The sequence below is a fragment of the Convolutriloba macropyga genome, chromosome 5 (genome assembly GCF_964194025.1).
Source record: "Convolutriloba macropyga chromosome 5, txConMacr16.3, whole genome shotgun sequence".
Classification (NCBI taxonomy): domain Eukaryota; kingdom Metazoa; phylum Xenacoelomorpha; order Acoela; family Convolutidae; genus Convolutriloba; species Convolutriloba macropyga.
Genome location: NC_134472.1, coordinates 65,381,311 through 65,525,489, shown reverse-complemented (window position 1 = coordinate 65,525,489; position 144,179 = coordinate 65,381,311). Strand labels below are relative to the sequence as shown.

The window sequence follows — 144,179 nt, the reverse complement described above, 5'->3', positions numbered from 1 at the left end:
ATTTGAAATCTCATTTTTGCCAGCCATTATCATTCAAAAGGGACGAAGTTGTAACATTGCTGAGATCAACAAAACATGAACCGAACCTTGACTATTTTCCATTTGTCGACGAAACATTTAGACGTACATTTCAATTAACATCATCATTTCTATCTTTTCGAGGTTAAAATTTAGGAATTTTTCAATTATCGAATTAATTTGATAGGTATAATGCAATTGATAAAGATAGCTGGCATCTAGCAGACAGAAACAGAAACGAAAAAGGGAAATTTATCTTCCTTTTATTAATTGCTGAGATGTTATATTTCAATCAAGATTATGTATAACTTATTGCTGCTTCTATATTAGCTGCTCCCAGACAACCTTCAGTTAGAATGACGCACTCTCAGCTGACCTTATCTTGGATTTTTAAAAAAAGAAGTCATTTCCATGTTGTCATTTTTGAGAGTGAGGTAGGTCACGTGTGACCTAAAAACTGACACGAAAGAGTGAGGAATGACATCACGCACAAAAGTTGAAATTGACGACAAAATAACATATATGAATGAATGAACAACAACCAGATCTGAAAAGATCGTGAGATCATATGGTTGAAAGAAAAATCTTGACGAAATAAAAAACATAACAGGACAATTTTTGAACTACAAATCAGAGAATTAAGTTAAATATAACCTAAAATTCATCAATTTTTTTTTAGCAGCATCAAACTATGTTGGTCAACAAAGACCATGACCTTATATTTGCAAAAAATTAAAAAAAAAAACAATTAAAAAATTTCCTCGAAAACACTTTTAAGAACAACAAATCAGCACAACACTTTATATGATTATCGACACTACGCGAATGACACGGTACACCAAATTCCAAAATCAATAACCGACAAAGTCAAAAAGTGCAAAAACTGAGAAACTTTGCAACAATCTGAATCTATTTGAAAATTGTCAAAACTACATGCTAAAATCCTTAATCACAGCATAAAATAACTAAAAGTAGTAAAAACGATTAGTAGTTCTGTTAGGTGAAAAGGGACAATGCGCCCGAATAGAAGCTCAATAGAAGCTGGTCTCAGCGCGAATAGCAAGAAAAGCAGCAATATTAAGCAAGACGCAAAAATCAACTAATTTTTTTTGAAAAGAAATAGTTTAAGTCATAAAAAGCACTGAAACAAACTCAAGTCATTACTTAGACTCAGTTATTCTCTATTAATAACCGATGAGACTTACGATTATTGAGACAAAATTTTAGACAAACATAATGACAAAATTGGTGCCAAAAATCAAAAATCCATATTTTTAGTGTCAAATAGTATCCAAGCCATGAAAAACACTAAACATGAAACCAAAATATAAATTATATTTACTTAAGCCTCATCAGTGAACGATGCGAACTTTCTAATCACCGCATTACTTCTTTCAGGCATCATTAGAGACAAAAAGCAACCAGTTATTAATGAGACTAAAAAACAGGGCAATCAAAAAAATTTAAAAAAATGGGCAAAACAAAAGATCACCGATAACTTATTAAGACAACACCTCAAACCTACTCGCCTTTTCACTCCCTTTACTATTCTAGCGTGATTAAAATTACCACTCTAACTTGATTTCTCACTGATATAGAAAAATGCAAACATCTTAAAAAGACAGCGCACAAATTCAGACAAAAATATTTCAGGTTTTTGTAAAAAAACTCTTGGTTTTTGTAAAAAACCAAGAGTAGGCCATTGATAGCCCCAGCTGTCACTTAGAGGCTATTAAAAAACACTAAAACAGGAGAAATGCTGTTAAAAAAATAAATATTTCCAATGATCGAAAATGAGATTCAGCAATCAAAGTGGTCATGTTCCCATAAACGGGCTCCATTGCCTATTTCTAACTCTGACCTCGAGGTGACCTGAAATATCCAGTTCAACTGAAGAAACAGACAATTAAAAACGGTATTATAGATAAATTATTTCAATTTGACTAAGAGTTTACTTGAAGACTTCTTTCTTCGGAATAAAAAAATAGTCTTGTCGTGGGGGAGTTTAAATACTCAATCCTTCAAAATGATTAGGTCTCTCTGCAAAATTTCAACAACAAAGGAAATTTTGGTTGATTTAAATGAAATAATTTCAAAGCCTTTGCATGATTTATGACTAAAACGCGTAAAATCTTTTATTTACTTAATTAAGTTTTAAAATCTTTCCGTCCACAATCGAGCTTCAAGCAAGTAGCATAAATATTGATATTAAAAAATGTTAAATCAAAGCAGGAGTAGAAAAGTTGCAGATATGGCAAGTCAAATGTTGGAAATTTAAAAACTCAAAATTAAAATTTTTGAAATTTATTCCCTTCAATTGCTTATACAACATGTAGAAAACATAAACCGACAAACGTCGGCCGAATTGCTTTCAGATAAATGTCGGAGATATGTATTTTAGAAGGGGCACAGGCTACAGATTATGGCTACCAATTTTATGGGTGCAAAAACTTTAGCCACCGATGTGGTTCGAACTCCCGATTTCACGGGTAAGAATCGGTGACATCAACCACTTCGCTACACGGACCATTTTCAGCAACAGCTCGCACCTGCTTTTATTTTAGCGAGAATTAATTTGTGAATGACAGCAATTTCTGTTACGCAGAAAACTCAAACTCATGCGTGAAAAAAATGACACGAGAAGTGAAATTGAAAGAATGCGCAAAAACTGTCAAGCGAAAATTTTGCATAAAGAAGACACACGTTTACAAAAACTGCTTCTAATTTCGTTCGAGATCAATTAATCAATTTCAGATGAAAAAAATTTTCTTGCTCAAAGTAGCTGAAGCAAGTCATCGTAATTTCAAATCATAATTCTCAATCTTCTCACTGGGATCAGCGTTTTGTCAAACTCTGAAAAATTATGGAAATGAATTACGAACTTCATTTTTTTTGCCATTTTCTACAACATTTTGTATGTCGTTAAATTAAAAGGTATTTGCAATTATTTTGCCATCAACTCAATAGTACACACTTATATCAACGCTAATATCACAATGCTCAAACAGTTGCTTAAAAATATTAGATTTAGAAGTCAAACGGAACAAATTTGTAATTAAAAAAAATACAATTTTTGGATCTTTTTTTCCATTTGTGCCCCACCATAACGTTACGCAACCCCCAGTTACTGAGACTATGCTATTATATAAGAAATCATTTTGTGAAAATATGACACGTGCGTCTGGGGGTGCTAATAATATGCACCCACTAAGCTTGGGTTTAGGAGGGGGGGGGGGGGGGGGGGGGTTGCACAAACGGGAAAGATCCAATTTTTTTCTCTTACATCTTGAAACTGTTTTACATAATCGTCTTTTACCTAATCGTTTTACCTAATCGATTTTTGGTTATTTGAACAGCGGATCATTGATTTTTGGATTCTTGAATACTTGATATTGGAGAGAATTGCATTTTTATTTTATACTCACGGATGCAAGCAAGTCTCCTGCTCAATAGACATGACACAAGTATCAGCCTCCACCTGCTGTCCATTAGATACACTCACACTCTTCACAATTCCATCTTTAGTCGATCGGAGCTTCTCCGTGAATTCTGGTCTCTTTTCACTTCTGCAAAATTGAAAGTGACTGGAATTAAATTTTAGAAAAGCAAAATTTTTCTCTTGATTAACACGAATGTTTTTTTGCACCCCGAGAAAAAAATCTCGTTATGTAGCAAATTTAAAACCATATAAACAAGCAAACCTGTAGAGACAGAGAACTGATCCGCGTTGTACTCTGGCACCATTCTTTACTTTGAGCTTGAATATTGAGGCTCTTTCTGGGATCAGCACCGCAATTGTGGACGACATTGGGCTATTCTAATTTGATAAACAAAAATTACTAAGAGCTCATTTCTATACCTGAAAAGGCATTCAATTTCTCACTCATGTCAAACGAAGATATCATTGAATTGGACACTTTTTTAAACGTAAACAGAATAGTATTAATAATACCAATTCGAGTGGAAACATAAAACCAATTTCGGCGCACTTCTCATGACGTTTGCCGTAGGGCTACGAGGACGAAAATGATGTTTACAATATAGAGCAACAGACTTTACAAGAAACAAGGAGACTCTGTAATATGCCTTTGCACAATGGTCCGACCCGCTCAATCACGTTATTGACCTAATTGTCTACAATTAAAAACCGATAGAAAACTTTCAAAGTCATATAATCAAATAATTCATATATTCAAATACATGGTGAAACCGTTTGAGTCGATTTAGGCAGAAAACATTTTACAAACCAAAAAATAACTTATTAGAGGGCCAATGATACCTGCGATTGAGGAGAGTAAGAGACAAGACAGTCAACAAAATCAAATAACAAAAAGCATTACTTACGACAAAAATTCAATGTTTATTTAAGAAAAAAAAAATAGTGGCAAAACAAAAACATCAGATAAAAACTAGAAGAAACCAATTGATCTGTATTTCATTAGAAAACATATGGGACCTGTCGTTATTGAGAAAAATTAACAGGTAGACACAAAACAATAACGGCAAAATTAAGAAATACCTTTATAATTTTTGAAAACAATTCATTTCAAAGCCATGAAAAAATAGCTATCAACATATATCAAAATATGACCTCATTTATATCTTATTGCGAATCACTTGAGGCCTGACTTCATCCAGAATGTAATAACTACAAAAAAACAAATTCAGTCAAAAATCAAGAACTAAATTTTGCTACGAGACGGTGCCGAAGAAAATAAAATCATAATCTATTCACTAAAAAAGTAATGATCAAATGCTCCTTCGTTGAACACCATAAGGTGATATGTGACTCGCCAAAAATGTGCCATTAATGTGATAATCGGAAAACACAGCAAAAGCGAACCTCAAAAAATTTGAAAATATCAAAAATAAAAAAAGTTATGAAAACTCGTATTGTCAACGCCAGAAAAATCATTATTTAAAGAACAGAACAGCCATGAAAAATACCTTCCAATTCCCTTTAAAAGGAAAGCAACCTCGCTTTGCTCAGACTACGCTAAAAGGAGGTAAAAATAAGATTAAAAGAGGTAAAACCATTAATTTTTGTTTTTTTTTTCAAATTTGTAGTCATAACAACTAAAAAATTTTCAACCAAAAGTAAAAAGATTAAATAGCTACTGCCTAGGAAGTCAATTTGATATGTTATTATAGGGACTAAGTTAAAAGACAACAAAATAACAGTGAATACAGGCAGAAGCCAAAAATTCGTAAAACCATTTTACGCAAACGATGTTGAAGCGAAAAAACGATAAGCATTTCTCTAAAAATCATCATGAAAAATTTGTAAGTATATTTGCCTTGTCAATAATTGAGTCTTAATTTGAAATCAATCGGATCTGTAATTAGCATAAAAAACAAAAGGCTAAAAAACAGCACCTCATTACAATACGAAAAATTTTTGAATTGCAAAAATCTACAATTAGACCCAAACATTTTTCTAATTCTGCTTGTCATAAAAAATCGCCCATGTAACCCAAATAGCTATTTTGATCAACAAGTCACTCAGTCAAGAATAATTAAATATTTGATATTAATCAAGTTTTATTGACGAAAAACCATAAGCATCAATTGAAAGCATTGGATAATTTCTTCAATAGCTCCCAAGACACCAAATGACACATTTGATTAGAGAGACTCAGTCTGGGAGTCTAAAAAGAACATCCAATGCGTGCAAAACTAAATCATTAAAAAATTACGAATAAACTTTGTCGGAGCCATCATGGTTTTTATGGCTCCGGCAAAGTTTATTCGTCACTTTTTAATGATTGTTTTGCCTGCATTGGATGTTCTTTTTGGACTTCATGACTGAGTCTATCTAATCAAATGTGTCAATTGGTGTCTAGGGAGCTATTGAAGAAATTATCCAATGCTTTCATTTGATACTTGTGGTTTTTCGCCAATATAATTTGATAATTATCAATCATTCATTTATTCATGATAGATTGACTTTTTGATGCTGAGCTTTACTCAGGAAACGCATTACTTATTCATTTGACCTCAATTGATCATGCATGAGACCTGCTATTAATTGAAACTCTAAACGAAAATAGATGTGCTTCTAATTGGGATGAAACCCTCCAATGAAATGTTTTAAAATGACGGACCCAAAATACAATTCAGATCATTTATTGCAAAAATCAACAATGAGGCCAAAACTGGTACTTCAATCGCTGGTCGGCTGTTATAATCTCCAAATAATTGCGTTATAATGTTTTGGCAAACAAAAATATTAATGTATCAAAAACGATTTTTTCATGAACATCAATTATTCAAATTAGCGGAAGACCGCAAAAATGTTAGATCCAGAACACTTTTTTAGGAACCGCAGGTAACAAAAGTCTTATCTGAGTAAACGAAGATTGTTTCCGCAGTTGTTTTGTCTGCACCACGGGTCCAACGGGACAAAGCATACTTGATACCATTTTTCAAATTGAAAAATTTGGGCAAAATTTTAGCCAAAACAGTTGATCAAAACAATTCAGCAATTGTCTTTCATCTATAAACTTTAAATCAATGAGAAAATCGTTATTAATTTTATTATATTTTTTGCAAAAAAATGATCAAAATTCCAGCAAAAATTACGAAAAATGTAAACAAAACAACGGAAATTAGGCTATGGTTCGCAAAACTTTAAACCTCTGTTGCTCTTCGGAAAACGAAATTCAAAAAATTCTTTCTAATTTGAAATTCTACGCTTTCCAAGCTTTCTAATGATACCTTTCACAACTGTGTACGATGATTATATCGATCGTCAAAACTGACTGAAAAAAAACAGTAGAGCATATAATTCCTCCCCCACTGAAGTGGATAGTGGCTAAGAACAACAAGGAATAAAGAAGCTACACATTCACCAATGAAATAGTGCGTGTAAATTTATGGCATATCAGCCCTACAAATATGAGAAAATAGGATTGTTTTTATGTGCTACAGCGAGACCAAAGATGAATTCAATATCATTTTGTTTGTATAAAAAATTTACTGAAGCCTGGGGCAGAAGGTAGATGTGCTGCTAAGATAACAACCCAATGAGCACCACTTTATTCAATGTGTCATAATTCCCGAAAGTTAACCATTAATTTTTGTTTAAAACATACAGTGCATATAAAAATGGTCTCTTTTGCATATGTTCTTTGTTTTTGCGCCGAATTTTTACAAAAATTTGATGTTGACCGACTACGTTGTTTGAAGCCATTAGATTTCATAATGTATTGCTTTTGGAATGCATGTGATGTAACAGCGATTGTTATTGATCACAGCTTACGCGCAATAACAGCTGCAATTTGGAATTGCAATTTGGAATTGCAATTTGGAATTGATTTATGCAATTTGGAATTGATTTAGAAGTCGTGAAACCGTATCAACTGGTTCCAGAAACTTAATTTAATGAAACTTTACTATCATCAATATGGGTATCAGGACAATTTACACAATTCCATTTTACCCAATGCCATTAAAACAAATGCCATTTTACCCAACATGACATTTTACCCAGTGCCATTTTACCCAATGCAAACTTACCCAATATACCATTTCTAAACTACCAGAACGACCATCTAGCCGACTAAATAATTTGTAATCCGATAATTGAACGGAAACTTCAAAGCGCATTGGGTAAGTTGGTATTGGGTAAAATGGCAGGTTGGGTAAAATGACGAACGGTAAAATGGAATCGGGTAAAATGGCATTGGGTAAAATGGAATCGGGTAAAATGGAATTGGGTAAAATGGCATTGGGTAGAATGAATGGAATAGGGTAAAAAGGAATTGGGTAAAATGGAATTGGGTAAAATGAAAATGGGTGAATTGGAATTGGGTAAACTGGAATTGGGTAAAATGGCATAGGGTTAAACGGAATCGTGTAGAAAGGAATTGGGTAAAATGGCATTGGGTAAAATGGAATTGGGTAAAATAACATTGGATAGAATGGAATTGGGTAAAATGAAATTGGGTAAAATTGCATTGGTTAAAATGGAATTGGGTAAAATGGTATTGGGTAAAATGGAATTGGATAAAACGGAATTGGGTAAAATAACATTGGATAGAATGGAATTGTGTAAAATGAAATTGGGTAAAATGGCATTGGTTAAAATGGAATTGGGTAAAATTGCATTGGGTAAAATGGAATAGGATAAAACGGAATTGGGTAAAATAACATTGGATAGAATGGAATTGAGTAAAATGAAATTGGGTAAAATGGCATTGGGTAAAATGGAATTGGGTAAAACGGAATTGGGTAAAATGGCATGGGGTAAAATGGAATTAGGTAAAATTGAATTGGTTAAAATGGAATTCGGTAAAATGGAATTGGGTAAAATGGAATTGGGTAAAATGTAATTGGGTAAAATGGCATTGAGTAAAGAGGAATTGGGTAAAATGGAATTGGGTAAAATGGAATTGGGTAAAATGGCATTCGGTAAAGTATTATTGGGTAAAATGGAATTGGGTAAAATGGCATTGGGTAAAATGGAATTGGGTAAAATGGAATTGGGTAAAATGGCATTGGGTAAAATGGAATTGGGTAAAATAACATTGGATAGAATGGAATTGGGTAAAATGAAATTGGGTAAAATTGCATTGGTTAAAATGGAATTGGGTAAAATGGTATTGGGTAAAATGGAATTGGATAAAACGGAATTGGGTAAAATAACATTGGATAGAATGGAATTGTGTAAAATGAAATTGGGTAAAATGGCATTGGTTAAAATGGAATTGGGTAAAATTGCATTGGGTAAAATGGAATAGGATAAAACGGAATTGGGTAAAACAACATTGGATAGAATGGAATTGAGTAAAATGAAATTGGGTAAAATGGCATTGGGTAAAATGGAATTGGGTAAAACGGAATTGGGTAAAATGGCATGGGGTAAAATGGAATTAGGTAAAATTGAATTGGTTAAAATGGAATTCGGTAAAATGGAATTGGGTAAAATGTAATTGGGTAAAATGTAATTGGGTAAAATGTAATTGGGTAAAATGGCATTGAGTAAAGAGGAATTGGGTAAAATGGAATTGGGTAAAATGGAATTGGGTAAAATGGCATTCGGTAAAGTATTATTGGGTAAAATGGAATTGGGTAAAATGGCATTGGGTAAAATGGAATTGGGTAAAATGGAATTGGGTAAAATTGCATTGGGTAAAATGGAATTGGATAAAACGGAATTGGGTAAAAAGGAATCGGGTAAAATGGAATTGGGTAAAATGGCATTGGGTAAAATGGAATTGGGTAAAACGAAATTGGGTAAAATGGAATTGGGTAAAATGGCATTGGGTAAAATGGCATTGGGTAAAATGGAATCGGGTAAAATGGAATCGGTTAAAATGGAATTGAGTAAAATGGCATTGGGTAAAAAGGAATCGGGTAAAATGGAATTGGGTAAAATGGCATTGGGTAAAATGGAATTGGGTAAAATGGAATTGGTTAAAATGGAATTGGGTAAAATGGCATTCGGTAAAGTATTATTGGGTAAAATGGAATTGGGTAAAATGGCATTGGGTAAAATGCAATTGGGTAAAAAGGAATCGGGTAAAATGGAATTGGGTAAAATGGCATTGGGTAAAATGGAATTGGGTAAAACGAAATTGGGTAAAATGGAATTGGGTAAAATGGCATTGGGTAAAATGGCATTGGGTAAAATGGAATCGGGTAAAATGGAATCGGGTAAAATGGAATTGAGTAAAATGGCATTGGGTAAAATGGAATTGGGTAAAATGGAATTGGGTAAAATGGAATTGGTTAAAATGGAATTGGGTAAAATGGAATTGGGTAAAATGGAATTCGGTAAAATGGAATTGGGTAAAATGGAATTGGGTAAAATGGAATTGCGTAAAATGGCATTGGGTAAAGTGGAATTGGGTAAAATGGAATTGGGTAAATTGGAAGAGGGTAAAATGGAATTGGGTAAAATGGAATTGCGTAAAATGGAATTGGGTAAAATGGCATTCGGTAAATTATAATTGGGTAAAATTGAATTGGGTAAAATGTCATTGGGTAAAATGGAATTGGGTAAAATGGAATTGGGTAAAATTGCATTGGGTAAAGTATAATTGAATAAAATGGAATTGGGTAAAATAGCATTGGATAGAATGGAATTGGGTAAAATGAAATTGGGTAAAATGGCAGTGGGTAAAATGAAATTGGTTAAAATGGAATTGGTTAAAATGGAATTGGGTAAAATGGAATTGGGTAAAATGAAATTGGGTAAAATGGTATTGAGTAAAATGGAATTGGGTAAAATGGCATTGGGTAAAATGGAATCGGGTAAAATGGAATTGAGTAAAATGGCATTGGGTAAAATAGAATTGGGTAAAACGGAATTGGGTAAAATAGAATTGGGTAAAACGGAATTGGGTTAAATGGAATTGGGTAAAAAGGAATTGGGTAAAATGGCATTGGGTAAATGGAATTGGGGAAAATAGAATTGGGTAAAATGGAATCGGGTAAAACGGAATTGGTTAAAATGGAATTGGGTAAAAAGGAATTGGGTAAAATGGCATTTGGTAAAACGGAATTGGGTAAAATGGCATTGGGTAAAGTGGAATTGGGGAAAATAGAATTGGGTAAAATGGAATTGGGTAAAACAGAATTGGTTAAAATGGAATTGGGTAAAATGGAATTGGGTAAAATGGAATTGGGTAAAATGGAATTGGGTAAAATGGCATTGGGTAAAATGGAATTGGGTAAAATGGAATTTGGTAAAATGGAATTGGGTAAAATGGAATTCGGTAAAATGGAATTGCGTAAAATGGCATTGGGTAAAGTGGAATTGGGTAAAATGGAATTGGGCAAAATGGCATTGGGTAAAATGGAATTGGGTAAAATGGCATTCGGTAAATTATAATTGGGTAAAATGGAATTGGGTAACATGTCATTGGGTAAAATGGAATTGGGTAAAATGGAATTGGGTAAAATTGCATTGGGTAAAGTATAATTGAATAAAATGGAATTGGGTAAAATAGCATTGGATAGAATGGAATTGGGTAAAATGAAATTGGGTAAAATGGCATTGGGTAAAATGAAATTGGTTAAAATGGAATTGGGTAAAACGGAATTGGGTAAAATGGAATTGGGTAAAATGGTATTGAGTAAAATGGAATTGGGTAAAATGGCATTGGGTAAAATGGTATCGGGTAAAATGGAATTGAGTAAAATGGCATTGGGTAAAATAGAATTGGGTAAAACGGAATTGGGTTAAATGGAATTGGGTAAAAAGGAATCGGGTAAAATGGAATTGGGTATAATGGCATTGGGTAAAATGGAATTGGGTAAAATGGCATTGGGTAAAATGGAATTGGGGAAAATAGAATTGGGTAAAATGGAATTGGGTAAAACGGAATTGGTTAAAATGGAATTGGGTAAAATGGAATTGCGTAAAATGGAATTGGGTAAAATGGAATTGGGTAAAATGGAATTGGGTAAAATGGAATTGGGTAAAATGGAATTGGGTAAAATGGCATTGGGTAAAGTGGAATTGGGTAAAATGGAATTGGGTAAAATGGAATTGTGTAAAATGGAATTGGGTAAAATGGCATTGGGTAAAGTATAATTGGGTAAAATGGAATTATGTAAAATAGAATTGGGTAAATTGGAATTGGGTAAAATGGAATTGGGTAAAATGGAATTGGGTAAATTGACGAACGGTAAAATGGCATTGGGTAAAATGGAATTGAGTAAATTGTCAAGAAACCGCAATATGATACCGCAGAGAGAGCGAATTAGTTCAGAACTTAACGATTCTAAATACGAGGCATGAATTTAGGCATAGAGTAAATCTATAAAACAATTTTTCGGAAAAAGTTTTATATAATATTTTTACAACATGGAATTGTTCCTACTCTAACTCGTTTATTTCGCAGATATTGAGCAAGAAAATTTCATGATTTTGAAAATCTTAGAAAGAGAAAAAGCCACCGAGTTGTGGAACGCCTACAACCGAGAGGCAGCTGTAATGTACGTTCCACTAAGAATTCCTTCGAAAAATGACTTTCTTCATGCGACACAAAATTGCAGGAAATAACCAGTACAGTTGTATCAAAAACTCACAATTAAAAAAACAAAATTACACATTGAATCTAAGAAAATTGAAAATCCGCCTCCACCAATGAAACAATGAAAAAAAGGAAAAGCTTGTACACCAAAACTTTGAAACTGCTAAGTTATTGTAATCGAGATTTAATAAACTTAATATATAGGAAAAGCGTTAGTACCGTAAATTTTTGCAACTTTTGCTTTTTCTGTATTAAGTTCACTGTTTCGCCTGATTTCGGTTCTTGTCTGCAGAATGTTTCCACCTTAATTTAACAATTTGAAATTTCATGCAATCTCTAATACTTCACACCACTTGAAACCAAAATACACGCATAAATTACTCGCTTTCGACTTCTTTTTTACTAGTGAAGGGTGATTATGATCAATTCTTGCTTTTCGCGAAAAATATTTCGGCACTTCGTTCCTGAATCCACTAAAAACAATTGCACCGAATGATAATCGATTTGTACTCGACGTCACAAAAAAGTTTGCAAAAACTAATTTCCTAAGGAGTTGAGACAGTAGGTAATGCTAACTTACCAGTGATCAAAAGGTTAAGCGAATTTAAAAAACATACCAGGACAAGTCGTGACACAGAATTCAGAGAATTTTCATTCACTTAACAAAAAACTAGACCTAGAACGAACTATGACTGGATTAATAAAACCATTTAGAAAAAAATCTATCAAAAAATCGAAAAAAGAGTAAACATCGAAGCATAAACGCCGCAAGTGAACAAAAAACCACAAGCGAGAAAACGAATTTTTGTTCATACACCGTTTTCTCACTCAAAAAATAAAAATTAGAGTGGAATAAGTTTAGGCCGCAAAACTCGCTTTTTTGCTCCACTTCCTGTGTCGGCGTGACCAAAATCAGCGCTTCAATTTGACTTCACAATTCACGAAAATGTATGAACAGATCTTAAAAATAAAAAGACAGCGCCCCAAAACAATTCAAATTCTTTGAATTGTAAAGGAAAGGATAGCGCCTAAATAATAGCCGTTGGAAGGCTGACGGTGGCTATTAATAAATTTAATGTATGGGAAAAGCGTATCCCTAATGTTAAACGCGATTGGAAATTCAATAACAGCTCAACAATCACAGATTGAGCCAACTTTCTTTTTTAATGAGAATTGGAGTTCATTAAATTTACGGAACTTTTCCCGTTTGTGCCCCCCGTTCGATATGCGCCCCCAGTTACAGAGAACGTGCCATTACATAGTAAATCATTAAGTATAAATATGACACGTGCGTCTGGGGGGGGGGGGCGCAAATAATATGCGCCCACTAAGCTGGGGGGGGGGGGAAGATCCAACAAACGGAGAAGATCCAACATTAGGGTATTTGGTTAAGATACCACTGCATATTTTCACAATTTTAAAGGTCGGCGAAACCAGTGATGTAGGGCATCAATGGTAAACATTCTTTAGCAAATTGGATAGGAATTGGTGCAACTATAGGTCAAAATGAAAGTTTACTTCATCAAGCTATTGGTTGTTAACTTAATTCTGACGAAACAAAAATTATTACGACATCAGATATAGAATCAAATGTTTTCAAACCGGAATGACCATAACAATTAGAGGGGGTAGAAGAACCTCACCTCCAAATGGTGCCTCGCGGGAAACGCTCTGCAAGCTGGAAGCTTCGTTGGGTTGTGGTACTTTTTCCAACCCAGTACGGAACCTTTAGTGTAAGAGTAGGCTAGCGATGTTCTCGAATTAGAAATCCATGATCGAAAGTAATGAAAAAGGCCTGCTTGCAGTCCGGCTGGCCATCGGCACTCTTCTCTCGAGAAGCGTGAGAAATCTGCAAGAGTTATTTCCCGTGATGAAAGCATACGGGTAGAGAAAAAGCAAATGGTTTCAAGATTGCTACCTGGAATGTCAGGGGCATTAACCAAGCAGGAAAATTGAAAATTATAATCGACATGATGACTCGACAGAACATAAACCTGCTGGTACTTGCTGAAATCTTCTGTGACCATTCGACAGAGTTTACAATGACTGAGACCAATGGAGACATATTCTTTGTCCACCTTGCAGGGAAGAGCTCGCGGAAAGGCGTCGGCATAATCCTAACGCAGCCAATCAACGAACAAGTGTGCACTGTCCAAAAAGATGTAGACGAAGAACGAAAAATGGGGTGCTAGTTCCAGTCAAAACCCGAATACCTCCTCGTAGTACAAGCGTAGGCACCATCGGGTGATTGCACTAAAGAAGAGTAACTTGCCTTCTATGCAAAAAATAACGACCAAATAGAACATACAGGAGGCGAACAAGATCAATCTTTAATAATAGTGGGTGATACGAACGCTACAGTGGGTGAGGAAGAAAACTCTGGCATAGTTGGACGATTAGGGCTTTGATAAAGGAATGATAAAGGTTTCAGCCGAGAGAAAGGTTTCTGCTTCTAGTTGATTTCTGCCGAGAGAATAGACTAAGGATCCAGAGCGCATTTTGCACCCAAGCTAGAGGTAGACGGCACACATGGACCAAACCAGATGGCAAGCTCCGAAAGCAACTCGTCTACATTATGATCTATCAACGCCACCAGAAAGCGCTTAAGAGATGTAAAACTATTGGCAAATTAGACTATGGAACAGATCATAATCTGTTTGCAGGTAATCTATGCATCAAACTATGCAAGAAACGAAACGAGCAAAGAATGACGAAAAATATTAGGAGGGATGTAATAAAAATAAAGAAGCATAAATTCTCGGATCACGTAGATTTTGCCCTTGAAGAAAACTCCGATCCTGGATAGAAAGAACTGCGCGATGCGATCCAAAAGATCTCCGAAGATTTATTAAAAGAACGGGCCGAGAAAAGAAAGCCGTGGATGACTGATGAAATTTGGCAGGTGATCGAACAGAAGAATAAACTTGAAAGGGTTTCGAACACAGCAGAATAGAAGCGTTTGTCAAAGCTGGTTAAGAACAGCACTGTCAGAAAACGGAGTCCCACTGCAAAGAAATTGAGACAATAGAAGCAAACGACCGTTTAGAAATGTACAAGATTATAAAGCAAATGACCCGAACAAATATGACTAAAATCAGCAATCATATTGCAGCTAGCGATGGGAGAATTTTAACAGACCACGATAGCATTTAAGAGCACTGGAAGGAGTACATTGAAAAGCTGTATATGTTAGACAGTTGGACAGTGAGTTTTTCCTCCCCAGAGAGGTGATGTAGCATATTACCTATATAGGGTTTGATGCTAAGCTATTACTGTTCCGCATCATCTAAAGAATGCACTTGGAGAGTGAAATCCCATTAGACTTTTTGAAGTCTCTTATTATAGCCCAAAATACCTCGTGCATATAAATGCCACGAGCATAGAACAATCGCACTAATAAGCCATGCTTCCAAGATCTTGCTCATTACAATCTTGAAAATAACAAGGAAGCTCGGTAATGTGCGATTGCACATAAGGTTCCTACCCCACTCATTCACAATTTGGTCAGTGTTGTCTACCAAATAAGGAACAGGTAGAAAAAACCAAAAATTCAAGTCTTTTTAAAAAAAATTGGTGTACGAACGAAAAAATAGCCTCCAAAGCAAATAACTCAATGGAGTAAAAAATGATGCATTAGATTGATGAGATATGCCAATATCAACAAAGCGAGTCAAGACGATTAGCAAAATCAAACAACAACAACAACAAACATTAATTACATCAAAAATTTATTTCCGTTTTAAAAAACAAAACTTAATAACAAAGTCAAAATAGCAGCGGATAAAACTGAAGTTGAACAAAAAAACGTGTAGTTCAACAGAAAAGATATGGGGCGAGTCCATATTAAGGCTTGGTAACAATTAGACAAAAAAGAACAAAAAGAGTAAAGTTGAAAAATTCGATTACTTTAAAAGAAAACAATTAAATTCAAAGTAATGAACACTATTATAAATCAACTAAAGTATCCCTTTTTTACAATTACCAATTTTCCAATTACTAGAATTAAGAACTGTCGATATTCAATTTTTATGCGGTTAAAAAAGAACAACAAATAGACAACAAACAAAAAATAAATTGAAACTTGCCAGAAAACACTTTCCAAGCCGTAAAGCCATACTTTGGCCCTCAAAATATGTTTTTTTCCATAGAACCGTCTTCCAAAACCAAAAGTGCATTATGCATGTGTCTTCTCATTATGAAACTAGGTAACAAGTAGACAAAAAAGAAAAAAAAGGCAAAATAGGTAACTGTTATTTTTTCGAAAAAAAAAACATTTCCAAAGACATGAAAGCCATTAATTACAAAATGAAATAATTAAATCGGTTTGTTTATTCTTCCAAAGGAAGTTCTCGAGACCTGCAATAAACCAGAATATGTCTTACGTCTACAAACAGAACGTCATATGAGACAAAAACCAAAATATAATTTACTTTTTTTGTGAACAACCCGTGTCGAAGCCAGTAAATTCATAACAAATTCTTTGGAAATATTATATTTTGTGACAGCAATACCTTTTGACACCGTCCTTTGGCAACAAAATTGTCATATTTGGTCTGTAATTAACGAGACTAGGTAATAAACAGACAATAAAAGGAACAAAAATTCGAAGGTAAAGTGTCAAGTCATGAAAGCCATCAGCATTCTTCTAATATTCTTCAATTAAATTCTTCGAGGAAGTAGTGTCGAAGCCGTAAAAAACCCGTAATCTATATGGATTTTAAGAAAGGATCTTAAAGGATTCCAATATTATCAATTTTACTTTATTTTGAATGCCAATTATTTTATATATGAACTGTCAATTACGTGATAAGATGACAAATCTAACATGAAAAATAGGCAAGAGACTAAAATTTTTTTAAAAAAATGTGAAATCTAGTAGTATCAAAGCCCGAAAACCATAACTTAAGGCGTACAACCGCAATGAAATTTGAATTTGAATTCAATAGAAAGAAGAAGCATTCTTTCATTGCTCACACTAAGCTACAAGTTGACCAAATTAAAAGAAAAATGGAGACAAAGTTCAATAAGCCAATTTTTGTTTAAAAGTCAAATATTTTTAAAAGTCAAAATGACCATAAGTTTTCAAGCAATGAACTAATAAAATTAATTTGGAGCTAACTAGGAAGCCACTTGGACGTATCACCAGTGAGCTTGGATTTGAAATGTTCTGTTATTTAATTTATATAAAAAAGATCGAATTTTTTTTTATAAAAAAGACCGACTCATTACAATCCGAATTATTTTTGGATTGAAACAGTCCAAGATTGGTCCAAAACTATCCCTGCTAATGCTGTTGGTCCATTAAGAGCAGTTAATTTTTTGAACGTCATATGTATAGGTATTTCGTTAGTTAAAAAATCAAAAATAAATGCTGCGTTTTTGATAATCAACGAATAAAAATAGCAAAAAACGGCAAAATTCAAATTACAGAGTACTCGCAACGGAAGTTGAAGTAGAAATAGCCCCCTTTTGAGTCTAGAAAGATTGTGTTAGTGGTGTTTGGGTGTGCACTTCCTGCAAACTTAATCAAAGTAAACTAAAGAAACTTATTTCGTGCTGTTTTTGATGAAAAAGCCTGAAACTAGCCGGCAAAATTTTTTGTCTTTAAAAATAAAATCAATAACACTTTCCTGAAAAATATTTAAAAATTTTAGCAAAACTGGCAAAATTTTAGTCAAAAATTCCGAAAAATGTGAATAAAATGAAGGAAATTCACTCAAAAGTTCAGACCTCGATAACTCCCAGTAAAAAATGAAAATCAACAAAATCTTTTTAAATCCATATTCTACGCTGGACAAGCTTTCTAATGATACCAGTCTCAACTCTTTACGATTAATATATCGATCGGCCAAAATTGACTGAACAAAAAAACCCACTAGAGTATATCGTTCCTCCCCCCTCAAGAGGGGTCGGAACAATAATTCAAAATCCTAGGAGAACGAGGCATCGATGTCCAGCATTTCAACACAATAAAGAGCCTGTATAACAACCAAGTAGCTGAATTGAGAGAGAGAATTCAAAACAGATTAAAATAGAAAAAGGTGTCCGACAAAGCTGCATTTCCTCACAGGTCATTTTTAACAGCTATGCAGAACATGCCACGAGCTAAATGCGATCAGAACTAGGTGTGCGCGTGGGTGACACAATCCTGGGCAGAATCATGTATGCTGATGCTACGGTTCTATTGAGGGCATCCGAGGAAGCTCTACAAACCCTTAATGACCAACTGCAAGAAATCGGGAAGGCGTAAGACATCGAATTCAATGAACATAGCTGGCAGATTGCCAGAAAATAGCCGCAATAGATTCGTAGATCGGCAGTCTAAAAAAAAACAGTAAAAAAGACAGACCAAAAAAATCGTCTTTTCATTGAAGGCTGATCTGTTATATTTTGATTAAAAATCTGTATAAGTTATTGCTGCCTCTATTAGCTGATCTCAAATAACCTTCATTTAGAGTGATACACACCCATTTGACCTTATCTCTTTGAATTAAAGTAAATAAAAGTCAATTTCAAAGTGAGGAAGTCATTTTTGAGAGTGAGGTAAGTCAAGTGTGACCAAAAAATTAATCACGCGCATGAACAAAAAAACTCGCTCCACTAAGAGCGAAAAATGACGTCACACATGCAATTCAGTTGAAATTGCATGAACGAATGAACAAAAAATGGCTGTGACGTCATATGGTCGTAACAAAAATCATGACGACGAAATAAAAAACATAGCAGGACAAGTCCTGACGTACAATTCAAAGAATTTTCATTGACTTAACAAACAACTAGACCTAGAACGGACAATGGGTGAATTGGGAAAACCATTTCTAAAAAAATCAGATGAAAAAAACAAAAAAAACAGAAAATCAATGTCAAAATGCTGCTAGGGAGAACAAAAAAACCACTAGTGAGATATGTAATTTTGATTCTAACAAAAAACTAGGTCCAGAATGAGCTGTGAATGGATTGGGAAAACCATTCAGAAAAAAATCCGATCCAAAAAATCGAAAAAACAGTAAAAATCAGAGTGAATTTGCCGCATGTGAACAAAAAACCACTACCGAGAAACCGAACTTTTGTTCAAACACTGTGTTCTCACTCTACTTTAAAATTAGATCGAAAAAAATTCACGCCGCAAAACCACTCGCTTTTTCGCTCCATTTCCTGTTTCGGCGTGACCAAAATCACCACTCCAATTTGACTTCAAAAATCATGAAAATGTGTGAACAGATCTTAAAAAAAAAAAACATAGCCGGAAGAATTCCGGAAACGACTCGAAGTAGAAATCTGACTATTCTCACTAATCAGATGCATCACCAGCATATTACTAATCGACAGACATTGTAACCAATTCACAAATAAAAGACTGGAGAAGTGGAAACTTGACAAAGAACAAAAGCAAAAAATAATATTCTCTAAAAATCCAAACAAAATTCTCTACAAAAAGATAACATGCAGCTTCCCATCCCTAACTCATAGAAATCAATTAGTTTTATATTTGGCTTGATCAATCGCCCACCTAGTACTTGCAGAGAAACGTTGAACAACAAACTAAAAAAACACTAAGAAAAACTCTTTAACGAATTAGAGTTTTGTTTAATTTGTTTAAATGAAAACTGCCCTGCTAAGCCTTCAAGTGCAAATTCATAGAATCAACACCTACAAAAATGCTCCTTATTGAGAAAAAGTTAAAAACAAAAAAAACATTAAATTGGAAGAAATAGGCAAAAAACTTAGAAAAGACAAAAAGTGGCCAAAATTTGTTCTGATTTACTCGATTTTCTTTAACAAAAACGACTCAAAACTATTATCAATCAAAATGAGAGACATCCAAAAGAGCTACAACAACTGAATTTCACTAGAAAACTCCCCAAATGCTATCAAAGGTTGAGGAAGAATAGAGACGACATTTAAAATCAAATTGAACAAAAAAAACGAGAAAAAGTAAGGTAATTTTTTTAAATTTTACAAGAAAAAATAAAGCCAAAAAAGTTACTTTGAGCAAATAGAGCAAAGAATTGCTCAAGAAATAATGGGCAAGTCATAACAAGCTATAAAAATTGTCTACGATTGAAAAAAAAAAACGAAAAAAAAAAACAAAAAATTAAAAAAGTGGTTAAAAAATTCTCTATTTTTCTGTCATTTTTCTTCAAAAAAATGTTTTATACCAACAAAATTGTAATCAATTTATATCCCTGATATTGTTTGAGATACGAGCTTCTATGCAAATTGCACTTAAAGCAGTAAAACAAAACAAAAGGCTAAAATACATTAAATTTCGTCGAAAAATCAGCAAAACTGATCAAAAACCTCCAAATTTGCATAAAACTCCAATTAACTACTTGAAACCTTCAATTCCTTTCAGAACGAGCCCAAATCCAATACAAGATCATATTCAGACCTCATAAACAAGAAAAATTGCAAAAAACTGCTTTTAAAAGCCGCACGTGAACAAAAAAAATTTCGCTCGCTCAGAGAAAATTTTTTCACACATCAATTTCTCGCTCTCTCAAAAACAGCGGTATGAACAAAAAACCACTCTCTTTTCGCTCCGCTCTTCACTTTTGTTCAGCAACCAAATCACTCCAAATTTTTTCACGCGTTTCATTTCCCGCTTCAAAAATCACTCCAATACAATTGATTAAAAAAAAGGACTTCTCCAATACTCCTCTTCGAGTCGTAAAAAAGACAGCGCCCCAATACAATTCAAATTCTTTGAATTGTAAAAAAACCAAGAGAAGGCCAATAATAGCCTCAGCTATCGCTGTGCGGCTATTAATAAGAAAACGAGGTGCATGAAAATAATATCCCGGACTCCAGCGAAGATTAGCTTGAGATATGAGTTGGCAGAAAACCTGTTGAAGAAGTCTCTTGCTTCCGCTACCTAGGGGTAAACCTCTACCCAGATCTCGCTGACGTTAAAGCTAAAACCGCAATGGCCAATGACAAGTTTTTCGAACAGGGAGACTTACTTCGAACGGGTTTCCGCTTAACAACCAAGCTGCGACTCTTGAAGACGTATGGAGTGTCTTGAGATACGGTACAGCAACTTGAGCCATGACTATAACAATCCGGGACAAACTGAACGCTTCTGAGATGTGGTGCTACCGACGCATTCTTAATAATCTGTACACAGCCCACAAAACCAACTTAGAAGTGGTGGCGAAAAAAGGCACCACACCACAGCTCCTGAGAAGCACTATGAAGGCTGGTGTGTGGGTCATGTGCTACAAGGGTCCTCCAGAATTGAGCTGAGAAACCTGCTCACAAGCATCCTTCGCCAGAAGAATGTCGCAAGGGGCAGACGAAAGACTTTCTGGTTTCACGATGCTTGGAAACTTGTTGAGAACGACGCAAACAAAGCCACCAAATTAACAATGCTCCTTAAGCCTATGGAGCGCTCCTATGGAACGCCTACAACCGAGAGGCAGCTGCACTGTACGTACACAGAATTATTAGAAAAATGGGTTTCTTCATGAGACATAAAATAAACAGTATAGTTTTTATCAAATACTAAAAACAAAAAAATCAAATGACGCATTAAATCTAAGAAAAATTACTATTCTCGTCCACCAATGAAGAAATTAGAGAGGCTTGTACACCAAAATTTTGAAACTACGAGCTGATTGTAAACAAGGTTTAAACAGAGCTAGCACAAATTGACGGAAAATAGCCATCGTTGACCCATTTTACGCACATTGGGATTGAAACAGAATAAAATAAAAAATTAAGAGGAACTGGCAGAATTTTCTAAGTGTCAAAGTGTTCTTATTTGGTGTGCAAAATCTGCAAAGCCGGTTAGATTCTAAACTTACACTTAATTCAGCTTCTAAGCCAGCTAGCAAACGCTTGAATGAACTTTGATAACCTAATACATTAAATAATAAGCAGACCGTGCTTTAGATGCGTATCCTAATTCTTTTGATTTTGCTCTCTTGACTTTGACAGTATGCACTACATTACGTAATTAAATACGTGAAAGAATTTAAAAACCATTCAGTTGAAACAGAGTGAAGTAAGTCAGAAGTCCAGCGTGAAAAGAGACTTATGTAAAACAAAAAACGTGATCGAAAAATAAAGCGAATTAAAAAACATAGCCGGACAAGTCCTGGCCAACACTTCCAAAAACTTCATTCACTAAACAAAAAACGTAGAGTGACCTAGAACTTTGGCCAAGAAAAAAATTGACCTAGAATGAACTATGACTGGAATGGGGAAACAAAGTCGATCAATATCAAAACGCCGCAAGTGAACAAAGAAACCACTAGCGAGAACGGGAAATTTGGATTAATTAAAAACTAAGCCTTGAATGAACTGCGGATAGATTGGGAGAACCATTTAGAAAAAATCCTATCCAAAAAATTGAAAAAACATTAAAAATCAAAGTGAAATTGCTGCATGTGAACGAAAAATCGCTACCGCGAAAGCGAATTTTTGTTCATTCACCGTTTTCTCACTCTACTTAAAGATTGAAATAAAAAATGAAAATACCTCGCGGCGTAAAACAACTCGATTTTTCCCTCCACTTCCTGTTTCGGCGTGACCAAAATCACTACTCCAATTTCACTTCAAAATTCATGAAAAGCTGTGAACAGATCTTAAAAAAAACAGCCACAAGAAGTCCGGAAAAGACACAAACATTGCTTCACCAAACAGCGACTTGTCGAATAACTACTTTTCGATGGCAGTCAGCATCAGAGAAGAGAAAAAACTGCAAAAATAAAGCAAAAAAGAAAATTTAAATAAAAAGTAATTTAAATCACAAAAAAAAAGGAAAATTCAATTACTTTTTCAATTTTTACAAGTACAAAGCAAAAAGAAAGCAAAACTTCAATTAATCGGGACAACTTCATTCTACATAAAAGTTCGGAAAAGCCACACCGAGCTCAAAAACTCCTCTAATTTTGAAATAAACCAAAAACTAGGAAAAATTTTAACAATTAATTTTTTTGTCAAAATTCAAAGAAAAAATTGCTGGGTATCAAAGAACATGTATTTAATTTATAATAGAAACTGCCCACGAGTATTAAGCTTACATTCAATCACAAGTAAAAGCAATACTAGCTGGCAGATTGCAAGAAAATAGCCGCAATTGCTTCGTAGATCTGCAGTCACAAAAAAAGTAAAAAAAGACATACCAAAAAAATTCGTCTTTTCATTGAAGGCTGATATGGTATATTTTGATTAAAAATCAGTTTAAATGTTTGCTGCCTCTATGAGCTGCTCTCAAAAAACCTTCATTTAGAGTGATAGACGCCCATTTGACCTTATCTCTTTGAATTAAAGTAAATAAAAGTCAATTTCAAAGTGAGGAAGTCAATTTTGAGAGTGAAGTCAAGTGAGACCAAAAATTTAATCACGCGAATGAACAAAAAAAACTCGCTCCATTAAAAGCGACAAATGACGTCACACACGCACTTCAGTTGAATTTGCATGAACGAATGAACAAAAAGCATATTTGAAGTGGTTGTGACGTCATATGGTCGTAACAAAAATCGCGAAGACGAAATAAAAAAAACCAAGAGAAGGACAATAATAGCCCCAGCTATCGCTGTGCGGCTATTAAAAAATAATCAGCCAAAAATTGCTAAAATAGCCTCAAAACAGGCGAATTAGTTGAAAAACCTTCAAACAAGCGTAAGACTACCTTTAAAGACAAAAACCTATAAATTATAACACCTACATTTCTCGCTCTGTTTCAAAAGAAGGCATGTACAAAAGAACCACTAGCTCTTTTATCCGCTCCTTGAATTTGTTTACTGAAACAACTCTTTTAAGCTGAATTCACTCCCTGGACTCCGGTTTTTTTGCTCGCTTACTTATCAAAAACAGAAAACCATAAAGCCTCTTCGAGTCTTAAAAAGACAGCGCCCCAATACAATTCAAATTCTTTGAATTGTAAAAAAAGAGAGCACCTAAATAGTAGCCGTTGAGAGGCCGACGGCGGCTATTAATCAATTTAATATATGGGAAAAGCGTATCTCAAATGTTAAACGTAAATGGAAACTCAATCATAGATCAACAATCACAGCTTGAGCCAGCCTTCTTTTTCTTGTGAAACTTGGATGGAGTTTATCAACTTTACATTGATATATTACGATACCACTGCGTACGTTCTCAATTTTACAGGTAGGCAAAACCAGTGATGTAGGGCATCAATGGTAAACATTCTTTAGCAAATTGGATAATAATTGGTGCAAATATGGGTCAAAAAATGAAATTTCACTTCACAAAGCTTATGGTTGTTAACTTACTTCTGACGTTCAGTATACTACTTTAAATTAAAAAATTCAGATCAAATAATTTATTACGACATCAGATGTAGAATCAAATGTTTTCAAACCGGAATGACCATTTAATTGCAACACATGAACAGACTACTCATACATCTATGACCAGTTAATGAATCAGAACTAAATTTAACAAAATTTTGATATTTTGAGCTAATTGAGGAATCGAAAATCAGGCCGAAGATGATCTCAAAGAAATTGACGTAAAAGATAATTTTAATCCAATTTGTGACCCTTTCTATTTAGTGGTGCCAATTATTTGCATCCCTAAGGATCTTTATAAATAATGATTTACTATGAAGTGGCAGGTGTCCTGGAACGGGGGGTGGGGTTATGTCATATTGAAGTTCATTTAGGTCACATATGTAAGGTGTAATTGCTTTGAAACAGCCCCAAATTACCATCTGAACATTGTGGAGCGATGGATGAAACGCGCAGCATATTAAGGGTGAAAATGGATGATAATGATACGCACAGAGATTGCAGTGAAGATAATAGATACACACATCCATTAGGAAGTAGTAGCAACACAATAATTTATGCTTCCTTTTACCCCTTTAAATACACCTTCATCATATTTACACCTTCATTCGTACCCGAATGACGAAAATTCCTACTTTGTAAAACTTAAATGCTTAAATAAACGCGTTTATTTAAGTTTAATACTTAAAACTTAACTAAACGCAAAATGGCGAAAAACAAGCGTGCAGACATCAGATTTAGATAATAAAGCAAATATTTAATTTCGGTAGGAAAGTGGAAATGATATGTAAAAATGATGAACGTAAAACGAGATATTTCTAAGAAACTAACGTCTGAAAGTTTCAAATTTGAGCGGAACACAAATAACTTCAAAGCTAGGAAAATGAGTAGCTATTTTTTTCTTTGGAGTGGGGGGGGGGGGGTGATGGGATGGAGGATAAGGAAACAGTTATAGAACAGCTAATTAAAGCTAGAGCAACAGACATAGATCGATAGAGAGGAAATATAGAAGATGCTCAATTAAGAGACAATCTTCAACTAACTACAGATTGGTTAATTGCACATTAATTATAAAAAGTTAGACTTATATTTCAAAAATATTGCAGTGATAAAACTATATGGTCAAACTACAACTTATTTGGTATTTACAATTTATTTACTCAATTGTAACAATCGGAATTAATTATTGTCCTGCCATCAATCTGTATTGAAGTTGGGCGTTTTTATTGGGAAATTAAATAACGCATGACAGATGGAGGATTTGTGGTGTCACATCGCAGTGCTTGAACCCTGAAACATGACAATTTTTAGTTCAAAGTTAAGGAAAGCTTTCGAAAATACAAAAATACATGCATACACGCGCATGCAATGATGCAGAAAAAAAAGAGTTCAAGACATAGGCTAAGGGTTTTAGCCGAGTCTGGGAATCGAAATAGGTTGGATCTGACCTGACAGATTGTTGAAAGAGCGCGCTGTCAAGCGATGACCGGTAAGGGTTGGGAGAGCTGGACGAGAGGGGGGGGGGTCCAAATAATAGGTTGAGGAGGGTGGACGGGGGACTCTGCTTTTAAGATTAAGAACCGCCCTTCACACCAAAAAATGTCTCTTCAAAACAGTTTCGGTGAATCGCATACTAGTCAGGCGTATTGCTCAAATAGCTGTTCAGCCAATCAATGCCTTCCGGGTTTTATCGGTGTCTCTTTTTTGAAGAAAAAAAGTTAAAAGGGTCAGACAAAAATTCGGTCAAGCAAAAAATCGCATAGAAAAGACCACAAGACTAAAATATTAGCTACAAACTTCGTTTGAGAGCAATTAACAGAACAATTCAGCTGCTCATTGCTAATGATCTCAAAAATTACAGCACGCAAATAAAAGTACAAAATTCGTTTGGGAGCAATTAATAATTGTTTCGACTCGATATTAGGGGGGAGTGGGAGAGAATTACATGTTTTTTTTTCGTTCTGTTTCTCGACTGTTTTTTTTTCATACAGTCAATTTGGGCAAATTGATATACTTATGTAGAGAGTAGAGAATTAAGCGTTACTTAAACGTCACGATTAGTCTTTTGATCTCATTTACGGTCATTTTTGTCAATTTTGGCTCATATGTTAATTCTACTATTTCGTTGTTTTAATAGCTACGAAGAGATAACCACAATATTATTGGTCTCATCGTGATTTTTTAAGAAAAGTTGGATTTGATTCGAGATTTTTCGGTTTTTAGAGCCATTTCTTTTCACGTGCAGTCATTTTCTATATTTTTTTCACGTTACTTTCCAAAAAAGTATATCAATGAGATGCATTTTTAAAAGAGCATAGAATTTGTTTTCTTAATTAGTGAGTGAGCAACTAATGATCTTCTGACTTAGACACTGTGTTTTTAATGAAACTTTGATCTTTGAGACATTTGGTCTAGAGATTTTATTGTTATATGCCCGAGTCCCATGCCCGACAGAGTCTCAATGAACTTCTAACGAGGTCTAAATGAACCTATATAACATTTTCGGTTAACGGATTATGGCATTGATTACTTTGAAACTATGTGTTATAGTATAGAGAAATTTTGAGTTTCGACTACAAATGTCTATCTTCAAAGAAATATCCAATTCTTATCTCAAATTCATTGGGAGAAGTTTTGATGAGTGTGACACTGAATATTTTCAAAAAAGTTAGTGCATTGTCCAGTTGTGAGCTCAGATTGTTTTTGCTGCTATTTCGTTGTCTTAACTTCAATGTCATCAAATAAAGTCTTCATAGTTAACCAATTAAGCATACGCGAGTCTATTGTCTAAGAATTGAAAAATATTTGTTTTTCCTAATGTCACGTTAGTTAGACAAATTGTGGACAGATTGTAGAAAAAACAAATTGGCTTTATAAAGAAGCCTCAGTGAAGACTCTGATTCAGTACATTTGATAGCTAATGCTTTTCAAACTGAAATTTACGAGATTTTTCGAAAAAAATTTGCCTTACTATTGTTTTTGCTCTTTTTTTGCTCAAGTTGCAGGTTAAACTCGTTAACAATAAATTCCTAGTGCTTGCAACTGAAACACCACCTGAACAGCCTTTCGATGAATAATCATTCAGATTGCGTATTGATACAAAGGTGTAGCGAATTTTACTGACCCAAAGGCCAGTTTTTTCCAAACACTTCCGACCGAACACAGTACAAAATTTGATGTTGTTCACTTTAATTGATATTAATTTTGTCATTTTCGCGCTCAGTAAAACTTGAATTGAAGTTTTTTGTTCCGACCCCCACTTTAGTGGGGAGGAGGAACTATATACTCAACTGGGTTTTTTTTTGTTCAGTCAATTTTGGCCGATCGATATATTCATCGTAGAGAATTGTGAGTGGTATCATTGAAAAGCCCGTCCAGCGTAGAATAAGGAATTAAAAAGATTTTTTCGATTTTCATTTTTTACAGGGAGTTATCGAGGTTTAAAGTTTTGTGAACATTCGACTGTTTTTGTTCACATTTTCAGTAATTTTTGCTAAAATTTGGCACAATTTCGCTAATATAGTTCAAAAAAGTTAAAATTTTTAACGGCAGAGTGTTGTTGTTACCATTAGAGATAGAAGAGCGGTGCTGAATTGTTTGATTGAAGTTTTTTTTGACTAAAATTTTTGATAATATTTTCAAAATTCGAACTTTTTTCCATCAAAAATGGCTCAAAATATGCTTTTTCGGTTCACTTTGTTAAAGTTTGCCAAACTAAGTGACCTAGAAAACTTAAAATAGACTCCCGAATCTCAAAAAGAGCGCTATTTGCAATTAGGCGCCGTATGGAAGTCTTCTGGAATCAAAATTTCGCCCTTTTTTGCAGATTTAACTCGATAATAATACAAAATTCATCGTTCTTTTTTTTAATATTTGAAGAATTCCACGCAACAATTGGTCTTATTCGAAAACCTTTGGAACACTTGGTCGGTCTGTTGGTATAGCGACAAAAACAGGGAGAAATTTGACAATATCATGGATTCTTAGAATCAGAGAATTTTTGGTTTTTATTTTGATGCTGCCTTTTTTCAAAATATTTTGCTTTTGTTTTTTTAAAGTTCAGTACTGGCAATATTTTTTTATTCAGGGCTCCGTTAAAGACACCTCAAATTTACGTAATTTCGAGTCCAAATGAAGATACAGTTTGTTTTCAGAGAACCAAAGGGTTTTTATGGCTTTGAGGAAGAGTTTTAGTAAAATTTAACTGAATTCTTTTCTTTGCCTTCAATTGCTCTTCTTTTGGCAGTCTGATTTTTAAGTTTAACCATTCAAAGGTCCAAATTTCTTCCTCAATATGTGCACGTGAACCTTTTCTATTTATTCAGTTGTTACCTAATGTCTCTTATGTTATTGAATGTATTTGTTTAAAGGAAATTTCTGTGATTTTTAGAACTTGTCAACTTTTTATATTTATATTAAGTCAACTTTGTTTATTCTCAGTAGGTACAAGTCAATCTTTCCTCCTTATAGAATACAAACTAATTTTGTAGCCAATTGTTTTAACGGAAGGTTTTCTTGCTTTTAGTACTACGAGTTTTTATACTAAATTTTCTGACTATTGTGCATAATTTCCAATTTTTGCTCTTGTTTTTGTTTCTTTTGTAAGTTGTAACATTATTTAACAATCTAAGTGAAAAAAGAACTTTACAAGATTTGAAACTGAACACTTTTTTTGTTTTCATAACATACGGTTTGAAGGGCTGCGACACCGTTCTCTTGCAGAAATTGGTAGTTTTTTATTTTTGTCCTTTATTTGTTGTTAAACTTTGTTGCCATATGCCAAATATTGTGTAATTAAAGGTCTCAGTGGCCAATTATAGATAAATAAATGAACCTAATAACTGATATCGGTAAATAGCTAATGATTGTTTTGACTTTCGAATTAAATTTCTAAAAAAGAGTATTAGTATTCTTCAACTTAGCCCTTTTTGTTCTGGTTTGCGTTTTCTTCGTATTATACAATGTTGATATCATTTTCGTAAAATAGCTCATTATTTCGAGCTCTTTTTAATGTTTTGTCGAATCAAACAATAATCTTTCTGTTGTTAAAACGTTCTAAATGATGTCTTCAGGGCTTAGACAATTTGTTTCAGAAGAATTTTGTGAAGTTTAGATACCTTTCAGTTTTTGTGGTTCTTTTTGTTGTCATTTTGTGATAGTCGTTTTACAAAAAGACGTTATGATGGCCAAAGGAGACGCAAATGAAGATGTTATATTCTCGCGGTTAAAATCTCATAAATTTAATGGCTTCAAAACTGTGGTTTCGTAAAGTTGTTTTTGAAACTTATTAGTTCAGCTTGTATTTAATGTTATTTTATACTCATATGATTTAGTCTCATTAATAACAGTCTCAACAAATTTTCCGAGTAGTTGCAAGACAAACTGTTTACTCTTTTAGTCGAAAGCTTTTGTTAGCAATGATTTTTGAAAATATTTGTTTTTAATTGAAAAAAAAAAGATAGATTTTTGAGATCTGCCAATGCTAATTCTGTTAAATTGTAGCTAAGCATCTCTATATACAATTCATATCATTTATCTATTGAAATACAATTTGCTCTTCATAACGGATATATTTTTCTCAAATGGCCTTTCTTCTTGGAACAACCAGTTTTCATAAAAGCAATTTTCGTGATTTTTGCATGTTTGCCCCTTTTTGTAGGTTTTTGTTCTCTTTTCACAGTATCACAATAATGGGCGTCATTTTATTTGCAAATTTTGTTACCTTCAAAAAAAGCAAACGAAGATTTTTATTGTTTTTAGCGATCTGCTTAATATTTAATTGATTGGGGGGACATCGTTTTCGTGCATAATTTTTCGTGCAAATTTTTAGTTTTTGCCTGTAATGCTGTTTTTTGTGTAGTGGTATGACATATCCTGGATAATGAAATGCCTCAGTCACTCTCTATTGAGGTATAAAAGACTCTCAATGATTTCATTTGATGCGTAATATTTCTAATCAGTTCGAATTTAATTTTTTTTTTTTAAAAAAAAAGCAATGTTTTAATAAACGTTGCCCCTTTTGCTCATTTCTAGTCGACTTGTTGCCGAGTCGCATTGAAGAAAAGTCCCATATTTTGTTCCAAAAAAGTGCCGGTTAATCTTCCGAGTATAAATTTTTGCTGTTGTTTTTGTTTCTTTTGTAAGTTGTAACATTATTTAACAATCTAAGTGAAAAAAGAACTTTACAAGATTTGAAACTGAACACTTTTTTTGTTTTCATAACATACGGTTTGAAGGGCTGCGACACCGTTCTCTTGCAGAAATTGGTAGTTTTTTATTTTTGTCCTTTATTTGTTGTTAAACTTTGTTGCCATATGCCAAATATTGTGTAATTAAAGGTCTCAGTGGCCAATTATAGATAAATAAATGAACCTAATAACTGATATCGGTAAATAGCTAATGGTTGTTTTGACTTTCGAATTAAATTTCTAAAAAAGAGTATTAGTATTCTTCAACTTAGCCCTTTTTGTTCTGGTTTGCGTTTTCTTCGTATTATACAATGTTGATATCATTTTCGTAAAATAGCTCATTATTTCGAGCTCTTTTTAATGTTTTGTCGAATCAAACAATAATTTTTCTGTTGTTAAAACGTTCTAAATGATGTCTTCAGGGCTTAGACAATTTGTTTCAGAAGAATTTTGTGAAGTTTAGATACCTTTCAGTTTTTGTGGTTCTTTTTGTTGTCATTTTGTGATAGTCGTTTTACAAAAAGACGTTATGATGGCCAAAGGAGACGCAAATGAAGATGTTATATTCTCGCGGTTAAAATCTCATAAATTTAATGGCTTCAAAACTGTGGTTTCGTAAAGTTGTTTTTGAAACTTATTAGTTCAGCTTGTATTTAATGTTATTTTATGCTCATAGGATTTAGTCTCATTAATAGCAGTCTCAACAAATTTTCCGAGTAGTTGCAAGACAAACTGTTTACTCTTTTAGTCGAAAGCTTTTGTTAGCAATGATTTTTGAAAATATTTGTTTTTAATTGAAAAAAAAGATAGATTTTTGAGATCTGCCAATGCTAATTCTGTTAAATTGTAGCTAAGCATCTCTATATACAATTCATATCATTTATCTATTGAAATACAATTTGCTCTTCATGACGGTAATATTTTTCTCAAATGGTCTTTCTTCTTGGAACAACCAGTTTTCATAAAAGCAATTTTCGTGATTTTTGCATGTTTGCCCCTTTTTGTAGGTTTTTGTTCTCTTTTCACAGTATCACAATAATGGGCGTCATTTTATTTACAAATTTTGTTACCGTCAAAAAAAGCAAACGAAGATTTTTATTGTTTTTAGCGATCTGCTTAATATTTAATTGATTGGGGGGACATCGTTTTCGTGCAATTTTTTTCGTGCAAATTTTTAGTTTTTGCCTGTAATGCTGATTTTTGTGTAGTGGTATGACATATCCTGGATAATGAAATGCCTCAGTCACTCTCTATTGAGGTATAAAAGACTCTCAATGATTTCGTTTGATGCGTAATATTTCTAATCAGTTCGAATTTAATTTTTTTAAAAAAAAGCAATGTTTTAATAAACGTTGCCCCTTTTGCTGATTTCTAGTCGACTTGTTGCCGAGTCGCATTGACGAAAAGTCCCATATTTTGTTCCAAAAAAGTGCCGGTTAATCTTCCGAGTATAAATTTTTGCTGTTGTTTTTGTTTCTTTTGTAAGTTGTAACATTATTTAACAATCTAAGTGAAAAAAAAAACTTTACAAGATTTGAAACTGAACACTTTTTTTTGTTTTCATAACATACGGTTTGAAGGGCTGCGACACCGTTCTCTTGCAGAAATTGGTAGAGTTTTTTATTTTTGTCCTTTATTTGTTGTTAAACTTTGTTGCCATATGCCAAATATTGTGTAATTAAAGGTCTCAGTGGCCAATTATAGATAAATAAATGAACCTAATAACTGATATCGGTAAATAGCTAATGGTTGATTTGACTTTCGAATTAAATTTCTAAAAAAGAGTATTAGTATTCTTCAACTTATCCCTTTTTGTTCTGGTTTGCGTTTTCTTCGTATTATACAATGTTGATATCATTTTCGTAAAATAGCCTCATTATTTCGAGCTCTTTTTAATGTTTTGTCGAATCAAACAATAATTTTTCTGTTGTTAAAACGTTCTAAATGATGTCTCCAGGGCTTAGACAATTTGTTTCAGAAGAATTTTGTGAAGTTTAGATACCTTTCAGTTTTTGAATTGACCTCATTAATTTTCAAAAAAGAATTTGATTTTCGTCAAACATCCTTTTGTCGATTTTTCTCTTGTAGTGTTTTTAAAAACGGGCAGTCTGATAAATGTTGTGTTTGATTATGTGGCAGAGGTTATTTTTTGACTTCTACACTCTGTTCATTCTAGATTGCGAATTTTAAATTTAATCAAAATTAAATTTAATCGGAATGTAACCAAATTTGCATCAGAGTTGATTTCATGCCTGTCGCTTGTTTTGTTTGTTCATTCATGTTTTGTTTGTTCTTCCATGTTTTGTTTGCTCATTCTAGTGGAGTCTGAGCTGAACCGTTTTGTATACACGTCCTTCCTTTAATAAGAATCTACAAAAATTTAAACTTCTTTTTATAAAATTTGAACGTAGTCTTTCTGTGCTGTAATTGGTCGACAATCAAGACGAGAATGCACGGGGTCGGAACATCATGCACCAACGCACATTAGCGAGGCTCCTTGTCAATATTAACTTTCGAGTCAACCATTGCTGTTTCCTTAGTCGCACTCAAAACTAGCTCTCTCAATTTGTAGCTAAATCATGCATTTATAATGACGAAAATTCAATGTTGCCAGAAATATGAATCATGCTTTTCAGGAAATTCTAATTTCACGAAATACAATAATACTCAACAAACAAGCCATCTTTCAAAAGTTGCTTGTTATATTGAACAGAGCTAATTACTGATCACTATATGCGGATATTTTGGAGACCATACAAATCTTCCTCGGATTTGGGAATGGCTATACAGTGATAGACTCACAAAACTCAAGACACATTGATATAGATACAACGATACGAGCACAGATGCATGTTTATGTAGATGTACATAAAATCCCCCTTACCACTGCTGACTACAAAAGAGACACATATTTTACCATTAATAGCCACTACTGCAGAAATCAATCCAAATCAGTTTGGGTACCAGAATTTTGGCAGTTTAGGAGCTTAAGTCGAGAAGATTACTTAGTCAGAAATATTGGAACTCTGTCTTTCCGTGCCAACTATGCCCCCCCTATTGCCAATTGTGCGTTGCTATAACCATATACCACGATATCATGTGTTAAAATAGCTCAAAGGCGTTAGGCGGTGTGAAAATTTCAAGTCATGCTGAAGGCCTAAAACAGTCTAGATTCGATATATAAAATCTTAATGGAAGATATAAAATATAGTTAAATGTCCGGAAAGTATAACTGAAAGCACAGTAAAAAACGAAGACAAGTTGTGTAGATGAGTTCCGTTGACTATCATTAATGGGACATCACTCACAAACAAAAGCAGCCAACTAATCGAATCATGATCGTATCCATCCTACGAATGCAATTAATTCAACTTACTTGTTTCTGCACTGGCGAAGAAATCTCTGAATTTTGAGTGCTGCATCATTCTCGCGACGTCTCTTTGCTCGGCGACTAAAGCAAAAATCACAGATAGAGACACTTTAGAGGTAAAATTAGCATGACATCACCGCCATTAATTGCACGATTAATAACTATCCACAAATTAGAGCTTGTATAAACAAGTTCTAGAGTGAAACAATAACTTACGACACGTTTACGTTAAAAAATAGCTGGCAGAATGCCAGAAAATAGCCGCAATAGATTCGTAGATCGCCAGTCTAAAAAAACAGTAAAAAAGACAGACCAAAAAAAATTCGTCTTTTCATTGAAGGCTGATCTGTTATATTTTGTTTAAAAATCTGTTTAAGTTATTGCTGCCTCTATTAGCTGATCTCAAATAACCTTCATTTAGAGTGATACACACCCATTTGACCTTATCTCTTTGAATTAAAGTAAATAAAAGTCAATTTCTAAGAGAGGAAGTCATTTTTGAGAGTGAGGTAAGTCAAGTGACCAAAAATTTAATCACGCGCATGAACAAAAAAATGCGCTCCATTCAGAGCGAAAAATGACGTCACACATGCAATTTAGTTGAAATTGCATGGACGAATGAACAAAAAGTGGCTGTGACGTCATACGGTCGTAACAAAAATCATGACGAAATAATAAAAAACATAGCAGGACAAGTCCTGACGTACAATTCAAAGAATTTTCATTGACTAAGCAGAAAAACTAGATCTAGAATGGACTATGAGTGAATTGAGAAAACCATTTTAGAAACAATCAGATAAAAAATAAGAAATAACAAAAAATCAATGTCAAAATGCCGCATGTGAAAAAAAAACCACTAGCGAGAAATGAAAAATTAATTCAAACAAAAAAACTAGGTCTAGAATGAGCTGTGAATGGATCGAGAAAACCATTTAGAAAAAAATCCGATCCAAAAAATCAAGAAAACAGTAAAAATCAGAGTGAAATTTCCGCATGTGAACAAAAAATCACTACCGAGAAACCGAATTTTTGTTCAAACACCATTTTCTCACTCTACTTTAAAATTAGAGCGAAAAAAATTAACGCAGCAAAACCACTCGCTTTTTCCGCTCCATTTCTTGTTTCGGCGTGACCAAAATCACTACTCCAATTTGACTTCAAAAATCATGAAAATGTGTGAACAGATCTTAAAAAAAAAACAGCAGGACAAGTCCTGACGTACAATTCAAAGAATTTTCATTGACTAAACAGAAAACTAGACCTAGAACGGACTATGAATGGATTGGGAAAACCATTTAGAAACCAATGCAATCCAAAAAATTGAAAAAACAGTAAAAATCAAAGTGAAATTGCCGCATGTGAACAAAAAACCACTAGCGAAAAAGCTAATTTTTGTTCAAACACCATTTTCTCACTCTACTTTAAATTTAGAGCGAAACAATTTCACGCCGCAAAGCCACTCGCTTTTTCGCTCCACTTTCTGTTTCGGCGTGACCAAAATCACTACTCCAATTTGACTTCAAAAATCATGAAAATGTGTGAACAGATCTTTAAAAAAACATAGCAGGACAAGTCCTGACGTACAATTCAAAGAATTTTCATTAACTAAACAGAAAACTAGACCTAGAGCGGACTATGAATGGATTGGGAAAACCATTTAGAAACAAATCCAATCCAAAAAATTGAAAAAACAGTAAAAATCAAAGTGAAATTGCCGCATGTGAACAAAAAAAACCACTAGCGAAAAAGCTAATTTTTGTTCAAACACCGTTTTCTCTCTCTAGTTTAAATTTAGAGCGAAAAAATTTCACGCCGCAAAAGCACTCGCTTTTTCGCTCCACTTCCTGTTTCGGCGTGACCAAAATCACTACTCCAATTTGACTTCAAAAATCATGAAAATTTGTGAACAGATCTTAAAAAAAACATAGCCGAAAGAATTCCGGAAACGATTCGAAGTGAAAATCCATTTAAACGCCATCTAAATACTCATTAAACAAAACGTGCCTTCACCAATTTATGATTATCTTGAAGCAAAGTCATGAAACAAAAAAATAAAAACAATAAAATCAAATCTGTTAAAATATGATAAAAAATCTGATCAAATTTTGTGATAAATTGAGATCCCAAAAAAACTATCTCCGCCAAAATAAATTCACCAAAACAACTAGTACTTATAAAAGCCACTTATTTGAATTTTGAAAAGATACTTTAGGCTAAAATTATGAAAAAAAGCTCTTAAAAACAACGTTTACTGAAAAACTGGAAAAAGTTACTAAATTTTTTAATGTTTCAAAAACATATCAATCCAAAGGCAAATTCCCTTCAATCAATAGGGTATCCAGATCCAGGCAAAACAATAGGCAAGTCAAAATAGGCAAGGAAACTTAGCTAAAAACAGAAATAAAAAACGAAAAACTTCAAAAAAAATTAACAAAAATAGTTCCAATTTTCGCAATTTTTTTGTCATATTTCTCAACATTATCATAAAATTGCTCTAGTAGAAGGGGTTTCTTCAATACCCATTTGAGCCAGTAAAATAAAATAATCGTCAAAAAACGCAAAAATTAGCCCGAAAATCAGCAAAATACATTAAAAACCTCCGAATTATCATAAAGTTCATATTAATTTCCAGAAACTTTCAAACCACTACCGAAACCAGCCTAAAATTAAAACAAAATCATAACCAAACCTCTTAACCAAAAATAAATGAAAAAAAAAAACTGCTTCAAAATGCCGCACGTGAACAAAAAAATTTCGCTCGCTTAGAGAAAATTTTTTCACATCAATTTCTCACTCTCCCAAAAACAGCGGTATGAACAAAAATCACTCTCTTTTCGCTCCGCTCTTCACTTTTGTTCAGCGCCAAAATCACTCCAAATTTTTTCACGCGTTTCATTTCCCGCTTCAAAAATCACTCCAATAAAATTGATTAAAAAAAGGACTTCTCCAATACTCCTCTTCGAGTCGTAAAAAAAGACAGCGCCCCAATACAATTCAAATTCTTTGAATTGTAAAAAAACCAAGAGAAGGCCAATAATAGCCCCAGCTATCGCTGTGCGGCTATTAAAAACATCTTAGAATATCTTTATTAAAAAATAAATAGTGAGAAATGCATATGCATTACATCTCAGCATTTCCGATAAGGACGTTGGCGCTTTTCTCGTAAGATCACTTCAACAATTTGTTATCAACTAACCGATAATTCCGTTGCACAAGCAACACGGCCTGGTCTATATCATGCTTGGTCAGATAGGAAATAATGGAAGATGAGCGACGTCTGTTGCCACTACTGCCTCCCCCTACTCCTGCAGCACGTGGACACATAGTTTCAGCCGTTCCACTCATAGCAGGAGTCATAGCAGACATGGTTGCCGATGGTAGGTTTCCCTTGACAATGTTGGAAAAGCGTGGGTGGGAGGAGGTATGTGGTCCATAGCTGTTGTATTTGTACCGTCTGAACACTTTCTGAATCAGCCGGGCTGCTCTGCACATGCGCTTGTATGAGAAATACTGAAAAGGATAGGTTAACTCAACGAACAATTTTCTAACAATTTAGCAATCTTGAAACATAACCGACTACCGTCGGACCAATTGCTCACGAAAGACAAGTGAGAGTTGCCTTTGCTTGCAGCTAGCTTAAGCACAGGGAAACTAGCATCAAAGGACGATATAAGTAGGGGGTAAAATTTTGCAAAGATCATCCTGTATGAACATCTGCCTCCTCAAGGGTACACTAAGAGCTTACTAAAACTCAGAGAGAGCTGTCCATAACCGCCACGCCCCAGAGTTTTACCATTTCAACCCCTATGTTGAAGACAGCAAGTTGAGTTGTATCACTTAAGAATTTTTGAGAATGTTCAAGCTGAAAAATCACAACAGTCAAGCGAAAAAATTGTGTGAATAAAAAAGCCAAACACAGTTACAATAATAGCTCCAAACTACTTTTGAAATAGTTTAAAACTTACGCTTAACATTTCCGGAAAATAGTCACCATTCGTTCCCATAACTCCCATTGAAAAACGGAAAAAATGAAGTAATTTTTGCAAAGAAATGTTTTAAAAAAGCGAAAAAAATTTGATGTTATTTTGTAGTTAGAAATACTCCTCTTTTTTAATGAAAGGATACACGTGCTAGCATTATCATCAATAAGCATAAAAATGGTAACTTAATAAAACTTAGGAGAACAAAATTGAAGTAGCGGGCATCTTAAAATATAATTTCTGATTTCTCTGCTTTCTGATACTGCTTATGCTGATTCTAGATTATTTTGCTGAGCACCTGCTGCTTAAAAACAGCAGTAAGACAACTGTAAAAACATAGCTGGCAGATTTCCATAAAATAGCGGCAACAGCTTCGTATATCTGCAATCTTAAAAAGATAGTAAAATGAACAGACCAAAACTTTTTTTAATTAGATGCTGAGATAAGAATCTGTTTAATTTATTGCTGCTTCTATTAGTTGCCCTCAAATAACCTTCAATTAGAGTGACACACACTCACTTGACCTTATGTCTTTTAATTAAAGCGAAAAAGGGTGATGTCATTTTTGAGAGAGGTAAGTCACGTGTGACCGAAATTTAACCACTCGAATTAAAAAAAAAACAATCTCCATTAAGCGTGAAAAATGACGGCACGCACGCAATTCAGATGAAATTGCATGAACGAATGAAAAAAAGCAGTTTTTTGTGATGTAACATTTTTGTTTAAAAATCCCGTTGACGAAACAAAAAAACCAAGAGGAATCCAATATTAACCTCAGCTACCTCTTTGCGGACCTTTAGTACCAAGAAGAAGTTTCTGTGAGTTTAAGATATTTCAATTAAAACTTTTAAAGTTAAAGTTTTAAAGGGCATTAGGTCATTTCATAGAGTGAGGTAAGTCACATTTGATCAAACTCCAATAACGCAGATGACCTACCACCTTTTACAACAGAGAGAGAGAGAGAGAGAGAGAGAGAGATAGGGAAACAACAGTACGGGCGCAAAGGTAGCTAGTGAAAGGAAAAAGTCATTCAAAAATCCTTACTTTTTCTTTGCTATGTGAATAAAAGGAAAACATATATACATACCATCAGACGAAGAAGCAAAAAAAACAGGAACACAGCTGAAAAGGTAATGCAATACTGAACAAAAATTATCCGGAAAACCCCTTTGAAAAATCTACTGCTTGATCAGTGACGCAAGATGTTCTTTTCAGAGAAAAACTAAACAATTAAAAACATACCCGGCAGATTGCCGGATAATAGCCGCCGTTGATTCCAATAAGCATGATTGTGATTGAAAGAATAGAAGATATCGAAAAAAAGATTTTTGTACAAAAACATTTTTTAAGTCCGATTTATTTTGATGGCATTTCGCAGTTGAACATAACGTACTTCTGTTTCTTAGAGAGAGGCTACAGGGGCTTCTATCAATACCAATAAGCATTAGAGATGGTAACTAAGAGTTATAGGAACGAAGTTCAAATAGCGGGCATCTAAAATTGGGCTTTATGGGTTTATCCCGTTTCTACTTCTGATTTCAATTTTTTATACTGACTCTGTTCATTTTGAATTGCTTTGCTGAGCAAATGATGTTGAAAATCACTTTTAGCAGAATGAGAGAAGAGAGAAACTAGGCTAGAGAAGTCAAAGAGAAGTAAAAAAAATAGGAGCGCTATAATAGCCGGCTGAGAAGACCAGGGCGGCTATTAAAAACCACAAAACCTGAAAAAATTTAAAATTATCATCAGACCTGGATAACCCTTGAAGTCATTTTTGTTGGTAGGATTACCTGTGGAATAGCTCTGGATTGTACATTAAAAAAAATAGACAGCAAAAAATCAAAAGAGACAGATAAAGAACAAAAACAATCTAAAATGGGCAAAAACTTGATAGACGCTTGTGGCCTTCCATGAATCGAAACAATTAAAAAAATAAGATAGATAGATTGACCACAAGTCCTTTAATAGACCATTAGACTTTCAAAATTAATACTTGAAATCAGAAACTCAAGACTAATACTCAACAATTAGAGCACACTATTGACCTCTAACTAGTCCATAAAATTTAAAGTTCATTAAGCGAGTTCAGAAGTTTTTTTGGGTGAAGTAAGTCACGCAATTGACCTAAAAGCAGACAAAATGACGTCACGCAGACAAATTTTAACCGCAAAGCCGTAGAAATGACTGAAATTGAAGTCAATTCCAAAAACTCAGGTCGCAAGAATCATCGACGGAGACGACGAGTTAAAGAACCACGATGTCCCCAATAATAACCGCTATCGCTTCGCGCTATTAACAAATATACCTCAAATTTAATATCAAAAAAACCTACTAACGTCGTGCGAATTGTTCTCAAACGACCGGCGAGTGGTTGGCTTCGGTAGTAGCCAGCTGTGGCTTAGGTATGCTAGCATTAGGAGGTGACCGGTGTAGCGGGGGGATCAAACATTGGGTGGTAGGGTTGAGAACGCTTGATGAGAGAGGAGCTCAAATCGACATATGGAGGAGTGTTGGCGGGAGTGGGATGACTGAGGGGGGTCAAATTTTTAACATTAAGAGCCGCCCTTCAATTCATGATACTGCCTCCTCAAAACAGTTTTGCTCAATCGCATTCTTAGAGCTTAGTTAGGCTTAAGGCTCTAAGACAACTAAATACCCTCTGAGCGCTACCTGTTCATCCCGTTTTTGAGGACAAAAAGTCAAATGGGTGAGATAAAAAATCGGTGAAGCAAAAAATCGCATAAAAAGACCACAGTACTAATATAATTGCTACAAAGTTCGTTTGAGAGCAATTAAGTAACAAACATTTCGATCAAAAAATATAGCTCGCTGAGCGCAATTTTTTTACAGCTACTTTTATCGCTCTCTTCCAGGATGATGCATACACAGAAAATCACTCAGATTTTGGTCAGCAGACCAGCTTAAGCACTTTTCACTTACGGCATTTGATTTCCTCTAGAAAACAATTTGAAACTTCAAACAATTTTGAGTGGATTTCGTAGTTATGCATACACCCGTTTCTTAACAAGAGGATGCAGGGGCTATCACTACTGCCAAAACGCATTAGCGATGTTATCTAAGACAAAAACATAATTCAAGAAGCGGGCATCTAAAATTGGGCCTTATGGGTTTATCCCGTTTCTACTTTGATTTCGTTTTCCGATACTTATTCTGTTCACATTATATTGCTTTGTTGAGAATCTGCTGTGTAAAAGCACGTTGAGCAGATTGAGCGAAGAACTAAACTCGCCTAGAGACAAAAAGATTTCAGGCAGAGAATTGAATAAGCTGTGAACAAGGTCAAGCAAAACCAATTTTTGTTCGATAAAGTAAACAATAAATAGCAACTCTATGACAGCCAGCTGAGGTGATGCAGGCAGCTATTACTCAAATTAGAAAATTAACAGTGGTATTAATCGACTAAATTATGTTTACTCAAGCTGAACGTTCTGAAAATATCACTCTTTGAAATTCGCAAACATAACGAATTAACGTTGGAAGAATATGTCTCGAACAACTAGTGGGAGCTCAAATCCTTTGCAGACGGGCGAAAGTAACCAATTTCACAAGGGGGCTCCAAGCGACGTCATTAAACGTTATTACATACCGTTATAAACACAAAAGAGCAAAAAAAATTACACCAAATTCGGCGCATTTTCATTTCACTTATAGTAAATAACTGCCACCACTTGAGTTTAGCTGCTAGCACCTGTGAATGAGTGATAAATAGATGAGCGAAAAAGTCAAGGGCTTACAAAACAAAAATTGTCCATAAAAAATACCAAAACGCTTACAATAATCGCTTCAAACTTCATTCGAGAGCAACTATTAACATAGCCGGAAAATTGCCGGAAAATAGCCGTCGTTGACGTGCTAGACGCACATCGAGATTGAAATAAAAAAGAAAGCGATAGAAAAGTTTCAAAAAAGTTCTAATTCAGTGTGAAGTTTCAGTTGCATTCTAAACCTATACTTAATTCAGCTTCTAAACTGAAAACTATTAAGCTTAATACTAATGTCAGCTAGCAATCACTCTAATAAAATTTGATGATTTAATGCACTATGACTTAATGACAGGGCTTTATCGGTTTAACCCATTTCTTCTGATTCTGAATTTGCTCACTTGACTTTGACTGTATTCACCACACTGCGTCATTTAATGCGTGAAAGAATTTAAAGTCCTTTCAGTTGAAACATTGAGTGAAGTAAGTCATAAGTCAAACGTGAAAATCGTGACTTATGTAGAACGAAAAACGTGATCAAAAGGTAAAGCGAATTAAAAACACAACCGACTAAACGTCGGAAGTATTGCTCTCAAACTGATAGTGGGAGCTCTAATCAATTGCAGACTGCTTCAGTCGGTGGGTGAGGAGGGGGAGCCTAAATGGGACTAAGGTTCAATAGTCGGCTTCAAATAACCACATTAGAGGTTAACATATACCACTATTAAGATTTAAAGTAAAAAATGACACCAGTTTCGTCGCACTTTTCATTTGACTTTTAGTATTAAATTGCCGCCAATTGAGTTCAACTGCCTGAAATTGTGATTGAGAGGATTTTAAATCACGCGAAACGCAAAAATTCAAGGGCTGAAAAGTCACTCGAAAAGTCAAAATTGTCAAGCAAAAATGTTGCATAAAAAAGACACGTTTACAATAATTGCTATGAACTTCGTTCAAGAGCAATTAAAAACATAGAAGGACAAGTCCTGACGTACAATTCAAATAATTTTCCTTGAACAAACAAAACATACCCGGCAGATTGCCGGAAAATAGCCGCCGTTGATTCCAATAAACATGATTGGGATCGAATGAATAGAATATATTGAAGAAAAAAGATTTTTGTACAAAAATATTTTTTAAGTCTGATTTATTTTGATGGCATTTCGTAGTTGAACATACTTCTGTTTCTTAGAGAGAGGCTACAGGGGCTACTATCAACACCAATAAGCATTAGAGGTGGTAACTAAGAGTTATAGGAACGACGTTCAAATAGCGGGCATCTAAAATTGGGCTTTATGGGTTTATCCCGTTTCTATTTCTGACTTCAATTTTTTATACCGACTCTGTTCATTTTGAATTGCTTTGCTTAGCAACTGATGTTCAAATTCACTTTTAGCAGAATGAGAGAAGAGAGAAACTAGACTAGAGAAGTCAAAAAGATTTCACGCAAAATGTCGAAAAAGCGACAAAATGGTAAAGCGAAAAAAAGTTTGACGAAGTAAAAAAAACGAGCGCAACAATAGCCGGCTGAGAAGATGAGGGCGGCTATTAACAACAAGACCTAGAACGGACTATGAGTGAATTGGGAAAACCATTTCAAAAAAATCACTAGCGAGAAAAAGAAATTTGGTTCAATAAAAAAACTAGGCCTAGAATGAACTATGAGAAAGCGAATTTTTGTTCAAACACCGTTTGCTCACTCTACTTTTAAATTCGAGTGAAAAAAAATTAACGCCGCAAAAAATCAAAGTTAAATTGCCACATGTGAACAAAAAACCACTAGCAAGAAGGTGAATTTTTGTTCAAACACCGTTTTCTCACTCTACTTTAAAATTAGAGTGAAAAAAAATTCACGCTGCAAAACATCAAAGTGAAATTGCCACATGTGAAATAAAAAACCACTAGCAAGAAGTCGAACTTTTGTTCAAACACCGTTTTATCATTCTACTTTAAAATTAGAGTGAAAAAAAATTCACATTGCAAAAAAAATCAAAGTGAAATTGCCACATGTGAACAAAAAACCACTACCGTTTTCTCACTCTACTTTTAAATTAGAGTAAAAAAAAAATTCACGCCGCAAAACCGCTCGCTTTTTGGCTCCACTTCCTGCCTCGGCGTTACCAAAATCACTACTCCAAATTGACTGCAAAAATCATGTAAGAACATATATATTTTTTAAACATAGCCGGCAGATTGCCGGAATAGCTGCGAAAGAATAGACCTGCGGGCCATATAATAGAGATAGAAACAGATACTGATCTAAATTGAAAAAAAGATCGACGCCGCTCAAAAAACTAGGCTAAAAACATTCAGCGATAAATTAAAAGCTTAAAATTCATTCCACAGAAGCCTCTTATTAGGGACCTATACTGAACATATGAGTTCCTTTGACCTTAAACAAATTCAAATTAAACTTAGTTTTAAAGTGCAAAAGTCATTTTATTGAGTGAGGTAAGTCACATATGATCAAAATCTAATCACGCAAATAACCTAAAAACTTTTGCTAAAGCGAGCGAGAAATGACGTCACGCGCGCAAATGCCGTTAGTGAGAGCAAGAAGTCATTCAGAAAATTTGACTTTTTCAGCTCTGCTGTGTGAACAAATGTAAAACGAAAAAAGAGCGTCAGACGACGAAACAAAAAAACATAGCCGGAAGAATTCCGGAAGCGACTCGAAGCACCAAAACTTCACTAACAAAACCGTAATTACAGCTGAAGCCATTACCTTTTGTATTAAACCATTAACTCATTACCTCCGCGGATCTGATCTAAAAATCGGTGAAATTTAAACCACTGTCACCAAGAGAAAGAAAATGCAGCAAAATTTTATTATTGAAAACGTTTGGTAACGTCAAAAAGTTCTGAAATATTTAGGATGGTCAAAACTAATAGCCTGACAAAGTTGACAGGGCCATAAATGCCCTCAGATAATTAATGATTCTAATCTCAAAAAGATCGCGAAAGCAAACGGCAGATAAAAACTTTTCAAAAAAGACAGGAAAGAAATTTCAAAAAAGAAATTATTCAAAAGAGAGTGCTCAGATTTAAGAATCAGAGAACCACTACAATTAGATTTCTAATCACGGCAATTAAGACAAAAATAATACATGATTATTCTTTGTTGTATATATGCTAGACAACAAGATTTCATACTAATTCAAAAATTAAATTCATCATAGAAAAACAAAAGCAACAGAATAATATTCAAAGGCAAACAATCGTCTAAAAACAATACCCTGCCCGGAATAAAATTGCAATGAATAGTAATAAGTCGAAATGTTGGAAAAGACTTTTTAGCAAACTCCCAGTACTGCCTTATTTTGAATTAAATCAATTGCAAACCGAAGAAACCAAGATCTAAGAAAAAGCTGAATTCATTCAATTTTTTAACAACTGAAAAAAACAATATAACGAAAACAAAAGTAGGTGCCAGGACAAAACTAGAATGATACAAACGAGAATGTGAAGAATATGGACACAATGTTAGGAATACCGTAACAAAAAGACCAATTCTTGATTTTTGAAAGTTAAAAACCAAATTTAAAAAAATCAAGAAAAACGAGTACATTTCATTGATCAGCATTCGAGACATAGCTAAGACAACGAGTCATTCGAGACAAAAATCCAGCTTGCTGAACAGAATAAAACAATAAAAAGCAGAATTCAGACATACGAAACAATGAAACATTTTGCAAAAAAGTGGTCAAAAAATATTTAAGACTGCATTTATGAAAAAAAATTTATCTGTTTTTTCAAAAACTTAACACCAAAAAATGATTGAATTTTTATTGAAACGAAATTAAAGTCCCTCATCTTCCCCAAAATACTATTTCTAGTAATTAAATGCAAAATATAAACAAAAAAACTGAAAAAAAATTTGCAAAAAACTACGAAAATCGGATTAGCAAATGTACAATTTTATGAAACAAAATTACATCGAGGTAGAAAGAGGCATTGAGTATATGAATTATCAAAGGGAAGTTGCCATATTAACTGATTTTTGACAAAAAACAGCTAAAAGATCCAAAAATGAAGAAATTAATAGAAAAAAAGCCAAAAATTAACTAAAAAATCAAGAAATATGTGCCAATTTTGCATTTGAAACGCAATTTCAGGCTATGCAAAATACTGTGCTAACAATTTCCCGGGTTTACATTTCAACATAGCATCGATTAAAAAATATTTCTACAAAAAACCAAATTACAAGCAAAAAAACTAGGCCACTTAGACGAAAAAACGGCTAAAAACGGTTATCTATATGTGCCATTCAGTCAAAAACTACTTTTCAATGTCAAAAAGTCATTCACTAAACGCAGCGCATGATCAAAAAACTTCTCTCGCTCAGAAAAAATTAGTTCACACTGCAATTTTACTCGCTTTCGCTTTTAGGTCAAAACATCGTCTGAACGAATAGTACTTCCGGTTAAAAAAAAAAACCTTAAGAAAACCAATACTCCTCTTCGAGTTGTAAAAACCAAGAGCACCGCAATATAGCTACGCTCAGCTTACAGCTTCGCAGCTATAAAAAGACAGCGCCCCAATACAATTCAAATTCGCGAGAATAGCCAGAAACATTTTGACATGATTACCAGTGCAGCTATTTAAAGTTCCATTTCTTGCAGCTTATTAAAGGATGTATTAAAAATATCAGCGCTGTCCTTTCAAACATTCAGGAATACATGTATACACAACATGTATACACACTGTTTTTAGTGCAGGGATTACGTATCGATGTATGAATTTTATACACTGTGAACTTGCCTGTCTGTACTTTCGGAAGTAGCTCTGAATGAGAATGGCTGCTTCTATCTCCTGTTGACGCTTCTGTCTACATTGCTAAAACACAACCCAAACATCACATCACAACTATTTATCATACTACCCAGACTGAAACCGCAAGACACTCTTGTCAAGACTCTTGTTTGAACCCCACCCTCCTAACCACGAGCGCTCGGAGATTGTCTGATCAGCGGCCGATTTGTGTGGGAACTCGACCGGGTAATGTAAAAGAAGTCAGTTAACCTCTGCTGAAAATATCGATTGACTTTTTTCACAATTTCAGAACTAATTAAAACTAATTTTAAAAACCTAATTTCAATTATTAGATCCACATACGTCATACATACAACCATCATAGTTTATAATTTTGTGAGTAAGCAGAGCTTATAAGGACAGGCTGGTTCACTTTACAAGAGCTTTATTAAAATAATTGTTTACGAATTCAAATTGAGCCGAAAGAAACGTAACGAAAATGAACTGCACCTTATACTGTCTGAAAGCACTCTGGATAATTTTGGCACTCTCGTAAAGCGTCCTCTGGTCACTATCCGACAGAGTGAGAGAATTCAGCTCTGCCTCCACGTTGCCTCTACCCTGGATGAATTCTGCCAAGTCCTCCATGGGGGAGTCACACCCACCTACTCCCCCTCCCTGAGACTGGTGCACATGTGTGGTCTCCGAATTAACAGTTCCCCCTCTGCGTCTGTAGTCACTGCCAGTATCAGAGCCAAGTTCGAACCTACACATTTCGCATTCACTGACATCCAAACAGTTTAATAGAACTTTTGCAAGTTTAAAACGCTTAGTTTACACAACGATCATTTTAAAAATAGGTATTAATTGCATTACCAGTTAACGCAGTTATGAACGTTGATTAATAATAACGGCTGTTCACATCAAATCAAACATTAGTTTATTTCAGACCACTCGATGGTTTTCATAAGCCGGCGAAGCTGTGGATGACCCATTCTGCCTGTTTCTAAAATCTACTAATATGTCAATATTTGTCATTAATTCTAGTTTCAGCCTAGTGGTTTTTACCTTTTTACGGGGCAACAAAACTATCGGAATTCAATTGGCCAGAGATCTACTCTATTGAACGTCTTTGAGAGTCATATGCAATATCACGATTCACAACATGTAATATCACGTCCGTTGACGAGGCACATTTTTTTTTATGTATAATTAAGTTATAGCACACACAAGATATTATGATTGGTTTCTTTGATTCCGTTAATTTGTTCTTACTCATTGTAGTCAAACTCGTCACTGAATAGATCGAACGAACTGCAGTCACTGCCACCGCACCAGTTGTACGCAGTCCCAGCGCCACCTGCAGCACCTCTGCCACAGTCCCAATTTGTGAAACTGTTCTCAAAACTGGGTAATCTTTCTCCTCTTATGTTGCTATGGCTCATGAACGGGCCTAAGGGAGTGCCGTGGAATAGACCGCCAGCGTTAATATCAGATGTTTGCCCACCACTAGACAAAGGCGTCATTCCATCATAATTATTTGGCATTCTTGGCCTCGATGAAGAGTCAAAAGCCGCCCTACAAAAGTCGTTACTTAAATCAGTCTCGCTGGAATAACCATCATTGATTACAGTTAGATAAAAAATACAGCCAGCAGACAGTCGGAACATAAACGGCGTTGACCCCCTGACCGCCGCTCTGAGTGAAACAGATAAAAGAAAGAACAAAATTTGCAGACTAACTATTTCTAAGTGTTAAAAAGGTTCTAAATAAATCCACAGTTTCATTGGATGAGACTGTGGCACGAAAATTGGCCCCGAAATGATAAAGCCCCGAAAATTGAGGACAGTAAAGTTATTACCCGCACCACTAGGCATTTAATCTTATAAACTATGAATACTGAATAAACCGATAATGCCCGGTTTATTCAGTATTGAGATCGGTTTATTGTCGGTTCAGAATTCATTATCGGTTTATTGTATTTCTCTTGCCTTCGACATTGATTTTTAACAACTACTGGTTGACAATTTTATTCAGGAAATTAAAAATTATATAAAAATTCAATCAGTTGAAACTCTGATTAGGGTAAGTCAGGATTCAATTTGAAAACTGTGTCTTGGGCAAAACGAAAGGTACAGTGAATTGAAAAAAAATAGTCTCATAAATTGTAAGTGTTGAAATAGAAGAAATATCACGCCCTTAAGATTGGGAACCGCCATTCAAACCATGAATTTATGTTTCCTAAAACAGTTTTCGTGAACCGCATCCTTTGGGACTAGTGAGGCGTAAGGCTTTAAGAAATCTGCTTAGCCACTTAATGCCCCCTCGCTCTACCTTTATATACAGTTTTTCAGGACAAAAAGTCTTACGCTTCACACGAAAAACGTCAAATTAAAATTTGCAAAAAGATCGGAGGACTAATATAATTGATACCAACTTTGCTTGAGAGAAATTAATTAATTCGAATACCCCAATTAAAGCGGAAAATGAATAGATAGAACGCCAAATTTATTTTGTGAGAGCTTTGTCAAGTGTGACCGAGAAAACTATCTACGCGAATGGACAAAAACTAACCACAATAAGTATGGAATAGACGTCAAGCTTACAATTCAGTCAACAGTCTTCAAAATTGAAAAAAAGTGAGCGTGATATGGTCGTAACAACAATTTTGACGACAAAATTAAAAAAAAACGATAAAAGGCCAATAACAGCTCCACTCAGATATATCGCTATTGCAGCTACTCCAAAAGAGTAAATACTCTGAAACGAAGCAAACAGCAGGTGACGTGACCAAGAGACCATATTCCAAACCGAGAAAAAAATCTTAAAAATAGCAGGTAACAAAAGCTGCTCACTAATTGTCGCTGAGTGCAAAAAATTTCTACCTGACAAATCTTTCTCTTCAAAATCTAGCCACCAGCGGAAAATTGAGACAAGACGTCAACTGTAATCTAACATACTCCCCACCCCCCCCCCCAAAAAAAAAATATATCTACCCCAGACCAACTCATCAAATTTTTACAATGATTCACTTTTTAAAGGCTCGTATTCTGTATCTAAGGGGTGCATGATCTTCGCGTTGGTAACTAAAAAAAAATTGCAACAAAAATTTTTTAGCTGAAAAACCTGCCACTCAGGCCCAAAAGGGAGACAAAAAAAGGTCAAATGGTCAGGAATTAAAAACATTGAAAAAGTCAGCTGTAAGTTGTTCAAATTAAAAACAAATATCAAAAAAGATACATTTTTCTTTATAAAATTGAGTAATCCTAAAAATGCACAACATTACTGCTTTTGCACTAAAACTGGCATTAACAGCACATACCTCAAAAAATTTAAAACATAGCCGCAATAGCGATAGACGCTTGCGGCCTTCCATGAATGAAACAACTAAAGAAATAAGATAGTCAGATCAACCACCAGCCCTTTAATAGACCACTAGACTTTTTGGGTTAGATTCGGACTGTCATTTTTTAGGAAACATACGGTCTACAAAGAAAAAACCCCAAAAGAACTTTTGCAAAACTGGTATTCAAAATCAAAAACTCAAGACTAATACTCAAGGATCAGGGCATATAAGTTTGGCACTACTTAATGCACACTATTGATCTGTAACTAGTAAATATTCTTAAAAGTTAAAGTTCCATAAGTGAGTTCAGAAGTCATTTTCTTGAGCGAGGTAAGTCGAACAATTGACCTAAAAGCAGAAATGACGTCAGGCACACAAATTTTAACTGCAAAGAAGAAGTCACTGAAGTTATTGAAAAAGTCTCAATTCCAAGAAGTCAGGTCGTAAGAATAATCGATGGAGACGACGAATTAAAAAAAATCACGATGTCCCCAATAATAGCCGCTATCTCTTCGCGGCTATTAATAAAAAACTCGCTCACTGTAAAAACCAATATTAACTACGGCCGACGTCAAGTCAAGGCTGTTTTGTTCAAGAAGAAAAGAAGAAAGACTTGAGAAATTTATATTTTCACCTATAGTTTACAACTTCCCATCAACGTCAGTACACTTAGCACCTATATGATTACTAAAGCTGCTTTACTGACACTATCGCAACTTCATGTTTTAGGTCTGTCTCTGTCCCTCCCGATCAAAAAGCTTAAAGTTAAAGAAAATGACAAGCGTTGGTCTCGATGCATTTTGTGCACAAATTTCTTGCTTTTAGTTTCTCATCTGTGGTTTTTTTCGAGAATAGAGGTAAAAAAAAATTCCGTTCATACTGGTGCCAAACTGACAGTTCCTCAAACTACACAAAATACATTCTATAGACAAGAAAGTACAATTAGTCTAAAAAACCGTGACAGTTTACTAAGAAACATAATATTTTTTCAAAGAAGATAGCCAACTCAGATGAACAGAAGAGATCGAAACAGAAAGATATAGGGCAGATTGCCTAAAAATAGTTGCCACTGATTCCCATAACCCGGGTTGGGAACTGAAAAATTAAAATTTTACAGTTTTACTAAAAAATTAGTTGAAAGTGTGTTTCATTGTGATTGGATTCTGTAGCTACACATACTCCTGTTTCCTAGAGGCAGGATACAGGAATTAGTATTATTAGTAATAAATATCAAACCTGGTAACTATGACGAATAGTAACAAAGTTCAGATACTGGGCATCTATAACTGTTTAACGCATTTATCTCAATTCTATTTTTGATTTCCATATTGGATAGTGACTCTGTGCACTATAGAATTGCCTTGCTGAGCAACCTCCGTTCAAATGAATAGTACGCAGCAAGGATTTTAAAAAAAGTAGCCGAATGATTGAGACGTCAAAATGATTTCAAGGAAAATTCCAAAAAAGTTACAAAATTGTGTTGAGAAAAATTGAGGATTGATGAACTAAAAACAATTGGCCCCCTTAGAAGTCGCTAGACAAGATCAGGTCAGTTTTCAATAAGTAGAAGAACAATTAGTTTCAAAATTTCAAGTAATTTGCAATATATTTCTATAAAAAGAGTTGTTACTGATTTAAATTAAGAGAATTAAGTTCAAATTTGTTTCAAGTTCGAATATATCCGTCAAAAAATTTTAAGATACATTTTGTCACCTGTCTCCACGGGTCAACATTATCCACGGTTACTAACCACAATAATTGATGATTTGTTAATTAGACCAACGTGAAAGGTAGTCCAATTTGCGATTAATTTCAGAAATCTCATTCACAATAATTGTGGATCAAGAAGACAATTAGTTGTAGCTACCTATAATTGATGATTAACTACAAAAATCTTCCTCACAAAGCTAATTGAGGATTAGGAAGACAATTAGCAGTTTTGCAGCAGCCTATTTCAAGGCTAAGAAGAACAAATTAAGACTTTGAACTCAAAAACAGCTATTTGGAGATTTGCCACGTAATGCCAAGAACTTGTTTCAATTTTAAGTTAACTTTTTTATGATAGAAAGGTGAAACTGGCCGAATCAAAGAAACGATGAAACAATTAGACGGAAACTGCCGAAAAAGCGACAAAATTGGGCAAAGCAATAACAATTCAGGTCTGATTAAGTTGAAAAAATAAGCCCCCTTTAAATGTCACCTGAAAAGATGAGGTCGGTTTTCAAAATTTTACGATACTTTTTTGGGCGAGGGTCAACAAGTGGCAACATTTTGTCACTCGTATGCACGCGTCACCTTTATCCACGGTTACCAACCGCAATAGTTAACAACTTGTCAATTAGACCGAAATGAAAGACAGCCTATTTGGTTATTAATTTCAAAAATCTCCCTTGCAATACTAATTGTTCACTAAGAAAACAATTAGCAGTTGTAGCTACCTATAAATGAATAATTACAGAAACCTGCCCCCAATTCTAATTGAGGATTGAGAAGACAATTAGCAGTTCTGCACCACAGAATTAAGTCTCTGAATTGAGTCTCAAGTCATTAATATTTAAATTACAGTAATAAAGTTGTAGGCTATTTGAATGCTCATAATTTTTATTTAATTTTTGATCGTGCATCGCTTTTTCGAAAGAAGAAGTTTCAACCAGATATTGAACAGCTCAAAAAATGTCAGAAATTGCAATGAAACAAATCGTTTCAATTCACATTAACCGGGAATTTTCTACCCTCGGGACATTTCTCGCATCGAAACAAATCAAAACTTCTGTCTATAATCTCATGTACATTAACATAACCTACTATAGTCGAGCGAATCGCTCTCAATTGATTAGCTTCGGTTCGGTAGCAGATTGCGTATCAAAAGAACATAGCCGGCAGATTGCCGGAATAGCTGCGAAAGAATAGACCTGCGTGCCATATAATAGAGATAGAAACAGATACAGATCTAAATTGAAAAAAAATCGACGCCGCTCAAAAAAACTAGGTAAAAAACATTCAGCGATAAATTAATAAAGCTTGTTAAAATTCATTCCGCAGAAGCCTCTTATTAGGGACCTTAACTGCACAAATGAGTTCCTTTGACCTTAAACAAATTCAAACTAAACTTAAGTTTTAAAGTGCAAAAGTCATTTTATTGAGTGAGATAAGTCACGTATGATCAAAATCTAATCACGCAAATAACCTAAAAACTTTTGCTAAAGCGAGTATGAAATGACGTCACGCGCGCAAATGCCGTTAGTGAGAGGAAGAAGTCATTCAGAAAATTTGACTTTGCTGTGTGAACAAGATTTTTGTTAGAATCAAAATTACATATCTCACTAGTGGTTTTTTGTTCTCCCTAGCAGCATTTTGACATTGATTTTCTGTTTTTTTTTGTTTTTTTTTCATCTGATTTTTTTAGAAATGGTTTTTCCAATTCACCCATTGTCCGTTCTAGGTCTAGTTGTTTGTTGAACAAAATTTCAGCTTTGCTGTGTGAACAAATGTAAAACGAAAAAAGAGCGTCAGACGACGAAACAAAAAAACATAGCAGGACAAGTCCTGACGTACAATTCAAAGAATTTTCATTGACTCAACAAACAACTAGACCTAGAACGGACAATGGGTGAATTGGGAAAACCATTTCTAAAAAACATCAGATGAAAAAAAAACAAAAAAAAAAACAGAAAATCAATGTCTAAATGCTGCTAGGGAGAACAAAAAACCACTAGTGAGATATGTAATTTTGATTCTAACAAAAATCTAGGTCCAGAATGAGCTGTGAATGGATTGGGAAAACTATTTAGAAAAAAATCCGATCCAAAAAATCAAAAAAACAGTAAAAATCAGAGTGAAATTGCCGCATGTGAACAAAAAACCACTAGCGAGAAAGCGAATTTTTGTTCAAACACCGTTTTCTCACTCTACTTTAAAATTAGAGCGAAAAAAATTCACGCCGCAAAACCACTCGCTTTTTCGCTCCATTTCCTGTTTCGGCGTGACCAAAATCACCACTCCAATTTGACTTCAAAAATCATGAAAATGTGTGAACAGATCTTAAAAAAAGACAGCGCCCAAATACAATTCAAATTCTTTGAATTGTAAAAAACCAAGAGCACCGCAATATAGCTTCGCTCAGCTTACAGCTTCGCAGCTATAAACAGCAAAACTTCTCACCTGACTTCTGGTGATTCCTCTCCGCGTGAGTTTTTAATGCGCTCTGGAATGGCTCTTATGATTTGCTCAGCTAGGTTGTACACCTAAAACAGATAACCTAAAATTGAGACTATTCGATAACAACGCATATTACTAAGTTGATTACAAATTAATGCTGATTGCATTCTAATGAACAAATCAAACCATCAAATTTTTGTTTCAGATTTTAATTTAAATCATAACTTAGTATTTTGTATCGTAAGTTAGAGCAATAGAGCTAATTGATGCTTGAAGTGAGCAGTTTAGTTTTGTTGATTAATATGCTAAATTAATGGCAAATTAACTAATTGACGTTAGTGACACGGTCCAACGAGTTGTAGAATAGATGTTCTTGTAGCTGTAAGTAGTAGCGGTGAAAAATTCTCAGCCACCAATAGTGTCACACAACCTTAGAGTTGACATGTAATAATTGATGCTGTTTATTCTGTTGGATGTTAGCAGACATAATAGTATACAGGTATACAGACTGAGACATACACTAGCCTGTTGTCTATCGTCTCTCCGTTCCTGAAAAGTCGAACTAATTTTAAAAACAGCCCGTCATATTGAGGGAAAATATGGTAAAAAACGCGGAAAAAAAGCGGTTCGAAGAGGATATCTTACACAATCATGTAAACCTTAAAACTTAAATTTTTCTTGAAGTAACTCTATTACCGACTACATTAAGGTGGGAATATCTATTACAACTGTTAACTTCAAAGTTTTGGTGTTGAACGTCAACTGTTGTTGTAGTAACTTACCGTCATATTAAGCCTTCCTGATTTTGGTTTATAATGAGTATCTATCATGTTTATTTTTTTGTAATCTTCGGACAGAAATATTTTCAGTTTTCGTTTTTTTCACGAGGTTGTTGATTTGTTTTATTTAACTAAAGCAGACACACTATGGTACCAAAAAGCTAAGCTTTAAGCGTTATTTTTGCTTAAAACGTTTGATTTGCGAAAAGGCGTAAAGAAAGGCGGGAAATTTTGAAGTTTTATACAATTTCGAGGCAAAAATTACGACATCAGACAGTTCTTTGGCCACATTTGGACGAAATAGTTTCGGAAATTCGAATCAGATGACATTAATACTTTTGTTGAGAAATCTATTTTTCTTTTTCTTCTTCTTCATATATGCAATCACTAGGCTGGGGGGGGGGGGGGGGCTGGCAAACAAACAAAAACCCGAAATCTTTTTTCGCAAACAAAATTTTGCAACAATCCCTTTCACATCCACACAAAGGCTGACTGCTGCTATTAATCATTCTCAAAAGACAATATAAGACCATTTTGTCTTTGTTGCACTGACACTTATGCTTTTTGGTTTAAATTGAATTGTCTTCAATTTGAAGGACATGCCATACTTAAAGAACTTTTATCGTATAAGATCTGATAAAAATCTTATAAGAAAAATGAGTCATAGCTTTCCGAATGTTTATCTTGCAAGATCTTATAAGATTTTATAAGGCAGAATTTTTAGCTTGTAAGATTTGATACTTAAGTAGAACGAAAAAGGTGATCAAAAGGTAAGCGAATTAAAAAACATAGCAGGACAAGTCCTGACAAACAATTCAAAGAATTTTCATTGACTAAACAAAAAACTAGATCTAGAACGGACTATGAGTGAATGGGGAAAACCATTTCCAATAAAAATCAGAACAAAAATATATTAGAAAAAAAAACAGAAAATCGAAGTCAAGATGCCGCAAGTGAACAAAGAAACCATTATCGAGAACGGGAAATTGGGATAAAAAACTAAGCCTTGAATGAACTTTGGATTGATTGGGAAAAACATTTTAAAAAAATCTGATCAAAATGTTTGAAAAAAAGTAAAAATCAAAGTGAAATTGCCACAAGTGAACAAAAAACAACTAGCAAGAAGGCGAATTTTTGTTCAAACACCGTTTTCTCACTCTACTTTAAAATGAGAGTAAAAAACACGCCGCAAAACCACTCGCTTTTTGGCTCGACTTCCTGCCTCGGCGTTACCGAAATCACTACTCCAATTTGACTTCAAAAATCATGAAAATGTGAACCGATCTTAAAAACATAACCAACTAACGTCGGGCGAATTGCTCTCAAACAACCGCCGAGCAGTTGATTTTGTCAGTAGCTAGCCACGAATTAGTGAGACTAGCTTTAGCTTGATTCGACACTGCAGTTTTAGTTTTCTAGCTTTGTTAGTAAATAAAAAAAAACTGATATATTAAAAATTTGCAAAAAATTGCAGAGTTTATAAAAGTTTCCAGATTTTGCAGTGAAAATATTGAAAATCATTTTTTGTCTTTGAAGTTATGTTAAGTGACCCATATGCAGGACTTGAAAAACTTCGTTGGCCAGTAATTATCGTTAAACTCAGAAAAGGACAAAAATATTCCAAAAATTTGAAAAACCGCAAATTTTAACAAAAATCTTGCAAATATTAGAGATATTAAAATCTTCGAAACCATTTCACTGTCTCAAGAGACTATCCATTATGCCTAATTCAAGCTTTAATTAGTTTCACAGGCTCATAAAGATCCATAAACTTTGAATGTGATAAGAATTTTCCGAATCCTTAAAAAACTGATAACTAACTCATTAACTCTAGAAACTATGCAGCAGTTTATTATCAAACCTTGGAGGAGGTCCCTAGGACCCTGGTGCAAGAAAAATGATAAAAATTCAAAAGGATTAAAAAAACTTGAAAAAGTTGCAAATATTTTTTTTAAAATTGCTGAAATTAAGATCTTGAAAAAGATTCCATTACACCTAGAAGCTATGCGGTAGCCTATAATCAGACCCTACAGGAGGTTATGTGGCTCTTAAGGCTGGAGAAACCTAAAAAAATGACAAAATTTCAAAAAACTAAAAAAAATTGCAAGTTGCATAAAAATAGTGCTGAAATTTGTGATAAAAGTTGGAAACTTATCCATGGCGAAAAAAACATTTTCCAGTAAATTATTACTAAACCCTAATGAAGATTTTCTGTTAGGCTGAAAATAAGTAATAATGACAATGTCAATAAATTGAAAAAAACTGAAAGTTTTGTAAAAAAATGCTAAATTCGTGATATTTAAATCTTGAAAAACATTCCATTACATTTTGAAAGTATTCAAAAATATTATTGGAAAATTTCAAAATTGAAAAAAATTAAAGTTTTAAAAAAATTGCTAAATTATGTCATATTAAAAATTGAAAGCCATTCCATGGCAAATAACATTTTCTCTCTTGTTTATTATCAAATTCTTAAGAAGTTTTCAGGCCCCTTGGTCTGGAAAGACGTGAATAATGAATAAATGTTAATCAAATTGAAAAAATTGCACGTTTTGTAAAAAAAAATGCTAAAATTCGTAATGTTAAAATGTTGAAACCATGTTGAAACCACTAGAAACAATGCAGTAACCTTTTAAAAACCCTAGAGGAGGTTCCTTGATACTTAGGGCTGAAAAACTCAAAACATACCCGGCAGATTGCCAGCAAATTGCCGCCGTTTATTCCAATAAGCATGGTTGGGATTGAAAGAATAGAAGATATTGAAAAAAAAAGATTTTTGTACAAAAATAATTTTTAAGTCGGATTTATTTTGATGGCATTTCGTAGTTGAACATAACGTACTTCTGTTTCTTAGAGAGAGGCTACTATCAATACCAATAAGCATTAGAGACGGTAACTAAGACTTATAGAAACGACGTTCAAATAGCGGGCATCTAAAATTGGGCTTTATGGGTTTATCCCGCTTCTACTTCTGACTTCAATTTTTTATACTGACTCTGTTCATTTTGAATTGCTTTGCTGAGCAACTGATGTTCAAAATCACATTTAGCAGAATGAGAGCAGAGAAACTAGCCTAGAGAAGTCAAATAGATATCACGCAAAATGTTGAAAAAGCGGCGAGGTAAAGCGATACATTTTTTTATTTGACGATGCAAAAAAAAATAGGAGCGCTATAATAGCCGGCTGAGAAGATGAGGGCGGCTATTAAAAAAGACAAAAATTTTCAAGCTTGAAAAAAAAGTGAAATTTAGAACAAAATTGCGTTTTTAGCGATCGATTGTTCGTCAGTAGCAACGGGGGGGGGGGGGGGTGCACCGGGTGGCTGATGGGGAGGAGGTTTGGGCAACAGTGGGGTGGGGGGGGGGGGGCAACAGAGAACAGAGTGGGGGGCAAAAGTGGGGGGGGGGGGTCAACAGTGGGGGTGTCTTCAACCTCTAAGAACCGCCCTTCACACCATAAGTATAACTCTCCCAACTTTGAGCTAAAACAGAGCTGAGAGGCTCTAAGAGCCCTTAATTTCCGCTAGGCACTACCTGTTCATCCCGTTTTTGAGGACGAAAAGTCGAAAGCGTCGGACGAAAAATCGGTCAAGCGAAAAGTCGCATAAAAAAGACCAGCAGGACTAATATAATCGCTACAAACTTCGTTTGAGAGCAATTAAAAAAGACAGCACCCCAATACAATTCAAATTCTTTGAACTGTAAAAAAGAGAGCGCCTAAATAATAGCCGTTGAAAGGCTGAGGGCGGCTATTTATAATTGTCTCACTTAATTGTCCAAAAAGAAGAGAATTAAACATGGGTCTGTGCCATGTGCAAATGTTCAAATCAATGTAGAACGGAAAACAATCAATTCCGACCTGAAGCGACGTAGTAATCAAAGGAGAACTGGCATCGTCATCAACATCACTGGACACAAGCTGGCCGCCTCTTCCATTCATCTCTCTATTGCCATGAATTGGACAGCTACAAGCTGGACCAACAGGGGAATCAACGTCCATGCCCCCATTAACGCCAGCAATGTCACTTGTCTGTTGAGACATGGATTCGGCCATAGTTGGAACGGATCCGAGAGAACATATATCCTCGGAGTCGTACTCGGAACAACTGCTGACATCGTCACTATCATCGTGGAACACATTTGGATCAATCGAAGGACCACGACTTGGAGTCGCAAGTGACTCGGGACATCGTTTTTTGAATTTTCCGTTTGGATTATGGGAACCGTGTCTGCGCTCAGCACCCGTCTCCTGAAAATATAACACATTAGCCACTAAAAGAGAATTTTAACAACACGCCATTTGATAATGACATGAGCTTTTAACTCTGCAGAGAAACAGATGCAAATGCTGTTCACGGCAATTGCCCACTGACAGGAAAATCACAGCAATCGGATGTTTTCCTCGATCAGAATGATAAAGTGACTCGCCAATATTATTGATTTAGGAGGGAGGAGTTATCAATCTAACATCTGATTGTTGATTCAATCAAACTTTTTGCCGCCAATAAACGTTTAAGTTCCGGATTTTTGTTTTCTCTAGAGTGCACCCCGTTTTTGATTAACATTTACTCGTATAAAGAAACGTGTGACGACGAAACTCAAATATACCACCATAAAATAGACGACGAAACGTGTGATGACAAACAGCCCCCCCCCCTCCCCGTTATGCCTAGAGCCTCACAAAATGATAATTTTACTCCTGTAGAATAGTATCGCATATTTACAATGGCTTGTACCCGCCTCGAATTGAACTATACAAACCATTATCAATGTCAGAGCACACATTTTGTTTTCTGAGAGCACCTATTTATATGTTCACACAGGGTAACTGAAACAAAAATTTTTCACGAAGCGCGAACAGTTCCAGAAACCTCGATGAAGGTACCTTATCAGCAAGTGTCTCAACTAGTAAGACGTGACCGCGCATCTTTGCTATCATCAGTGGAGTAAGATCGAAGCGGTTCCTCGCCGACAGCATCTCGTGGCACCAGTTGTGCAGAATCAAAGCACATTCCAAGTTGCCCCGGGCACATGCCCAGCTTAGCGCCGAACAATGCTGGTCGTCCAGGGTTGCTGGATTCAAGTCACTCAAACCTCCAATTTGGGGCAAGCAAGATCTCATAGTGTCAATGAGTCTAGGCATGCCCAGAGCAGCTGCAAGGTGGAGCATCGTTAGACCTCTGGGAGGTCGAGGTAGCTCAGTCATGGCATGGGAAGAGTTTGTTTCCTTCAAATGTGCCAGAAGCTGCAAGATGACAGAAAATTGGCGCTCAAACTGCACCTCGAAATTAGCCATGCTCTGAAAATATAAAAAATATGGGTGGACATTCTATTGCAAAAGTATCAAGTACACTATGATTGTTCATTTAAAAACAACTAGTAATTTCTGAGAAAAAATGGTTTGCTGAACAATGTAATCAGCGTTATCTGTAATTTTTAAGAGATAAAAAACTTTAAAAACTAAATTCATAAACTTGTTTTTTTAATCATCGTTAAATTTTTTGTCTCACAGGATGATGAGATTAACGGCCTTGATTCAAATCGGAATCTTCGCTGTTTCTTTTGTTCCTCCACTTTGTTCGAGTTGTTGTTCCAATTTACGTATAACTTGATATGATTTAAGTTCGTCATTGTACGCGTGTATTACGTCTTGTAAATTTTTGCAATCTCTTCCGTTTGTTATCTAACCCGCCTCGGCTTCCTGAGTACATGCTTTTACCAACCCCAAAGAGCACATGAGTATAAAAAATATTGTTAATTTACTCTAATACACATTAGAATAAAAAGCAAATGTTAAGACTAAATTATATAAAAAGAGTAAATTAGTTATTCAAAGAACTTGACCATACATTAGTTGAAGTGGGCTTCAAATTGTATGCACATTTTTCTATATACAGCGTTAGGATTTACAATGTTAAGAAAATAGAATGCCTCCATATCAATTACTTTTGAGTCCTTCAAACATTCTCTCCACAGATGTTCGTTCTAATCTTTTCAAGGAAGCTCTCGTTGTTGTTTTAAGAATGATAACAGAAGACAGACTAATATAAATTTGAATAGCTTGTGCAATAATTTTTTAAACTGTAATGTTTGTATCAGTGAGAAACTCATTTTATAAACTGGATTATCGTGACAGAGTAAGTGACAAAAATATCTTTTACAGCGCTACTTTTAAGAGAAAAGAAACCGGTATAATTTTGTTACGATTTTGAGATGTATGGACCGATCGTACTTTCTCCTATTAAAGGTTTTAATTACCAAATTTACTCGTTTTCACACAGTTGTGATCAATGTTTTTTGCACCCCCACCAAAATTAAAGCTGAATGGTATACGTGACTATTACAATTGCGTTGAGCAATACAATTTTTGTCTTATCCCAAAAGCTTTTCTATAGCGCACTCAAAACTTTTATTCCACAAGTCATTAAATTTGAAAAAAAGTCGGGGTGTATTCAAACTCCAAACACCGGCGTTCACATCATGAAATTAAATCTAAAAAATAATTTCGCTGAGTCTAGTAAGCCCAAAAGCTCTAGAAGAACTTAATGCACTCCAGGGGTTATTACTTTATCCCGTTTTTAAGGACAAAAAGTCACAAGCGGTCAGAAGAAAAATCGCCCAAGCCACAGGACTAACATAATTGCTACCAACTTCGTTTAAGCAATTAAAAAACATACTGCTTACTGGGGCGAACGTACTATGGTGCTTAACCCAATTGTGATCTGATATCTTACTTCAGAGTTAGAAGTGGAATCTTGAGATGAACCAAATAGGTTATTAGCAACATCTGATGAGTTTTGACTTCCGTTCGGAGCCCCGTTCCCAATGAAGGACATCAAATGTGTCTGCATTTCATTGAGCCGGGACAACAATCTGAACCTGAACTCGTGATCGTTCAGCGCCAGCCAATCAGAGTTGTTAGCGGACACTTTGAACCAATCAGAGTCCATTCTGCTCGTAGGCTTTGGTCTGTATTCGAAGGGCACCGAGTGGGTAATGAAATGGCCATTGCGAGATATCGCCAAAGGGACAATTCCACAATTTGAACCTGCAGCAAATTTGAAGTACACGAAAGAAAAAAGCCGGAGTATACTAGTGTCTTCATTTATTAAGAACTCGCACAAAAAGAAAACTGTCGCCAACTTAATTTGAGGTAGAAGACACAATATTCTAACGGTAAATAGTTGATAAGCTATAGCAACGTTGTCAACGTCATTTTTAATTTCATCATTAAGAATCAATAAATCAAAAAAAATCTAAAAAGGTGCCCCGCGTATATAGTTCCATCAGTTATTGATTATAGTTCCATCAGTTAATCCGATAAATGAATACAGACTGAGTGAGTACAAAGCAAGTTACGTTTAATGATAGCACTCACCCGGGGACAGGCACCGTAGTACTCCGGGTAAAATCAGGGCTGCCGGTGACGTCTTGTTACCAAAATGGCACTGAAATAAATCTCCTGAGCTTCCCTGGGGCCAATTGCCAGCTATCAAGATTTTCTCACCTCCCTGAAAATATAAATTACTACTGGGCGTGAAATATCTGGGCAAGTTTATTTCCAACTGAAGTATTCATTTTCAAATAGCTAACAGAAAGATTGAATCCCATTACGTTTTCTATTTCTTTAGCTAATTGAAAAAATAGAAGAGCCAAAAATAGATCCCAAAGCTTGTTAAATTTCACTCCGCTGAATCCTTTTTATCAGGGACCTTTATGAAACATATGAGTTCCTTAGACCTTAAAAAAATCAAATTGAACCTAAGTTCTAAAATGCAAAAGTCATTCCATTGAGGGAGGTAAGTCACGTAAGATTAAAAATCTAAAACGCAAATGACCCAAAATCTGTCACAAGAGAGAATGAGAAATGACTTTACGCGCGCAAATGCTGTTAGTGAGAGGTAAAGTAGTTTTGAAAACTTGACTTCAGCTTTGCTGTAAACAAAACTAAAATAACAAAATCGCTAGACGTCGAAACAAAAATTATAGCCGGAAGAATTCCGGAACGACTTGAAGTCGAAAATTCACCACCCTAACTAATTATATAAATAATTTTTGAACAATAACAAGAAAAAATATACTTAGGAGTTGGACCTCTAGAAGAGCTCTAAATTAAATATTGCATACAAAAATTGCACTGTAGTGAGAAGCACGAAATCAGAAAATGAAAAAAATTCGAAAACAGACAAAAATTAGATAAAATTTGTTCAAACTTACCCAATTATCTTTAACAAAAACACCACAAAATAAATCCATTTAAATGGGGGTCAACCAAAACAGCTAGAACAACTAATTTAAACCACAGAACTCCCAAAGTGCTACATGAAATTGATTAAGAACATAAACTGCTAAAAAGGAGACTAAGACTACAAAACTGTGAACATAACCAACTATTGTCGGGATACGCTCTCAAACGTCTGTCGAGCTGGCGGGTGGGGGCGGAAAACGGAGCATTCCAGATGGTTGAAACAATCTGCAGGTGGTGGGGATTTAGGGGTGGACGGCTGATGTGGGGAGGGGCCAAGAAGTGGGGGAAAAAGCTCTAAGAACAGCCCTTCACATCATGAATTTATGTCTCCAAAACAGTTTCGGTGAACCACATACTTAACAAGCCTATAGGCTCTAGAAGAGACCTACTGCCCTCTGGGCCTTACCTGTTTATTTCGTTTTCGAGGACGAAAAGTCAAAAGGGAAAAATTAAACAAGCAAAAAACTGCATTAAAAGACCATCGGTCTAATATAATCGCAAAAAACTGTTTGAGAGCAATAAAATTAGGTGAAAACAACCTAAAATTTTATTATTTGCTTTAGGTGGCCAAACATGCGTCCAAAAGCACTACTACTAATTTATATAAACGAGACAAACCCCGTTATTTAAAAAACTGGAGTTCAAACTAAAAACTGCATTGAAAATGCCGATCTGAAAAAACTTGCCTGCTAATTTTTGAACGCCTACTACAGTTCTGGCAGTCTCATCTCTGCTCTTCAGGTTTCTTCAGCAATTTGAGAAAAACACTTTGACCAAAACATCAAAACGACTCAAAAACGTCGGAAATTCACAAATCAAACCGTAATTGCAGTCCAAACGATCACTTTTTGTCTGATTACATTTAAACTATACCTGACATATTTGTGAAAATGTACACCGCTGTTATAACGAGACAGATTAGAGCATTGATATAAATGTATCAAGGTAAAAATAAGAACAAGTACGCAATCATCCAGAAACAATACGAAAAAAGTCGCACAAATTAGAAACGCTAGATATACCAGACTGAAAATGACAGATCTTGATACCGTAAATTTGACATTAAAAATGGCTAAAATTATCAGAATGGACAAACTCTGCTAGGCTCAAAAACCTGGTATGGCTAAATATTGTCCTGTGATAACTCATAAGGGTCCCTAAAACTTGAAAATCATTAACTAACTTTGACCCAAAAGTCACATTGTGCAAGCATAAGGCAGAAAAAATTCTTGAAAGCTAAACTGAATTATTAAAAACCAAGTAAAACAAAATACAGGACTGAATAAAACAAAATACTTATCCTTCTGGCGTTGCAGCATTTCAGAAAAAAAATTAAGAAAGCCTACTCTCTTATTGGAGATATCATAAACAAAATGAGTCCAAACTATTGCAAAATTAAAATTGATCATGAAAAGACAGACAAGAAAACAGACAAAATCCAAAGAAACTGTTTGTTAGAAAATCCTAGATTCCAGAATAATTGCAGAAAACAATAATCCGTCTAAACTCAGCGCTGCATTATATTAAATTAAATCAATTGGAAACCAAAAAACTGACAAAAAAAAACGAAAAGGTTAAACTATCATTTTTTTACCAATTGGTACGAGAAGAGGAAATAAGAATTAAGGTCTTAGGAGAAAGCTAGAATGATACATGCTAGAATATGAAGACTAAGGACACAGAAGCAAAAAAAAACTATTTTCTAAATTTTGGAAGTTGAAAGCTGATTGAAAAAATGAAGTAGAAACACGGACTTGTCAATATTTATGATGCCAGGGTTGGCAAAATTACATACCTATCCTCCAGTCTCGATGAAAATTAAAAAATACTTCAAAGATTCGAAACGTTGAAAAATTTTGGAGAACAATTGTTAAAATAAGATTAGATCTTTAAAATTGCAGTTCGGAAACAAATTTCCACTGACTGAATATCAGAGACTTAACGCTTCAAAAAATTCGTTTATTAATAACACGTTTAAAATCCATGACGGTGCACAAAATGACATTTTCCAGCAATTAAAACCAAAACAAAAATTTAGAAAATTTGGACAAAAACTGCAAAAAAGGGTTAGCATCTATAATTATTAGAGAGCAAGATTAACTCACTTCAAAAAGAGGCGCTCAATGCTCAAAAAATCGCGCTAAATTACCGTATCTACTGATTTTTTGACAATAAAAATCTATGCAAATACTCAAAAATAAATAACATGAAACAATGCCAAAAACTAACAAACAAATTGAGAAACTTATGTCCATTTTTCACTTGAAACACAATAGTAGGCTCTCAAAAACACTGCAGAACAGAGGAATGGATTCCAAACGACTCATAAAATTACACCTCAGCAGTTTCGGTGCAGCTCTAAGACCAATGATTGGAGACTTAATACCATCAGATCGCATAAAAAGACCAAATAATTGCTACAAATTTAATCTGAGAGCAATTAAAGGATGGGGGAAATTGGGGTATAAATGCACACCCACACATCAATTCAGTGCAATGTGAATTTCTCATAGCAGTAGTACTCGAAGTGGCGTAGACTGAACTCTCCTATTGAAGTTTATCGATTCCTTTTTTTTGTTCTCAATATCGACGAGCAAAGAGATTTTTGAAAAAGAGACAGCCCTGATGCAATTCAAATTCATTGAATTGTAAAAAAAGTACACTAAAAAGTATCCGCTACAAAAGCAAGACCTGGCATCACAAAATAATGCGTTGCGCAAAAATTAAACTGAATGCAATATTAAACAAACCTCTTCATAACACCAGCTGGGCGAGTATTCTGTAATGTATGTCAGCTCATCTAGACTCCCCGACTGAGAAGTGAACAAATTCTGCTGGTTTATCTGATCATGTTGAACAGCATTCCCTGAGCTTAGCTGAGTCATTTGCTCGTTGAATCCAGCCATAGCCGACAAATCGGGCAAGTCAACTACCGAATACACCTCTTTTACCTGTAGCTCCTCGTTTGACATAACTTGTGTCTCTATATGGACTGACTGAACCTCTGGTCCACCTGAGTTCTGGAACGAATTCATGTGTTGGTGTTCAGAGATCTGATTTGGGAATTCAACCAAATTATCAGAGACTTGTGCAACCATTTCCGACTGTTGAGCTACTTGTTCAGTCACTACAGCTGAAGCCTGCTGGTGATTTTCCTGAGCTGCAACATTCAATTCGTAATATGCATTCGACTCCATTCGCAGAGATGCTGATGAACTGCTAGAAATGGTTCCGATCGAAGAAATTTGACCATGAGACGAGAAACTGTTGCAATGGAACGTTTTAACTTCATAATTTGGGTTCACCAAACCGGACGATAACTGGCAATCGCGCTGCGCTGGTGTATAATTGGCAATTCCTTGATAACTTCCAAGCATTGGGTTTGAGGGTTTATTGGAATTCTGGTTATAACACAAGTTGGGCGAAAACTCAGTGGTCTCGGAGAACCCAAGATCCGATGCCTCGCTACGCGATCTTGCATAATTGTTATTTGATGTCTCGAAAGCATTCTCAGCAAAAGGAGACGCATAAGAGGTATAAACAACAGGATGGCTGGCGTCAATGGCTTCAGTTCTTGGATAGTTGATGCCGGCATCAACTGTCAAGGACTGCAAATTAACATCTGCTGAGGAGTTTTCAAAAGACCTGAGAGGCAATTCTGAGCTGAGAACGTGGGAATTGACAGAATGAAAGTTTCCTTGATGAGCAAAACAAGGAGATGTTTCAACGGCAACACTCAATGGCGAGAAACCTGAGTTAGGAGTGGAAGCGGCAAAGCCATGTGGCATAGTAGGAGGAGGACTCTTATCGAACATTGCATCGTCCCTTTCCGGAGTAGTTGGAACCGTTTGAGTTGCAATTTCACACTTGTCCGTCTCAGGACCACAAGTTGACAATTTAGACTCATGACTTGCTACTAAAACGGACGAAGGCACTGGACTTTCAGGAGCTGTTGCAACACTTGGCGATTTGGACGATGCCGGAGTTTGGACAGACTGCACGCTTAATACACAAGTACTTCCGCCAGACGAGGAAACGTCTGCGGTCTTGGACTGGACAAGAGCCAATACAGGTTGGATATGTTGTATGTTTAATACCACTGGTAAAGTTTGTTGGGGTTGAATCTTGGCAATATTCGCAGTTCCTGCAGATGAGGTTGTAGTGTTTGCACAAATCGGTCGGTATTTTGTCTTGCTGTTGCTACTGGTGCTTTCAAGTGGCAAAATTAGGCTGCTTTGAGCAGAGAAATTTCTCACAGAACGACTCCGCTGATAGCCTGTTGAAAACCAAAGTTGTCAAAAAAACTGATCAAAAGATTAATCTTGAATTAAAATTAATTTTTTTCTGTTGAAATAACTCAATTAACTCCTTTGTTAGACATCTCTTTATGGAATCTTAGTCAATCGCGAAGTTCTCGTCAGTTCAAATGTTGAACAGATCAATGTGTCATTTGGACTTACTTGAAATTGTAACCCATACAATCGAGTTTTCAATGTTGCACTATGATCCCTGTGACCAGCCTGATCTTGTAGTTTGGTAAAACTTAAAAACGTTAGAATCACCTCAAAGCTTTTTGAACATTTAATTGCGTACGGAGCATGATACTCAAAACCTACTTCTTATCTTAGAACTGAAATGAAATAGAGTCAATAGTTCATAACTATTCATCGCATAAATTTTCCTGAGATCTCAGCAAGTAAGAAATAAACAGCTCTTACCAGATGTCAGGCCTGCTTTTGGAGTTGGATTTGAATCGACGAAAGAGTTCCGCTTCCTAGAGTCCTCCAGAATGCTTTCAACTAACTGCTCTACACTTCTGATTCCAAGAGGTAGCTTTCCCTGTTCATCATGGCAGTTCTTAACTAAACACCAGTTCCAATTACTCAACACAAAAAAATTGATGAGTATTGGAGGTATTCAATTTTAAATGTTCGTAGAAGAACGGTGAAGGCAAAAATGGTGACAACCTCTTAAGACCAACAGAATAATGAAACCAACAGGAAGGCTCGTCTGTACGTGGCACGGAAAGTGCCAACACCGTCAAAAAGGCACAAAACAGAAGAAATCAAATTCACTGCTAAGTTAGTGCAATAATGTGAAACCATTATTAGCATGTTTGGCGTACTTAGCATGTTAAAATGTTTGGCGTACTTTTTAAAAATTAAAGTTCCTCCTAACAAAAATAACTTCCGGAGATCGTCAATATAAATGGATAAAAAACAATATAACCACAAATTTGAATCTCACTGTCTTCAGCCAACTGCATTCAACCTTTCAAGATTTTAATAAAACTCCTTTTCGTTCCCAAAAGCTCTCGATTGATCACCAAGCTTCATGTGGAAATAGTACATCTTGGAAAAACATCATATGGTTCAAAGGTTGACTTTTTATTCTTCAAGCAATAGTATTTCTACTTAACTGTTTAGGTTCATAATAGGCATAGTTCTCTTCGTTAACCGAAGTAATTCGAAAAACGATCCATTATTTCTATAACTTTTGCTCATCTTGATATGGATTTTCAATCTTCATTTCAATTGACAGCCAATCGAGAACGAAAAAAATGTTACTCACTGGCTGATTTAGATCAATTACAAAACGTAAGTTGGTAGTGATTAGGTTTGGCTCACCAACGGCACAATTATTAGAGAATTTAGAGTCCAAAAATCCTATTTACGCACACTATTAAAACAAACCTATTAGTATCCTTCTTGCTCATTTGACGAAAACATTTCTTACCAACCAACAAACGCATGTATTACACTCAATCTCCAATCTTGAATAAAGCAAAAGCGTAATTAAGTCAAAACGCTAGAGTTCCAAGTATTTAAAAGTTATTTTCAGCGAAAATAAATTAAATATTATTAACTAGTCGTCACATCGACTTAAATTCGAGCTCCCTTCATAGCAACCAATTACCGAACAGCATCGATATTCGTTTTTGCAAAAAAAAATTCAATTGAAGTTGCTTTGCCATGGTTCAAACAATTTAAACAAGGCTTACATTCCCAAGCTAGATTTATAAGTCAGCTTGAAATTCAATTTATCGAATGGAGTTTGACATGTATGACCACGAACTTTATCATATGATTGTCTGTCAAATAAAGAGATGCCAATAAAACAAAAAATTAGTCATTCACACAAATGCAGCCGATGAGTAGTAGATGTTGCCGAATCAACATCAATATTCGCACATGGTCAAATGCTGGTAAGAAATTAAGCAAAACTTCGAAATAAGTAATAGGACAGGTTCCTGAAAACAATCCGAAAAAATAATTAAGCTAACGAACTAAGTACGAGAGTTTTGCAGCAACAGTCTTTATTAGTCACTAAAACATACGAACTCTATATTAGAAAGCAACAGAGAGTTTTCGAACAAATAAAATTCATTTCTCAAAACTATGAGCAATAAAAACTCTAAAACAGATAAAAAACAGACACTGCCTGTCTTCAGAACTCATCAATTAACTTGGTTGAAAACATGTCAGTAACAAAGTTATTAAAGGGACAAAAAATCATATAAAAAGAAAACCGAACTTCTCCCTGGAAAGAATGGTTTTAAAAATCCATAAAACACAAAAAAATGTTTCTCAAATCAAAAGCATATGATCTTGATGTCAAAAATAGGCTAAAAATTAAACCAAAAAATAGGTTTAATTATTCCAGTGCGAAAGCCAATTAAATCTCTATCAGTGACAGTAGTTGACATAACAACAGTAAATACGGCTGAATATCAAGAATCAGTTTTTTCTTCAAAAAAATTGGTCAAAGTAAAAAAAACAATACGTTTTCAACTGAAATCCCTAAATCGGTCTACTTACGCCTCAAAGGAAAGCCGATGAGACCAGTCATTAATGAGAATCAAAAAACAGCTTGAATAACAGCGGAAAACAAAAAAAGAATAGGTAAAAACAAAAATCTAGTAAAAGCCTATAAAAACAAATGGCTCATGAAAACAAAAAGACTATGAAAACCAACAGCTAAGTAGCAATCAATTCAATAGACTTACTTATGTATAATAAGACAACTCAAAAATCTCACGTTTAGGCGACAAGGAAATATGAAACGAGAAAAAAATGTCAGAAACCCTTTTTATTTTAAATGAAAGCAAAGAGTGAAAGTCATGAAAACCAATTGCTAAATGTTGAAAACCCTTGAAAAGACACCTGTGCCACTTGGACAACAAGGACAGTCATTTAATCTTTCTGTTAGTAAGAATAGCTGAGAAGTCAGGAAAAAGAGATACCATCAAAGGCCAAACATTTACTTTCGAAAAAAAATAAATTTTAGGTCAAAAACAGTATAAATGAAAAAGCCGAATATATTTAACAGTAAAAGACAAGACAACAAAAATGAGAGCAGATACCAACAACAATGAAATTTGAACCAAACTAAAAAAAGACAATTTGGGGACCAACTGAAAAAAAATTAGAGTTCACCTACGCTTCAATTGAAAGCCGACGGTACCTTACATCAATGGAACTATCTTACAAGATAATTAAGCACAGCGGCAGAAAAATGGCAAAATCAAAACTACACAAAAATTTTTCAAAAACACTTAAAGCGAGCGGTGCAGAACTATTGCATGATACGAAGAGCTAAAATTATGCACCATCAAAACACGTAGGACCATTGGTAGCATCAGTAAAATAACTAAAGATGAATAACAGTGCAAACAGAGTTCATGCAGCTACACGCCAAAAGTAATCTAGCATTCTATATCATTGAAGCTTAAATTCAATTTTTGACCAAATTTTACTCCAACTTCCAACCAAACTTCGACAACAATAATTACCCTGATCCAAAACGCTAGTGCTGTTGCTTACCTGTGAAACTCGGATCATACACAATATTAATTTACACAGAGATCCCAAAGTCAATTAGACGAACGCCATTGGAGTTTCAAGGTAAAAAAATGCCGCAAAATGTAATTTTTTGAGTTTATCTTTTGAGTAATTTATTGAGTTTGCTTTAGACATTAGAAATAGGTTAGATAAATTATGATTTTATGACAACTTTTGTTGTGGAACTTGGAAGCAGTTTGTCAGCTTTATCTGGCAAATTACCACTACATGTCTGAATTCAACAAATAAGCAAGAGCACTAGCGGAGGGAATCAATGTCAACACTGTTGACGATGTTCTGTTACAAGGTTGTGTCAAAAATTGAAAATTTTCTTTAAAAACTACGTGGCGCAAAATTACATTGGACATTTAGTATATATTGAGCAAAATGCAGGCCTTTGAACTACTTGCTTTTTTGCTTCATGCACTACTCAGATTGACTAAAGCCGCAGCTCAATTTTGACTTCTCATTGACATCAAATCTGTGAAACGATTCGCTCTTTCTGTTGCTTTGCAGCAAATAACAACTTCAGAAGGGATTCAGAAAAAAAACGAAAACGCTTTTAAAAAAGGGATTTTGAAGATGCATTTTACAGGTTTCAAAATGACATCCTTATCTTTCTCAGATGCGTGAAAAAAATAAAGATTTTGGCTGGAGAAAAAAGTCGACCTGCAATAAAGTTCCTTAGTTTATTTAGAAATATTGCAGCAACAAGCAAGTCAGAGAGTTGCATTTGTGAACAAATCAAAATGATTTGGAGGTCAGGCCAAATACCTACGCTTTGTTTAATTTTAATACAATGAAAAATGTTGTAAAAAAGAAAATCTTTCATTCACTTAATATGATAAAGTACACTTACCTGAACTTTCAAATGCTTTATTTTTATTTTAATAGTCCGCAATATTTTGGCAAATATGATAGAAAAAATAGAAAAACACAGAATTGAATGTAATTAAAATGAGTAATTAAGTAAAGTTAAGGCGAGTTAGCACATAAAATTCCAACCGATCAAATGGAAAACAAAAAGTCCATCTAAAAAATGCTTAATCCCAGCTGCATATTCTCATGCAAAATTTTATATTCTGTCTTTCGAATATTCTTCCTAAAAAGGACATCTTTTTTCTTGCCAAGAAAACAAAGAACAAATTTGACAGCTGTAGTTCGTTCTTTGGTTTCCGTTCAATTTTTTTTGACATTTAGGCCTTGCTTAATCAACGTTTGCATGGCGATTCAAAAACAAAGTCGAGATTTCGTGAGAAACATCACTTTTCTTTGATTGTTGCAACAAATAAAAAGCAAAAACGTAGTCAACCGTGGCGAATGTTTTTTTTACTTTAATTGAACCCACTTAAACACTTAAAGAGAAAATACTTTGATTGAGCCTAATGCAATCGCATGCTAAATTCGAAGTCTGTAATCACCTGAAATTTGTAATAAATTGGAATCATCCAAGAATTTTTTAAATTTAGAGGCGGCCAAAAAACTTATTTTAGACAGAATAGCTTGAAGTTTAATGATGTCTGGCTGGCTTTGATGTAATGATGGATGAACAGGTTTCAAAATAATTCTTGGTTCGAAAGAACAGAAAGCAATGCAGAAACAGGTCATCTGAAGATTTTACTCGACCAATTGTCTTTCCGGGAATTGTATCTAACTCGTGAAACTTATTTCAAACTACTAGCAAAAAATACGAAACATACCCGGCAGATTGCCGGAAAACAGCCGCTGTTGATTCCCACAACCAAGAATGGGATTGAAAGAAGAGAAAATTAGCAGAAAAATTATTTTTGTACAAACAATTTTAAAGTGCGAACTAATTTGGTCATTTTGGAGCTTAACGTACTCCTGTTTCCCAGTGATACCACACAGGGGCTAGTATTAATAACAGTAAGCATTAGAGATGGTAACTAAGAGCAAAGTTCGAGTAACGGGCATCTAAATTTGGGCTTTATGGGTTCATTCCGTTTCTATTTCTGATTTCGTTTTTTGATACTGACTCTGTCCATTTTGTTTGAATTGCTTTGCTCAGCAACTGCTGTCTAAAAACACTTTTAGCAGAATGAGAGAAGAGTACTAGCCTAGAGAAGTCTAAAAGATTTCACGCAAAATGTTGAATTTTTATTCGACGAAGTAAAAAACATAGCAGGAAAAGTACTGATGTACAATTCAAAGAATCTTAAATGACTAAACCCAAAACTTTACCTTAAAAGGACTATGAGTGAATTGGGAAAACCATTTCTAAAAAAACCAGATACAAAAAAAACACAAAAAAAACATAACCGACTAACGTCGGGCGAATTGCTCTCAAACAAACGGCGAGCGGTTGGCTTCGACAGTAGCTAGCCAAGTTTTGGTGAGGCTAGCTTTAGCTTGATCCGACTCGGCAACTTTTAGTTTTCTAGCCTTGTTAGTAAAAAAATCGAAAAACTGATTTTAAAAATATGAAAAAAAAATTGCAAAATTTAAAAGAAAAGCTTCCAGTAAAAATGTTCCATTTTATTTTTTGTCTCTGGAGTTCTGTCAAGTAACCCATCTGCAAGACTTGAAAAACCTCGCTGGCTAGTTATGATCGTTAAACTTAGAAAAGGACAAAATTCAAAAATTTTGAAAACCATAGCAATATTTAACAAAATCTTGCTAAAACTCAAACTAATAAAATCTTCAAAACCAATTTATTGTCTCAAGAGAATATCCAGTATTCCTATTTCAAGCTTTAAATAGTTTCACTGGCTAATCCATAAACTTGGAACATGATAATAATTTTCTGAAAACTTGAAAAAAAAATTATCAAAAAATTGCTAAAGCTGGAGTCATTAAAACACTGATAACCATTTTATCAACTCAAGAAACTATGCAAAAGCTTATCATCAAACTTTGACCCTGGAGAAGGTCCCTAGGACCCTGGTGCCGGAAACTGATAAAAAAAATTCAAAAAGATTTTTAAAAATAGCATTTTTTTTTAAAATTGCTAATATGAAAATCTTGATTAACATTCCGTTACATCTAGAAGCTATACAGTAATCTATACTCAAAACTTAGAGTAGGCTATGTGGCTCTTGAAGTTGAAGAATGCTGAAGACAAAAAAAATCAGAAAACTTGAGAAAAACTGCAAGTTGCATAAAAAACTGCTAAATTTGAGATAATAAAAGTTGAGAACTAATCCGTGGCCAAAAACATTTCCCAGTAACTTATTATCAAATCCTAACGCAAATATTCTGTTTGTCTGAGAAACCTGAATAATGACAAGAAAAGGTCAAAAAATTGAAAAAATGCAAGTTTTTTTTTTAAAAAAAATGCTTAAATTCATGGTGTTGAAATCTTGAAAAACATTCCATAACATTCAAAAACTATACAGTAACCTAATGTCAAACCCTAGAAGAGGGGGGTCAACAGTGGGGTGTCTTCAACCACTAAGAACTGCCCTTCACACCATAAGTATAAGTCTCCAAAAGTTTGAAACAGAGCTGAAAGGCTCTAAGAGCACTCACTTAATGCCCGCTGGGCGCACGCTACCAGTTTATCCCGTTGTTGAGGACGAAAAGTCAAAAGCGTCAGACGAAAAATCGGTCAAGCGGAAAATCGCATAAAAAAGACCGACAGGACTAATATAATTGCTACAAACTTCGTTTGAGAGCAATTAAACAGAAAATCAATGTCAAAATGGAAATCTGGTTCAAACAAAAAACTAGACTTAGAATGAACAAGGAATGGATTGGGAAAACCATTTTAAAAAATCCGATCCAAAAAATTAGAAACAGTAAAAAGTGAAATTGGCGCATGTGAACAAAAAAACGACTACCAAGAAAGCGAATTTTTGTTCAAACACCGTATTTTCACTCTACTATAAAAAATAGAGCAAAAAAATTTCACTATTAAAAAACATCAGTACTATTCCTATAACAAAGTTCAAGTTTTTTCAGTTGGTTAAGTGTTTTGCCAGAAGTAAGACAAAAGTTACGGCAACCACACGTTTCAGCAGGATCACATAATTAGTGACTCCACTAATCATATGTAATGATTCTTTTCATTTCAAATTGCTAAGAAAGGCTTACGTCCAAAGTTATTGAGATGTGTTGAATTTGCAATTATTTTGTCGCCAATACAAAATCTCAATTCCTGGTATCGCAATTCTGTTTACAAGAAATGATGTATTCCGAATTAGCTCATCAATCGCACTTCAGGCAGAAGTACAAAATAACGAAAGGGAGAAATTCGTTCATATTTCTCACTTAATGTGACCTTCTTACACATTGGGATCAGTTCCCCTTGCAGCTCCTGCTTGTTCCAGTCCCTTCCGGGTGGCCAGAAAAGTGGTACAGTAGTCAGAGGAGCCACACTGTCCAGCATAGCCAGAGGAGATATCTCCTGCAGCTCATTCAAGTAGTGCACCAAGACCACGTCCGGGTTCACAAACAGACAGTAGGACCTGAAAAACAACCAGCACCCAAGATACACATTTTACTCCCGGTGATTGAGTGTAAAAGTCCAATCTAATGATTGATTACTTTAGTTGGAAATCGATTACAGAGCGCAAAAAATTGAACATAAGCTCAAATCTCAATCAAAAGCTCATTCAGATTTTTTCAGCATTTTTGAACATCTCTCAATTATATACTTAGACAGTCAGTATTTACGCTAGCGCCGTAGTGAGTCAGATTTAGGAGGCAGTTTTAGTGTGGGAGTATTGTTTCAGTTTTAATTAATTTGAGTTCCTACAGAACCATGATTTAGACAGCTGGTAAATTGTAACCGTTTTTTTAAGAACTTGGACCTAGTAAACACTCAAAATTGAAAAAGACCAACGGCAATATTTAGAATCTGTAAAGCTGTAAGCTGAGCTATAGTATTTAGCTCGTTTTGTCATTTGAGGTTATCAACCTGAAAGGCTAAGTCAGATCCTAACCGCTATAACTACGCAAAAATTGTGGCGGTGCCATCGTAGAAGGCACCGCGATTCGTTTTTTGCTGTCAAAATTTGATTTTTCTAAATTCTAAAGATAGTTTTTAACAATGTTTCTTCAATTCGAGTCTTTTTTATATAAAGAACTTATTTTTCTCTTCTTTTTTTCAAAGTTGGCGAAGTCTGGATGTTCGCTTGTGCATGCAAAAATATGCCATAGAAGAGGGCATCCAGTAGTGAATTGTTCAAAGTTACCTTTTAAGTTCTGTGTTACGTTTTTGAATCATTGTTAAGAAATGAAAAAGAAAAAAAAATTTGAAAAATGTTAATAAGTTTATCATCTATGTTGTATACATCTGGGCACGCTGTGAAGTAGGTCAAACGACCTCGTTGCGTGTCCTTTCCTTGCTTGAAGATAAATAATACTATGCTGATCGTTCTGCTGTACTTTGCTATTCTATTGTAAACTTCGTTGTTTTTTTTTCTACTAAATCTATGCTGTTCTGTATTTATACTATACAAGCAAGGATAAATTAACTCTCTCTCTCTCTCTCTCTCTCTCTCTCATGCGTGATCTTTCTGCCCCCACACGGTAAACATCATTTGTAATCTAATAACGCATTCGCACCATTTTTTCGCATTTTTGTACTTGCAGTTTCGAATATACCTAAAACCTGATAAAATTCCACACAATAACAAATTTTAATGACAAAAAGAACAAAGATGTTCAAAACTGAGATATACATAATAATGTGAAGTCCAAACCTGCACATTTGCCAAATGCAAACTAAAATTTTTTTTATCTCATCGAGCAATTTTAAGCTCGTTTAGCGCAAAGTTTATGCATTTATCATCGTTAAAAAGTACAAGATAGACATTTCACTCTGAATGCAAAAGGGTATGAACCAATTTCCTTAACAATTTTTGTCTCAAAAAATCCTGACACTGGAGTTCAATTAAGTTCAAAATCAACACTTATGCAAAGCTCATGGCGTACTCCAACACAAGAAGCATCTGAAAGCACAACATAATTAGCAACGAAATATTTTGAGGCAAAAGACCCTCAAAAAAACGTTCAAAAAACATAACCGACTAACGTCGGGAGCAATTAAAAATAAAAAGCTGCAAAGTTGGAAATAATAAGCTGCAAAGTCACAATAAAGAACAGCTGCCGACTTCATTTTTACTGAAAACTGCAACAGATCTGTTTATTGAGAGAAAAAGGGGAAATTTAAGGGCTCAGTAGAGGATTAGAAACCTAAAAAAACAAACAATCAAACAAGATCTTGGCACAGACCTAGCTAGACTAACTCACACCTGGAAAACTAGCTAATGAAAACAGGATCAATTTGGCATCTCCTAGTGCTATGCCAGCATGCCATTGCTAGCTTTTGGTATGTTCCTCTAGACTTGTCAAGGTTTTTAATAACATTTTAATAACTGCAATTACAGTAAATAATTTGCTTAGTATTTCCGAGCGACCAAGTTACATGGTAAGTTATTTCAATGAAATATAGAGTCCACCGGATAGTGGCAGTAACGACTGAATTTACGAAATTTTAGTGCATGCAATATTTTCCTATCACCCCAGACAAAAGGTAAAAGCATGGTAAAACGAAAAGAGATTTAGCACAGCTTGAATGCTATTATGGTGATATGCCCTCGCAAACAAGAAATCAATAGCTAATTACAAATTAAAAAGTGTAATGATAAATATGGAGAAAAATGAGCAGCGAGGCCTTTACTTGAGAGACTAATCTAGACAAAAACTGAAAAATCTACAAACTAATCTACAGACAAGATGCATAATTTTTTCCGTGTAATATAATATTTCCAAGAAAATATTTTAATAAATTAGCCAATTAGAAGCAAACACAGCTGCATATGATCCCACATTGAATGAAAATTATTAAGATTATTTTATTGTGCTCATACGTAAACCATTACCAACTGAAAAAAAATTAGGGGTGGTATGTGCCGCATGTTCCTTCGTACAAACTATTACACACACATGTATTTTCACTAAATGGGCTTGGAACGATCCGTAATAATGTCCAAAACTGTCCAAAGAAGATCTGTTTTGATGCAGAAAAACGCAGACTTCCAGAAATCGGATAACAAATTTCAAGTATCATAGCGTATATGTACTGTAAAATTCTCGAAAATATATTGTCGGTGAACGTAAAACTTGTTTCGAATAAAAAAATTCTATTTTTTTCGACGTTAGATCTTGATAATTGCGGTTAAGTTCGAGAGATCATTGCTCAATTTAACTTCTCTGAAACTTGCGGAAACCGTTTGAAAACAGACAACTGGTTGAACAAAATTGTACAAATTTGGTATCTGCGTAGTGATTGCACGGTGTTTAGACTTGGCCGGTAGCTAGCAACCGCGCATGAGGGGAAACCTTGTTAATTAAATCTGACTGTTTTTCAGTCCTCAGCAGTTAACCAGTCGATGAAATGGTGGCGTCAACAGTCTGATGCTGCTTTTGCTCTTGTCCGAAAACTTCAAACTGAAGTTCAAGTAATGAATAGAGAAGGCATTCGGGTCATTTGATAGTGATTTTGAAGTTCCAGTGATGAATCACCCTCAATAAATAGAAGTTTAAAATTGATGCCTTTTGGCAAATCTTAATAAATTTTCATTATTCACTGTTATTATTAGATTACTCGAATCAATTCATTATTTCAACCTGAGTTTCCAGCCGATCCAAAGCAAAGTGGAGACAACGTAGCACAACACTAAGAAATTGACGAATCAACAACCATACTTGACCCCTTTGTTAGAAGTTTGGCATCAAGTCGGTTCCCAGCTTTCTCAAAATTCTACATATAATAATAAAAACCAAAATATCACAAATTTAAGACGAGAGGAACTGACATGGTACAAGAATCAAGACCTCGTGGGGAAAATAATTACAAAAAGTCGCGTATAAACAATTAAAACACAATGGAATAGCGACGAGCGAATTGCTCTCAAACGACATGATAAAGGGGGGAGGGTTCAAACAATTAGAACCACCCTTCATCTCATGAACTTATGTCTACTAAACTGCTTCGGTGAATCGCATAAACATAAGGCTCTAAGAGAACTTCACGCCCTCCGGCCAATACCTGTTTATCCAGTTTTGTAGGACAATAAGTCAAAAGGGTGAGACGATAAATCCATCAAAAAAAAATTGCTTAAAAAAGACCGCGGCAATAAAATAATTACTACAAACTTTGTTTGCCAGCAAAAAGAGTCGGACTTTTCAATTTGAATAAACTTCATTTCGAAGGAGTTCAGCAATGTAGAAACAAACCCATTTTGCGATAAAAGGACGGATCTTTTCCAATTTTTGCCCCTCCCCCAATACGTTATGCTCCCCCAATTACAGAGCACGTGTCATTACATGGTAAATCATTAGGTTAAAATATGGCACGCGCGTCTTGGGGTGCGAATAATATGCAATCGCAAAGCTGGGGGCGAGGGGTTATTGTCAGTTCAAGGCAGTATGTCTTCATCAATACGAACTGGTGTAAAATTTAACGTTTTCATTGTTGTGAAAAAGTGGGAAAATTGAGGGATTAGCAGAGGATTAGGAATCTAAAAAACAGACAAGATTTTGGCAGGCGCCTAGCTAGACTAACTCATACATGTCAAATTAGCCAAAAAACAGGATAAATTTGGCATCTCCTAGTGCTATATTAGCATGCCACTGCTAGCTCCGGGTATGTTTCTCTAGGCTTGTGAAGGTGTTTAACTACAGCAATTGCAGTAAATAATTTGCTCAGTATTTCCGAGCAATTTACATGGTAAGTTATTTCTAGGAAATATAGAGTCCACCGGGTAGTTGAGCAGTGGTAGTAACTGAATTAACGAAATTTTACCCTAGCAAACGAGACATCAATAGATAATTACAAAACAAGAAAAAGATAAATGTGGAGAACAATGTGCAGAGAGACCTTTACTTGAGAGAAAATCTAGAAAACGGAAAAATTTAGAGACGAATCTACAGACTAGTTGCATAAATTTCTCCGTGTATTCCAAGAAAATAATTAAAAATTAGTCAATTGGAAACAAACACAGCTGCATATGATCCCATCTTGAATGACAATTATTAAGATTATTTTATTGAGCTCACAAGTAAAACCATTACCTACTGAAAACAAATATTAGGCGTGGTATGTGCCCCATGATCCTTCGTCAAAACTATAACACACACATGTATTTTCACTAAATGGGCTCGGAACGATCCCTAATAATGTCCAAAACTGTCTAAAGAAGATCTGTTTTGATGCAGAAAAACGTAATTTCCAGAAACCGGATAACAAATTTCAAGTTATCATACCGTATAATCTAAATTCTCAAAAATATATTGTCGGTGAACGTAAAACTTGTTTCGAATAAAAATAGATCTTGATAATTGCGGTTAAGTTCGCGAGATCATTGCTCAATATAACTTCTCTGAAACTTGCGGAAACCGTTTGAAAACAGACAACTGGTTGAACAAAATTGTACAAATTTGGTATCTGCGTAGTGATTGCACGGTGTTTAGACTTGGCCGGTAGCTAGCAACCGCGCATGAGGGGAAACCTTGTTAATTAAATCTGACTGTTTTTCAGTCCTCAGCAGTTAACCAGTCGATGAAATGGTGGCGTCAACAGTCTGATGCTGCTTTTGCTCTTGTCCGAAAACTTCAAACTGAAGTTCAAGTAATGAATAGAGAAGGCATTCGGTCATTTGATAGTGATTTTGAAGTTCCAGTGATGAATCACCCTCAATAAATAGAATTTTAAAATTGATGCCTTTTGGCAAATCTTAATAAATTTTCATTATTCACTGTTATTATTAGATTACTCGAATCAATTCATTATTTCAACCTGAGTTTCCAGCCGATCCAAAGCAAAGTGGAGACAACGTAGCACAACACTAAGAAATTGACGAATCAACAACCATACTTGACCCCTTTGTTAGAAGTTTGGCATCAAGTCGGTTCCCAGCTTTCTCAAAATTCTACATATAATAATAAAAACCAAAATATCACAAATTTAAGACGAGAGGAACTGACATGGTACAAGAATCAAGACCTCGTGGGGAAAATAATTACAAAAAGTCGCGTTTAAACAATTAAAACACAATGGAATAGCGAATTGCTCTCAAACGATAAAGGTAGGAGGGTTCAAACTATTAGAACCACCCTTCATATCATGAACTTATGTCTCTTAAACTGCTTCGGAGAATCGCATAAACATAGGGCTCTAAGAGAACTTAACACCCTCCGGCCATTACCTGTTTATCCAGTTTTGTAGGACAATAAGTCAAAAGGGTGAGACGAGATATCCATCAAGCGAAAAAAATTGCTTAAAAAAGACCGCGGCAATAAAATAACTGCTACAAACTTTGTTTGCGAGCAAAAAGAGTCGGACTTTTCAATTTGAGACATAGCTGGCAGATTGCCAGAAAATAGCCGCAAAAGATTCGTAGATCGGCAGTCTAAAAAACAGTAGAAAAGACAGACCAAAAAAATTCGTCTTTTCATTGAAGGCTGATCTGTTATATTTTGATTAAAAATCTGTTTAAGTTATTGCTGCCTCCATTAGCTGATCTCAAATAACCTTCATTTAGAGTGAAACACACCCATTTGACCTTATCTCTTTGAATTAAAGTAAATAAAAGTCAATTTCAAATTGAGGAAGTCATTTTTGAGAGTGAGGTAAGTCAAGTGTGACCAAAAATTTAATCACGCGCATGAACAAAAAACTCGCTCCGCTAAGAGCGATAAAAGACGTCACACATGCAATTCAGTATAAATTGCATGAACGAATGAAAAAAAAGTGGTTGTGACGTCATATGGTCGTAACAAAAATCATAACGACGAAATAAAAAAACCAAGAGAATGCCAATAATAGCCCCAGCTATCGCAGTGCGGCTATTAATAAACTTCATTTCAAAAGAGTTCAGCAATGTAGAAACAAACTCATTTTGCATAAAAAGGACGGATCTTTTCCGTTGTTGCCCCCCTCCCCCCAAGTTATGCTCCCCCAATTACAGAGCACGTGTCATTACATGGTAAATCATTAAGTTAAAATATGGCACGTGCGTCTGGGGGTGCGAATAATATGCAATCACAAAGCTGGGGCAAGGGATTATTGTCATTTCAAGGCAGTATGTCTTCATCATTACGAACTGGTGTAAAATTTAATAGTTTCTTTGTTTTTTGAGATCTATTCTGTTCCCCCCCAGTCTAGTGCGCTTATATTTTTTACGCCCCCAGGCGCACGTGGTACTTTTTTGCATAGTAATGTGCTATATAACAGAATACAATTTGTAACGGGCGGGGGGTAAAAACACTGGGGGGGGGGGGGGTAAAACACTGGGGGGTGGGAGCAGAATTAGACCCATTTTTTTTGCTGCATGTTTTACAAGTCAAGGTCATGCTGGTTCCCAAGGTGAAAAAGATACCTGCGATGGAATGTGGAGATGAGTGAAGAGTGAGCGTAGAGACACTTGACAATGTCGAATGCGTGCACTTTGAGTCTAATGGTGTCCTCTCTGATCACACGGGAGTCCTTTCTCACTTTCCAACAGTAACCATCCTTCTTGTACTTGGTAGCCTTCCGATTCACAAGCAGAAGGGTCCCATTCGCGGGCCTGAAATTCCCAACTTCAAATATTCAAGACGATGATCAATTATGGGGTCTTTCCCATTATAGCCTCTTATGGTAAAATTACCGAATTGGAGGAGGTGGGGGTTATACGTTATCTGACCACTAAGATGGAGGGCGGGGTGTGGGCTATAGGAAAAGACTCAATTGTGGTTATTTAGCATCTAATATGCACTTAATCTATTCACATGCAGAAAACTTTTTAATGCCAAACAGCTCTATATATTTAAAAGACTGTGCAATATTAGAGCTTTAACAGCAGATCCGTTTTCATTGACAAAGAAATCTGGAAATTGAATACTCTTAAAGGATTTGAATAATCATAAAAATAGACGCAAGCTGAATACCAGGCAACAAAAATTTTGCAGTTTTATCTTCAATTTCATAACAGGGCTAAACACCCTCATTCGTAAGTGAGTTACTTAAGCTGTAAGCACGCATTGGCCTCCAAGACAGCACTGATCATTCCAGATTCTCTTTTGAAAGCAATTTTTTGAGGTTTAGTGCTAAATGAAAAAAGCCAACACATTTCCCGCATTATTAAAAACTAGACTTGTTAGCAGCAGTATAAAGATAGCATCTGCAATAAATTATTTCGAATTTTATTATTTCAATTATTTCCAAACAGTATTTGACCTCACTACGTGGATACTTTTTTATTGAGCATGAAATCATAATTGTAACTAACATACTAGCAGTTAAAGAGCGGCGAGAAAAAGAACTACGATACTCTTTTGATCTTTACTTGAGTCAAATAAAACAAATGAGCATGAGACGATGAAACAAAAATAACGCGTGCCGCTTACTAATAAAGCTACCAAAATCAACAGCTACTGTTATTATTAACAAGCAGACAAAAAAATCAGGCAAATTCAAAATGATTCTTTTTACAGAAATGAGCTTTATCGTCAAAAACAATACCTCCTGAAAATTAGGAAGTACGAAACTTGAAATTGAAAACAAGCGACATAACACAATCGAAGGGACTCCAATAGTTTTCAGGAATGATTAAAACATAGCTGCCAGTTTGCCACAAAATAGCCGCAATAGCTTCGTAGATCTGCAATCTCAAAAAGAAAGAAAATTCTATTTTTTTAAAATGCCGAGATATTTTGATTAAAAAGGTGTTTAACGTATTGCTGCTATTAGTTGCCCTCAAATACCCTTCACTTAAGAGTGACATACACTCACTTGACCTTACCTCACTCAATTAAATTAAAAAAAAGAGTTAGGACGTCATTTTTGAGAGTGATTAAGTCACGTGTGACCAAAAACTTGATGACGCAAAAGAACAAAGAACTTCTCCACTAAGAGTGAAAAATGAAGTCACGCATGCAATTCAGTTGAAACGATTTGAAGTGCTTGTGACGTCATATGGTCGTAACAAAAATTATGAGAAAAAAACATATCAGGACCAGTCCTGAATTACAATTCAAAGAACTGAAGACAAAAATATCAGCCCCTTAAAAGAACAGCCTCCGAAAACAAACAAAACAAATACCAAGATGTCCACGAAAGTAAAATAAAAGAGCAAAATCAAGTCATTTTAGAAATATATTGTTATCAAATTTATTATTTCCAACAATATAAACCTCGAAACACTTTAAAAGAATGGGAGTTTCCAAAGCAAACATCAACTTTGTAGAAAACAACCGAAAAAAAGGACGGCACAAACTGGTATACAATGATTTTTACGAATGTCATTAAAAATAAGTGGCATGGAAGCCAACGAAACACGCAACTAGAACCTGAAATCTTCAACATCGATTGCACTATCCATCCATAGAAAGGAAATGTTAACTTCAATAAAAAAATGGGGAACACCAACAAAAGTAGCAACAAAAGCCAGCAACAATCAAAAGTTCAGAAATAGACAAATACAAGTGGTGTCGAAAACCACTTATAAAAAAGAAACCTAATCCAAAAAAATCTTCTGCTTTATATAAAAACAAAATCTTCAGCGTCGTTAAAAACTGCAGCTTTGAATTTAAAACAGTAAATGATTTCCAATATGCCTTATGAAAAAGCCAATGGAAACTACAGTATGCCTAATGAAAAAGCCAATGAAATCTTGACTGCGAGCTAAAAGGAAGCTTGTGTCAAGAAGGAACAAAAATGCTATGAATTTTTCAATGCACGCAGACCATTTCAAACAAGAAGTTAAGGTACTTTTCATACTTTAAAATTAATGTATGCTGCTTCAAAGCAACACAATCACAAAATTCGCAACTAGCTAAAACTTTCTCCAGTCTTATGGAGTTAAACATAGACAGTCAAGATTAAAAAATTGTAAAAAGAACGGATAAACGGTCTCATACTATTTTACACTACAAAATAACTCAAAACAACTTCCATGCAATTAATAATTAGGAGCTCCCTAACCAGTTTCTATGTTAGTTCAGGACCCAGATTGCTGGAAAATAGCCGCGATAGACGCTTGTGGCGTTACATGAATTAAAACAACTAAAGAAACAAAATAGACAGATCGGCCACCAGTCCTTTGATAGCCCACTAGATTTTTTGGGTTAGCTTCGGACTGTCATTTATATGAGACACATAAGCTCTATAAGGAGAAAGCCCTAATAGGGCTTTTCAAAATTAATATTCGAAATCAAAAACTCATGACTCTAATAATCAAGAATAAGGGCATATATGTTATATATAAATATAAAATTTCAAGTTCCATAAGTGAGTTCAGAAGTCATTTTTTGGAGTGAAGTAAGTCATTGGAAAAGTCAATTCCAAGAGGTCCGGGTAAGAGGAAACAAATCTGTTAGACGCAGCAAGTCGGATTTACCGATTTATTTTGATGGTATTTTGTAGTTGAACATACTTGTTTCTTAGAGAGAGGCTACAGGGGCTACTATCAATACCAATAAGCATTAGAGATGGTAAATAAGACTTATAGGAACGACGTTCAATTAGCGGGAATCTAAAATTGGGCTTTATGGGTTTATCCCGTTTGTATTTCTGACTTCAATTTTTTATGCTGACTCTGTTCATTTTTAATTGCTTTGCTGAGCAACTGATGTTCAAATTCACTTAAAGCAGAACGAGAGAAGAGAAGAACTAGCCTAGAGCAGTCACAAGGACTTCACGCAATATGTCGAAAAAGCGGCAAAATGGTAAAGCGAAAAAAAGTTCGACGAAGTAAAAAAAACATACCCGGACAAGTCCTGACGTACAATTCAAAAAATTTTCATTGACTACACAAAAAATTAGACCTAGAACGGACTATGAGTGAATTGGGAAAACCATTTCTAAAAAAATCAGATCGAAAAAACAAAACAAATCAAAAACTCAATGTCAAATTGCCGCATGTGAAAAAAAAATAATAGCGATAAATTGAAATTTGGTTCAAACAAAAAACTAGGCCTAGAATGAACCATGAAAACAATTTAGAAAACAAATTAGAAAACATTGGGAAAATAATTTAGAAAAAACCCAATCCAAAAAATCGGAAAACAGTAAAAATCAAAGTGAGATTGCCGCATGCGAACAAAAAACCACCTGAGAGAAGGCGAAATTTTGTTCCAACACTGTTTTCTCAATCTACTTGAAAAAAGCAAAAAAATTCACGCCGCAAAACCACTCGCTTTTTCGCTCCACTTCCTGTTTCGGCGTGACCAAAATCACTACTCCAATTTGACTTCAAAAATCATGAAAATTTGTGAACAGATCTTAAAAAGACATAGCCCGCAGATTGCCGAAAAATAGCCTCGATAGACGCTTGTGGCCTTCCATGAATTGAAACAAAAAAATAAGATAAACAGATCGACCACTAGACTTTTTGGGTTAAATTCAGACTGTCAATTTTATGACATATACAGTCTATAAACTGAAAACCCTAAAGGAGCTTTTTCAAAATTCATATTCCAAATCAAAAACTGCACACTATTAACAAGTAAATGTTCATAAATTTTAAAGTTCCATAAGTGAGTTCAGAAGTCATTTTTTCGAGTTAGTTAAGTCACGCCACTTAACCTAAAAGCACAAATGAGGTCACATACCTAAAATTTAAATGAAAAGCAGTAGAAGTCACTGAACAAGTCAATTCCAAGAAGTCAGGTAGTAAGAACCATCGATGGAGACGAAAAAAAAACATAGCAGGACAAGTTCTGAAATACAATTCAATGAATTGAATGAAAAACTTAGAAGTATTCTACCTGACCAGCAGATCAATTGAACATTGCCAACAAAACACAAAATCATCACAAAAAATTGAGAAACAAACAATCAAACAAACTAATGAAAAATATAATTATTGCTAAAACTTTGTAGCTTTAACCCCTAAGGCAGAACTTGATCCCTTTAAATATACCTACTTCAAAAATATGTTCAAAAGCAATGTTTGTTGGAAATAAATGCAGTATTATATCTGCAAGGCCCGAAAAAATTCATTGGCCCTTGAAGATGGATTAACTCGAAAATGACCCAAAAATTAAAAAATTAAAATCAATTACAAACTTTAATGAAATGATGCTGAAAATTGTGATATTAATATCTTAAGAACAATTTTTGTGTCCGTGAGGCTATCCAGTAACCCAATTCCAAGCCTTAAAAAATTAATTGGTTCAAAGATCGATAGGCCATAATTTTTATAAAAAGTCTCAAAATTCAAAAGATAGAAATTCGTTCAATTCAAATGTTGAAAATCATTCAATTGCCCCCTAGCAACTACTTAATAAAGTACTATCAAACACAGTATGAGGTTACTTGTCTACTTAGGCAAGAAAAACTGAAGAGACAAATGTTATGAAAACTTAAAAAAAAAATTCAAATTTTATCACAAAATTTTATTAATCCAACAGGTTAAATTGTTGAAAACAAATCCATTGAATCTAACAACCATGCAGTAACTTTTTTCAAACTGTGGAATAGGTTTCATGGCACTTGAAAATGGAGAAATAATAAAAACTGACAAAAATTTTAGGAAAGCTTAAAAAAAGATTTTATCAAAAAAATGCTAAAATTCGAGACATTAAAATGTTGAAAAACAATCCATTGTCACTAGAAACCATACAGTGCCCTATTATCAAACCTTAAATGGGTATGAAGTAACTTCTAAAAATTTGTTGTCAAGAATGATGAAACGAAAAAAAAAACAAAACCCGACGACCGTGGAACAAATTGCCTTCAAACAACAGTCGAGTCGACTTAGTTAAGAAAAAGAGAAGGTAGGGGGTGGGTGGCACCATTGCTAAGAGGTCAAAAACATTTACAAGGATCTAGAGAAAATCTAAATTGGGGTTAATCAAGCAAGCGATCTCCAAAAGCCAAGATGATATATTTGCCAATAAGCTATACCGGATTTGTAACTATCGGTGCAACTTCACTTCAATATATCTGAGCACCGCTCTCAATCCCATACAAGTCACGCGTTAAAAAAGTCCCTCAAAACATTTCATTGACTTCCAGGAGCATAATGCCAGGAATTAAGCTAGTCACCACAAATCTCAATGAAGCAATTTAGATCACGCAACAATCAAGAAGTCAAGCGTGATAAAAGTCACCCCAGAACTCAGAACATGCCAAATTTCTACCGCCTCAAATAAATGGCAAATTTCTACCGCCTTTTGGAGCCTCTCGAAAAAAAAGATAATATGCAAGGAAGGATCAGAAATGCTACAGCAACATCTATCAGATGTAAAAGTGAGGCGTAATATCGTAATGACTCACCTCTGCTCAACTTCTGAGGACATCCAAGACGAGTGTGCATTGTAGTTGATGAGCACCGAGACCACCTCCTGAAACAAACAACCAACTGCTCCTCTTGAAGGACTGGCGGTGGCTCCATTCTATTTTAGCCGGCTTCAGCCACAAGACTAAATTAAAACAACGAAACCAAATTTGGAACACCAAGAACCTAACATTACTGAAACAAAAAATATTTTACACTACAATTCAGATAAAGAACGGCAAAAGCAACATCCTTGTGGAACATTATTGTTGTTTCGACGTGTTAACAAGCATAAACAGTGTAGAAAACAATTTAATTACAACTCCCACAGAGAAATCGATGCCCCACTTGCTTGTGCAAAATTTGTTCTGATTTCATAATACCAATCAGGCAATAAAAACATAAAACATACCCGGCAGATCGCCCAAAAATGGATGTTTATCAAAAAAAAGCATATACGCAAAATTTGGATTGGAATTTGTAGTTAAGCATATTTATGTATCTTAATGAGAGGATACAAGGATTTGTATCATCAGCGATACGCATTTGACCTGGCAATTAGGACTAATTAAAACAAAGTTCAAATACTGGGCATTTAAAACACGGCTTAATGGAGTTAATCATGTCTATTTTTCATTTTGATTCCGATATTCACTCTGCTCATTTTGTATTGCTTAGCAATTGTTATTTAACAGCACTTTGAGCACAGTGAGTGAAAAATGAAATAAGCGTATAGAAATCAAAACGGATACTTTGGACTTCAGACAGTAAACAACAAAAACCGAAAAGAAATAAAAAGGACAATAGACATTTAGCAAAAATTGATTTTCATTGATATTTTCAGCATAAGTGGCGTCAAAGCCATGCAAACACGCAACTGAAACTTGAAAACTTCAACAGCTATCAGACTAACCGTCATTAGAAAGCATATATCAAATTTTGCATTCAAAACAAATAAGGGATCACAATAAAATTAATAACAAATTCACGCAACAGTAAAAAAAATTCAACAAAATTATCTGAGAAAATGGCGACAAAGCAAAATAAGCATCAGCTTTAAACTGAAGCTCTTGAATTATTAGAGGCAATAGGACTCTTTAATAATGAGACTCCAAAACATAACAAACTACAGCAAAAAAGAGTGAAACCAAAAAAATTACAATCTTTTTAAAACTAGTGTCAAAGCCGTTAAAACAGTTATTTATGAATTAAAACAAATGAATGAAGGTAAAATTTGCCCTTTTATTATATCAATCTCCCCCCCCCCTCCCCCCATAATCATAACCGGTTCTCAGAGTGAAAAAAGGCCGAAATTTTGAGGTTTATTCTAACGCTTATATAAAACAGCTACTTCACCCTTTCATTGTTTGTCACTTTCTTCCCTACAAAAAAATCAGATTTGCATGGACCTAAGATGAAAACAGCTTAAAATAAAATCAAGATCAAGAGCCCAAAAGCAACAGTTTCAAAGCCGTTAAATCTACCAGAATATATTTTTTAAAAACAGCATCTAATACATTCAAAATTTGGCGGCCCGGAACTTCTTTAAATGGTCCTTGCTAAAACTAGTCACCTGAAAATTCGTTTTTTAACCATCTATGCATATGTTCACTTTCAGCACTATCAAATTCAAGAAAATTAAAATATTCACTATTTAACGTCAGAAGAATTGCTTTCGAACAACAGCTGAGAGTTGACTTCGGTTTTAACTAGCTGAAGCACAAAAGAAGCACTTTAATAAGCTCTAACTGTACATCTCTGTGAAGCTGCTGGACCTTATTAAAGCTCTAAGAGAGCTGCTCAGAGACATAATGCCCAAGGGCTTTACCAGTTTATCCCGTTTTTACCAGTTAACCCCGAAGACAGAAAGTTGAAATTGTTAACCTGAAAGACTAAAATTGTTAACCTGATACAACAGTTATGAGTAACATTCACTGATATTGAAATTTTCACATCAGCTCAAGTCGACTAAGAATTCTGAGAGGACTTTTAGAATTTCTGATCCTAAAAAAATGAGTAAAAATTTTGAAAGAGCCTTAAAAGCTTCACATTGAACGCTTTGAAAAACAAACAAAAAAAGCTGTTCAAAAAAGAATGCTTTCTTAATAACCGCAAAGCAGTAGCAAGGCAATTCGTGATCGAATCGTAGCTTTTCACAAACCAAAGAGCTTTCATCTACAGTTCTTTTGAGTTTTTCTCAAATGATTATGTTGATGCTGGTCACAGTTCATAGAGGAATTTTTTCAGGTCTTTACTCATAAATGTATTGGAAATGACAACTTGAACAAAAAAATCAATTGAACGTTTCAACTTTTTCAAGCTTTTTTAAGAAATGTTTATTGTCATTTTAGGTCTATCGCGGCCATTTTAAGGAGGTCTACAGAGGCAGTTTACTGGCAATCTGCCGACTATGCTATTCAAATATAACTACTATCGCATAAATCTGTCTTGCAGAACTAAAAGTATCCTATTATCGAGTATTTGGACAAACATTTCGTTAGACCTCGACCAACTCATTTAGAATTCAAGGGAAATAAGCAGCAAACCTAGCCAGCAACTGCAATACTAAAAAACCATTTTAAAAACCCTAAACATTAATCAACTGAAAGAACGCAAAACTGGCACCTTTGGCTCATTTAATACCAAAAACACACTTTTGAAGTATTAAAGAAAAGCAGGGATCACCTGTTTAAAGAAAAATAATTTGCAAAAACTATTTTTGGGTACAAAATATTACTGGTGCTGGCATAAATTCCCCCCTTCAGTATTGTAAGTCTGATATTTGTTTGAGAAATTGGAAGAAACGAACCTCATTTGACAACCATTTGAGGCGAAAGGCAGGAAACTCTTCTGCTGGTTTTACGTTGTCCAGCACCTCTTTAGGAAGAGCCAGAGATGTAGGCGGTGGCTGAGAGGGAGGAGGGGCAACTGCAGTAGCTGACGACATTTAATCACGCCGACCAATTTGTTCAATTTCAACTTGCGTCACCTTTCCCTTTGCTCTCGAATAGGAACGTCAACAAGTTATTGACAGGAATAAGAAATGTATGTTAAACACTCGATGATAAATGTCGCTTTTACTTTCCATCGCTGAAATAACTGTCAAATTGCAACACGATAAAAGCGTGGGAGGTATTCGTCGTTGAAAACAATTAACGGAATTGTTTTTCACGGTGCGAAAAAAAAAGAATTATTTAGAGAGTAGGTATGGGATGAGAGGTATGACGAAATAAATAAAAAGCGGAGTGAGTGTAATCAGACAACGATCACCTGATGTAGTGGTAGTTGTGATGCATAACTACTGGCGTAGTTCTCAAAATCACTTCAAAAGAATTTCGCTCAAAGAAACCCGAGATTGTTGACGCAACATAACTGTACTCCACTTACGTCATCCAGGTACCAATACTAATCAACTGAGAAAGAATTTTCAGACCAAAAAGCAGAATTTATTGGGCAGCAAAAATTACCATACTGTACCATGAAATTGATAACACGCGTTTAAATGAACAGCGTCAATAATTTTTTACATAATACTGGTATAATCAATGGAAGCATAATTTCAAAGGTGAGGAAAAATTGGGTGAAAATTAGTAAAATGTCCCCAAATGTTTACGATATGATAATGGATGGAAAAAGGAAATAGAGCTGGCGAAATAACAGTTAAGATGGACAGAGAGTTGACTGGTTTGTTTGGGTCACTTTATGCCTGCCTGTTATGTGTCGCTTTAATTACGTCACGCTTGATGGAATAAATTAAAAGTAAACAAGGGGAAGCATGACAATAAGAAGACAGGGATGAAATAGGAGAACAAAGCCAGGAGCCAAAATAGCCACAATTGAATAAATGGTCAAACTGGACAGAGAAAAGCAGACCCAATGGAAAGGGGTGGATGTATAGTACGCTACAGGACAAAAAACTAAGTCGATTCGACCGTGTAAACTGTCTTTATTCAAAAACCCCACTTGGCTTATTTTCTCTTTTTTTTGCTCTCAATTTCTCTGTTCTTTTCTTTCACTCTTCTAAACTGTTGTGTGTTCAGTTCTTTTATTCTGCTTCTTTCCTGGTACTAGAAGCAGCAGCAGCAGCGATATTATTCAAACATGGAATTTATAAATTGGTAAAAATACGCCATAAATAAACGCCAACTAAGCCATCACGCTACACCACATCCATACACATGTGTACTACTGAGCCACTCAACTTATAAACGCACGTTCGTTCATACACAAGACGGAACTATAGGGGAAGGAAAAAGGAGGAAAAGGGAAGCAAAATTTTGATTTATTCTTTGCAAGGCGATTCTCCTCGTCGCGCTTGACTAGAACCCTCCCCCCTCAGCCTCACGTTTACCACCCACTAGCTAACTAAATAACTGACTAACTAATCTCTTTTATAATTTATAATGTACTGTAACAAAACCCATCATTGCTTCAAACCATCTCAGACTAAGCAGGAAACGGTGGCTGAAACTCAAAATGGGAAACAGTTCACGAATATAAAAATAATTCAGACACGCAATACAATCAATATTGATGAATAACGATAAACGAGAAGGCAGAAAACAACTGCTAATGCAACCGTCTAACAACAAGGTAATTTTTGAACAAGGTAACAAAGCAAAGGCTGTTTCAAATTTACTTCAAAGTGCCAACTTGATTTCTAGGACAGTTACTACCCATCATTTCGCAATCTCATCAGTGTTTTGAGGGTTAATAAACCCGCAGATTTTTCCCTTTTCGGTTTTCCTTCAACCAATAGTCACATTTGAACAGCCCGTACACTAATGAATCTCGTTAAGTCATTTCCGCAAGCGACCGTTCTTTGAGCACATGCGTTGCTAGGGGTCCCCGAGGCTTAACTATTGAGGCGGAAAAGGGGAGAACAGTATCAATCATGCTGCGATTACTTCCAGTGACGCTCACTTCATTAAAGCTTCCTTTTTCCACCAACACTGTCGCCGTCCAAAATGCAAGTTTTGAGCGCTGTGACAAAAAGATTTCAAACAATGTCTTTTCTTTTCAGCTATTCTCTTTGAAATTTGAAATAGCACAATGGCAGGAAGCTACAGCGCCCGCATCCAATCAAGGGAAGATAGGGGAAAAGAAAGAGGGGGGTAAAGGGGGCAAAGTGATTTGACGTGCGCTCATCTAATTTGTATCCTTTGTCTCTTTCCTTTCCAATTTACACTTTCTTCCCACTTCCAATCTGAAATGAGGTAAGTCCCGGCTTATAATGTCATTACGTACCAAGTCACGCCACATTACATCTCTCGATGATTTGGGTAGTAGCTGATGGCTAATTTAGTTTCCAGAGGTAACATCAAAAAAAAATCTTTGAATAGTGCTTTTTGTCCAAGAAAACTGCACTTATAAAGAGAAATTTGTATTTGGCAATGAGATGAGAAAGAATTTCACTGTTGGAAAACGAACAAACTCATGATATTTAGTGATAAAACAACAAAGAGGACAAACCGGGCAAGACTAAAAAACACTGATACTTTGCAAACAAGTTAAGACCAAGTAGCAAGATATCAATTGAAACTATCACATAACTTCTCTTACGCTTCATTAGTGTGCAATGAAGCCAGTCATTAATGAGACTAAGAAAACGGTTAACAAAAAGAAAAACAGGAACTGGCAAAATTTAAAAAAAATCACTGATATTAAAAACGGTTAACAAAAAGAAAAACAGGAACTGGCAAAATTTAAAAAAAATCACAAAATTAAAAAAAACTAACAGGGTTTCTCGTACAAATCATCAACTGCCTTTAATCAATTTTAAAAAAAAATTGAATATAGAACTTTTGAAAAAAAAACACGGGGACCAAAACAGAATAGGTCCAAGACAGCACTACAGTCCAAAGAATTTTCATTAATAAAAATTTTGTTCAAACGCCGGTATTTAACTTTATTTAAGACGATACAGTAAAAAAAAATTTCTGCCGCAAACCACTCGCCTTGCCGTTCCACTTCCTGTTTCGCTGTGAATAAAAACACCACACCAATTTGATTTATAAAGACGAAAATGAGCAAACAGATCTTTAAATATAATATAGCAGGGCAAGTCCTCAATTAACATCGTAAGAATCGAAAAACTAACAACGTAACCATTAACAATTACACATAAAAACTATTCAACGTGACAAAAACTCAAAACCAACAACAACAACAAGAAAATGAAAACGACTGTTTTAAGGCCAAGGACAAACAAAAATACAAACACAACCGCTATTTGCTCTCAAACGACTGGCAAAAGATTGGTGATGCGCACGGTACGGGGGTAAGGGGAGCATGGTTTAAATCTTGGAAGCGACCTTCGCACCATGAATAAATGTCTTTTAAACAGTTTCGGTGAATAGTATGCTTAGATACTAGCGAGCCGTAAAGCTCAAAGATTACTTAATTCCCTCCGTGCTTTACCCGCTTATCCCGTTTTTAAGAACAAAAAGTCAAATGGTCACGAAAAAAATAAAAAGATTAGAGGAAAAGTAAGTATCAAAAAACATCGCCTAAAAGTAGACCAGCAGGACCAATATGATGGCTAAAATCATCATTTTAGAGCAACTGAAAAAAAAAACAAATTGAAAAAAAAATTCTGGCAAAAACGTGCTGCTTTTTTTTTTACAAATGACATCAAAAGTATTTAAAACACATTTAAATGTTGAAGTTCAGAAATACTTATTATTATCCAACTTTGAGAAAGCAAATAACATCTTTTATTGTTTCTACCGAGCGGCAAATAAAAAAAAAACAAAGGCCAGATTGTAAAACTCGGTATTCAAAAAACGGTAACCGAGTCATATCCGAGGCATCAGGAAACCGATGAGCCCTGTCATCATTGAGAATAAGGGACACAAAAGAAATCAAAAGAAATAAAGGTAAAACTCAACAATTTGAAAAAAAAACTTTTATGAAAAAAATAGTCTCGAATCACGAAAACCAAACGATATCAATTGGCTACATTAAATAAGTTCACATACATTTCGTAAGTAACCTCGCGTGAATTGCTCTCAAACGACCGGCACGCGGTTGTCTTTGGTAGTAGCTAGCTGGCGCTCAGGGATGCTATCACTGAGGGTGGGAGCAAAGGATGTATGTGAATGTCACGGCACCGCTGTTAGGGGGGGGGGGGGGTGACTCAGGGGAAGGTGACTGACGGGGGAGGAGGGCGGTGACAGCGGGGGTCACTTTTAAGTTTAAGAAACGCCTTCACTCCATGAAAATGTCTCAAAACAGTTTCGGTGAATTGCATACTTAGAGATCAGTAAGGCGCAAGGCTCTAAGAGAACTTAATGACCTCCAGGCGTTTCTTTACCCATTTTTAACGACCAAAGTCAAAAGATTTAAAGGAAAAAGATTTAGACAAAGGAATAATATAATTGCTCAAAAATTTATTTGAGAGCAATTAACAACCACACGGCAAGTCCCAAAACACAATATCATGATAGCCTTTCAAAAAAATTGACTTGAGCCTCATTGTTGAACCAATATGACCTTGATTTTATAATGAGTCCTCCATGAAGCTAATGAAAAAGAAACGGGTAATACTTAAAAATTACTAATATTCTTTAAACTACCAAATAGTGTTGAAGTCACATATACTAAACGCTATAAAATGAAACACTACATTTACTTCATTTATGCCTCATTAGAAAGCAGACGAGGGACGGTATGCTATTAAAACATGTCTAACCACTATGTATAATAACTGGAAACAAGTCAAATTGCCGCACGCGAACAAACTCTCAAAAACTGAAAATTTGTTTGAACATCAATTGTTCACTCAACTTTAGATGTTTGAAAAATTTTTCGCTCTTGAACTACTGGCTCTTTCACTCCCTTTACTACTTCAGCATTATTAAAATCATTCCTCAACGAGATCCAAATTTCTAGAAATGTGTGAGACAAATTTGAAAATACAATTCAAAGCCTAATACAATTCAAACTGTTTGAATTGTCAAGAAATCGAAATAATTAATCAATAAATGACATGTCAATAATAAATCGCTATCGCAGCTATGAAAAATAACAAAATCTTGCTCTTTTATGTATATGAAAACATTAATCAATCTTGAGTATGATTAAATTGTTTACTACGTGACAAATGACGCAAACGAGCTTCAGAGGGAACATCAACGATGAAGCAAAAATGTCAACTTGCAAAGAATTTTTCAATCAACTGAAAAATTTGTTTCAAATAATTAGCCAGGCAAAAATTAGAAAGAGGGCTAAATAGCATTATCTGGTCAAATTAAAAGGTAGAGCCATTCTGTGGCAATCATGATTATCAGACGAGATAAAGTCAAATCAAACTCTGGAAAAGAAAAATAATTTTATTTAATATTCAAGAACACAAATTCAGTTCAAACCCAAACTTTTTTCAAACCTTTTTGAAAAAGTTTGAAACTGTTTTTAAAAACTCTACACTACTGTTTTTAAACTCCAACAGCTTACAAAAATCTAGTTACAAGACAAAAAAGCGACTGTTGAACACATTCTGACCCCACTTTACTTTAGTTGGGGGAAAATAAGCTCAACTGTGTTTGTTCTGTTTTGTTCAGTCAATTTTGGCCGATCGATATAATCATTGTAGGAGTTGTGAGTGATATCATCAAAGAACCCGTCTAGCAAAAGTATGAAAATATTTTGTATTTGTTTTTTTTCAGAGGAGTTAGCGAGATTCAATGTTTTGTGAACATTGGGCTGATATAGATTGTTTTTGATCAAAACTTCCATAACATTTTCTCAATACTTCATCAGGTTTGCTAACTTCACAAAATTTTTAAGTGTTGTTGGTTATTCGTTTCAATATAGCAGCGGTTTCCTTAAGGCTTTGATCCAACCTATTTTAGCTGGAAGTTCGGCCAAAACGTTTGGAAATTTAGGCTTTTTCATGGAAAAAGCACAAAATATGCTTCTTCAATCCAACTTGCCAAAAATTGTGAAAGTTAGAGAACTAAAAACTGCTGGCACAATTTTTGCTTACTCAGATAAACTTTATTTTTTTTTAACTTTTGCCTTCCCAGAGCGACTGTAATAATTTTTGCCAATCTCGCTAAATTACATCAATTGTTATCCAAAACGCGTTGTTAACGATTGATATACTAACTTTTCTATTGCCAAATTATGTATTAAGCTAACGTTTGGATCATTTATGTGTTTGTAATTGACGCACGCCGATAGCAAGGTCAGTTTTAGTCCCATCATAAATTTTCACATCCAAGAAGGATCCAAACGGTATTTCGGCGCTGCCATCCATTAAAAATCTTTTCACGCTTTTTCTATTTTTTCATGCCAATAACAGGGAAATCAGCTTCCAGAAAGAGGTCCATTAAATGAGAGACAATATTTCTGTTCAAAAAACTCCGATGAACGAATATCAAGTTTACAGAAAATTTCGCGGTCTTTAAGGCTCCGACAATGTATTTTTGTGAAATTTTCAAGAATTCAGTATTGCCCGCATTTACTGTTCTTTTTGTAGTCGAATGACTTAGTGTCATTAATCAAGTGTTCATTTGGCTAAGTAAAAAGTTATGTAAAATTATCTTAAGATTTCATTTGACAACTAATGGCTCTAGAAATAAAAATTAATTGAAAATTATCAGTCAATCAAAACTTAATTCCCTTTCAGACATAATTTTGTTAACTTGAAGCTAGGTCTCATTAATGACAGGTCCGATGCTATATCTCGAGTAGCAAAATTTTAATGTTGTTTCAGTTTTATTTGTGAACTAATAGTTTTGATTTTTACACTTCCAAGAAGGTGATTTATAGATATTTGCCTATATTTGTAGTTCTTTTGGTCTCTTTTTGCCACATTTTTAACAATAAGGACAGCTTCCAATACTTTTAATTGCTTCCACACATCTCGCAAAGTTTAATTTAATCTTCGATTCTCCCCTGTATTTGATGTTCGTTTGTAGCCGTATGACAAATTTTGAATAAAAGGTCTCATGGAGCAGTGGAATTAATTAATCCTTCAGTTGATAGCTAAAGGTTTTATTGACAATAGAAATTATTTGTTTTCAAAAGTAACTTAATTTTTATTTTCTTTCCTCAACTAAGCTCCATCCACTTTAGTGTGAAAAACCTTAAGGATTCATGGTTTTGTTTTTACGCGCTTGTGTTTTTGTGCTTTTATGATGTTTACCAACGTTTAGCAGTCCATTTATGACACTAAACAATGCGTTTTTACAAAAAATATGAGTTTTTGATGATATTCAATTTTTTGTTTTTTTTTCTGTGGTCTTTTCACAAAGCCCTCTTAAAAATAGGCTCTGATGATGTTCAAATGAGGCGCCACTGAATAAGTAACCGTTTCAGTTCATTTTGATTTCTTCAACATTGATGTCTTATTGCCATGTTCTTAGTATTTTGATGTCTTCAACACTGTTTTCCTAATTTATTTGTAAATTTCTGAGTCATGGCTCTATTTTTTGTATTTTGTAGCCTTACGTCTCACTAGTTACAGGTCCCATTGGTTTGCCAATGAGTTTCCTGTGAATTTGTCTAGAACTTTTCAATTGCATGCTTATTGTTGTTATGACTTATTAGGCTATGTGGTTTCAAAAAATTCGATGGATTGATTGCTGAACTTTGCCTATTTATGTTCTCCCTTTTGTCGGCTGAACACCTTATCTAATTAACGACAGGTCCCATCTGCTTCACAGTGAAGTACAACTTTATGTGTTTAAATAAGTTTTCTCTGACGCTATTTTGAAATTAGTTTTGCGCGTGTAGATGTAAATTAATTTTGCGCGTGATTAAATTTTTTGATAGGTCTTTCTGAAAAATCGTGTTAAAACCGAATGTTTGATTTTTTTTCCAATTAAAATTTGACACAATTACATAAATTCTTTTTGTCAACTTTCGACAAGAGTGGTGCCTGTCTAGTTTTTACCTCTTCAAAAGCCAAAATTTATTTGAACATCACATTCTCACTCAATTTCAATTCACGCTCTTAACAATTCACACTCTTAAACTACTGGCTTTTCACTACCTTTACTACTTCGTCTTGATTAAAATCATTCCTCTAATTGTGATTTCCATTTTCATCCAAATTTCGAAAAACGTGAGACAAAACGGCAGCGCCCAAAAAATTCAAATTGTTGGTTAAAAAATAAAATTAATGAATCAATAAATGACAAGCCAATCATAAATTGCCGACGCACCTATTAAAAATAACAAAATCAAGCCCTTTATGTATATAAAATCCTAACCCATTGAAAGATTAATGGTTATCAAAGACGCAAACAAGCTCCACTGACAGCAGCAAAAAGAAAAAAAGCAAAAATAGCATTACTTCCAAGCAATTTTCTAATCAACTGAAAAGCTTGTTTCAAAATCCTTAGCCGTTTGGCGGTCCGTTCCAGATAGCGAAACATCCAGCTATTTCGGATTTTCGAGAAACCAGAGAAGATTGGGAACTATATTCATTTCGTTAACTAAGTTTTCAACTAATAATTTAAAACAAGGAGCCTCCTTAAGGTGCATTTGCACATTGATGTTCTGAACCCACTCAACCAGACTTAAGACATAATTGTCTAACAAATGAGGAATAGATTCAGATTCAAATACAACACAGTAAGAAAAAAACAAGCATTAATTTCAACCAAATCAATGTCTATTTTTTTTTCTTAAAAAAACATAACAAATTCAAAGTAGCGTCAGATGAAAGCGAATCTACACAAATTAACTTGCAATTTACTAGTAAAGATATGATACCTTTATTTATTGAGAAAAATTAACAAGTAGACAAAAACAAAAAGGACATAGTTGAAAGAAGACGTTCATACTTTTTGAAAATAAGTAAAGTGATGGAAACCATTAGCTATCAAGTAAAATCATCAAATAACTTGATTATTACGCTCAATGGATGCCATTGAAACCTATCATTATTCAGAATATTAAACGACTAGAAAAAAAGCAATGCAAAAAATAATTGACAAGTCAATTGATTTTTTGCGAGAAAACAGGGTAAAAGCCGTGAAAATAATAATCTTTTCGCCAAACACAATAAAAACCGGCAATTGTGCTTTCCCTCAACACCTTTGATGTGATAAAAGACTTGTCATTATTGTGTCATTTATTGGAAAATCTGACGAGACAGCAAAAAAACATCAAAAATTAAAAAACGTCAAAATGAGAAGAAAGTTAAAACTCGTACTATCAAAGCCAAACAACCATTGCTTAAAAGAAAAAAACAACAATGAGCCCTACAATGTAAATAACTTGAAAGATGTGACCTCTCATTATTGTTGACACTTCGCTACCAGGTGACAAAAATAAAGCAAAGCGACAAAGATCAAAAAACATTTTTTGAAAATTAATTTTTTTAAAAAATCATCAGCTAAAACTCTTCAACTACAAAATAACAATTAATTTAACTTGTAGCTAAACAAAAAAAACCTAGACAACAAAAAATGACAAAGCTCAAAAACCAATTTTTTTTAATTTTCAAAAAATAATTACAACTGTAACTCTTCTCTTAAAAATACCAAACATATTAACTTGTAGCTATATGAAAAACCTATAACTCTCATTAGTGAGAAGAAGCCAAAAGTAAATAAAATTGCAACGAGCACAAGCAGAACTCAGAATTCCGCGATCTATTTTACGCAAACTGTGTTGAAGACTGAAAATCCTTCTTTTTTATAATGGAGGTTCATTGGCCTCCAGTTGCTCAGAGCGTTGATTTGAAATCATCCTGGTCTAAGCAATATCTGAATGAAAACATCCTTGTCTGTAATTGGGATGAAGAAATGCAAAAAGATTTTAAAAAAAGACGGAGCAAAATACAATTTGAATCCTTTTTCATAGCAAAAATCAACGATGAAATCGAAACTGGCCTTGATATCGTTGGGCGACTGTTAAAAAAATAATTCCTTCAAATAATTCCGAAATAGATATTTTGTCAAAGGAATATCTTAAAATATGAAAAAAATGATGGCTATTTGTTAGACATCGATCCAAATTAGCAAAAGGACACTAAATTGTTAATTCCGAAACAGTTTCTTCGGAACTGAAAGTTAAAAATAGCCCTTGTCTGAAAAATGAAGATTATGTCAGCAGTTTCTATGGCTGTGCTAACCGACAATTTGGACAAAGTGGGCTAAAGAAGCATATTTGGTGCAATTTTCATCAAAAATGAAAGAAATCCTTCCTTTTCCAAACATTTAGCCCACATTTTAGCCAAAAGAGTCGTTTCAAACAATTCAGCGACTCTCTTTGATCCACAAACGTAAAACCAATAAGACTATCTTTCTGGCAAAATTGCTCAAATTTTCAGCAAAAATTATGAAAAATGTGAAAACAACGTCAGTGAAGCTAACGTTTACAAAACCTCCGAAACTCCTCGGAAAAAGCTAAATTCAAAAATCTTTTTAATTTGATAAGCTAATGCTAGCTTTCTAATGATCCCACTCAATACTCTGTACGATGAATATATCGATCGGCAAAAATTGACCGATCAAAAAATACCCAGTTGAGCATATTGTTCTTCCCCACCAAAATGGGTCGGAACAATGAGGCAACAAAAATACTCAGCAACACCGTGTCAGCCCGTCATACTGTTTTCAAAAAGGAACATCTATATCCCTTTTCATTAGACCAAGCAACCATGCGAATGCATCAATACACACCGTTTTCAATTCAGAAATTGTGACCTGATAAAATGCTGTTTTCAATATTGTTTTCTTCAAAGTTGGCTTTAATGCACTTTGTTTCTTCGTTCTGTAGATTTTGCAAAAAAACGGACTTTTTGAGGCAATACTAGATCTGAGCAAAGAAGGCCTCATCCTTAATGTAAACGAATTTCGCTTATGCTTTGCATATCTTTTCAGCAATATTGAAATAGTTTATGAGCGATTCTCAACCCTCTTGCTCAATAAAAGACATGATTTAGTGGGAAAGTTTGTAATCGGACGCAAATTTCTGAGCTGAGTGAAACAGCAGAGCACTTTTGGCTGCTGAAATTGTGTAAAAATATCTCAGGTTTAATTGTTTTGTAAAAATTTTGATGACGCAATCGATGTTGAAACTATCATAAATTATTTTCAGCAAGTTAGTATTGGTGATCGCATGGCACGTACCAGTGGCAGAATTAAAGGAACAAACCACTAATTGACTTTAGCGTCCCCCTCCTGTTCGTTGATTTCATTAATTGCTTTTTTATTTTTTCGTCAACTCAGGTAATTTGGTTCATTGGGCGAGTCAAGAAGAATCAATTAATATATGAAGTCTCCTCTGATTGGGCGACATTATAGTTCAGCTTCAAAATTGAAGCAATCATTCTGCGAGATTATCATTCATTCTGTCCAACTTCACAACTCCAGTTTGATTCTAAAGCTTGCTCAAGTTAGCAAGTTTGTTTGCAAGACTTAACTATCATGAAGATCACCGTCTTAGTATGTTCAGTGTTTGAACAATATGTGCAAGCTGAAATTATCATTTACTTACATAGTCATTTACTAAATTGCGGACATACGTTAAAAAATGCGGAATTACGTTAAAAAATTTGTTTTTTGTATAGTGTCATTTAACCCAAGACTACCAATTTTACCACATGGTTGAAGCCCAGTCCAACCAATAGTATTAAAGGTTCTCTGTCACACGCAGCGATTTGCCCGAGTCGATGTATTGACAAAGAAACAGAAGAAATGCTAGAGGAATAAAAAGAGGAGAAAGAACAACAATGACAGCTGTAACGATGTCAGATCTTGAAATAGTAGGATGCTGACAACGGTTAATAACTGACCATTCTGAAGAATAAGACGTTTTAATTTCCCTTTACAACCTGAAATGCGAGGATATTGGAAAAACAATCCAACGGAGCCAATAATTAAAAAGATTTCAAAACTCGCAAAGTTTTTGCTGGGTATGCATTTAGCACAACTAATCAATTTAAATCAATAAAATCATCCACTCTGGACAGTTTTGCATATGGTTCCCGAAATTTTAAAACCTGGTAACTCTTACAATTCATTGCCTCAATTAATAAAAAACGGCGAAAAATTATTTACAATTTACAGAAACACAAATTCTACATAACAAAAATCATTGTTGCAATATTGAAATAGTGTCATGATATCGCATTCTGCTTGAGATGTCATCAATCGTATCGACTTGAATAGCCTCAGCTTCAAATTTGACTTTGTTGTAATTGGGTAAACATGGCGTTTCAGTTTGCAAATCATCGGTGAAAAATTCTAGAATATTCGGCTCAATTATGGTCGAGGTTTGGGACTGATTTGACCTACTACTGCTCGGAATTTCGCCGATTCTTGAGGTTGGTGCTTTGAGCATAATGGAATCTTTGACGTCAAGGGATACTAAATTGCTATATTGGTTTTTTCTGTAATCATAGTTGAGTTTAGCAGATCCTTTCATTTGGATTGATTCCTTTAAACCTCGGTTGGACTTCAACTCTTGCTGGCATAGTTTGTTCACATCCACCTTCTCCCTTTCTGATGACTTTAGAACCCGGCCGATGTTCTCGGAAAAGCCCAACTCCGCGTGAGCTAAAGCGTGGGGTCTGATAGATTCAGTTGGGTCGAATAGGGATGTGTTGATGTTCAAGGCACACACTGAAGAAGGATGAGATGAACTATTGTTGGTGTATTCGTCGTTGTCACTATCGCTCAGAGCTAATCGATCATCTCCAATTATGATTGGCTGAGGCTCTTTATCACGCATAAAACTCATGTCTGAAATATTGAAATTCATATGTCTATTCATGGTTTTTACAACTTTTTACTCCGATTCATTTACCCCCTCCCCTCCATCTCACTATTTTGATATCATTATCTTTCCACCCCGTTTTACATCACTTAACGCCGCGATAACGCCGGACCGATAACTTGATCGATATGCATTTTAGGCCAAAATACCAAGAGTTTCTAGTATACTATAGGATGAGATTAACGTTAGCTTAAGAAATACAGAGAAATACTTGAGATAGTTTAAATATTTCAGTATTTGATACTTGCACCTTGATGTTACAAAAGTAATGGAAAATTTTGTTCCAGAAAGCTAGTTGACAAAGACTTCCAGATAAGTTCACTAAAGGTTAACAAGGAGAATTGGTAATGCGTGTTCGCACAGAATGTTCCAACCCTTTAAATGACAAGCCATGTGTAAAACTTAAGTTAAAATTTACCCTAGCTCTCATGTTAGCCTCTGATATGCTTGAAATATCAATAAACATTGCATAGGTTTGTTGGCGAGTAGCTGCATACTAGTTTAACGGTCTGCTTGTTTTCAGAATGATTGTAGTGATGTTTTTTCAAAAACTGTAGCATTTTTTTTTTCAAAAATTTGGCAATCCATCTGCTCTTTTCCATTGCTGACAATATCACAAAACCCCCACTCTTCGGAGTCTAAAAAATTACGTGGAATTGAAAAGAACTTAAGTTATATAGAAAATAATCGGCGTTCCTTTTTTATCTACAAAACAAACAAATATCGCACAAATAAGTACTGATTATTCCGAACATTTTTGATAAAATTGCTAAAATTTATAACGCATGATGAAATGCAAGATCCGTTTTTTTTATTCAAAACATGATTAAAATTGCTTCCAGGTAAAAATAGAAAAACAGACGATAAAGTAAAATTTGTATAAGCTGTTGGACAAAAGAAAATTACAAAATTGCCTTTATCAAAATATTTGCTTTTTTCATCTAATATTGTAATATGGTTCTGACAAACTGTCATGCGTACTGCCACTAAGGTGTATAATTGTAGAATCAAAAACAAAAATACCAAAATACGTACGACAAAAAAGTCATAAAGCTCTGAAAAATTAACTAATAATAGAATGGATGTCTCCTGAAATTATTGTTTTTACGACCGCTAAGAAACCTACGGATACGAAACTACCAAACTTTCAAATTTTCCCTGATTTCAAATACTCAGGAAAAAATCAGACGAAAAATTTTTAATGTTATTTTGAGAATGACGTTTTAACAGAGCAAAGAGCAATGCTGGTCTAGCTTAGCATTAAATAAAAACAATTGGCATCAAGGTCATTTCTTTTTCGTTTCTGCAAGCTCATTTGCGGACAAAGAGACAGGAAAAAAATTTAAAATTTCTGTAAGAATAAAGGCTTCAGAAGGTTCAAATCACAGAATGTTTGAAAAACTTAAAAGATTCAATTAAGAAACAAAAAAAACAAAAATTTAACTAATAATATTTTATAAAATTGGAAAATTCGAAGAAGCCAAATTTTCTGAAAACAAATTTTGTCTATTATAAATGTGGAGATTTCTTGCCTGCCATTTCGCCAATTTATGCAGTAAACTTTTACATTAATCTTTTCTAACCCTTTTTCACCCGATCAGATTTTGGAATAGAAATATTTTTAAATTTTGATTCAGGTTTTTCGTGTTGTTAATATTAGTCGAACTTTCAAATAAATTGAATATGCCCTGTTCTTCACAAACCTAAATTGTTACAATAAAATAATCGCTTTGAAATGGAACAAACCGTTTTGATTATTTTTATATTTGAAAAAAACAAAACTACGTTTTGAATCGTTTGTGGTTTTTTTCCATTTGAATTTTGTTGTTTCAACTTTGTCGCAAAATGCTACTGAATCTCATCATTTATTTGCGGTGAGCGAAGGTTTCTTTACAATAGTAACGATGTCTATCTAATGTAATTTTTAAGCTCGAATGTACATAACACTAACAGAGAATAAAATTTGGAAAACTCTCTTGAACTTTCAAGATCAATTGAATCAGTTCTTCAAGTGCTTTTTAATGATACTATTTTTTCTTTCTTCACAAAATATATACGTCTGCTAAAATTGGCCTAACAAAAAATTTGGGCGATGGAACAGCAACTTATGAGGGTTGGAACAACAACTATTCAAGTGATTTGCTTAAATTGAAGTGTTTCAATAATCATGCGTCCTTAACACAGACAAATAGTTTGAAAGCGAATATTTCTTTTATCGGACAATTATGTAGTCGTCAAAATTTCTATCATTAATGCTCCTTTTGTACGTGATGCACAATTTGCGAAAAAAATTTGCTGTTCTTTCCACACCCCGAGTCTAGAGAACTATTCTGTGGCTTTCGATATGCGAACATTCAAGTACCTGTGAGAACGATTAAAGCAATCCATTGAGATGAAGATCATTTGACGCTGGTTTCAAGGTTCACAAAATATATGTAGAAAATCAGATTTTTAAAACCTATTCATATCTCTTAAATCATAAATTTTATTGAAAAATCGAATAAATTGGCTTCACCCCCATCGCGTCAAGCAATTGAGATTGCACAAATGAAATCCAGTAAGACTTTTAGAATTTCTCTGTCGATGCAATAAAAAATAAAGTATCTTAAGCATGTGGCGAAGTCTAACATTGCAATTTTCTGAATGCAATGTTGTAAGATCATATTTTAGTTTGTTTCAGTGTTCTTTGGTTTATAAAGCTTAAAGCTCTATGACCGTGATACAAAAACAGAAGGGATAATTTTTCATCGAATATTATCAAGTCGTAAATAAAAGGGTGCAAAAACATTAAATGACGACTATTTAAAAGAAATTTGAAAAATAAACTGTCGTTTTAATCAATACGAGAGATTCAGGAAAACACACCACTGATCATAAACATGGAATATGAACAAGCATGAAAATGCTCAAACAAGTCAGTTTAGCACCCTTGTAATTTTACAATTCAAGTGAATGTTTCACGCATGGGAACATAAATAATTTACTTACAGGTATCACCAATTCTCTCAAACGTCGGACACAAACTTACTTTAAACTAGGAACCATTGCTCTACTTTCTTCTAAAATAGGTTATTAAATGCTTCCAGCTTTTACTGGCCGTATAAAACCTTGATATTTCGAGGAACAGTTTAATATTTGGGTTTGAGACTTAAATGTTTAGTCTTTGCAGGTTTCTCAACCTAGTGTGTTGCAATAGTGTTAATTTAAGAACCTCGGTAGACATTGAATATGAATAACTGTAAATGTCTGTTTAAAAGAAATGACGTTCTAGAAAAGTTCAACATTTACAACTGACAGCCAGCGCAGCAGTGATCTATGCTTAAAACTCATTCCAAAGCCGCTCATAAATAGCTTTTCATTCTCAATTTATATTCTAACATTTATTAGCCACTGAAACCACAAGACTTCTTTCAATCAAATCAAACAACAGACAAAACGAAGTGTGCAAACTGGATCAAACAATAAACCAGCGCAATATCAGCAAAACCTTTTCAATCAAAACTTACTCCTTACATGTCAAATCGCGTCCTAGTAAATTTATTCATTCCAAAGCTTCTTATTGGACTTTCAGAGATCCTAACAGACGCAAATCCCCAGCACAACCTGAACTTTAAAAAAAAACCTTCAAATCAATTCACAATTTTGGGTTTTCTCGGCAAAGTATCATAAATCGAGGGCCCTGATCTCAGCTAGCACTGCCTTACGTCTCGACTCACCTATTCTAGAATAACAACAGGTCTCTCAGGTGACATTTCATGTCATAACAATGAAATTCTTACAGTTCAATAGCAGCTGCAAAAAAATGTCCTGCCTTTTGGCAGCATCGCAGAAACAAAAGAATACGTAATAAAATTTATCGAAATATAAAGACAAATAAACTTTTTTGCAATGAATTTTTAAACATAGCTGGCAGATTGCCAGAAAATAGCCGCAATAGATTCGTAGATCGGCAGTTTAAAAAACAGTAAAAAGACAGACCAAAAAAATTCGTCTTTTCATTGAAGGGTGATATGTTATATTTTGATTAAAAATCTGTTTAAGTTATTGCTGCCTCTATTAGCTGCTCTCAAATAACCTTCATTTAGAGTGACACGCATCCATTTGACCTTGTCTCTTTAAATTAAAGTAAATAAAAGTCAATTTCAAAGTGAGGAAGTCATTTTTGTTAGTGAGGTAACATAAATGTGACAAAAAAATTAATCACGCAAAGGAACAAAAAAAAACTCGCTCCACTAAGAGTGAAAAATGACGTCACGCACGCGATTCAATTGAAATTGCATGAACGAATGAACAAAAAGTAGCTGTGCCCTCATATGGTCGTAGCAGTTATCATGACGACGAAATAAAAAAAACATAGCAGGACAAGTCCTGACGTACAATTCAAAGAATTTTCATTTACTACACAGAAAACTAGACAAAGAACGGACTATGAATGGATTGGGAAAACTATTTAGAAAAAAATCCGATCCAAAAAATTGAAAAAAAAACAGTGAAATTCAAAGAGAAATTGCCGCATGTGAACAAAAAAACCACAATCGAGAAAGCGAATTTTTGTTCAAACACTGTTTTCTCACTCTACTTTAAATTTAGAACAAAAAAATCACGCCACAAAACCACTCACTTTTTCGCTCCACTTCCTGTTTCGGCGTGACCAAAATCACTACTCCAATTTGAGTTCAAAAATCATGAAAATGTGTGAACAGATCTTAAAAAAGACAGCGCCCCAATACAATTCAAATTCTTTGAATTGTAAAACATAGCCGGAAGAATTCCGGAAGCGACTCGAAGCGTCAGAACTTCACTAACAAAACCGTAATTGCAACGGAAGCCACTACCTTTTGTATTAAACCATTAACTCACTACGTCCCCAGGTCTGCTCTAAAAATTGGTGAAACTTAAACCACTGTCAACAAGAGAAACAAAATGCAGCAGAATTTTATATTATTGAAACGTTTGGTAAAGTTAAAACAATCCAAAACAATTAAGGTGGTAAAAAACAGATAGTCTGAAAAAGCTGACAAGGTTATCAACAGCCCTCAACTAATTCATGATTCTAATCTGAAAAAGGTCGCGAAAGCAAACGGCAGATAATAATCTTAGAAACTAAGTTAAATCTTTCAAAATGAAAAGCTCAAATTTAAGAATCAGAAAACACCTTTAACTACACTTCTAATCACTGCGATTAGGACAAAAAACAACACACACCTGTTCCTTCATTTACATAAGCTAGACAACATGATTTCATACTAAATCAAAAATAAAATTGATCATAGAAAAGAAATAAGCCGCAGAATTTTCAATGGCAAAAAATCGTTTTAATTAATACCAAGGCCGGAAGAAAGCTGTAGTAATTAGTCATAAGTGGACATTTTGGAAAAAGCTTGCTATCAAACTCTCAGTACTGCCTTATGTTGAACGAAATCAATTGCAAACCAAAGAAATGACGAAAATCTAAGAAAAAGCTGAAATCATTTATTTTCTACAACTGAAAAAATCAACATACCGAAAATAAATGTAGGTGCCAGGAAAAAACTAGAATCATACTAGCTAGAGTGTAAATATGGGCACAATGTAAGGAGCACCGTAACAAAAAGACATTCTTAATTTTTGAAAGTTGAAAATCAATTTAAAAAATTCAAGAAAAACGAATACATTTCATTGTTCAGCATTCAAGACATAGAAAAGATAACTAGCCATCCAGTACAAAGATCTATTCTCCTGAAGAGAACAGAAAATAGGAAAAAGCAGAGTTCATAAATACGAAAAATTGAAACATTCTGCAAAAAAAATGGTCAAAAAACTTTTAAGACTGCATATATGAAAAAGTTTTAAATGTATTTTCCAAAACTTAACGCCAACAAATGATTGAATTTTTATTGAAACCAAATTAAAGTCCCTCATGTTGCACAAAAAAACTATTTCTAGCAAATACAACCAAAATACAAACGAAAAATTGACGAAAATCGGAAAAAAAACTACCAAAATCGTATTAGCATATGCACAATTTTATGAAACAAAATTACATTGAGGTAGAAAGAGGCGTTGAGCATAGGAATTATCAAAGAGAAGTTGCCATATTAACTGATTTTTGACAAAAAAGACGGTTAAAAGATCCAAAAATGAAGAAATTAATACTATAAAAGCCAAAAATTAACTAAAAAATCAAGAATTATGTGCCAATTTTCAACTTGAAACGCATTTTCAGGCTCTACAAAACACTGTGGTATCAATTTCCGAGGTTGAAATTTCAATTTAGTATCGAATAAAATTTATTTCTACAAGAAACCAAATTAAAGCAAAAAAATTGGGCCACTTAGACGAAAAAACGGCTAAAAACGGTCATCTATATGTGCAATTCAGTCAAAAACTACTTTTCAAAGTCAAAAAGTCATTCACTAAACGCAGCGCATGATCAAAAAACTTCTCTCGCTTAGCAAAAATCTGTTCACCAAGACAGCTTTTCTCACTTTCGCTTTTAGGTCAAAATGCCGCGTGTACAAATCTACTTCCTGTAAAAAAAAAAAAACCGAGAGAAAACCAATACTCCTCTTCGAGTCGTAATAAAAAACCAAGAGAAGGCCAATAATAGCCCCAGCTATCGCTGTGCGGCTTTTAATGAACTTTATGTTCATATTAATTTCATTCAAAAATAAATCCAAGATGTGATATGAAGTTTCGGGTTACAGATGGGCAAACGGGTGATGGAAAATGTTCAGAGTGAGCCAGCAGGGCGTGTTCCACCTTGATGAGTACTTCTGGAAAGGGAAACTTGAATTAGTAATTCAGTACAGAGTCCCACACACACATAAACGGAGGAGAGGTTTCCGGAGAAAGTGTCCCTTTAATGGTGCCAGGAGAAAGTGTCCTGAGGAGAGTTGTCCGGAGAAAGAGTCCTGAGGTGTCCGGAGCAGTGTCTGACAGTTATGAACTGTGAAAAGGAAGTTATGAAGAGGGAACTATGAAGAGACAGTTGTGACATATTACAGTTGATAATACATTTATTATTTCTATGAGCTCCTTTTATGTAACCATAATTTTGGTGAATTAATTTTTGCTATTGGCTAACAATTTTTATTTCGAGTCCCAGTTGATTGCGATTTTTCATTCTGTTCAGTTGAAACAGACAGAAAATTACTTATGTCCATGATAAATACAGAATCGAAGTTCATTACATTCATACTAAGTTCAGAATTTTACTATGGAATGTCTATTAAGTGCAATGATCAACTCTGGCCATAGTAAAAATCATTATGAAATTTTTATGATCAGTACTGAACTCTCATGAGACTCAGGTCCGGTTATTACTTTAATTAAAATTTCAAAAAATCCAGTCAAATTCAATCCAAAACGGGTGACAAAAACGATCGAAAAAGCTTCAAAATTTTCATAATTTTTAAATCTTTCGAAACCGTATTCTTTAAAATACTTGCTACCAAGCAAACGATAAACAAATTTAGAATAGGGGCCACAAGAATGAGAAAACTCAAGAATGTTCAAGAAAAACAATCAGGCGTTAACAGATTTGTCTGGAGGTATGAATTCCACAATTAGTTGATTAGGAGCGTAAAAATTGAGAAATCACGTGACAAAGAATGCGCAATTTTTCTCAAGAAATTGTCAACAAAGTGAATCTCATCGCAAACAATCAGCGAAATAAATGCTTGTCTATCACTTTCCATTAAAACAAATTGAAAACAATTGGCTTCAAAGGATGGAAAAACGTCAAAATGATAAGTGAAGTCATTTGAAACGCATTTGTTGGGATAATTATAAAATGTTCAATAAATGCCTAAATAGATGAACAAAAACCTTTGCCCTAAAAGAAAAGATTTTCACATCAACATTGCTCGATCTCTCTTAGAAAGAAGTATGAAGAGCGTAACCCTGTTCTATTCACTGTCTTGTTTCTGCTCATCAAATTTGCCTAAACGTGAGGCATTTCCAATTCTAAGACCAATCTATTAAAAGACACTCCATGGATACTGTTACCGAATCGTAAAGAGCTCCACCAATACGTTCCACTTGAAGTTGTAAGAAAATCGTTACACCAATACACTCGCCGAGTCGTAAAAACAGTGAGAGGACCAATAATAGCCTCGGCTATCGTTTCGTGGCCATTAATAAGACCAACAACTCATGTCGGGCATGTTGACAGTGACAACTGACTGTAGGATTTAAAAAAACTCAAAATAACTGGGAACTGCAAGCACGCAATACAAACTTTTTAAAAACATTGCTCGAAACGGCCTATTATATTGAGAGCATATCAATATCAGCCATTATGTTTAAAAATTAAGATATGAGCTCACATCAATTTGAACACAAAAAAATCAGCAATCGGAGAAATTTTTGTTCAATTTGAAGCAAAGAAAATGAGTAAAATTTGAATAATAGGAAATTATTGCAACTTATTAGAGTTCTCCATTGCCTCTATTTAATTCATTCCGGGAATCTATCGGCCATTTTCACATTCAAGTCAAGCACAGGTTCCACTTTCATCGAGAGTTTCGATGGGGAAACTCTTCAAGCTATATGCGGTATCAAATTAAAGCTCTGCGTAGACTTCTACTACAAAAAATTCAAGAATGCGGTTTTTTGGAAACAGATAAAAAAATGGCAGCACTTCACGTAAGTTTGGCCTAAATTTTGATAAAATAATTCTATATTCAGCTCTTTTTACGATGATTTAAAACAAGTGAAACCTTTTTCCATGGCATTCATGGTCGATCATTACTTATCATTCTAAAGCTATGTTTCCAGAATTCCGACATGTCATAAAAAGGAAAAAAAAATTGGCAGATCAAAAATCTAATGGTTGAAAGTCTAGTTGTAGGTGAGTATGTTTCATAAAAATCTTCTCCGAAAACTTGGCTAAAACCGAGCAACAAAACGAGCTTTATAGCGACATATATCACCATCAGGACCGAATTTCAAAGCAAAATGCCATCTACTTCCTACTGGTTTTTCATCACTTTTCACTAAGGACTAAACATTGTTTTCAACCAAAGAGTCGTCCTCATTTTTCATTGCTTCAAACCAATTTGAATTTTGCAAAGCCTCATCGACATTTTTGGAAGCAAAGGATCGATAGCCCGTTGACTCAAAAAAGAGACTTCATTTGAATCGTTATCAATGTCTTCGACTAACTTTTGTGTTTTCTTCTCTTCGAAGTAAAATTCATTTTCAACAAATCTTACGTTTCGTGACTTTCAGACTTTGAGTTCTCCTTTTTCGTCTTCAAACCCAATCAAATAACATTTACTATAATCGGAAATCCCAAGAAAAATTCCAATTTTTGAGGTTTGATCTAATTTTTTCCGAAATGGTTTTTCAATATGCATAAATGCTACACAAGCAAAAAGTTTGACAAAAGATAAATTAGGTTTTTCATTGTACATCATTTCAAAAGGCCTTTCTCAAGAGCTGAATGCAGAAGCATGTTTTTGACGTGAGGAGCCATGTTCAAAGCATACGTCCAATATTTTTGTCCAAGCAAGCGTTGTCTAAGAAACAGCGAGCCATAGCAACAGAAGTTCCCCCAAATTCTTTCAATGTTTCCATTTTCTTTTGGAGTGTATGGAGCAGAGTTTTCAAAACGAATTCATTGGTTCCTACAATAGCGCTCAAACTCTTTTGAAATGTATTCTCCACCTCCGTCAGAAACTAAAGTCCCTGGTTTTCCAACATCAGCACAGAACTGTTTAACTTATTCAAGAACTCGTCTCTTGTTTTCATTAGGTAAACTTTTGAGAAACGACTGAAACTATCTACAAATCAAATGACAAAACAATGGCCATCAAAAGCTTCAGGAGATATTTCTCCCAAGACATCTGTATGCGCAATGTCCAAAATTTCTTTCGCTCTTGTCAAGCAATCTTTGGGAACAGGCTGTTTTTTCGACTTATTTAACTCAGAAACTTCACAACACTCAATTTTTGAATCACCTATTTTCAAACCCTCAACAAATTCTGGCAGACGTTTCAAATCAGAAAAATTGTTATGTCCCATCTTTGCATGCCACATTTGTAAACTGAATTCATTAGAACAAGGAAAAGTTTTCCACACAATACATTTTCAACTTCAAAAGGAAACGAGACTTTATTAAAAACAAGTTTAAGTTTTTCACCGAAAGCAACATCAACACCCGTTTTGAAACAGAAATTAAGTTTTTTGAGTTACCAGGTACGAATAAAGCATCTTTTAAAACAATTTTTCAATTTATCATTGCTATTCTTAGCTGAAAACTCAACATCCCCTTTTCCTAATATTGCGGAGTGCTTTCTTGGCATTGTGAATTATGCCAGAAAAATTTTCATCCAGGCTTGCAAAGGTAGTTTTATCTTTAATCATGTAGTTCGTTGCGCCAGAGTCAAAGATAAAATCATGATATTCAACACAATTCTCACTCTAAAACTTTCCTCTTCTTGTTCTTCCGTAACTAAATTTTGACGTTCTTTCGAATTATTTTTTTGTTAGTTTTTCATTGCATGGGATCCAAACTTTTTGTTAGTGAAACAGTTTTTGGCAATATGTCCAACTTTTTGCACTTAAAGCAAGTTATTTTTGAATTAGGTTTCTCTGTTAGGTTCCGGTTGTTGTGCACGACAAAATTTTGCAATATGCCCCCTCTTGTGACAACTAAAACAAGTCCGATCATTGGTAAAGAAAACGGATTCTGATTTCTCTGTATTTCTGTCGTTGCGTTTCTCAATTTCAAAATTTATCAAATCACGTTTAATTTCCTCCAAGGTTTTATCTTGACCATATTTAACCAGAGTACAGAAACTTTCGAATTCACGAAGAAGTCCCTTCAAAAGTATCGAGACAAACATTTTTTCACTTATTGACTCATCGACTTCGTAAAGTTTACCTGCATGTCCTCGGCTCTAGTAATATAGTCTACTATGCTTTCATTATTGTATTTTCTCAAATTTGTTAAATCAGATATTAGTTTTTGTAAACAAGGCCTCTCAAAACTTTTAAACCTCTTACACAACACGCTCCAAGCTTCAGATCCTTTTCCTCTATATGCTCGCAAAAAAAACTGACTTCTTGTCGAGGCACTGAATAAATCCATACCAAATCCCCATCTGTTTTTCGTCAAAAATCTCTTTTCCTTTTCTATCGGCCGCATCAATTTGTTCCTGTGAAGGTCGTCCCCTCAGCGTAGGTATAAACTCCCTATATCCTCCCTATATCCCTATATCCTAGTGCCTTCAAGAATTTTATTCAACTTCAAAACATACATTCGTGCCTCAAACTGTTCAGAAAAATAGACAAAATCTTCTTTACCGCTAAAGAAAAGCTTATCAATTGTTTTGCTATTCATGTTTAAACGGGGAGCTATTATTGTGTGTTAAGAAAAATTTTAAAACTAAAACTTAAACGTTCAATAAAGTAAAATTAAAGTTATAAAATTCAATCTATTCGTACACTCTATCGAACAAACATCTCAAACCACTAAATTAAAGAACACCAAACATTATTAAAAGCAACAATTTTCAAAAGTAAAACTTGACCACCAGACAGTCTTTATTAATGAAACCTTTCGACCTTTACTTAAAACTTTTTAATAACAAAGCAGAGTCTGCAAAAATTCGTCACTAAACAACGTAAAATTTTATAGAAAGCAGTGATTTTCAAAAGCTATATGAGAAATTCTGTCTACTTAGTATAAAAAATGACCCATTGTGTTTGAGAATGTAGTATCCTTGAAAAAGTTGGAGTGGATATTAACCAATATAGCCACTGATTCCCCCACTGCGACTAAGCACGATGAGGACGGATCCTCCAGATAATTTCTCAAACACTAGCTCAAACTTTTACGCATGGGCCAACTTACGCAAAATTCTTCAAGCAAGCTTTCTAAGCATCATGTTTTACTATGCTGTTACTATATTCAACTATATTGAAGGTTTTCATATGTTTCGAATGGTGTACACAATGTTAAATGCCCTGCAGGGACTCTGACCAAAATCGCATTTACAAATTCAATCCGTTTTACAGATCGATTCACCTTTTTTAAGAAACGGACTCTTTTAATAGACCTTTTAATTTTTGTTTCAATCGACCGTTTTTTTTTTGTTATATCACGAGTGGTTTTCACACACCCATAATTAAGCTTTGACGCGCGCTGGAATCTTTAACTTTACAAATATCAAGCATAAAATTAATTCATTAAATCAACAGTTTCAAAGTTTGACCCTTTATCTCTCTCACTGTCTTCTCTCTCTCTCTCTCTTTTTGTCTCTCTCTCTCCCTCTTTCTTTCTGTGTCTTTATCGATCTGCCTTTCTTTCTCTGTCTTTGACACTCTTTTGACCAGGACACCCTCTCTTTCTCTGTCCCTCTTTGTCACTCTCTCTGTCCTTTTTTGTCACACTGTCAAACAGGCAGGCCACCCTTTCTATTGTCTTGTCTCATTTGTCAGTTTTCTGGGCCCATAACCTATTGGTGAGGTAAGAGGGGCACGCAGAATACGCAGCTGTTTGGAATATCAAATTAGTGTTGTTTGATTATGGGTGGCAATTATATGTAGTAAATCAGCTTATATAAATAGTGTAAATTACCCGCCAAAGCTTGATCTGGATGTGTGAAATTAGCTCGAAGTTAGCGCATGTGCTTTCTCACTTTTCACTTTCGAAGTCATGTTGAAAAATTTATACTAGATCTTGATCAAGTTTTTCAAAAATCAGTTCTAAATTCCACCATTTAGATATAGATGACATCTCATAATATCAATAAAGTTATCTATCCAACTATGAATTTCTATTTTTTTAAAAAAAACTAAGAAAATGCGTTTTCGAGAAATACGAGACCATTTTTTTTGAAAAAACTTATCTCACCTATTTTTCTGGTTTTTGTGCAAATTCGTCCAGATCTTAAGAAAAAAGAACAAATTCATATGATATCTGTCAAATTTATTTTATTGTCCATTATTATTCGAGAAATATCGCTAACATTAGGGATAAAATTGCATCGATCTTATAATCTAATTTATGAATTTTGGCTGCAGTTTAGTCGGGACGCAAAATTGACTGGCCATCAACCAAAAAAATTTTCAACAAACAGATTTCTCATCATTCAGATTTGAAAAAAAAATCAGATAAAAAACATTGAGAATTTTTCAGTTTGATCACATAGTTTCATTAGCTTCCTTAAACAGAAACAACTGAAATTTTCATATGCAAGTATGATCGCATTGAAATTAAGCAGAATCAAGCCAAAAATTGGCACAGAGGTCAAAATAGAGCAAACTTAGCCAGCACAAGCAGACAACAATTCAAATGTTGCCATCTCTTTCGCAAATTTTAAACCAAATGTAAACTAGTAATTTGTAGGAAAGTCGATTGAATTGATATAGGAGACGCTGTAGAAGGAGTTTAATTAGGATTAGATTTAAAACAAGTAGTCGCTATTGTTTTGCATAATGGCATGGCCTTTCAACTACTAGATTCAGATCTCGGACATTATACAATAACTGAAAAATGTTATCAAACTCAAACTGGAAAAGTTTAACAATTTTTCCTTGTAACATTTATTGGCTATTAACAGATGTTTTCTGAATAAACCTGACAAATGGATCAAGGTAGTTCCTTCAAAGGATCTTTGATTAGTTACTGCTCACAGTGCATTTTTTATTGTTTATTTGCAACAGTTATCTGCATGTTCCTACATCTCTATTTTGTCTACTTTATTTCTTTGAACCTTTCAAATGCCAATTCACCATTTAAAAAAGCATCAACAATTACCTGGATTCTTATTAACCAACCCCTCTCAAACAACTCAATACTGAATATCTGCAGTCTTGACGGTAATATATCAAGAGTAAGAAGTTTGTTGTTCGAAAATTCTAAACAATTTTTTCGAAAAAATGTTTTTACAAAACTTTTCTTTTAAAAGAAATATTTTTCAAACGCAAAATACATTTGCATTCAGATAAAAAAATTAAAACAATTCGTAGAAAAGTTTACACTTTCTATTACATTGAAGGTTTTTACTTTTGGACTGCAAACATGCTGGTGCCAGTTAAATGTTTTGACAAAAACAACACAGCAAGTAGAGAACCTGAAACGACTCAAAAAGTAGTGCAATAGCAAATCTTAACTAACAATACAGGTAGGTGGTGGTGATGCGAGGGGACAGGGATTTGATAGGTAGGTGGTTGGGCGTTGGTTTAGATAGCTAAACCATGGGATAAAAAATTTTGGGATAAATATTTATGGGATAGAATTTTTAAAATCACTCACCTTTACAAACTAAGCTACATTTGAAGTCCAATATTCAAAAATAAAGTCGACGTTAAAAGACAAGTAAATATCGGAAAACAACGCAGTCAAAGCTCAAGCACTGAAAAAATTTGCTTCAGCTAAAAAATAATTTGGTAATACCCATCTTCTTGTTGTAAAAATCGATGATGATTCAGAATGACTAGTGGAGTTGCAGTCAACAAAATTAAGTTTCTTGGAGCAAATTAAGCCTAAAAAACTCACGTTTATTAAATTCTGAATCAGATTAATGTATAATAAACAATATTACGAAAAAAAGCGAGTAAAGGTGCGTTGAACACTTCAACGCACCTTTACTATCGATTATCATTTAATATCGATTTATTTATTTAATATCGATTACGAGAAAGCAAGACAACGAGAAAGCAGTGCGTATAAAGATAAATTTCACCCAAATCATAGCAGAACCTTTGCTTCAGAGCAAATAATGTGTTTGGTATCTAAGGAAGTTCCTCGAACTCGTTTTCAAAGTATTTCAAAATGAGTTATAGACAAAAACACAAAGCTGTGCCAACAATGCATCTCGTATAATTTTGTTGGGGCTCTTTTTGTTAATGCCCGCCACTAAAGTTCAAGTCTCTAAAGTCTATTAATGTCAAAAAGTTACTTGGGGATAAACTCACTTGGGGCAGCAAAAGACCTGAACTTTGTCCAATTCATGGTTTCAAACAGTAGTTTTTTTTCATTCCTAATTGGTTAAGGAGGTTTTAATTATAGGGTCGGTAATTTTTTTGGTACCATGGTGGTCGAAAAGGTATTTTTGTTTACATGTTTAAATGGCGCGGAAAAGAATATGGCGGTCAGTAACTTAAGGAAGTCCACATTTTCTCAAACGGCAAAATATTACTCAAAATATTACCGACGTTATGTTTGAACTATTAAAATCAATATAAAGCGGAATAAGAAAAAATCAACTCCTTGAACATAACATGCCCAAAGAGCAAGTTTTAGCTCTTCCCAAGTTAACTTTTCAAGTGCTTCCAATATTCTGCCCAAAACTTAATTCAATTATTACTGCTGACTATTGCTGGCACACCATTATGACGAAACAGACTTAAAATTTACAGGCGCTCAAGAACAAAAAAATCAAACAGAAGTATTCGAGATCCAGATTTGGCAAAACTAAGTGCGTTTGTCTATATATTTTTTTCGAAATCCTATGAAACGTAGTTCGAAGAACCGCCTTATACTTAACTCTTATTGATGGCCTTCAAAACAAAGTCCGCAACAATTGGATCATGTATCCTCCCACTGTATTATCTACATGAGTGTTAACTCGCCTTTATACGCTTATTCTGCGTATTCTAAACTAATCTGATTCAGAAGTTTCTAAAACTGAGCGCAATTGGTTCTTTTATTGCGCAGTTTGCTCAAAAAAATTGAGCGTCGTTTCATTACTCATTCTAAACCATCGTTGATTTTCATCAAAATTTTGTCAAAATTCAAGTAATTATTGATTGGCACCGACATAATTGTTGTCCAGTTTTTCAAAATTAAGAGAACAAAGATGAAAAAAATTTGCCAATAAAAGTTTGAACTGTGAAATATTTTGCTGCGAAAACTTTGCTTAACATTTTTTTCTCAAATAATTAGTGTATACTAACATGCTATTAGGTAACCCCTGCAAATGCAAACTTCAGCTAAACCAAAATTCTTCCTCTTTCTAAATTTATATTATTTCAACTTATCATACCTCCTTCAACATTGTCATAAGTTAAACTGACAGCAATTCGGTTTATGTTCTCTTAATAATTTTTGGAAAATTGTTACAATCTAGAAAGCCGATGAAACAAGCTTCAGTTTCACTTCAAAGTTTCTCATTACTCTTTAAAAACACCTCGTCAAGATACATTACCACTATGATCTGATTTGACTGACTGCATGGAATTAAAGGGAAAAGAGAGCATGAAACAGAAACAATAAATTAAATGCATTTTAAAATCATCTAAATCAAAACTGATGCCTTTTAGCTCCATAGTATGTGTATTCCTATACAAATGTATGTGTTTGTGCGGCTGTGGCGTGCGAGGCGGCATCCTTATGTCTGTATGTATCTATTCATACGCATACAGAGGTTGGTGGCATTCAAATCAAATCGGTGGACCAATAGCAGTTGTAGTAGTAATAATAATACAGCAATTTGTAAACTATACAAAGCACAAAAAATGGGACAAAAGGGGAGCATTGTTGTACTAAATCGAAGATTAATCTATTTGATTCTTTTTTCTCCGATTCAGGAGTAAAAATTATATTTCTTTCACTCAGTTACTAACTAGGCAGGTTTTTGTTTTTGCTGCCCAGTTATAAGGTTGCCACGTGCACCAGATGAGCTGTAAGAGATTGCTATTTGGACTTGCTCAATAATTTGCTCACACGGGCTGGAGTGCTCAATGTGACCAAGTTCACAAAGCCGAAAAGTTCAATCGAGGGTAAGATAATTCTTTCCCTATCCCGTCCAGCTTCCCCTTATTTTCTACATCCATAAATACATTTCTATATCATAGTTATTGAAAAGAATTTATAGTCCAATCTGTTTGGTGTTAGGGTTCCGGAAAATTGAACTAAAAAATTACATTTTTGCCTTATTTAAAAATTTTAAGGTTTTCCATATTTTAAGCGTTGTTTTGAATGAATTCTTATCGGCTTTGTGATGTGTTGGTTTGACCTACACAGCAAATTTCAAGCCAGTGAGGCGGAAACAAAAAACACAATTCAGCTGCTCATTTTGACTTCATGTGGCCGACGAGGCGCTCAAAACGATTAGGGGGAGGGAGGGAGGGGATATTGTTTTGAGGTAATTACTCTCAGGTGATATCCATATAGTAGATCATTGCCATCTCCGTTCAGCCACTATACACAATGCACTGTTAGTAATAAACTAGTTAAAAGGTAGTGCCATTTGTACTAAATTGAAAGGACTGCTTTGTCCTTTAGAGAAAAAGCATTGTATTGATTGCTGACACAATCATGAAAACAGAGGACAGGACAGCGATGAAAAATGTTACTTGCACAAGAACGCCTCGCAGTGAAACAGTATGGTAACGGAGTCAGAACAAAATACCCAAGTGACAAAATAGCCAAATTATACCCAATATTTTACCCTATATCAAAAAATCAAAGACTATTTAGCTGCAGCTAATTTGTAAACAGATTACTCGACGAAAAGATCAAAGGGAATAATTGGGTATTTTGGCACATTGAGTAAATTGACATGTAACCATGGTAACATATAGATATACAGATTAACAATTGAAACAAATTTAAGTTTTTTTTTAATAATTTAGCACTAAATATCATTTGCTCAAAATTTATAACAAAAACACCACTGATCTACGCAATTTACATCAAAAGACCAATAGAGGAAACCATTATCATTCAATTGTTTGAAGGCCAATTAGGAAAGCTCAAAACAAAAAATTTAACAATTGCTTTATGGCTACGAAGGATTTCCTGAATTCTGGTTTAATAACTGCGCCGCGTACAATGCTGCCAAATTTTGTTGAGAGGCAGCCAGACCAGCACTTGCAGCAGCACCAGGATTCAAAGCCGAAAGCAGAGGGTTGAAACCCGAGTGAGCTCCCAAGAGGTTCGGGTGTCCCAAGGTCGGAATTCCCGCTAACGGAAATTGGTTCACGAAAGGTTGTAGCGCACTTGCACCCAGATTTAAATTAGCTGCCCCGAGAAACGGGTTTAAAGAAGGAGTAGGTGTTCCAAATGAAGGTAGAAAAACATTAGGGGTTTGAAGATGATTGGCCACCGGATTTTGGAGGAGGTGTAAAGAGCTAGGTGGCACGTACAATAACTGTGGTTGTTGAACAAAATGATGTTGAGATGTAACAGGATAGTGTGGTTGCACAACTGGTTGCTGTTGTTGTTGATGATGATGATTTTGCACAGCTTGTGGAATTGACTGTTGTTCGGTACCCGTTTGGATAACGCCATTGGGGGTAATTGCACCTTCTAAAGCAGCACCAGATGGTTGAACAGAACTCGATTCATTCGATCGCTCCTCGTTGTCTACTGAATCGCCTTTCTCTTTGTTCTGAATATGACTGTTCAGTCGCGACATTAAATCCGAATACTTTTCTTTATCCTCTTCAGAATATTCTGGAATTTTCGCTTTGAATGAATTAGAAAGACTTGATTTGTCATCATTGGGCGTGCTAGGCGTATCTTCCTCGCCGATGTTAACACCCAGCTTGCTTGTATGCGCAATGAATTCATCGATGCCAGTCGGTTTAGGTAATTGGGGACCAATTATAACAGTCTCTTTCGCAGAATCGGATGCTTCTTTCACATCGTTTCCGGCCGAGTTAGTAGATCTTGGGGTGGACCCATTAACAGCAGCTGCATTGCTTTCTGGGGTGATATGTTTGCCTCCACTTTGACTATTTTGAGCACTCGCTTCGTTAGTCGGTAACGTTGAGGGTATCCGATTGCCTTGGCCAATAAGAGACGCATCGCCAGCAACGTAAGTTGTTCCGTAGCTTTTGGGACCAAGTCCACTCGTTGCTCTTTGAGGAGCGGTCGTATTCTGTTTAGGCGGGTTCGTATTGCTAGCAGGAGCAGGCAGTGGTTTCCGAGGTGGGTTAGGAGCACGTGTGATTCTCCTTTTCTTGTTTTTCCTTCGACGTTTACGTTTACCTTGTTGACCTCTTGCATGGTGTCGTCGAGAACCTCGCTCATCGTCCGAATAAGAATCGGACCTTTTGCGATGTCCTCTCCTACTTGAAGACCTCTTACTTCCTCGCTTATGACTTCTTCTGTACGATGATGAACGACTTCGAGATCTTGAGGTGTAGGAATCGTAGGAGCTGTAAGACGAAGAGCGACTTCGCGAAGACCTAGATCGACTGCGACTGGTACTCCGGGTGTAACTCCTACTTCGAGAAGATCGACTTCTCGACCTTGATCTAGACGAGCTCCCACTTCTAGAAGAATAACTATGAGTTGTAGATCTGGATCTGCTGCGACTTTGACTGCTTTTACTACGTTTGCTTTTCTTCTTTTTACTTTTGCTTCGAGATCTCCGCTTGGACTCTTCTGTATCCTTCGAACCATCACCCAGAGACATTTTGTCTGGTTCCAATTCTGACTTCACAGCACTAACTTTCTCCGTCGATTCCTCGTTTTTTGCAGAAACAGCGACATCAACGTTCCCATTCGCAGAATTGAACGATTTTAGCCCACTAGTCGTTTCCAAAACTTGCGGAGCTGACGATGCAGCAACAAACTTTGTTTGAGGCGGCAATTTTACCTTGGGAATTGCAGGTCTTCTTTCTTCGTCCTGTTCGTCAAATACCGCTGGCTTAGGCACGTTATTATTCTGCGATTTCATTGTAAACGACACAGATTCGTCATTCGTTCCCCCAGTTACAGATGAGCCAGTCACAACCAAATTGTTTTTATTTTGGGACGCATTCAATTTGGCTTTTTTATTTCGACTATGAGCCTCGTGGCGCGATGCTTTAGGGAAAATAATTCCTGATTCTGGTTCATCGCTTTCATCACTTTCGTAATAACTCACGATTCCCTTCAAACCTGCTGCTGCAGTTGCTGGACTTCGATTTTTGTTCAAATCATTTTGAGTAGTCGATTTCTGATCTCCACTTTTTGGCGGCTTTTTCTTACTTGTTGAATTAGCCGAATATCCGCTACTGCTGTGGTGCTTTTTGCTTTCACTTTTCGGCTTCTTGAGCACTTGGCCTTTCCAGACATGTTTGCCGACCAGTCGATTGGTGGTTGGAGCGGCGGCCGTTTCGGAGTCGGAATCGTACTCGACTGCGATTTGCGTCTTGGACCAGAGCTGAATTCGGTTAGGCGGTGGTTCATCACTGAAAAATAAACAAAAGTTAATCATAATTTATGAAGGTGTGAAGACATGTTGTGTCGCAGAAACACCTGGCTGAACAAAAAGAAATTGATGAAAAATCCAATAAACTCTCAAGATCTATTCTTGCAGCATGCAAATAATAATAGTAATATTAGTTATTATAATAATAGTATAGTTATCTTACTGTGTACGTTATAAGTAGTTGACAATGTACAGTACAATACAAAACAAAACAGTACAGCAGAATAAGGTGTGATAAAATCTAGCTGGATTCGACTAATATAAACAATATTAGTCTCGCTTTGTTTTGCTGCTGCATATGAAGGTTACAAGGAGGGGCCAGGGAGGGGGGCAATAATTATTTTTTTCTGAGTGTGGAGGAGGTTTGGGAGGGGGGGGGGGGGGGAGGGGGGGGGGTAATTAATTTGCTTATAAGATGTTGGCAACATGTAATCATTTTGCATGAGTGAACAATGTAACAATGGGATATCTCTCCATAATTTGAAAGCAGGGGACGCGCCAGAAGCGACTTAAAAGACATGCTTGTAGCCATGGTTGTTTCTATCTGATCTATTCTAAAATCATGACCAACACTGTTAAACGAAGAATCCAATTCTGATTACCCACTTGGTAGCAATAAATATAATCAGCAGCATCAGTACGTGACCATTTAAGCTTAAAGCATGTACGGCTTACGCAAAAAAAGAACAGACAAAACAATTTTCAGGGACACCAAATCAAGTTAGATCAAAACATGAAGCTCAATTTCTTCACTTTTCCTTAAAAACGAATCTCTACTTTTTTAAAAATACAGAAATAGTTATGCTTAAAATAATTTGTAAAACACTATACGCCACTTTCTTGTAAACGTCACTGATCTTGGGATTTTTTCAGAAAATTGTTTCAAAACCAACAATTTGCTTTCATGCGATTATTTCACTGAGGTGAATTCAGGAAAACTCTCTTTCTAAGTGCCAAAGGAGTAGATACGGTGTTTCCAGTACACAACAGCAGCAACAGCAGTAGTAGTGATGGTTATAGTTATAATATTAATAGTTAACTAATAATAACAGTAGAATGTAGCTAGTAATGAGTAGTAGTTGGTATCATTATTGCAAAGCAGTGCTATTAAGTATAACAGTTAACCGTCGCCCAACAACCGCAACATGGAGAGAGAGAACAAGTTCTAGCTCACCTACCATAAAATACCCAACCATCACAACTAGCCAGAGTATTAGCAAGAGTGGTAGTGGTGGGCACAATAGAAAGTATCATTACCATAACTATACCATCCTCATTGTCATGTCCTAAAATACATGTTTATCCTCTATATCTCATTGATAAAGACAAATGTCGAGAATTTTTTTAATAACACTTTTGGTTATCAAAACAGTCGGAAATCAAAACTTCGATTTAACTCTTTTCACGGCTCAAAACTTCCGTATTTTTTTCTTACTTCATTTTGAACTGTCACTATTTTGACACCTATGACTATTTTTCTTAATAAGCTCTTGAAAACCTAATCTTTATTGAACAGACAATGGGAAAACTTATAAAGAGTTCAAATGATGCTGGCCGTTGAATTAGCCCATGTTTAAACATAAACCGCCTAACGTCGAACAAATTGCTCTCGGAGGACAGGCGGGGAAGTTTTATTCAGAGGCTGCTGTAGGAAACAGAACTTCTCTTCATGGGTGAAAAACAATCCGACTACGGAGGGATTAGATCCCAGGACCTCCTACGTCCTAAACTGCAGCACTTAGCACTAAGATATCTTGCCCTTAAGATCTCCAACCTTACAATCCATTTATTTATGCAACACAGACTTCTACCTTTTCAATAAGAGCAACTTAGGTCAAGCAAAAATATCAAAATCTTAAGCGTGAAAAAGACACTCAAGAATTGAAATCAAAATGTCATAGAAGAAAACGGTTAACCGAAAACTTTGCTAAGACATAAGAGTTTACAATAGTTGCTTCAAACTTCATTCCACGGCAATTAAAAGTTTGATATAATATGTCTAATCGCGGCAATTAGATATTTTTTGCCGAACATTTCAAAAAAATTAAAATTTTTCAAAGTTTAAATAAAGTTATAACTTGTTTGAAGATCAGTTGTCTCACACAGTGTAATAATTCGCCAATTTTTTTTGCATTTGGTATGTTTGTTTTCGCGTGTCAATTAATAACAAAAAAGATAAACTCCAACCTATGTTTTTTAGGGCAACACAGAACTGATTAAAAATATTCACTTTATCGCTCACTATCTCTCAAAAGGCAACCGTGGCGATAGATTAAGCTTATTGAACCAGCCTCTGTGTGAAAAAATGGGGGACTGGTGTGCGCTTCAAACTAAAAAAAATATTTTATAAGAAACAATGTGTCCTCAGCAGTTTCAATAAAAATTAAAATTAAAGGCTAGAATAGAAAAGCGCCAAGACAACAGCAGAAAACTTAATGCCTTCGAACTTTACATTTAAACTGTTTCTAAGCAAGAAGAAATAAATTGCCCAGAAAAACTTAAGTGAAAACTTTCATTACAATACCAGAAGGTCTCGAGTAACTGATACCAACTTCATTTGATATCAATAAATGAGCTGTGTCCACAAACATCAGCATCGAACTTGACAAATTTTAAAACATCAAAAATCACAAAAAGGTAATAAATTGCGAAGAAAATTATAGTAGTATATACCTCTTTGGTCACTGATTGACTAAAATCAGACACTCTTGCGTCTTAAATGTCTTTTCAAACCACTGTTCCATATATCAAATTTGGTATTTTTTCTAACACTGCAAGGTATAATTATTGCACCCGGGAAAATGCCGTACGAAAATATAATTCACTATTAATATGTTCTGTTCTCCATATTAAGTTAGTGCCTTTGAAGTAAATGAACTGATACTCCGGAAAGTACCAGATGTCTACTTAAAACTTCTTTAAAAATTTTAAATTGCCTGTTTTTTTAGACATGTAATCTATTTTTGGAGCATAACTATTCAATTGACTTTCATTTTGACTAGAATCAATTCAGCTCAAAAATTTCAATTGAAGAAAAATTTTTCCAAACAAACTTAGACAACTAAAAGCGCAAAATGACTAAATGAAATGTCAAAATGGCCCAATAAAATTATTTCTCGAAAAAATACACCCATTCCTACATAACTGCTACAAATTTTGCTTGCTTAGAGGCATCAGTCTAAATCACCCCAGACCATAAAAAATTTGAAGTATGTAACTTGCAATAAATTTGAAGAGCATATTCTTACTACTGGATGGTAGATACGAAACATGTCTTAATGACAAACCATAAAACTGGTTAATAATAGCAAACGGCTCGCAACAACCAGGATGTTCCTTTGATACAATTATTTGTGTACTTTATTTGTTCAAACCTATAACCAAATCATCATTAGTCTACGGTGGTGACTTATGGTTGGTTTGTTTCGTTGTGTTTATTCCAAACAAACAGCAGATTAATCGATATATTATCCATCTATCCGATCGATCGATTTGTGGTTGGTTACATTGACTGTGATTGACAACACCCACTAAGGTAGTAAGTAGTACAAGAGAAAAGACATCGTTGCATTGCATTTGCCAGGGGTCTAACAGGAATTAAGTGTCGCTGCTATCCACAAACACTTAACAGTCTTCAAAATATTCCCATTTAATCATCGCATAGATCTGCACTCCCGGAAAACCAAAGTTTGAAAACAATGAAATTTCAGAGCTGGTCAGTTTTCAATATTACTTGAAATCTGTGATAACTGTCAAAACAATATTACGAAAGGTTCGTTTATTTTGGGGCGACAATATCTTAAAACTTAAACGTTCATATTTGGTCATAGGTGTTCTACTTTGAATTAATTGATCTATAGAAGTAAGTCGGGTCTTTATCAAATTTGATGTAGTGTATTTTTCTGTTTCCCAATGACGACTGAATTCTAATAGGAATATGTTGGGGACCATTAAGGTAGCTAAGCTCTCGATGAAGATTCTGGTTAATGTGTATGTTGAGTTGAGATAGCAAGAAAGATCAAAGAGCAGAAATAATTGAAGAGGCATCTGAATTAAGGAACAAACAAATACATGGTCATTATCAACATCATCATCATTATCATCAGAAGACATACTTGAGAAACAACATGAGATTTGTTCATTGTCTCTTCATACCTTTGTCCTGGCTAGGAGTATTAACCGACATACAATTTAGACGACAAGCCATTTCCCTCGCAAATAGCAAAGTTCACTAATCATCACAGCAAATGATTGCTGTCCAAAAAATGGGACTTATTATCAAGTCATCAGGCGCGTGTGGATTTTTCACATTGTAACGTGCTATAACGTAACAACACATAATTTATAACTGGAGTTATCAAAAAACACAGGCTGAATAGATACAAAACTGTTTATATATGTTTGGAATGCGGTATTAATGACTTCACTTAGCTATTCTTTAATTAATCAATAAATTTTATGAAATAATTTGTATGTCGGTCAATAGGCTGGCCACGCCCTGACATACCTTATGATGTTGTTTTACTGGGTCTGTTGTTATAAAATTAATTAATAAATTATAATCAATAGTAATTGCTGAATAAAACCAGGCGACGTACTTACACGTTGTAAGAGAAGGTATTGACGGCCTCTTAAATGGACAAAACAGCGTTACATAACTTTTTAGTTAATTAACCACCTAGTAATGAGGTTCAATGCACACAGTTATGTTAGTACAGGGTGAGAAATCTGAGCTGAAGGCAAGTTTTAGAGAACATAACCGATTTCCACTTCGGAAAAACTGCTTCAAACGAGAGCAGAACGATGATACTGCCAAAGATACACATAATTTCTTAGAATAGTTTTTTATGGTCACAGTCAGAATGAAAAGTTAGATTTTGGCGAAAGTTAAGCGACTGAAATTTCTAGCTTAAAAAATTTCTGATCGCATTTTAATAAATGCTGATTCGAGCCCTAATGATGGGTTACAAAACCCCAAGCCAAAAACGTCACATACAAGTCATGAAATATAACCTCTTGAATATACTTTAACATGAGCACTAGCTAATTTCGCGAACCATAAATGAATGCAAATACAATTGTTGTTCACTTCGTTTGAAACAATTAATGTGAAAAGGGACTCCAATCCTGTACCTTGCACATCTTTCGAATGACTGGCTCGCTCTTTTGCTTACCTTTGGTGAGTTTTGGATTGTTTGGTCTGGATGGTTAAGTTCTAAATTTTATTAATGCATTCATTACTCAAGTAAGCAAGGTGACAATAACTCAAAGAGGAGAAGCATATCGTAAGACTGATCATGATTTCACTACAGATCACAAAATAAGACAAAAGATGCTTTCCATTTTCTAAATCGATCATTGAGCAGAACAAATTACTCATCGCAAGACAAACGGACAACTCGTCGTTAGATCACACTTAAAAATCCATCAAAGGTCGGTCCAGTCGGAAATTCAGAAAACTGCCCACAAAATAGCATATCTCTAGTGTTTATTTTTGGCCAATAACCTAAATTGTAACATCTTTTTACCCCACAGGCCTTTACTTGTATTTTGATAAACTCAGTTCTAACTAAAGCCCTTACAGAAGCAACTTTAGCAAGAATTTAAAGCACCTACAAAACAAAATTTTTTAAGATAATAGATCAAATGAAAACAGTTGGCTCTAAGGAAAAACTGTACCAGATGGGGTTCTAACTAATTGAAACAATTTAATTGAATATGAATCGAAAAATAAATTATTTTTGTTTTGAAACGACTTGCGTTCTTTCAAGAATTTTCAAAATTATATTAACATACCCGCAAATATGCGACGAATTGCTCTCGAACGACTGATGGGGTCTCAAATTTTCTTTAAAGTTAAATTCCCGCACGTAAACAAAAAACAAAATCGAGAGGGAACAAATATATTTGTGGTTCTAAAACAGCTAAAAATGGTAAACGATTTCATCAGATATGGGAGTAAATTAATTGTTCGTAATTGAAGATAATATACCATAATTTCTTCACTCGGCAAAAAATAAGCAACTAGAACCTAAAAGTTTCTTTTTGTTTACTTTTTGATGCTTATTATGTATAATCATGTTTCAACAAATTTGTATCCAATGAAGAGAAATCGAGCCATATAAAATGATTTCAAAAATCAAAGCATTAATAAATGCCAAAAGCGAGCCCCTCAAACTCAAGAGAAAAATTTCGAAAATATGAACCTGACATTATTTTGTTATAATGAACAAGGCTGTTTTAAAAAACTAAAACAACGAATTTCTTCTTTCTGTTTACCTCTATCTCTCAGAAATGTAGAGACAAATCTATGCCAATAGAAAACCAATAATAAACATACCCGGCAGATTGCCGGAAACTAGCCGCCGTTGATTCCAATAAGCATGATTGGGAATGAAAGAATAGATATTGAAAAAAAATATTTTTGTACGAAAACATATTTTAAGTCCGATTTATTTTGATGGCATTTCGTAGTTGAACATACTTCTGTTGCATAGAGAGAGAGAGAGAGAGAGGCTACAGGGGCTACTATCAATACCAATAAGCATTAGAGAGAGGTAACTAATACTTATAGGAACGACGTTCAAATAGCGGGCATCTAAAATTGGGCTTTATGGGTTTATCCCGTTTCTACTTTGATTTCGTTTTCCGATACTGATTCTGTTCACATTATATTGCTTTGTTGAGAATCTGCTGTGTAAAAGCACGTTGAGCAGATTGAGCGAAGAATTAAACTCGCCTAGAGACAAAAAGATTTCAGTCAGATAATTGAATAAGCTGTGAACAAGGTCAAGCAAAACCAATTTTTGTTCGATAAAGTAAACAATAAATAGCAACTCTGAAAAACCCTAATAGATCTTCCAGTTCGGAATCTATCAATTTTTTATCAACCCAAATTGGAAAAAATAAACATATCCGGCAGATTGCCGGGAAACAGTCTCCGTTGATTCCAATCAGCATGATTGGGATTGAAAGAATAGAAGATACTGAAAAAAAAAGATTTTTGTACAAGAACATTTTTTTAAGTCTGATTTATTTTGATGGCATTTCGTAGTTGAACATACTTCTGTTTGTTGGAGAGAGGCTACAGGGGCTACTATCAATACCAATGAGCATTAGAGATGGTATCTAAGAACAGCGTTTGAGCAACGGGCACCTAAAATTGGGCTTTACGGGTTTATCCCGCTTCCATATTTCTGATTTCGTTTTTTGGTACTAACTCTGTTCATTTTGAATTGCTTTGCTGAGCAACTGCTGTCTAAAAAAACTTTAAGCACAAAGAGAGAAAAATGAAACTAGCCTAGAGAAGTCAAAAAGATTTCACGCAAAATGTTGAAAAAGCGGCAAAATGAGGTAAAGCGAAACATTTTTTAAATCGACGAAGTAAAAAAAATAGGAGCGCTATAATAGCCAGCTGAGAAGATGAGGGCGGCTATTAATTATAGAACACGGCTTCTCAAGCTTCATTTAACACGTTCCTAATTTAGTTTTCGATCTTGGCTTGCTGACTTGAGATTGCTTCCATGAACAGCTACTATTCTAACTTCTGATACAAACATAACCGACTAACGTCGGGCGAATTGCTCTCAAAAGACCGGTGAGCGGTTGGCTTCGATAGTAGCTAGCCACGGGTGGGGGGGGGGGGGTGGGGGTGCACCGCGGGCTGAGGGGGGCAACACTTTCAACAGCGCGGTGGGGGTGGAGGCAATAGTGGGGGTGGGGGGTCAACAGGGGGGAGGTGTCTCAACCTCTAAGAACCGCCCTTCACACCATAAGTATAAGTCTCCAAAACAGTTTGAGCTGAAACAGAGCTAAAAGTCTCTAAGAGCACTTAATGCCCGCTGGGCGCTACCTGTTTATCCCGTTTTCGAGGACGAAAAGTCGAAAGCGTCAGACGAAAAATCGGTCAAGCGAAAAATCGCATTAAAAAAAGACTGACAGGACTAATATAAATGCTACAAACTTCGGTTGAGAGCAATTAATCATCGCTACTTGCAATTAAAGATATTCTTATGCCAACTACTCCTATTGTTATAAGTGCTCGTTAAATTGATGGTAATTATAATAAAAAATTTAAGTTAACAGATAAAATAGAGCTCGTTAAAAGAAAAGTTGATTGATTTCGAGCAATGAGGCTCCAATCGGCCAAAATTTACTAATCTCTTTGGTAAATGACTCAATTCCCTTCTAGCAGTAACATTACACTTTTAGCAGTGACAACTGAACGTTTACAATTATTGCTATGAACTTCGTTCAAGAGCAAAAACAATCGACTAACGTCGGGCGAATTGTTTTGAAGCTACTGACGATTAGGTGAATTTGGCAGTACCTAGTACCCAGCTTGAGCAAATGGAGGCAAGCCTCACTGAACGGGAAGGGCAGGGGGTCAGATCTCTACACTATGAATTTCTACCTCCTCAGCAGTTTGACAAGGACCCAACAAATGAGAACCTATTAAACCTGATTCCCTCGTGCTCTACCAATCTGAGGACGAAAAGTAAAATTGTGTGACATCAATTAAGCAAAAATCGCAAAAAAGCCCAGCAGGACCCAAATAATTGCTACCAACTTCTTTTGAGAGCAATTAAATATTATTTGACTTAAGTTTTCTTAATATAAATTGAGTTTGATCCTGTCTATAATTAAGTAAATAAATTGAATATTAAACAATTTCACAGTTGGCCCAACTTGTATGAAAAACACTTCTATGCAATCATTCTTTTAAGTTAAAAATGGAATTTTTGTTGCAATTTCGAAATATGCTCCTAAAATTATTCCCACCGGACCCCAAAATAAAAATCATTTTAAGATTAAGATGAACTTGCATAATTAAGGTGCACAAAATGAGTGATACAAACTCCTTAATAAACTTCCGAAAACACGAACTTTACTCGCTTCCATCGCTGTATAGATTTTCAAATAAAATTGGACATAGCGCCTTGAATTGTCCGCGTGTCTTCGATGGCCGCTATAGACAACAATACCTTGTTTGAAAAGTGAGACTATCAAAAGAGTAAGAGGGTATTGAGTCTTTAGAGTGTGTGTGTGTGTGGTACTGAGAGGCCACAAAACAACATCAACTGAGAAGAGAGCGAAAGAGACCATCCTACAATTCCATCTATTATCATTATTTTGTCTCAGCGCTATATTGTCATCCGCGCAAGTGGATCAGGCGAATAAAGGAAGGCATAGTAGAAGAGGTTAAGGACAGGGTGAGAGAAAGAAGGAACTTAGTTAAATAGATTTGAGTTTGTGAGAACACCGAAAACCGAAATGCCATCAAAACCTACGAGGAGATATAGTAGTAGTAGTAGTAAGTTGTAAGAGTAGCAAATGGAGCTATACTTGCCTTTTTCAGCTGAGAAGTTGAGAACAAAGTTTTTCAACTGTTAACAACTGAAAATAAACTATGAATGAAATTGATGCCAAGTCATTGCATGATGACAATGCAAAGCATCACCATCACCTTCATCAATAAATGATTGCAAGGTCAAGATGACTGATGACTAACGAAGAAGCCATTCTCTCGCTTCTACTCAAGGTGAGGCGATAATCCGTAATTCTCTACTTGATGGATTACGCTTTCAACTTTTATTCCAGAGGGGAAATCAAAATCGAAAATGCAAACTGATTTACCTTTGAGGGATCTGTGGCTTAGGCAAAGACACCAGATCACTACGTGGTTCCGATCCCAGTAAAATCTTCCTGTCTTCATTCAGCGGGGGGCTTTTGGGGAGCGGGATTTTTTCAACCGGTTCCAATGATCTCTCGATTCCCAGGCTTTTGACCAGGTCCTGTTGAAAAGCATCAAGCGTGAGCAAAGACGGGGGAAGTGGTGAAAGTAGCAGATATCAGTGTCTACAAGGTTGTTGTATTTCTATGACCACCGATAATTGAAATAAATAAATAAATGTTCAGTTTGGGTGTAAACTCAACACTAGAGCAATACAAGCACATGGACATGTTACCTGCGATGGGTTCAGAGCAGAGAGACGTGCACTACAGGCAGTGGCGCAATCGCACTCACTCACCCGGGCACTTAGGGCGCACTCGAAGTGCGTTGCCTATCTTGAAAATTCACGCAAACACTCATCAGTACAATAAATACATCTTCAGTTCTAGTATTACTAGTAGCAGTGGTAGTATTAAAGTAAACTCAGTGAGTAGTAGTATTACGCGGGTTTGTAAGCAGAGGTTTATTTACCAGAAACAATCAAAAACTAAAACGCAATGGTCAGTCTTTGCCGATCTTTTTAAACCGTCTCTTTAAACCGATTCTCTAGCTATGCACGTATGACGCCTATGAAAATAATCATCAACCCTAGCCTTGACTAAAACTCGCTCTCAAAACTTTGGTCATCGCGCTTTTAAACTTAGGAAATGTGGACACGGAGTCGAGTATCCTGTTCGAAATTTCAATTGGTAGAACTACTATTTATTGCGACAATTAAGCGTAATGGTTACAACTATTCAATTCCTATTTTCTATTATTAAGCGCTTTCTAAATGTAGAACCAAACGGAAATTACCTGTCGAGCCTGACTTCCGGATACATTGAGGGGATGGTTTTGGCTGACCATCGGTGGAGGCATCCTCGCGGATCCCGATTGCTTGCCATCTAAAATTGCAAATTTAATGAGCAAAAGCACTCGGAGAGGTCGGCGATGGTACAAATAGCCATGATTTATGTAAAAGATAGAAAATAGTGCCACGCAGATTTATGGCATCAAGGTTAGTGCATTGTGTTGTAGTATAGTGTTTGTTGATTGCTATTAATGAGACTCCTACCAAGGTGTGTGTCTTACACAAAAGTCACTCACTCCACCCCACCTCTGTTAAAATCATGAGAGAATATCAGAAACTTCTGAGAGGTAACCAATCTGAGACTAGGTCAAGTCAAGTCAAATCCAGTTCAGGCTAGAGCTGCAAAGCTACTTTGATAGGTTTGATCGATCTGTGTTCATTTGGCATGTTTATGAATTCTCAGAAAATACTCTTACAATAAATGATAATTGGGTGTTATTTGAACGAGTGTTTGTTTGTTTTATAGGTGATGTGCATTCTGAAGCAAGAGTACTTTTTTGAGAGTAGAAAGAGTAGGAAAGTAAAGTTGAATAAGGATAAGGCGAAGTAGATTCACTAAAATAAGCTTAAAACACTATATTATTGTACCATGCTCCAACAGGACATTAATGAATTACATGAAAACAGTCAAACAAGCAAATCAAAAATTGGATTTAGAGTTAGAAACTTACAATAGGAATTGGCGCTTTATAAATAAATAGTCAGTACTAAAATTTCATTTCACATTCACTATAATTAACTCAATGAACAAACTTTCAAGTACAAAGTTTAACAATAATTGAACTGTATATTCAGCTGAATTTCAAAAATCAATAGCAATTACCAGTTTTTACCACAATAACCAATTCGGCAACAAATTTTCAAGAAAGATGAGATATATCCGTTATAGATAGCCATAAAAAACTTTCAATGCAACTCAAAAAATAGCTGTAAAACGGTTGCCGCAAATAATGGCACGAGCTTAAACATTAAAGTTTGAAAGTCCTCTTACCATTGGGTAGAAAGGACGAAGGATTCCCTTTTGAGTTCAAACCCATTGGGGAAGCAGCAAATCTGTCCTCCAAAACCGGTCGATACTTCGCCAAAAACAAGCTCGAACTTGACGAGGGCGATTTTCCAAGAGTGGTTTCATTTCCAATGTTGGAATTCCCGGCAGCAGAATCTCTTGGATTCTAAAAAGGCAAAAAAGTCGAAATAATAACTATTCAATTAATAAATTAAAACCAATTCTTTCTGACTAACCATTTTAGTTATTACAGCTAGTCCGGTCCGCTAGAACATTTAATGTAATCAGCATTCACTTCTGAAATTAATTCGTAACGTGGTTCGCAAGGTTTTGTTTTTAAATCAGATAATTGAAGTAAATCATTCACCTAAATAAAATTTATTTGTTTTGAGGATTTTCAGTTATCACTGAGGGGACTATTTCCCTAGAGTCACACATTAAAATTTTGTCCAATTCTCTATGCAGTTTCCGCAGTCGCAATAAAGCTGCCATGTGCAGATACTTTGATCGCAAAAACTTTCATTAATAAACTTCCACATTTCCTTTAACACACGTTTTTTCAATATATATTTTTGTTCAATCGATTGACTATTTTGCATGTCTTGAAAGCGAATTCGCCTCTCGCCTTTTCAGTTCTGGTTTTTCGTAAATTGAACAGTTCATTGCTTCTTCCCGCAAGCCCGTTTATTTCTGGGAAGACGATGTATTCGCATTTGTCGTTCTTAAGTTTAGCAAGCGTCAGGATGTCATTCAGCTGGATAGACATAGGAAGGGGCAAGAAATTCAGTATCCTGAGAGGGTTGATATATCGTTCATGACTTTAGCCCAAGATCCAAGTTACGGCTTTCTTGGGAAATGTTTCCAGTTTTACCATATCTGTTCTTCTGATCTGCGCTCAATTGAGACCATACATTAGGACTGGTAACACCAGCGATTTGTACAAACCGAGTTTTCTGAATGGTTTTACTTCTTTTGCAAGACTACATCGTGGACTACAACACTTTGTTGGCTTTTGTCAGTCTGTTTTCAAAATTACATGACCAGCTCAAGTTTCCACATACCATTACACCCAAGTCTTTCAAGTTGTTGAAAAGCTAGGCCAATCGTAAAATTTATTGTAGAGTTGTTCTATTTACAATACGATCGTTTTCGCTATATAGCATCATCAGGTAAAAATCAACCCAAAACTATTCTATTCACAGTTAAAATAATTTCACTTCACATAACGAAAAAAAATAAAACAAGAGGTTTTCGGAATATTGTTTTCAGTAACAATAAAAATTTCTGAAATTTCGTTTTCCACTCCGTTTTCGTTGTCCCATTCAAGATTGTTGAATTTACATTTTTTGACGTTCTATAAGCTTTTCTACCGTTTCTGTAACCCTTTCGGAACATTTCAATGTTTTCATTCGCTAAAATCCATTTTTCGAATTGAGCAACATGACTACTGGTGACCAGTTATTCAATTTTAACTCCTGGCTACGATACTCATCGCGCGTTTTCAGCAATGGCTTCCTTTGTGCTACTCAGGTTTTTTTTAATTCTCCTTGTTGATTCAATTTTGTTTGTCAAATCTATGGTATGATTCATCCTTTCCTCTGAAGTTTAGATTAATACTTTTGTCTAGGGCCAAGGCCTTTTTGTCTGCTACCCATCTTTTGATCGAAATCACGTCTTCCGGTATTTCTTCAAGCAATTCGCCTGTACAAGTGAAATTTTATTAGTCAACAAAGATGTAGGGCTCGCGGAACTTAAGTAAATCTGGTAAGTCGTGTAATGAAATGCAAAAGACTAGTTGTCCCAGCACAGAACCCTGTGGTACATCACTCGTTGTTTTTAGTTCGTCCGATTTGAAGTTTTCTACCATAAGGTACTGTTTACTTTCCATTATGTAGTCAAAAAGCACTTCCAGGATACACCTTCCTACTACCATAGGTAAAAAGCAAGGACCTCCTGATCCACATTACAATCTATTGCTTCATAACTTTTGATTCAAAAAACGACAACAAATATGTCAGAACTGATCATTTTCTTGCAAAACTGCGTTAGTTTGAATATTTCGGGAATTGTCGATAGAGCACTTTATAAATGCGTTTTCCAGTACCTTACTATATAGGTTTAGTAAAGACACAGGGCAGTAGATGTCCACTAGACATTTGCCATCATTTTTGTAGATAGGTGTTAAGACTGTAACTTTTCAACAATCCGGAAATCTCCATAGTCGTTTGATGTTCTTGACTAATTTAATCATCATTTTGCTCATTAATTTTCACAGTTTTTTTAGACTGGTGAGCAGTCATTTTGACCTCGCATTTTCGGATTGTCTAGATCATAATAGATTACTACTCTAGAGGTGTCGAAGTTGTCAGTTCTGGGTCTTTGCGTTTTATGTCCTCAATGTTGAAATTAGTTTTAGGTGAGAAGAGCGAATAAAAAAAACTGTTGGAAAAATTTATTTTTTTCTTGAATGTTGAACGTAAAATTTCGATCCTTTCTAATCATTTTTGTTAGGATTTCGGATTTACTGAAATTTTATTCGGTCTGAAAATTGTGTCTGTATCCAGTGACGCCATGAGATTTTCCTGGTACTGGTACTCAATTCTTTCATTTGTGGCTAGTTATCTTATTTTGGAGCTTCGTAACTTGATTTCTTCTGTAACTTGTTGGTCTTTGCACTAACAATTGCTTTTGTGTCCGGAGTTTATAAATCAAATTTGATGTCCCAGAAGATATCCAAGGAGGTAAAATTTGTTGGTGTCTTAGTCTAGCGGAACGTAGATGTCAAGCACTCTGTCAAGCTATTCGCAGGTCTCCTAGCACAATTTATTTAATTTATTGTGGCAGCATGATACAAACCTGGTAAATTCTAGAAACCGAATATTTTTTCATAACTAGCAAAAAATAAACTGCAAAAATTTCAAATGCCCGGTTTTGGCTGTTTATATGGACATTTTAGTAATATATTGCCTCGTGGTCCAAGCAATCGAAGACTTTCGAGAAGTCAGAATCATTTGTGGCAAACACATGACAATTTTGAAAAAAAATGCAACGTCAAGTGTCTTCTGCGACCTGGTTTCAACTTTTATTGCTTGCTGGAATTCATTCTGCTCAAAAAGGTCGAGTACTTTTTGATCGTTGCTCCCATTAATAGAAAATGTTTGCCAACTTGCTTAGGAAAAATTGATGTCGCCACAAATTAAAATTGCTTGTGTTCTGCCCTTCCAATTTTTCATGACTCTATCCAAGTTTTCATATTTGTGTCTGTATTTGATCGATTTCAGAGGATTGTAAAATAGACAGACGAACATTTCTGTTTTACTAATTTTTACTTTAAATGCAATACTGCATTTTGGTAATTCAATTTCGATTGATTCTCAGTCAATGTCGGCTTTACTGCTATCAGCACACCGCTGTGTGCACTGTTTTTTTTTTATCAGTTTTACTTTCTCTATCTGATCCCTATATGTAATAATTGTTGAGCAGTAAATCGGATGATTCAAAAGTTTTTGTTAGCCAGGTCTTTGTCTGGCACACTATGCGGTAATCAAAGAGATCGATAGCAGTTGATAATTTGGACCTACTGGTTATGTTTAGTAGACTTCTTGTGTTCATTGAGAGAAAATTGACAATTCTTTGAACGAAGTCACGTTCTCCTGTATCTCATCACGTTTTTCGCCAACACAAATGAATTTTAAATCGTCTGCAAAGATTTCGATCTCGCGGAACTTAAGTAAATCTGGTAAGTTGTTTATGAAACTGCAAAAGAGTAGTGATCCCGGCAGAGATCTTTGTGGTACACCACTTGTTGCTTCTAGTTCGTCCGATTTGAAGTTTTCCACCCTAACGTATTGTTTCCTTTCGGTTATGTAGTCGAAAAGCACTTCCATATACATCCTCCTACTCCAATTTTGCTCACTTTTTTCAGTAGCTCGTAATGAGGTACTTTGTCAAAATCCTTTGAACTTTTAGTTTTAAAAGAAAGGACCTTAATATCCACACTGTATTCTGTCGGCTCATAATTTATTTTCAAAAGAACAAAATGTTTTTCAGAACTTACCTTTTCCTTGCAAAACATGTTGGTTTGCGCACTAGTTTTTCGAGAAATGTCGATAGAGTGCTTTATAAATGCATTTTCCAGTACCTTACTATAAACACATGTTTCGTAGAAAAACAGGGCAGCAGGTTTCCGCTAGACATATGCCATAGTTTTTATAGATAGTTGTTAAGGCTGCAACTTTTCAACAGTCCGGAATTTTCCTTAGCCGTTTGATGTTCTTGACTAAATTAATCATCATTTTGCTCATAGATTTCATAGTTTTGTCTGAAAAACACGTATGAGTAGTTATTTTGACCTCGTGACTTTCGATTTTCAAGATCATTTAAGATGTTATAAATTACTACGCTAAAAACGTCGAAGTTTGTCTGTTCCATAATGTAATGGGCGCACACATTATGGGGGATACTAATTTTGGTGCAGCTTGAAAAAAAAATTGAATGCAAACCTGGGAGGCTGCGGGTTGAAACGTTGAGTAAGTTTTTTAAACATAATTTCTAGAGAAACTCATCAACATATATGGTTTTAAATAAATATATTAGAGTAAAGGAATTGGTTTGACAACAAATCAAGATTTCATAGTTTAGTTTATGTTTAAGTATTTTGGTCGGCGGGCTCAAGGCTCTGCTGATCAGCTCATCGGTGTTGTTCATTTCACTCATAATGACTCGAAGGTGTCATACTTTTCAGGTGCCCAGTGTTTCTCCAGTCTTGTTTTGAAACAACCCAGAGATGCGGTTGAAACCATTACAACTGGTAGCTGATTCCACTCATTTGTTGTCTTCCCTCAAAAGCAGTTCTTCCGCAATTTAAATCTTGGCTTCTTGCTTAAAATTTTGCATCAGTACCCCCTTGTATCTCTACAAATGGTTCCAAATAAGCCAGTTGTCATTTTCTTGTCGTTTTTTTCCTTTGGTATCTTGTATATATGTATGATCCTGCCTCTCTTCCTGCGATAGATTAAAGTTGGCAACCTGAAAAACTTGAATCTCTCTTGTTATTTTTCCCCTGATCTCTCTCAAAGAATTCACATCTTCACAGCATTCAAAACAGACCCACAGTGGTCTTTTCCTGTCAAATTTGTCATGTTCTTTCTCCAGTTTTCTACCAAATCTATAGCAGTTTTTGATTTTCCTGTGGCAAATTCGATGAATTCTATGGGACTGATGACAGTTTTTTGATCAGTTTTTCAGTTTACTGCACTTTCATCATCCTATTTTTCCACTGCGCTGTGTGTGAATATATTCCTCGATCTCCTTATTTCTTGATCTTCTTCACGTTTGGGTTCCAATCCGGCTTCTAAAATGAAATTTCTTTGTGGTTTGCATTTCGCCAATTTTGCTTGCCAAGCTTCATTTGGCTCTCTGTTTCAAGGGTGTCATGGTTTTTCACTCTTGCTCTGGGACAACTCATGAAATAGCAAGAATTATCGATTAAGGTTTCCAAAGAGTTAATTCTAGATCCGTTCGCGTTTTAGTCAATTCTAGTTATGTTTAGTAGATTTCTTGTGTTCATGTAGAGAAAAATGACAAATCTTAGTCACGCATTCCCTCTTTCGCCTGATTCTATCTCCTTTTTTCCGTTATTGAAGACTTCAAAGTTTCGAGTTTTCAGTTTCTGTTCTGGAACACCATTGTTTTTGAGTGCTCGCCATTTGCTGAGACAGATGTTCCCTCTAAGAGAGTCGTTTTTGGTTAGCATTGTGAGAAAATAAGTTTCCTTCTCAGCCAGCTGTTTTCTGTTTTCACACACTTTAGCCAGTAGCAGTCTGGCATCATATTCGATTGGAAAATTACTAATAACGTGCGGGGTTTGGTTTGGCTTTTGTAAAATTTTTCCAGCTTTTTTAGTTCTGTTGTTGGGTTCTCACTACTTTTTCAATCAACACTTCTCCCACTCCTTTTGTTGTTGAGCTAAAATTTTCTGACTTGCTCTTCTCAGGATGTTCATTATCCCTTGGAACCGCACTGATTTTCCGATATTGTGATCTGTTCGTTGTCTTTTCGTCCTTTGTCTAATCCATTTCTGGGCTTCGCTGAGTTAGTTGGCTGCACGGCAATGGCATCAGCTTAACTCTTATCAATGTTAGCCCCTTGTCTTTTCCTTCTCTACGGTTCTACAGCTTATGAAGCTCTCTCTCTCTCTCTCTCGTTATTCTCCCAACAGGTGTTGCAGAGCAATATAGCTAGCTCACATAGTTGCTTTATTCCGTTTTTTGCAACCTGAGATAAACCAGTGCAGGTGGGCTCTAGGTGCATGTGGGTATTGTATGATACGGTAACGCTTTTGTTAGCAAACTGACTGAGCGGCTGTTCGCATGTAACATAGTCTTTCAGTTTGAAAGATAAAAAATCAAAAGATTTTGTGTATCTAGGCGCAGAAACTGACCTGAACAACGAATGTCAGTTTCTTCTACCGCGCACTGATAAATTTACCTCGACTCTGGACCTGAACAACAACGCTCAGTTGCTAGTCCCCTCAATGATAACGTTCGGTCCTGGACAACAAAGCCCAGTTCCTTAGATTCTACTTTACCGACTTCTGTTATCTTCCGTTTTTTGTTTGAATGAAGGCCTCTTTGTCTTCGCTAGAGATTTGTGAGGTCAAGGTCATTGTTAACAGCAATTTCATGAGTTTGCAATTCAAGGAAGTCAATGTGACGCAGATGATGATATTCTTTCACTAGTTCTGGATCCTGCTGTTTTTTATTTTGGACAGAAGATCGTTTACTACGTTTACACCATGAATCGATAGTTTAGACTTTAAATCATTCAAGATATCAACAGAGTCTTCTAGTTTGCTGAATAACTTTCTTGCTATTCTCGTTAGCGATTTGATTGCTGTAATTTACTTGTCAAAATCAAGGGGATTTCGCTCATCATGGGGATGTTGGTTTATCGTGTTATTAATTACGTCATGCTAAATTATCACGTTTCCCTCGAATTTCTTCAATAATTGATGTACCGTTTTGTATGAATTTTCTGCTGATTGACGTAGAAAGGTTCCCGGCTCATTGTTTACGTGTTAGGACAGTATTTGTGCGAACGCATTCAACAAGTGATCTCTTCTTGAAACAAAACTTGATGCAGTGCTCTCGCTGCAGTTATCAATAACATTTAGGGGTCACAACGGCTACCCCGTTAAACATATAACATGAAACTATTCTTTGGGGTTTCTTTGGAATTTAAGGTCCGTATCGCTCCTCACTGAATCTACACTTTATGTCCACACCTGCTCAAGTTGTTTTTGCAAGCTATTGTGGATATTTTCAGTTTGAGGCCTCCAGCTCGGTGGATGCATATTATTTGAATCTCTAGCCCCACGTACCATTTTTAACAATGATTTATCATGTAATAGCACGTGCTCTTTAACTTGGGGGAGCATAATGTAATGGGCGCATAAAACTATGGGGGATACTAATTTTGGTGCAGATTGGAAAAATAAATTGAAAGCAAACCTGGGAGGCTGCGGTTTGAAGACGATAGTAAATTTTTAAACATAATTTCTAGAGAAAATCCTAAACTTTAATAGTTTTAAATAAATATATTAGATTAAAAAATTGGTTTGAGATCATATCAAGATTTCATAGTTTTGTTTAAGTTTAGGTATTCTGGTCAGCAGGCTCACGCCTCTGTTGATCAGCTCATCGAAGTTGTCCATTTCACTCATAATGACTCGAAGGTGTCGTTTTTTTATCCAGGTGCCCAGTGTTTATCCAGTCTTGTTTTGAAATAATCCAGACATGCGGTTGAGACCATTTCATGTGGTAGAGACCATTTCATGTGGTGAGACCATTTCATGTTGAGACCATATCATTTATGAGCTGATTCCACTCATTTTTTGTCTTCCCTCAAAAGCAGTTCTTCCGCAATTTAAATCTTGGCTTCTTGCTAAAGATTTTGCATCAGTACCCCCTTGTATCTCTACAAATGGTTCCAAATAAGCCAGTTGTCATTTTCCTGTCGTTTTTTCCCTTTAGTATCTTGTATATATGTATGATCCTGCCTCTCTTCCTGCGATAGATTAAAGTTGGCAACCTGAAAAACTTGAATCTCTCTTGTTGTTTTTTCCCCTGATCTCTCTCAAAGAATTCACATCTTCACAGCATTCAAAACAGACCCACAGTGGTCTTTTCCTGTCAAATTTGTCATGTTCTTTCTCCAGTTTTCTACCAAATCTATAGCAGTTTTTGATTTTCCGGTTGCAAATTCGATGAATTCTATGGGACTGATGACAGTTTTTTGATCAGTTTTTCAGTTTACTGCACTTTCATCATCCTATTTTTCCACTGCGCTGTGTGTGAATATATTCCTCGATCTCCTTATTTCTTGATCTTCTTCACGTTTGGGTTCCAATCCGGCTTCTAAAATGAAATTTCTTTGTGGTTTGCATTTCGCCAATTTTGCTTGCCAAGCTTCATTTGGCTCTCTGTTTCAAGGGTGTCATGGTTTTTCACTCTTGCTCTGGGACAACTCATGAAATAGCAAGAATTATCGATTAAGGTTTCCAAAGAGTTAATTCTAGATCCGTTCGCGTTTTAGTCAATTCTAGTTATGTTTAGTAGACTTCTTGTGTTCATGTAGAGAAAATTGACAAATCTTAGTCACGCATTCCCTCTTTCGCTTGATTCTATCTCCTTTTTTCCGTCATTGAAGACTTCAAAGTTTCGAGTTTTCAGTTTCTGTTCTGGAACACCATTGTTTTTGAGTTCTCGCCATTTACTGAGACACATTTTCCCTCTGACAGAGTCGTTTTTAGTTTGCATTGTGAGAAAATAA

At 35.1% G+C, this 144,179-nt stretch overlaps 4 protein-coding genes across 8 annotated transcripts in view; all 4 read right to left on the bottom strand.

Moving 5' to 3' along the window:
- LOC142340466 (uncharacterized) overlaps nt 1–3,910 on the bottom strand; it is a 32,653-nt gene extending 28,743 nt beyond the window's left edge. The window contains exons 1-2 of the mRNA XM_075391041.1: nt 3,720–3,910; nt 3,444–3,584 (exon numbers count right to left, since the gene is read on the bottom strand). Coding sequence (XP_075247156.1) covers nt 3,444–3,584; nt 3,720–3,826 — 248 coding nt within the window. The 5' untranslated portion in view covers nt 3,827–3,910. The remainder of the gene's footprint in view (nt 1–3,443; nt 3,585–3,719) is intronic.
- Nucleotides 3,911–25,147: 21,237 nt separating this feature from the next.
- LOC142339550 (calmodulin-binding transcription activator 2-like) lies at nt 25,148–93,106 on the bottom strand. 2 transcript variants are annotated; one of them, XM_075389680.1, is made up of 18 exons: nt 90,689–93,106; nt 87,879–87,946; nt 81,997–82,185; nt 74,897–75,075; nt 67,526–67,669; nt 65,558–67,083; nt 61,938–62,070; nt 61,294–61,607; nt 59,445–59,858; nt 58,419–58,808; nt 54,307–54,330; nt 53,785–53,867; nt 47,553–47,855; nt 46,788–47,043; nt 46,287–46,361; nt 37,020–37,333; nt 33,830–33,904; nt 25,148–25,555 (listed from the first exon to the last, which is right to left on the bottom strand). In XM_075389680.1, exons 1-18 carry the CDS (start codon nt 90,824–90,826, stop codon nt 25,489–25,491), a joined length of 4,692 nt encoding a protein of 1,563 aa, XP_075245795.1. In that variant the 5' UTR covers nt 90,827–93,106; the 3' UTR covers nt 25,148–25,488. The 2 variants fall into 2 exon arrangements, with proteins under 2 accessions (XP_075245795.1, XP_075245796.1); XM_075389681.1 differs by lacking the exon at nt 54,307–54,330.
- A 9,774-nt stretch (nt 93,107–102,880) lies between these two features.
- LOC142339552 (uncharacterized) lies at nt 102,881–118,034 on the bottom strand. Its single transcript, XM_075389682.1, has 2 exons — nt 117,866–118,034; nt 102,881–103,583 (listed from the first exon to the last, which is right to left on the bottom strand). The coding sequence occupies exon 2, from the start codon at nt 103,579–103,581 to the stop codon at nt 102,934–102,936; it is 648 nt and encodes a 215-aa protein (XP_075245797.1). The 5' UTR covers nt 103,582–103,583; nt 117,866–118,034; the 3' UTR covers nt 102,881–102,933.
- A 3,029-nt stretch (nt 118,035–121,063) lies between these two features.
- On the bottom strand, nt 121,064–135,741 carry LOC142339549 (uncharacterized). Of its 4 annotated transcripts, none has more exons than XM_075389676.1 (5): nt 135,584–135,741; nt 135,333–135,513; nt 134,287–134,375; nt 133,395–133,552; nt 121,064–123,738 (listed from the first exon to the last, which is right to left on the bottom strand). In XM_075389676.1, exons 1-5 carry the CDS (start codon nt 135,584–135,586, stop codon nt 121,341–121,343), a joined length of 2,829 nt encoding a protein of 942 aa, XP_075245791.1. In that variant the 5' UTR covers nt 135,587–135,741; the 3' UTR covers nt 121,064–121,340. The 4 variants fall into 4 exon arrangements, with proteins under 4 accessions (XP_075245791.1, XP_075245794.1, XP_075245793.1 ...); XM_075389679.1 differs by lacking the exons at nt 135,333–135,513; nt 135,584–135,741 and adding exons at nt 128,361–128,388; nt 133,727–133,826 and having other exon boundaries at nt 134,287–135,006; XM_075389678.1 differs by lacking the exons at nt 135,333–135,513; nt 135,584–135,741 and adding an exon at nt 128,361–128,388 and having other exon boundaries at nt 133,395–133,826; nt 134,287–135,006.
- Between the last annotated feature and the right edge of the window lie 8,438 nt (nt 135,742–144,179).

Coding starts and splice junctions, on each gene's coding strand:
- LOC142339552 (XM_075389682.1), bottom strand. CDS start 103,581: ATGAGTTTTATGCGTGATAAAGAGCCTCAGCCAATCATAATTGGAGAT.
- LOC142339550 (XM_075389680.1), bottom strand. CDS start 90,826: ATGTCGTCAGCTACTGCAGTTGCCCCTCCTCCCTCTCAGCCACCGCCT. Junction 67,670..74,896: donor AGGGGAACTGATCCCAATGT/GTAAGAAGGTCA, acceptor ACTGGTGTTTAG/TTAAGAACTGCCATGATGAA. Junction 25,556..33,829: donor CTTCGCCAGTGCAGAAACAA/GTAAGTTGAATT, acceptor GTCATGTTTCAG/GGTTCAAGCACTGCGATGTG.
- LOC142339549 (XM_075389676.1), bottom strand. Junction 133,553..134,286: donor CCGGAAGTCAGGCTCGACAG/GTAATTTCCGTT, acceptor GCTTTTCAACAG/GACCTGGTCAAAAGCCTGGG. Junction 123,739..133,394: donor AAGCCACAGATCCCTCAAAG/GTAAATCAGTTT, acceptor TTTATTTTTCAG/TGATGAACCACCGCCTAACC.